This window comes from Lemur catta, chromosome 10 (assembly GCF_020740605.2).
Source record: "Lemur catta isolate mLemCat1 chromosome 10, mLemCat1.pri, whole genome shotgun sequence".
In the NCBI taxonomy this organism is placed as follows: Eukaryota; Metazoa; Chordata; class Mammalia; order Primates; family Lemuridae; genus Lemur; species Lemur catta.
This window is the reverse complement of record NC_059137.1, coordinates 88,154,964-88,299,142: the sequence shown is the minus strand read 5'-3', so window position 1 is coordinate 88,299,142 and position 144,179 is coordinate 88,154,964. Positions and strand designations below refer to the sequence as shown.

At 39.6% G+C, this 144,179-nt stretch overlaps 1 pseudogene; it reads right to left on the bottom strand.

Annotated features, from left to right (window-relative positions):
• Window positions 1-31,977: 31,977 nt before the first annotated feature.
• LOC123645731 lies at window positions 31,978-113,365 on the bottom strand (annotated as a pseudogene).
• Window positions 113,366-144,179: the final 30,814 nt, after the last annotated feature.

Below are 144,179 nucleotides of genomic sequence, written 5' to 3'. Positions count from 1 at the left end.
AAGCACACAGAGGGCTGCTCTCCAGCCCAGCCAGGCGGTAGGAGCAAGACCCCAGCATCAAGCCAGTGCCCGTTCCACGGTGAACGGTGGATGGTTCTGTCTGAGGTTTGCAACCACACACATCCTGGTGATCGGGTTCCAGGAGTTCAGAGACTTGCCTTCTAATTTGAGACTCTCTTGACCCCAGGGAAATTGCTTTTATCTTTCTCTTTGTAAATTACCCTTCCAATTTGTCTACAAATCTTGGGCAAACATCTCTCAGCTCCATCTCCACCCGCCAGGCCAGTTCCCGGGTCCCTTTGAACTTCCCTCCACACTGCTCACGGCCTGTCTAACGGCCCGTCTTCATCACATCCTTTCGCTGCTTCAGAGTCCCATGGTCTCCTTGGCCTGACACATACTAAAGCGGGCCCCAGCCAGAGCCCAGCTTGTCCCCACCAGTGAGGGCCGCTGACCCTGCATCCTGCACTGGTGTAGTCCCTTCACCTCTCAGCCCCTACTCCTGCCGTGTTTCCACCCTTCCCCCGGTGACATCTGTCCTCCTGGGCCCACCTCGGAGGACCTTCTCTTTGCACAGCTTCCCTAGACCCCAGGGCTTCGGGGAACGTGGCAAATCCTCCTCCTCAAGGAGTGCTCGGTCCCTGCGGTGGGGTCGTGCGCGCGCTGCGGCCCCAGACTGCAGGTTCCTGGAAGGCAGGGGTGGCTTCCGATTGCGATTTCATCCCCAGACCAGCAAAGCGTCTAGAGGTGTCCCAGGGGTCGGAGGAGGGGAAGAATCTGCTCCCGGCAGGGGGCGAGCAGAGAAAACTACATTAGGATCGGGAAGTGCAGGCGGGAGCAGCGCAGGTTAGACAGTCAGAAAGGGGCCCACCTCCGTGGAAGTCGGGGCAGCCTCCACACAGGAGCAAAGCGGGGGCGCCCTGAGTAGCCTCCGCCCGCCGGCGGCTCCCTGGCCCTCTGCCCCCCGCCCGGAATCCCAGCGCCCGGCCCCACGCCGCGCCCGCCGAGCTCTGCTCTCTCTTGAAGGTCACCGGTGAGGTCTGAGCCTCCAAACCTCCGCCCCCTCCGTCTACCCGCTCTCCTGCCCCGGCACCTCCTGCTGCTCCGGACCCTTTTCTGGGTCCTGTTCCTTCTCTTGCCCCCGAGTGTCGGTGCTGCCCACGACCCTCACTCCTCCTGGGGAGCGGTCACCCCACTGCGCTCACCGCTTCCAGCCGCTGTGGCTCCCGAGCCACACTCGCCACCCAGAGCTGAGCACGTGGCCTCCACCCGGGGGAAGGCCTGGCGCTCCTGCAACCTCCTGCACCCTCTGTTTCGGTTCCAAGAATGGTGGTTGCCAGGGTTTCGTTTAATGGGGACAGATTCAGTGTGGAATGTTAAAAGAGTTCTGGAGACGCATATGGCGGTGATGGTTGCACAGTAATGAGAATGTACTTAGTGCCACTGGACTGGACGCTTAAAAACGGTTAAGATGGCAAATTTAGTTATGTATATTTTACTAGAATATTTTTAAAAATGAAGGGAAAAGCAGTGGCACATAGTGCCTGCTTTGCATAGTTACCTCACTGATAAAATAGGATGATACGTGCGGAAGCCTGAGCGCAACTCCCGGCATCTGTAACAGTAATAGGTCAATACGGGACCCCCAAGTTGTCTCTAGGTCTTCAGTCACAGATGTCCAGTTCCCTGCTGGACACCACCACGTAAAACGTACAGACCTCACCTTGGAGCAAATGAGCGGGAAGTGTCCCCAGGGCTGACACAGCCTGGAGCACAGCCCGGCGAGTCTCAGTCCACTCGCCGGTCAGTGGGCGCCACACACATGACCCGGGAGCAAGTGGGGCGGCCGGGCCGCCAGGCGGCTCCAGGGGTGGCCTCCACTTGGAACGCGGTGTGCGGAGAGTGAGAGTGAGGGTCTGGAACTCCATGCCACTTTGACCGTGTCTGATGAACAGAATAATTAAAAAGTTCAGTCTGTATTTTGGATGGCTTCTTTTTTTCATTTTCCCAGTAATTTATTTTTATTTTATGAAAGTACTGACTCGTGCTATATTAGAAAATTTTAAAAAGAACTGGCCCTTTATCGTAGTTTAAGAAGTCCGAGCTAGGCTATGCCACAACAACAGATCAATTTCTAAATCTCAGTGGCTTAACTGACAGTAGCTGCTTCTTGTTTGAACTCCCACAGGGCTGGAACCCTAGGCTGCTCCGTGTCCTAGGACCAGACTGACCGTACAGTCTGAGGGAGGCTGGGAAACACAGAGCAGCAGGTGGCTAGTGGGTGACAAGGAGGGTCTACCACCACGTAGATCTGAACCTGGGCTCCTCCTCCGCAGGACTCCCCAGGGAGACTCTGTTCCTGTGAAGGGGCTGGGTCTTCGCTGTGGCAAAGAGCCATCTGTGGCCCCTGACTGCTCCCCTTTGCAGGTCCCACCTCCAGAGCTGCTGCCAGCCCTCAGCCCAGCCCCCAGCCTCCCATCTCTCTTTCCTGCAAACCATCAAACACACGCTGCATTTCCTCGGTGCCAGTAAACTATTAACACTATTGTTAAACCAAACTACTCACTCTCTCCACATATTTTGCATTTTCCATCTCCACACCTTAGCTCAAAACAGTTCCTTTTCTGAAATATGCCTCTTCTCAACCCATGCATATCCGAACATGACCCATCCTTCAAACCTCCGCTCAAATGCCAAGTCCTCCAGGAAGGCTTGTGCACAAGCCGAGAGTAAGCAATAGAACACCCAGCTGACAGTGGCTTCAGTAATGAAGACGTTTATCTTTACTTACAAGAAGTCCCAAGTGAGGTGGTTCCAGGATTCTTTCATCAGCTCTGATGGCAATGTCAACAGTCTGAGTCTGCATCTCTGCTGATCTTCGGGGCTTTGCTTCTTGACTGTAGGATGGCTGTTGTAGATTACATCTTGGCACAAATGTATTCAAGGCAGGAGGAAGTGGAGGGAGCAGGTGAAAAAAAGGTGGGAGATGTTCCTTTTTATTACAAAGAGAAACATTTCCTAGTAAACCTTCTAGAAAAATTTCCCTGACATCTCATTGGTGAGAACTGGGCCAGGTAGCCAAGCCTGTCCTAAATGTTCAGTGACTGGGATGGTGTCTGGCCGAGGGTGGGTAGTAACGGAGGGTGTGGATGGTCTTGTCCCAGCCAGGGACTCATCTCAGGATGGGGCACTTGGGAGTCCAGAGAGCAGTCGGGTTTCACTCAGCAAGACAGAAGGGATCATCTCTAGTGGAGTGAGTGACACACAGTGTCTGTTACACCTTCCATAATCCTTTTTGTCCTCAGTTGCAAATGATCATGTATTCTCTAAATTCTTGCAGCTTCTTATCTCTCATGGCTTATAATAGTCCCTACCTTTTTTTTTTTTATCAATTAGGATTCAGACTCACCAATGGTGGCTTTGTTGTTGTCACATGATAAGTTGGAGGGAGATGAGCAGGGGTGTCGGTCCAGCAGTTCACTGTCTGTGATTCTATTGGTATTTTCCCTCATGGCTACAATATGGCTGCTGCAGCTCCGGGTCTGAAGTCTTCATACAAGGCAGAAAGATATGGGGAAGCGTGAAATTTGCATCTGTCTCTTTTATCAGGAGAGCAAAAAAATTTCCCCCAAACCTCTCAGACTTCAATGTCTCACTGGACAAAAGCATATCCAACAACATCCCTCGATGTCAGAGAGTCTGCTGGGGGGAGTGGTTGACATTTTTGGCCTTGGTGGAATATGGCCAGGGACATGATGACTGGTAGGCCAGCTCTCTTTACGTGTCTGTCTTCTCCATTGGACTGAGAGCTTCTGGCAGCAGGGATTTGCCTTATTTCTTCTTTTATGATTTAGAACTGATTACATAAGAGTGTTGCGATGATAAATGGAAGGTTCATGCTGAGAACCGGCATGTGATCATCCCTCAGAGTGGCCGTCACCCGTTGTCAACACTGAGCACCTGCAGTAGCACCCTAAGCCCCCCTACAGCCCTTCTTGTTTGCTGAACGCATTTGATGTTGGGTGCGTGTGTTTAGAATGTGAGCTGAGTGCATCAGGCTCAGGTTTTTGCTCCTTCCTCCCCACCGTCTGTGGTCTTGTCAGCACTTGCAGCAGTGTGACACAGCCACACATTTGACCCAGAACCTTCACATCTATAGGATGATCTCATCTGGGAGGTAACAGCCTGGTAGGAGCAAGAAGAGCCACATGGAACAGCACACGTCGCGCTTTGTACAAGGCATTCTGCCTCGGTTCCCTTGGCTCAAGTGAAAGCTGATCCCTCAAGCCTCTTAGGGCTGTGGAGATTAAATGAGAGGGACACATGACAATGTAAGTGCTCAATCTCTGTTCTTGGTTGGACTACCTGAGGAACTCCCAGATGGCTCTGGGAAGACATACACTTTGGGGGCCAGGAGAGGTCACGTGACATGCTGCCATGTGCACAGCGGTCCTAGATGACCTCATTCAACATGCTGTGTGTAAAGAGCAGGAGGGGCCAGAGGCCACCTGCCCAGATGGTCCAGTGGGGACATCGAGAGGTGGCATGGTGGGGTGGCCCAGCCTGCTGTCCCTGCTCCCCTGACCCCCTACCCTCTGAGTCCCAAGGCTGAGCCAGCTGTGCCCAGGAGGAGGCAGGACTCCAGTTATGTTTATCTTCTAGATTACAGGGGACTACAAACTCAGTAAAAAGCAGGAAAGTAAATATTTGAGACTTTGTGGGCTGCAAATGGTCTCTGTGGCATATCCCTGTTTTTGTTGTTTTTGCTTTTTGTTTTTTAGAGTCTCTTAAAAATGTAAAAAGGCATTCTTGGCTCGCGAGCTGTACAGAAAGGAGCTGTGGCCGGATTTGGCCAGCTGGCTCCCCGACATGCGCTGGCGTCCCGAGGCGCCCGGAGAGCTTCCTTGCTTCTTCCCCGCTGGGGAACACCAGGCTGGTCATGGCTCTATTGTGACCTGGCTCCTGGAGCAAATTCCTGGCCTGTTCTAGAAGCCTGGCGGGCGGCAGCCTCAAAGCCATGGAGGCGCTGGGTGCGGCACAGAGCTGCCCCGTGTGCACAGAGCTGCTCGCCCCGTGCTGCCGCTCTCCTGCTCCAGGGGCAGCTTCTGTCCAGGGGCAGTTCTGTTGTCCAGTGTGTAGGAAAGTAAGGAGATTCAGGGCCCTTCTGCTACATGAGTTAGCAGACTTCTTCCTGGTCAGCACTCCTCAGGCCCTGGTCCATGGAAGAACTAGGGATGCTGGTCCCCAGAATGAAGGCCTAAAGGGTTGTAGGGGGATGGTGGGAGCAGCCATCTCCTTTAGGCTTAGAAGACACAGCAGCACCAATGGGGAGGAGCTACAGGAGGATGTGCACGGTGGCTTAAGTTTGGAGAGAAGGTTCTCCGAGAATGGCTGAGAGATTATGCTAACTGTCACTCATCCTGTATGCACTGGCGTAGGGCTGCATTTGTTAGCACTTGCTAGGTGGCTTGTCATTGTGGTAGGACACCAGAGAAACAGAGCTGATGAGGACTTGACTTCCAGGCTTCAAGGTGAGATGTCCCACAGTGCATGTCTGAGGCGTGCACTGGGCCAGGAAAGCTTCAGAGTGGGAGACTGCTGGGTAGAAACTACAGAGCAGAGCAGACGCGGACGGGAAGGCAACCCAGGAAGAGAGAGTAGCAGATACCAAGGGCCAAGGAAGAGGTCTGGGATAGGAGGTGCTTGCAGGGCCAGCCAGTAGGTAAGGAAGGCTGGAGTGCAGGGTCCTGGGGAGACACCTGGGGATTAGGGTGCCTACCAGAGGGGAGGAGAGGGCAGATTCAAGGAGGCCTTGCATGTCAGGCAAAGGGTGTTGCATTTTCTCCTATAAGCAATGGGGAGCCAGAAAAAATGTTTAACCTGGAGAGGGTCATCGTAGCATGACTTCTGAAAGGGCACCATGATATACATGGCATCTTTTTGTAGAAACTTCTTGTGTCACGACTTGCATAGCATTTCTTTTCCCAGCTGTAATGTAGGAACTATGATTGGTGTTTCTCCAGGCCCTTTGGAAGGGAGAAAGTACACAATGAGTAGGCTGCAGGAAGAGGATCCAGAGGGTGCTGGCGGGGGAGGAGAGCGGGCGGTGGGGTGCCAGTGAGGAGATGGCAGGGCGAGGGGCAGCAGTTCAAAGACACCAGATGCTTGGGTGGATAATTTTATTTCTCAACCTGAAATTTTCACTTATCTGTGAATTTATTTTAAAAACCTATGAAAGAAATCCATACACCAGGTTAAAAGCGTAAACTGCAAAAAAGAGTCTGTACTGAAAACCAGCGCTGTCTGCTCCTGCTCCTCCCCGCCCGCCAGGGGCGGTCTCTTCCCTGCGTGACGCGCCCTGTGGCTGCCCCGACAGCGCTGGGTACCGCGCGCGCCTTGCTCACTTCTTTACCCGTCAGCTTTCGCCATTCTGGCGCTCTGTCCTCTCTGCCGACGGAGCATCTCACTCTCAGGTGCCTCCCTCAGCCCGTTCGTGGCGACCTTTAGTTTCTCTGCAGTGATTTTAGGTGATGCACATAAACCTCTCTTTCTCCTTCCAAGGACTAGAGATAACAGAACCCTCGGCCTCCTCCCTTTGTAAGGCGAGGCTGCCCTCCCTTGCCCTGCTCTGCCTTTCCTCCTCCCCCGCACAGACACAGAGTCCCCGCAGACCCGAGAGCCCAGGAGGCGCCTGCAGAGGGCACAGGGAGTCCCCTAGAGGTCTTTTGTTGAGCTTGGATTTGGGGGGGAGTGGGTCATGCAGGTGCGGTCCCAGGAGGAAGATGGCGTTGAGCAGGCGTAGCTGGGTGTGCCCCACCCTGGCAGGACACAAAGCAGTGGGCCAGGGACGGTGCTGGCTGGGCTACCAGCTGCACCTGCGGCTTAGGTAGGTGGGAAAAACTTCGCTTGATTGAGTAGAGGAGGAGATTTGAGAGGAGAGCAGAAAAACACAGACATGCGCTGCTCTGAAGGTAGGCCATCTGGGACCTGTTCAGTGGTCCTTGATTTTCTTTGAAAAGGAAAAAAGGCTTAGTCCCAGGTGCTGGCCAAGTCATCTTCCACGGAATTCCACTGAATTCTGGAGGAGATGTCCACAACAGTGGCACTTTGTAGTGAGTGCTAGGCTGGGATTCAAACCCAGGTCCTCTACCTCTCAAGTGAAGTTTTTTTATTCCCAAGGGACCAGGGAAATTCTGAGCAGGGTAGAAAAGAAATCACTCTCCTGCACTGCTTCTATTGAGGCCAATAGATCAGGAGACGGTCTCCACCGGAAAGGAAGCTGGTTACAGCTGCCAAGAGGAGAGAGCGTGCTGCAGGGGTGGGGGCGCAGGAGGAAGCAGGAAGCACCAGGGTTGATCAGGAGGTGGGCGGGCTGGGGGGAGGAGAACCACGATCAGGAGCCTTTATTATAGTTTCCGCAGGAAGGAACGGGTGAGGCAAGATAAGCAGGCTTAGGATGGGCTAGTTTGAATCATTTCAGCGGGCTATGGGGCTTAGGGGCTGTACCTCGTTGTTGTCTAATACCTGGCCCTGGGGTGCCGAGGGCAGGTGGACGGTGGCCCGGAGTGTGAGGTGGCTGGGTGTGTGGGATCTGGCTTGATTGGTTTGCATTTGAAAAGCATAGTCTTTACCACCTCTAGAAGCTGGCCAACCCTGGGAGGGGCTGTCCTTCCAGAGCCAGCAAGGCCCCGGATGTCAAAGCATCAAAATATAAACCATAAAAGCCATGGTTAATACAACTGGATCTTCAATGCCAGTTCAGGTGTCATCTTCTAGAGACTCCAGGCCCCAGTCTCTTCTGTCACTCCCAAGAGACTTAGCCCTTCCTTCTCTGTGCTCCCCTGGCACCTTCAACTGTACCATCATTGACTGTAAGCATTTGCCTTCCCCAGTGGGCTAAGTTTCTAGGGAACACACCAGGTACTAAGCAAAATCCACAGAGTGAAAGAATGCAGGTTCCTGTTTCACCTGATGGAGTTTGTAGTGACGTTCATGACAGATGTTGACAACAGGTCTACACCAGCACCAGCCTGGAGGTGTAATTTTGCAGGGATTGAGAGACGTCTCAGTCATTTCCTTTTGAAGGTCTTGTCAAGCCTTCCCGAGGGTGGGACATAAGTTCTCTGCTCCTCCTGGATGGTGTTTGTGTGCTCAGGAAGGGAAGTGTCTCAATTCTCCCCCGATATGAGTGATAGTTGGCCAGGGGAATTTGTCACAAACTCACGCTCTCTCTATGTTTTAGGTCATTTATTTGAAGGGGAGAGGAACAAATGGGTTACAGAGGAACATTCTGGCTGAAAACATACTGGAAGTCTCAAGGAAGCACTTGAGACACTTCACACCAAGGAGCAAAAGCAGCTCGCTCAAATGTATGAACAGCATGGAGAAATCATGACTCTGGTATTAAATTATACTTTTTATTTTATTTTTGCCTAGCTGTGCAATCTGTCAAATTACTCAGCAACCTTACATAGTTGAAACCAGACATTTACTCAGGAGTGTAGTAGAGGATTACTTTCCAAATAAATTCACACATCAGTGTTGACTTTATCCTTCATTCTTAGTGATGGAGCCCAGAGGTAGGGGTGTGTGTATGGCAGTCGGGGGTGGTATTCAGCCATGCAACTCCCAGCAGGATTCGGGGGCCACAGGTAGAAGGGGCCAGGATAGTTACAGTGAAGTGACATCATACTCAGATTTATGAGAATTCAGCCGCCCTGGGTCATCCAGAGAGAAAGGGTGGGATCTGATGAGACCTGCAAATGTGTCATTCCTTCTGTGGGTTCCTGCACTGCCTATGAGGAGGAGACAGGTTAGAGAGCCGAGTGTGGTTCGATGTTTAAATGTTCAGCATGGCATTTCACACGGTACGCCCTGTGAACCCTTGACTGTCTCCCGCACCATGCTCTACACACACACACACATCTGTGTGCCTTGCACAAAACCGTGTGTGCTCTACAATATAGTCCATATTCCCTCACTAAGGGATCTTCAAAGGGAATTTTGACATAAATAATTTTCCCCTTTGACACTGACTTTAGGACAGATTCTTGTGTCAGATGTGACACCTCTTCAGCTTTAATTACTCGTTATTGACAAAGCATATTCACAACCTTTAGCTCGTGTGATTCCTCCAACAACCCTGGAGGGGCTGGGGAAGGCAGCGTTTTCCATGTTTCATAGATCAGACAGCAGCAACCACCACATTTAGAATCCTCAGCTAGGCTGCTGTGTTAATTTTCAGGTATAAACTAAGTTGGTGATTTCTTTGGAGGAAATGAGAAGTATTCATGAGGCTTCATAATTTCACCGTAACTTGAAGCTCTGAAGCCAATTCCTGAAGCAGAGACGTGGCTCTGAAAGAGGGTCTCCTAGTTTTGATCACAGGGTCTCCCTGTGATCCTCTGCCCTCCGCCAGCCCCCCAGGAGCTCCCAGACATGTAGGCCTCTGCTCTCTTCCTTGCAGCTTCCGCTTCTCCTGCTGCCGAGGTTGGTGGCATTGCTGGGGGCGGGCGAGGGCAAGCCCCTAAGAGGGCACACGAGAATAGGATGCAGTTAGGTATTCCTCTCTGGATTGTGCCTTTGAGAACTAGTTTAGTTTATCACAAATTCTCAATGGTTGTGCCTCATCCTCAGCAGTTGCCTTCCCTTCCAAGAGGAGAGCACTCATCTGAGGCTGCTCATCAGCTCGGTGGGGAAGGGGAGGCAGAGGAAGGAACAAACACTCAGAGGGAACAGGCAGGGGGATGGCTTCTCCTTGATCCCTTCTTTCTGAAAATACGCCCAGCTTATTTTGGGCCCTATAGTGGGGCTCAGCTTCATTTGTGGAAGTCCTTGTAATAGAATCAATGGCCACCACGTGTTTAATGTCTTCTACGTGCTGGGCACCACAACAGGCATTGTATGGGCATCACTGTATTTGATCCTTCCAACAGCCCTGTGGGGCAGGTGGCATGGCCACGTGGAAAAAGCTTTGACCTTGAAGTCAGAAAGACCTTTCTGACTCTTTCTGGCAAGTTACTTAATATCTTGGAGCTTTCTGAGTTTCCTTGCCCATAACACAGGCATAATACTGTCTAAAGCAAAGAGTTGTTATGAAGATTCTATGAAATAGCAATCCGTGTCTACTAGATTGCCACCAGAGCATCCTAGTGCTGTCTTCACCTCTGTCCTCCATATACCAGGGTGTCCTGTGCAGCGGACTTTTAATACCTGCTTAAGAATACGTTCAGAATGTCGTCAGCCTGGGTATGCCGACCCCAAGTGCGCAAGGTCGGACAGAAAGGGAAATAAGTTGCACTGACTTTTGTTTTCGCACTCAGATGTGCCTAAGCGATGAAGAGCCAATAGGAGGAATCTGCAAGCTCTTTGGGGGCCACAAGTCCCCAGGTGGCCAAGATTGCTGATGCCTACACAGAGAGGAAAGCTGGCTTTGCTGAGGACGTTTGGCGGGTGCTGCGGAGATCTGAGAGCACGGCCCAAACATTGAGGGACGGCTCGTGTGGTTCCTGCCATTTCCTCACACAAACAGGAGGACAGTATTTCATTCTGGCTTTGGTAATTCCCCTTCAGGGCACCAGGCTGACACAGGCAGTGTTTGAATGCAAGGGAGAAATCACACATTGCATTTTCCTAGACAGGTTCTCCTTGAATTTGTCCTGAAACATGTCCAGTTGCGAAGTGTGCACTTGCAGCAATGGGTGGGTTCTGACCGTTTTCGGGGCTTCCAAAAATGGCAAGTTATTGGCCCCATCATTCACCCTCTAAGATAAATAAGATATATCACAGCTCCTGTAGCTTATTTTTCTCATTTCATGACTTTATTCCCCCTGCAATATAGATTTAAAAAATTAACCTCTGGATAAATTTTGCGAAAAGAACAAAATTTTTTAAATCTCACAGACACATGCTGAAAACTAGATAGTTATTTAGAAACAAATTCTAGTGGTGAGCTTTCAGTTCTTGTAGAGAAGTGATTTCAGTAGAATGGTGGGCAGAGGCCCCTGGGGACTGATACCTGGAGTAGAACACTATTATCTGGACCACACTAGCCACCTATCAGTTGGTACCACAAGTTGGGTTCTCTAGAAGCAGAAGCTGAGACAGATTTTGGGGTGCAAGTTATGTAAATCAACAGCTGTAAAAGGAAGAAGGAGGATGAAGCAGAGAGGAAGCTGAACTACCATACAGGCCGACACGCAGCAGCCCGTGCTGGTGGGGACTCTGGAGCCAGCACTGCCCATCAGAGTGCCCCGCCGGGCTGGAGCAGCCAGGCCGTTATCGATCCGTCTCGCTCAGTCAGGTGGGCTGCTCTAGGAAGGGCACAGCTGAGGGCAACCGAAAGGCCCTGACAGCCAGAGGCTAATGATACTCAGCGCAGCAGCCCAAGTCCTTCCTTGAAGTTAGGGCAGAATGCCTCTGTGTCTACCACGGTTGATGTTCATAGATCTTCTTAATACCAAACAATGTTTGTTAAAATTAGGTTTATTACTTTCTCTTGTGGCCAAGATGGAGTAACAGGGGACTGGATTTACCCTCACTTCTGAAACAACAATGATAAAATAAACATAAAACATATGAAACGATAGTTTTAAAGACACAAGACCTCAACAATTCCTGAGAGGAAGAAAACAAACAAGGTAAGTGTACAATTGCTCCGCCTTGCCACCTTGAGAGAGTGTCCAGGCCATGGCACAGAAAAAGGGACCCCAAGCAAAACGTGGCAGATTCCCTGGGTTCAGAAGATAAAGCTGAGCGTCTGGGGAGACCAGGGCAGTTAGAGTACCCAGGACAGAGTCCACAGAGGAGAGGGCTGCATGGAGAGAGAACTCGGAGACCCGCAAAGGGTCTCCCTTGAACATTCAGCACTGCACTGATCACCAAATGTTTACAAAGAAAGTCCCCAAGGTCAGGGAAGGAGACATGTAAGAGATTGGTGCAACAATGCCTGAAGCTCAAACAGGACAAGGAACAATGCCTATTCCCACTAACAAGACTGGACGAACTCATAAATCATGAGGAAGAATACTCCGAAGATCTTGCCTCAATAGTGGGGAATAATTAGCCTTAAACTGACCATCACTTTGGACCCACCTAACAAATAATAAAAGCGAGACTTGAAAAGATAAAACTATTTCCAAGTAACTCAACTGTATCCCAGAATAAAATTTAAGATTTATAGGAATACCAAAATATCCAGCGCACAGCAAAGGCAAATTCACAATGTCTGGCATCTAATCAAAGGTTACCAGGCAGGCAAAGAAACAGAAAAATATGACCAATTATGAGGACAATAGTCACAAAATCAACATAAAATCAGAACTGAGGCAGATGTTAGAGTTAGCAAAGACACTAAAAGTTATAATTGTATTCTATATTTCAAAAAGTTAGAGATATAGAAGATATAAAAAATATTTAAATTGAATTTCTAGAGATGAAAACTACAATGTCATGAAAAATATACTAGATGGGATTAACAGCAGGTTAGACATTGTAGAAGAAAAGATTTGTGATCTTGAAGATATAACAATAGAAATTTTACATGATAAAACTAAGGAGAAAAAGAATTTTTGAAAAAGAGCATTGGTGAGCCATGAAACAACTTCAAATGACCCAATATATGAGTACAGGGAGCCCCTAAAGGGAATGATAGGGTGGAGAAGGGGCAGTTCTTATTTAAAGGACTAATAGCCAAAATTTTTCCAAAATTGATGAAACTATAAATTCACACCCATCATTACGGCATACCTCAAGAACAAAAAGCAAGGTGAAAACTATGCCAAAGAACATCATAGTGAAATTGCTGAAAAGTAATGATAAATAGAATAAAAAGTTTTTTTTTTTTTAGGCTGGTCAAGTGAAGCAGTGGGAAGAGAAAATCTTAAAAGAAGCCAGAGGTAGGGGGAAAGACATCTTAGATACAAAGGAACAAAGATAAGGATAGCATCAGATTTCCCCTTAGCAACAATCCAACCAAGAAGACAATGGAGCAAAAATTTTAAAAGTATGAATCAGAAAAAAAGCCAACCTAGAATTCTACATCCAGTGAAAATATCTTTGAAAAATGAAAATGAAATAAAGACATTTTCCGACAAACAAAAGCTGAGAGTATTTGCCACTAGCAGACCTGAACCATAGAAACGTTAAGGGAGGTCCCTCAGGCAGAAGGAAAACCTGGATCTGCACAACAGAATGAAGAGCACCAGAAATGGACGCCATAAACATAACTATGTGACTTTTAAACTATTATTTAAACCTCTTTAAAAAGTAATTGCTTAAAAATTATAGTGTAGGGTTTATAGCATATGTGAAACGTACAGTGCGTGCAAACGCATGACCACAGCAGCACGGAGGCCAAGAGGGGCCAAAGGGAAGTTCCCACCGCGCGTGGAGTGGTGTCCTGCCACGTGGCGGGCGGGGCTAGGCTAGAAATGTGCACCGTGAGCCCGAAAGCAGCAACTAACACAGCCAAAGAAACACTCATAGCTAGTAAGCCAGCAAAGGAAATAAAATGGAATCATAAAAAAATACTTGATTAATCCTAAAGAAGGTAGAAAAAAGGAACAAAAACCATATTGGACAAATAGAAACAAACAGCATGATAAAACTTAAACTTGGACTCTTAAACAAACAGCATGATAAAACTTAAACTTCCAACGTGAAACTTTTCATGTTGGAAGGCCACATGAATTTAGCTGTAATCAAATAAGACCACATTCAAGAAACTTTAATTAGATATACTTAAAAATGTACGTTGTTCTGTAAAAATCCAACTACTGAATACTTAATAATTTCAAAAATGAAAGCTATTTGTCAATTTTAAAGTTAACTAACATTTTATTGACTTTCTTTTGTCTGCATTTTGTTGGGAAGCATTTGAATATTTGGTTGCAGCATGGAGGTCTGCAGTTCCAGTTGATCCTCGAGACGGGCATCACTCATTTGTGACCTTAAGGGCATCTTGAATTGGGTTGGGTAGGAGAATGTAGATTCACAGAAAGCATTTTTAGGGCATGTTGCCAAAGGCATGGGTATTCTACTACATTTTTCCATATTTCAATTGTATCTTTCTTAGCATCAAACAATGACTTTGAAATGTCATCTACTGAGAGCTCAGTCAATTCCATGTCTAGTTCTTTAGGTGCCTTGGTGATATCAACTAGGTGAGGCTGAAATGCTAATTTGAGTGTGATGTCATGATTCTCAAAGTCAGTGAATCTTTCATTACATTCTCCAATTAATAGGTCTATAACATCTGTGTATTCTTCAAATGATTTGCATATGTCATCCTGTTCATCAACAACCTTTGCTAACTGGGAAAAATGTTCATCTGAAATTTCCTTTTGAAAAAGAAGTGTTTTGGAAAAAGATAGCTTTTTTTGAAATGCTTAGATTTTTTGACAAATATCACGTATAGACTTAGTTTTACCTTGCAAAAAAAATTCATGTCATTTTCATTTGCCATGATACCACACAGAAATGCTGCATGCTATAGAAATCTTCTTTCAATAATTCACATTGCTGATTCTGTTCTTCATAAAATTTAACTATCTGTTCTCACAGAGATAAAATTTTGGCTAATACCTGTCTATGCAATAGCCAACACACTTTAAAATGATAGGACAAATCCACACTAGATACTTCATTGTTTAACTTTAGCATGTTACAAAACTGACAATGCCATGTTTCATTTACAGGAATATAGTTAACAATACTTATATCTTGTTGCAAAGTGTCACTTAAAATAGTAGCTTTAGCACAGAGTTTTCTGATGCAAGATACAATGAAAAGAAATGAGAGCATCTGTATCTGTTAATACTTTTTTTTTAATCTGTGCAATAAACCCTTCATGTTTTCCTGCCATGGAAGGTGTACCATCTTTATATACACTCACTAAATTTACCAAATTCAGTCCAACTTCGTGACATTTATCTTGAAAGTTGTTGAAGATAGCTATTCTCTGTGTTCTGTTTTCAAAAGTGCCCAAAGTAAGTACCTCTTCCTAGCAAAGAAAATCTTTTATTATGACCCAAATGAAGTATAAAACCTGTGTTGAGTCAGTAGTATCAGTTGATTCATCCAAAGTGACTGAATAATATATATTTTCCTTTTGAAATATTGCATGAAGTTGTTCTGTCAAGTTGAAGGCTAATTCATGCTGCTGAGCAGTTACAGTTCTCCTTGAAAGAGACAATCGTTTGTACTTTGAAATGTTATGGGGGTCTAAGCAACCTACAACTTCAACAATGCATTCCTTCACAATTTCTACATCACTGAGTGGCTTCCCTTTATTCCCGAGTATATGAGCTACTTTGTAAGTTGTTTCAGAGGCATTATTTCCAGGTCTTACTGCTGCTTGAAGGAATTGCCTTTGCTGATGCTTTTCATCTTTAAGTTTCTGCAATACAACCTTTTACACCTCTCCCTCTAATTTAAAATATTTGTGGTCCTTAGCAGTGTTATAATGCTGACAAACATTGAATTTCTTTAATGTTGAATTGCGGCATCATAAAACAAGCAAATCATCTTACCTTTAGCAGAAACAAGATAATGTTGTAAATTCCCAATGCTCATTAAAAAATCTGTTTCTTCCTTCAGAATTCTATTGATCTTCTTTGACATCATGGGCTGTTAAAAAGACTATATAAAAAATAGTATCAAGCTGTGCAACTATTTACAAATTCCACTTCAAACAGAAACACAGTGCACTCTTGTCAAAAACTGTTAACAGACGGGCGTACCTCACCCGTATGAACTCCCACCAACCAGCCTCCTGCGGTAGTGGCACCAGGCAGGCAGGGGAAGTTAGAACTAAATCACAAGCATGGCAGCTGTCAATTTAGCCCTGTGGCTTACTAGTGTTCCAATTGTGCTGGTCATTCTGGGAGGATTATTTCATTGAAACCTATTTAATTCTTGGGTATTTTAAATATGGTCATTTTAAAAATAAAATAAAAATACAAAAAAAAACCAAAATGCATCAATAAAAATAAAAGTATTTGTTCTGTAAAATTTGGATTCAGTCAAAAGGCCACACTTAAGGACCTAGAAGGCTATGTGTGGCCTTAAGGCTGCATGTTCCCCACCCCTGGCTAAAGAGCTGTCCCACAAGACTGCCGCAATTTCAGATGCCAGTCACAAGTATCAGGTTGCCACCTATACTTCTGACTGAGCAGCTATAAACTCAGGAGGAGGGTTCCCATCAGCCCCTCCTCAGGTTCCATAATTCACTAGAACAGCTCACAGAACACAGGAAAACATTTTACTTGCATTCACTGGTTTATTATAAAGGATAAAACTCAGAAACAGCCAAATGGAAGAAATGCACAGGGCAAGGTATGGAGAGGGGTGGCTTATGCCTGTAATCCTAGCACTTTGGGATTTTGAGACTAGCCTGAGTTAGAGTTTGAGACCAACCTGAGCAAGAGCAAGATACTGTCTCTGCAAAAAAATAGAAAAGTTAGCCAGATGTGGTGGCAGGTGTCTGTAGTCCCAGCTGCTTGGGAGGCTGAGGCAGGAGGATCGCTTGAACCCAGAAGTTTGAGGTGGCAATAAGCTATGATGAGGCCACTGTACTCTAGCTGGGGCAAAAGAGCGAGATCCTGTCTCAAAAAGAAAAAATAAACTGTGGCACAAATCTTCCATGCCCTCTCCAGGTATGCCACTGTCTTAGTCATTTTGGGCTGCTATAACAACATACCATAAACCAGGAAGCTTTCCAACAACAGAAATTTATTTCTCACAGTTCTGGAGGCTCTGAGTCTAAGATCAAGGCACTGGCACATTCAGTGTCTAGTAACGGTTCACTGCCTCAAAGACAGTGCCTTCCTGATGTGTCCTCACATGGTGGAAGGAGCAAGCTAGCTTTCTGGGGATCTCTTTTACAAGAGCACCAATAATGAGGTTCCATCCTCATGACCTATCTCCCAAAGGTCTCCCCTCCTAGTACAATCACCTTGGAGGCTAGGTTTCAACATATGAATTTTGGGGTAACATAAACATATAGTCCATTGCATTTCATCCATTGCCCCCAAAATTCATGTCCTTTTCCCAAATAAAATGCATTAATTTCATTCCAATAGCCCCCAAAATCTTAACTGATTCCAGTATCAATTCAAAAGTCTAAAGTCCAGAGTCTCATCTAAATATTATCTAAATCTGTCATGGGTGAGATTCAAAATTTGATTCATCTGAGAGAAACTGCTCTCTAGCTGTGAACCTGTGAAATCAAACATGTTAAGTGATTCTAAAATACAATGGTGAGAAAAAGGAAAGAAGAAAGGGGTAACAGGTCCTGAGTAAGTCTGAAACACAACAAGGCAAACAGTATTAAATCTTAGAGATCAATAATAATCAATCTCCTTTGGCTCTTTGCTTAGCCCTCCAGGTTCACTGGGGTGGGTCCTGCCTTCTGGACACAATAGGGTGGCAGCCCTGCCCCCATGGCAGCTCTGTTTCTGGGTGGTGCACGTGCGGCTGCCCCAGGCTAGAATCCTGAACCACTGGCTCTACCAGTCTAGGGTCATGGGGGCAGCCCCACCCCCACAGCTCCACTGCTCTCATGAGGGCTCTCTGTGGTGACTCTGCCCTCTCTGGTGGCATCCTGATGGAGTGGCAGCCCTGATGATTTCTGAATTGCCCTCAGGGTCCTTCTTCCACTGTCTTGGACAAAGCTCCTGGCTTCTATTAGGTGACTGACTAATCTCCTTCCCAGATGGTCATTTGGCCACACCCTTGGTGTTCTCACCTGAACATACTTTCTCAGTTTTTACAATGTGGATAGGCGGAAAATTTTCCTAATCTTTAAGCTCTGTCTCCCTTTTGATTAACAATTCCATCTTTAAGTCATTTCTATCTTCTCAAATTTTACTATAAGCAGTCACGGGGAAACCAGGCCACACCCTCAACACTTTCCTTAGAAATAGCTTCAGCTAAATATTCAGTTCCATCACTCACAAGTTCTACCTTCCACAAAACAGTAGGACACAAACACAATTCAGCCAAGTTTTTTGCCACTTTATAATAACGGTCACCTTTCCTCCAGTTTCCAATAACATGTTCCTCAGTTCTACCTGAGACCTCATCAGAATGACCTTTAACATTTATATTTCTACCAACATTATGTTCATGTCCACTTACATATTCTCTAAGAAGACTAAGGCTTTCTCTATAGCTCTTCTCTTTTCTTTCTGAGCCCTCACTAGAATTGCCTTTCATGGTCCTTTCACAGCAATGTATGCTTTTCCTATCATGAATTTCAAAACTCTCTCAGCCTCTACTCATTAGCCAGTTTCAAAGCCACTTCTACATTTTTAGGTATTTGTTATAATAGTACCTGATTCTCAGTACCAATTTTCTGCCTTAGACTCTTTGGGCTACTGTAACAAAATATCATAAACTGGGTAGCTTATTAACAACAGAAATTTATTTCTCACAGTTCTGGAGGCTGGGAAGTCTAAGATTAAGGCTCTGACAGATTTGGTGTCTGGTGAGGGCCCAGTTCCTCTTAGTGCCTTCCTACTATGTCCTCACATGGTAGAAGGGACCTGCTAGCTCTCCAGGGTCTCTTTTATACGGATACTAATCCTAATAATGACAGCTCTGCTAATGACCTTCTAATGTCATCACCTTAGGGGCTAGGTTTCAACATATGAATTTTGGGGGGACATAAACATTCAGTCCATTGCATCCACCTTCCCAGCCTATCAATGTGTTTGCCAAACCAGAAGCTCCCCAAACTCTATTATTTAGTGGTTTTATGAAGGCTTCATTACCAGGCATAATTGATCAAATCCTTGGCCATTGGTGATTGACTCAATTTCTAGCCTCTCACCTCTCCCCAGAAGTTGGGTGATAGGTCTGAAAGTTCCAACCTGCTAATCGTAGTTTGTTCTTTCTGGTGACAAGCCCTCATCCGGAAGCTATCTAGGACCCACCAAGAGTCACTTCATTAGCATAAACTCAGGTGTGGTTTGAATAACAAAAGATGCTCCTACAACTCCTATCACTCAAGAAATTCCAAGTTTTTAGGCACTCTATGCCAGAAACTGGGGGCTAAGACCAAATATATATTTCCCATTACAACACAGAATAGAACACGATAAAACCTATATAAAGCAAGAAAACCTACAAATAACATCATACTTAATCTTGAAACACTGAATGTTTTCCTTCTAAAATGAGAAACAAGACAGAAATGTCCGTTCTTATCACTGCTATTGAACATTATACTGGAAGTCTAGCCAGTGCAATTAGGCAAGAAAAAGAAATAAAAGCATCTAGAAATAAAAGTATCCAAATAGGAAAGGAAGAGTAAAAGTGTCTTTATACATAGATAATATCATCATCTCTGTGAAAAAATCTGATGGAACCTACAAGTTATTAGAACTAATAAGTGAGTTTAGCAATGTTGAAGGATATGAAATGAAGATACAAAAATCAATTGGATTTCTATATATTATCAACAAACAATTAAAAATTAAAAATATCATTATAGGCCAGGCACAGTGGCTCACACTTGTAATCTTGGCACTTTGGGAGGCCAAGGCAGGAGGATCACTTGAGCCCAGGAGTTCAAAGCCAGCCTGTGCAACATAGTGAGACCCAATCTTTACAAAATATAAGAAAAATTAGAGAGGCATGGTGGCGTGCAAGTGTTGTAGCAAGTCCCAGCTACTTGAGAGGCTGAGGCAGAAGGAGTTAGAGGTTGCAGCGAGCTATGACCGTGCCACTGCACTCACCTAGGTGACAGAGTGAGACCCCATTTCTAAAATATATATATATATATGCATATATATATAATGGCATCAAAAATATGAAATGCTTTATGGATAAGTCATACAAAAGGTGTGTAATATTTATATCCTGAAAACTACTAAATATTGTTGAGTGAAATTAAAGAGGAACTAAATAAACCAAGATATACATTGTTCATACATGGGATAACTTAATATTGTTGAGATATCAGTTTTCCTCAGATTGTTTTATAGATTTAAAGCAATTAACAACCCAGCAAACTTTTTTTTTTTTTTTTTTTGAAATTGACGAGGTGATTCTAAATCTCAGATGGAAAGGCAAAGATTCTAGAACAGGCAAAACAATTTTGAAAAAGAAGAACAAAGTTGAAGTGCTAACAACCTTATTTCAAAAATTACTATAAAGTTACAGCAATCAAAACAAAATGATAACGGGAGGCCAAGGAAGGAGGATCATTTGAGGCCAGGGGTTCAAGATCAGCCTGAGCAAGAGCAAGATCCCGTGAAAATTAGCCAGTGTGGTAGCACACACCTGTAGTCCCAGCTACTCAGAAGGCAGAGGTAGGAGGATCGCTTGAGCTCAAGAGTTTGATGCTACAGTGAGCTATGATGAGGCCACTACACTCCAGCTTGGGCAACAGAGTGAGACTCTGTCTCAAAACAAAAAACAAAACAACAATAAAAAACAACAAAATGATAATGGCATAAAGATACACAAAAAGAACAGTGGAACAGAATAAAGAACCTAGAAATAAATCCACACACGTATGGACAGCTGAGATTTGACAAAGCTGCAAAAGGCACTGCAAGAGAGAAAGAATAATAACCTTTTCAGCAAACAGTGCTGGAACAATTGAATATCCATAGGCAAAAGAAAAAAGAAAAGAAAAGAAAGAAAGAAAGAAAAAGAAATGAATCTGCATTCATTCCTCACTATATTGTAAAAATTAACTCTAAATAGATCACAGACCTATACCTAACACCTAAAACAATAAAACTGAAATAAGAAAATATAGCAGAAAATATCTGCAAAACACGTACAAAAGATGAATACAAAACTCAACAATAAGAAAACAACTCAAAAGAATGGGCAAAGTATTGTACAGACTCTTCACCAAAGAAACTACACAGATGGCAAACAAGCATATGAAAAGATTGTCATTAGGGAAATGCAAATAAAGCCACAATGAGCTACCACTCCACCTTACTAGAAAGGCTAACCCATACCAAGTGTTGGCAAGGACTGGAGCCCATACTCTGCTGTTGGTAATGTAAAATGGTGCAAACACTTTGGGAAACAGTTTGGCAGTTTTTTAAAAAAGTTAAATCCATCATTCTACTCCTAGGTTTTAAAACATTTCAGAATAGGAAACAGATATGCATACAAAGATTTATACACAAATGTTCAAAGTAACTTTTTAAAATAGTAGACAAAAACTGGAGACAACTGACAACTGCTGAGCGGAAAAAGCAAGACAAAAAAACAGCAGGATCCATTTACATAAAATTCTAGAAAATGCAAACTCATACACAATCAGAGAAAGAAGGTCAGTGCTTGGGGAGGAGATGTATGAGATGGTGGAAGGGAGGAAGTTATGAAGAGATGTGAGAAACTTGGGAGGGATAGGTATGTGCATTGTCTTGATTGTGGTGATGGCTTCAAAACATTAAGTTTCAAAACTTATCAAACTGTACACTGTTTTGTACATCAATTATACTCAAAGTTGTTTTAAAAACTTAAAGGATATTGAAAAATTGGGCATATTGATCTCTAACAAGCATGGTATTATAAGAAAACAAAGTATATACTTTCCTCATTCATTCATATATCTTTCTTTGGTGCCTGTCCAGTGCCAGACTCTGTGGTGATGACTAGGGGTACAACAGTGAGCAAGACAGAATTCCAGCTCAATGAATTTTATTCCTCCTGTTGCTTACAAATGCTTTGGTCTGACCATTAGATATTCGTCACCCATTAGTATCTCGTTCTATTGAAGGAATAAGAACGTTTTAAGCTAAAGTTCAATGGTAGTGAAGAGCAAAAACTAATAGTTTGGAGAAATGCCCCAATGGTACACTCTGAACTGGAGGGCTCTGCTTTGGGCACCATATTTATCTCACCTGGCTTATACACCAAGGGATACGGAGGAAAACCACATTTACTCCCCAAGTCTGGGGGAAATAAACAAGCTTGTTCTTTTGTGAACTTCTCCATGGGAGTTAATCTATTCAAAAATAATTTTACTGTGCCATCTCTTCTTTGTCATAAAAACAGAAATTTAAATGACTCATTCAAGCTAATGACTAAGTTTTGTAGTCTATGTTAAAATTTTTGTATTTGTGGCTCTGTTCTTTATATAAAGCCCTAAAACATTTATCAGAAAATGGATCATCTTCTAGCCGGGCGCGGTGGTGAGACCTGTAATCCCAGCGACTCGGGAGGCGGAGGTGGGAGGATGGTTCTCAGCCTGGGCGACAGGGCGACCCTGAGCCCCGTCTGGACGGTAGAGAGAGAGGGAGGGAGGGAGAGAGGAAGGTCACTTTACATTTACTTAACAGAAAATAGATCGTTTTACAAGAGTAAAATAATCCCCAACTTGTAGCACTGTAATATTTCCTACATAGTACGGAACTGTAAATTTTCTTGAAAGCTAAAAAACAGCCAAGCTAGTATTAAAAACACACAAGAAATACAAAGAAATATTTAAAATCTTGAAAGACCCAAGTGGGTGAAGGACACAGCACGGCCCCTGGTCTTCTCTGTGTTAACTTCTTTCTTTCCTGCCCGCGGTGCCCACATCCCGGGCACCCGGTTTCCGGACCGCAGCGGTCGGCGTCCAGGACCGACTTGCGGGCTTTGAATGGATTCCGATGGCCGCCTGGCCTCGGGGAGCCCGACTCTTCTGTCCTCTTCACCTTCCACAGCCAACCTGGCCCCTTCTCGGCGTTCCTGGCCCGGCAGAGCTAGACACCTCGCCCGCAGCCGTCCCGCGCCGGGCCTGCCGTGCTCGCGCCCGCAGCTCCAGCTCCAGCCCCGCACGGACAGCTTCCCGCGTGACATCCCACGGCACGTCCTCAGGCAGCTCAAACACGACACGGCTCCACAGTCCCCACTCCCATCCCACCCCGCTCCTCCTCGTTTTCTCCTCAGCTCTGGGCACTGTAGTATTTTTAGCTCCCCACATTGCTGCCCCCAAAGAATCAGAGTTCTCTGGGTAGGAAAGATGAAATACGGGCAGCAGGCAGGCAACCAGCAGTGTCTGCCAGGCCCGAGGCCTCCCTGCCTCAGAATGAAAGGCCAGGCTGAGGCAAAGCACGAGCTTGCAGGCCTAAAAGCCTCCCTGCAAGGCTTTCCTAAGGGCATGTTCATGCTTCCTCCGCAGGACACGGAAAGGCTCACAGGGAATTTGTCCATCAGTGCCATCGGCAAGCAGACCATGATCGACACCACCGGAAGCTGTCTGCTCAGTGGCATCCGTGGCCACATGGCCACCCTGAAGCAGGACCTGGAGCTCGAGCACGCCTCCAATTTGGAGAGGCTGCGGCAGGTGGGCCGCGACCTCACAGCCCCCCACCAGCTCTGTCAGCAGGTGCAGACAGTCCTGCAGCAGCACAGGAGCGCAATGCAGTTTCTGCGTGAGGACAAAAAGGCTGGAGATGGAGAGGCTCATGCACAGCACTGTGGTGCCCCAGGTCCCCGCGAAGGGCAACATGTCCATCAGGCACTATTTTCAAGAGCTCATTAAAGGAATAGACATCGCGGGCTTGATCCTGCCTGAATCAGCCCAGGCCCCGGCCACCACAACAGGGCTGTGCAAGGCCTGGCCGGCTGGTGGGGCCACACAAGGCCGGCTGTTGGAACAAACGCCAGGAGATTTTGTGCAAGTCAGGGTTAGGCTTGTTGCCAAAACCAAACAGAGAGGCAAAGCTTCCTGGGGACCCATCTTATTCCTCCTCCACTTCTTCCTCCGGTGTGTCCTCTGCACAGGGAAGTGGGCGTGGGTCTAGGGAGTCAACAGTGTAAAGTCATATTTTGGCCTAAAAATGTCAAAAACCTTGATCATCTTGGCTGCAGTTTGAAAGTTGTTAGACTTCACTTCTTAAAAAGAAAAAAAGATTCTTTCCACATTGTGATCTCTCGTGATTTGAATTATTCTGCTGCTAATTAATCATCCAAAGCTTTTTTTTTTTTTTTTTTTTTTGAGACAGAGTCTCACTTTGTTGCGCGGGCTAGAGTGAGTGCCGTGGCGTCAGCCTAGCTCACAGCAACCTCAGACTCCTGGGCTTAAGCGATCCTCCTGCCTCAGCCTCCCGAGTAGCTGGGACTACAGGCATGCACCACCATGCCCGGCTAATTTTTTTTCTATATATATTTTTAGTTGTCCAGATAATTTTTATTTCTATGTTTAGTAGAGACGGGGTCTCGCTCAGGCTGGTCTCGAACTCCTGACCTCAAGTGATCCACCTGCCTCGGCCTCCCAGAGGGCTAGGATTACAGGCGTGAGCCACCGCGCCCGGCCTAAAGCTTTTTTTTTGCTTTTTTTTTTTTAATTTTTAATGGAAACCTGCTTTAAAGGCTTATTGCTGGAAGCTAACATAGGAGGGTTTTGAGTACTGGGAGATGCTGGGCTTGGCTGGACTGGACTTGGTGCAGGAGGTGAGTTCTTGGCACAACTAAACAGAACAGCATTGTGCTCTGGTGACTTACATGCAATTTTAGCTCAACTGAAACTCAAATACTAGAAATCACAATAGCAACAATTCCTCAGAAATGAAACTCTTAGCTAGCTCTTGCCTGTGGCTTTTGTTCATTTTCCTTCACAATAATAATAGCTACAATATATTGAATACTTACTATATACTTCTAGGCACTCTTTATGTTAATGAATTAATTTAATTCTCAAAATAATTGAAATAACTGAGAATTATTATCTCTGCTTTATAGGAGGAAACTCATGGTCAAAGAACTTAAATAACTGGTCCAAGATCATGCAGTTATTTACACAGTGAACCATAATATAAATCCAACTCTACCTACCTGGTTGAGGCCTGGCTTCTTCCAGGCTACCCCAAAGTCTCTGAAGGAAGTATTGATTTGGGAATATCACCTTAAAGAACGCTGCTACAATTCTTCGGGAGTGAGCTCACTCTTCTTAGTTCCAGTCCACCAGTTTTTATTAAACATCTATCATAAAATTCAGTAAGTGTTTATAAAATACTTTGTGAGTGCCTATTATGCACAAACATTGAATTTAGTGCTTTCCATGCATTACATCATGAGAATTCCATTCCACCTGAGAAGGTAAGCAATAAGAACCCATTCTACAGATAAAGAAACTGAGGAGGAAGGGATCAGCTAATTTTCCAAAATCTCTGAGTTAGCAACATGGTGGAAATGTGGATTCTGAATGTTACTCTGAAGTCTGTCTTCCTTCGAACCCCCTCATTGTTATTCACAAGTTGCAAGTGGTAGAAACTCCATCCAGCCCCCATTGGGAAGACGGAAATGCACATCTTCTGAAATTCGGCAGGGAAAGGTTGGGGTAACCTTGAGGATGCCTGGATGCAGAGACTCAGCGGCTGTCATGACCTCTCTCTCTGTCTTTGGTCTCTGTTTCGTGCTTTGCTTCTTTCTTGCAATTCAACCTCTTCTCACCTGTCATTACAGCTTGGCGTCTGAGGCTAACAGGACTTTCTTCTCCTAGTTCATGTTTCATACATCCCAGTGGGACTCTGATTGGCCTCATTTAGGTACTGTGCCCTTGTAGGACTGACCAGCCACCCACTCATCTCTGTGGCTAAGGGAGTGTGACTAACAGCCGAGACCAAAACCCCACCACCAAGGTGGGGCAGGAGCAGCATCCCAAGAAAAAAGACTGTGCTTCCAGCCAGAGGACACAAACTTAGATGACTTCAGGGGCCAGGCTTATAATAAAGATGAAGCAGGCTCAGTGGGGACTGTGACGAATAGCAGAGTCCACGCTGCAGATAAAGAAAATATTGTCATGTTGGAATGTAGGCTGAGTGTAGCCAGTGATTCCAATTTTTTTTAGAAAAACAAGAAATCCAGATTTTTTTCGTGTTAAATTCAAATCCATTTGAATGCTGTCAGCTAGTTAAAAATAGATTTAAAACATTGTGTGGGTGTAACAAAGCACTTCTGTGAGCCAGATGTGACCCCCCACCAGGCCATCACCAGTTTGCAAACCTCTGGTTGAAGGTAGAAAATATAATAAGATGTCCACTCCTCCCAGGGATGCTCCCAGGGGATGTTTGTTGTGCCTGGAGTCTCCAGCTGTAGGTTTTCCTTGTTTCTGCTGTAACTCCTCAGGAGGCAACACTTCTGGGCACACAGAAGGTAGGAGGCTCCTGGAGTCAAGGGAAGTCAGAGTGGGTGAGGTCTTGGAAGGCATTGCCCAGACATCACCCCTTGTGGTCAACACATCCACCATGCTCTGCCCTGGGAAAGATCTGGGCTGACTGCTGCAGGAGACCCAATGTATTGGTCAGGATTCTCCAGAGAAACAGAACCCAGAGGAGATATATGCAGATACAAAGAAATTTATAATGAGGAACTGGCTCACATCACTGTGGAGACTGAGAAGTCCCACAATCTGCAGACCCAGGAAATCTGGTGGTGTAGCTTGAAGGCTAAAGAACCAGAGAGCCGATGCAGGAGATTTCAGCCTGAGTCTGAAGGCCTGAGAACCAGGAGTGAGGAGGGCAGGAGAAGACAATGTCCCGCGTCAAACATTCAGGCAGAATGAATTCACCCTCCTCCACCTTTTTGTTCTATTCGGGCCTTCAATGGATTGAATGCTGCCCTCTCATTCACACTGAGGAAGGCCATCTGCTTTCCTTTGTCCGTCAGTTCAAATGCTAATCTCTTCCACACACCCTCACAGACACACCTAGAACTAATGTTTAACCATATATCTGGGCACCCTGTGGCCCAGGCACGTTAGTGCATGAAACTAATCATCACACCCAGGGCAAGGAGTTTGACCTATGAATAAGTAGGGAGACCAAGAGGCAAACTGATCATTTCAGTGCCACATGACAAGTGTAGGGTCAGAGGGGAGCAGCTGCACAAAGACAGAGCACTAATCTTACCTGGGAAAGGGGGCTGAGGGAGGGTGAAGGTCAGAGAAAGTCTCCAGGAGTGTGTTTGCTTTACCTCAGTTGTTTTCATTGCAAAGAAAACAGACTTGTTTGCCTAGTTTAAGGAGGGTGAAGGGAGGGTTCTCTCCTAAGGCTGTACATAGAGAGGTGGAGTTGGAATCATGAGATGGCAAGGCCTCTGGGACACGGGGCCTCTGGTTGTGGTTTGGGGCTTGGCTACAGTGAGAACCTCAGCAGCAGGAGTTTGCTGGCCTACTCAAGACTCAGCAACTCCACCCAATTCTCCTCCTGGGCCCAGTCAGCTGCCTCTTCCTTGGCTTATTCATACTTTCTGCAGGTCCTGACCCTCACAACCTGAGCTCTCTTTATGGCTTCTCCTTCTATTTGTATCCTTCAAGCAAACTATCCCAGTCTCTTCACTTTTAACTCCACACATCAAGAGATATTTCCTGAGTGCCTACTGTGTGTGCCAGGTCCTGTTCTAGGATACGGGGATACACACAGTAGTGAAAAGGTGCCAGACAAGTTCCTTGCCCTCGTGGAGGGAGAACATCAATAAAACAAGCAAGATGGATTCAGAGAGTGTTAAAATGTTGTAGATGTTACAGAAACGTAGTGGTGAAATACTGATTTGAGGTGGGGACTTAGACTGGGTGGCCAGGAAACTCCTCTCGGAACAGGGGAGATTCAAATGCCATCTGAATGCCTAGGGCAGACCAGATAAAGATAGGACAAGCCTGCCAGGTAACCTGAGCAGCAGTAGGAGCTGTGCCACCACCAAGAGTGGGGAGTGGAGAGAGGCTGAGGCCAGGCCATGGGGATGTACTTGGACTAGAACCTAAGGACTGGAACCAACTATGGTATTCCACGGGCTGGTCTGCACCGCAGTCGGGTCATTCTGTTTGGTTCCGGGCAAGGAGTCAAATGCATGCTCTTCTTACCCTTTGCCAAATGACTGTTAATGACAACCGGGGTCTGTTTAGCACTCAGCAGCCCCAAATCACTTTCCTATGTTTGATCTAACTGAAATGCAGAGATATTTCAATTTCCCAAGGGTGTCCCATAGGAAACAGAGTTGCTGTGCATTCTTCTCCCTTGTTTGTTCTACTCCAAAGGCTGTGTGCTCTTTCCATACAATGCCCACATGCATGCCTGCCTCATCAGACTAGCTTCTAGTGGAAGTACCCTGAAATTTCAGGGGCTTAAATGAGATGGAAGTTATGTCTCTCTCACTTAAAGTCCATCCTTGTGTGGCAAGTGCCACGTGATGCCCACCAGGGGACTTGGGTTTGCTTTATGTAGCTGCTCTCAGCTGGTGGGCACAGTGGCTCTCCACCATACCCGTGTTCCACCCAGACAGCTGGAAATCGGAAAGGGGAGAGAGGGGGCAAGCCCTTCCCTAGATGGGCAGAACCAGAACCCCCTCCCATCCTTCAGCTCACAGTTCACCAGCCAGAACTTGGGCACATAGTTACATTCAAGGGTGACTTATTAATAGTTCTGCAATCACCTAAAAACAGGCTTTCTGTTTACTATAGAAAAAGAAGACAATGGATGTTGGGGAACAACTAACAGTCTGTGGCATAGCTTTTATTTTTATATTTTTCCTGATTATGAAAGAAATACTGCCAAGAATCCAGAAATGCGTAAGGACAATAAAGATCGTGAGTCATTCCAGAACTAATTGTTGTTTAAGGTTTATGGGATATCATACACATTTTTTGGTAACCTTATTTCTCACTTAACAATATACCCTGATAATCTTCCCACAATTATAAATCTAGATCCACATCACCATCATAGGTTTTCATGGCATGTTTGGACCATAATATATTTATGCAATCAACTATGGTATACTGGGATATGGTTGTGATTTGAGGCTACTATAGACAAGATGATGAACAGCCTGTGTAGGAATCTTTGTACATTTGTCCTGTTATTTTCTAGGCACAAATTCCTAGCAGTGGCTAACTACTGGATTAAAGGATATATATTTTTTAAAGAGTCATATAAATTTACACTCCTGCCTCCAATGTTTTCTTCTACAATGTCACTGATTAACTAAGAGTTGAGAAAGATTTCAGTGCTTTTTAAAATTTGTATTTATTTGATTACTAATGAGGATGAGCATCTTTTCATGTTTACGGGCCATTTTCATTTTTTCTTTTGTGAATTGCTAGTTCATTTCCTTTGTCCATATTTTAATAGCATTGTTCACTTTTCTTATTGATCAAAAAATCCACTTTATATATTAAGGATACCATATTATTAGCAAACAATTACTATACATACCAAGCACTTTCTAAGTACTTGGGATGTTTACATTTAATCCTTTCAACAGCCTATAAGGTAAGTATTATTATAATCCTCATTTTATAGATGAAGAAGCTGAGGCACAGAAAAGATAATTCAGTTTTTCTAATGTTGTGCAGTTGTATAGCTGGGAAGAGGCAGAACTGGGATTCACCTCAGCTGTCTGGTTCCAGATCCTTGCTTTTCACCACCAGACAGTCTAATTAATGTTTTGTCTCTTACAGCTTTTACAAATGACTTTTCCAATTTGTTATTTGTCTTTTAACTTTAAAGTTTTTAAAAATTCAGTTTCATTTATACGGTCAAATCTATTAATCTTTTCAATGAATTCTACTGTACGGTCATTTAGTTGGCCTTGAAGGGTAGAAAATGAAGCATGAGAAAGAAAACAGTAATAGATGTCAAAAGCACTTACCAAGAACTTTCCAACGAACATGTGAAGAAAATGTCAGAAAGGCTCATAGTGCTACAGGGCCTCTTGCTATAAATTTCTTCTTTAACACATTGACCCACCAGCCTCTACTATATAATTGAAGCTCATATTAATAGCACCTCTAAACTTTAATACCCAACAATATCCTCATTTATTTGTTAATACTTTCTTCCCACCTCAGCCTACCTCATCATTACCAGATTTCATTTAATACCACGCTATGGTTGCGCTGGGTACTTGGGATATACATGAACAATACAATCTTTGCCGTAAGAGTTCCATGCCTTCTACAGCTGTGGTCCTCAACCCCCAGGCCAGAAACCGGTGAGCTGCAGTCCAGCCAGAGAAGCTTCATCAGTATTTACAGCCGCTTCCTATTGCTGGCATCATGGCTCCACCTCCTGTCAGATCAGCGGGGACATTAGATTCTCACAGGAGCAAGAACCCTACTGTAAACTGCGCATGGGAGGGATCTAGGTTGTGCAGTCCTTAAGAGAATCTTATGCCTGATGATCTGACCTGGAGCTGAGGTGGTGATGCTAGCACTGGGGAGTGGTGGCAAATACTGATCATATTACCAGAGAGATTTGACTGCACAACAAATGTAACGTGCTTGAATCATCCTGAACACCACCCCCCACTCCCCGCCCTGCCCCCCAGAAAAATCAGACCCTGGTGCCAAAAAAGTTGAGGACCACTGCTCTACAACACAAGCCCAATCTTTTCCTGAACTGCACTCTAGCTCAGGGGCCTGCTCTCTCCTTTCTGAACACAACCTCCTTTCTGGCCGGCGAATCCTTCCCTAAATCCCACCCATCCTTCAGGCTCAAGCTCAAGTTTTCTCTCCTCTAGTTTCTCTTATTCACTTTAGCCCAAAAAATAAAGTCTCCATCTTCTTAACTTCTTTGGCATTTATAGCATGCATTAATGCAAGTGCTAAAAGGATAGCAGATACCAGGTGGCACAACCAGAGATCACAAACATAAACGTGTAGCATAAAATGTAAAGTGCTAATTCCCAAAGTTCTGTTACAGATGAGGATCCAATTTTTTTAAAAGTGCTGTGCACAGAATTGTAGTGAATTGGTAAAAACAGAACTAGAGCCCAGGTTTTGCGGGGACGCAACCACAGAATCTTAGAACTGGCAGAAACCTTAAAGGGCACCTTAACCAGTGCCTTGTTTTCTGGAGTCCTAGTATGGGAAAGTAGTAATGTGGGTGGAAGAACTTTGTTTTGGGTCAACTTTAAAATAGGAAAATTAAGGATTGCTTTGAAAAACGTTTTAAGACAAAAATTTTCAAAATATGGGACACAAAATAACAAAAAGAAAACTTAAAAGTGAGATGTTAGGCAGGCATAACTCTTTCAATTGACAAAAGAGCAAACTGAGGTATGGAAAGAAGACCGGCTGGCCCAAGGCCTCCTGGGGGCGCTGCATACTGGCCTGCACCCAGGCCTTCGGGCACGTGCACGTGGAAGTCGCCCCCAAGGGCCAGAGTGAGTACAGCCGCCAGGCCGCGCCGCCCCGCCCCGCGGGCAGCGCGCTCGGCGGCCACGTGACAAGGCTTGCCCATCACGTGCGGAGGGCGGGGTCCGGAGGACACCGCCCCCGCCACTCTTCCGGCCCTGCAATGGGAAAGAAGGAGACAGTCAGGGTGGGCGGGCCAGGTCCGCCTCTCCTGCGGGGGCCTCCTAGCGCGCGGTGGGCCCAGCCACCGCCCTCGAAGGGGGACGGGCCAGCCTAGCTCCTCCAAGGGGAAAGGGCTAGACGCACGTCAATCAGACGGTCCACCAATGAGCTCGCGCACTGGCCGCGGCGCCCGCCTCCGCCTCGGCCTCCCAGCGCCCGCGCTGCCTTCCCTCAGGCCGCCGCGGCGGCGCCCGCCCGCGCTCCCATCCGGGTCCTCGCGCGCTGCTTTCCGGGCGGTGGCGCCGGGCAGCGGTGGGCGCGAGGGCCTGACCATTCCCGTGGCGGCTTTCTCCGCGAGCTTGAGGTGGGTACGGCGGGCGCGACGGCGAGCGCGGGGCCGTCGCCATTTTCTCTTCCTCAGACCCGCGGCGACGGAAGGGCAGGAGGGGAGAGCCGTGGGCCGGCCCGCGCCTGCCCAGCTAGTGTACGGCCTGGGGCCCGTGGGGCGGCCTGGCCCCCTCTGGCGGGCGGGCGAGTGGGCCTTAGGCGGCCGGCGAGCTGCCAGCCGAGGCCGCGGGTGCTCGGGGCGCGGGCGCGGGGGAGGGGTGCCGCGTGGCCACTGCGGGGCCGGCCCCAACCCCCTCAGCTTCCCGCCCAGCCCCTCACTGGAGGGGCGGGGGAGGGGGGTCATTCTTCACATTCTTTACTCTTCCCTTCCCCCTGCTTCAATCAAACTTGGGGCGGGCGGAAGTCCCGCCCTCTGGTGTGCGCCCGTTGGCTGGTGCCGCCTCCTGCTGTGGCGTGACTGGCTGCGGGCGCTGCCAGGTCCTTCTGACGTCACTTCCGTTATCAGGTTTGTGGGCCGGGGAGACCTTGGCCTTGGGGGTTGGGATGAAGGAGGGAAGGTAGGAAGTGTGGGGGGGCGGGACGGGGCGGGAAGGCGCAGGCCGGGAGGGCGGGAGAGCCGGGGCTGGCTCTCTGCCCCTGCTCCCCTCGGCCAAGTGCAGCCTCCCTTCCTGTAGCAGCTGCCGCGGCTGGAGGTCCGCTGCAGCAGCCGTCCTTGGCGAGGGGGAGGGGAACGCGAGAGCGAAAGGAAATTATGTCCAGGGGACAGGGTTTGGGAGATTTGCGGCTCGATGTCACCGGAAACGGTGCTGGCCTTTTGACTTGACGCCGCCAACTCTTGGAACTGAGTGCTTCCAAGGCTAACTAATAAACTTCCTTGACAGGAGGCTCTAGTGTGAGGAATATGGTAACCTTTATGTCCTTGGCCAGCAGTGCCCTTCGGTCTTCCAACTTTTTACAGTAGGTTCGGTGTCAGAGATGATGGTGTGTATTTTTCAGCTTTATGAATTTTTTTTATATAGACTTATTTACGAGAGGATTGGCAAACGGGGAAAAGGTAGTGGAGACTGTTAAATCTTGAAGTAAATCAGGAAATTGGTTTTCTTTTTTTAACTTCTGTTGATATATACTGCTTTCTTGACAAACATCATTTGGCATTTCTTTGCCTTTATTTCTTGTGGCCTGAAAATCATGCAATAGTATAAGAAAATTCAGTGTCAAATTCTAAATTTATATGTAGCTTAGAAAATAATTATGTCCAGATTTTTCTGCTGTTTGGAAGTCGGGTTTCATTTACAGTATGTTCAGGAAGTATGTGTAGTTAAGGAAGTAAAAACTTGGAAGTTACTTTGGGTTTTGTGAAGATGTTTATTATACATATTTATTAAAAGTATTATTTTGACACTTTTAGAGAGTAGACGAGTGTCTTGACGTTTTGTAAATTCAGTGATGCCTAGCAATTTAACACACTGACTGCCACACTAGGAAAAAACATTTTTTCCCTGGGCCCATGATGTTTTATTACGAAAACAAAATAAAAAACTTCAAAAACAAAACGATCCTTTCTAATTTAATGAAAAATTTGTTGTTTTTTATTTTTTGTGCGTGACTTACATGCGACTTGAAAAATAGTTCTCACATCTGCCAAGGTGAAGAGACATGAGTTACATATGCTTCACGTGGCCCTGGTCTCAGGACTAGCATGAGTTAAATATGACTCACATGGCAGTTAATGTGTTAACCTGTCATTTGGGTACAGTTATAAGTCACGTGGGGGGAAAGTTAATGCTTTTGGATAGTTATATTGCAGTGACAAAAGGTATTTTCCTATATGTTGAAAGAGGCTATGGGTGCCTATCACTAAATTGAACCTCTTGAATTTGGGAGACTCAAGAATTTTGCAAGTCTGAAAAGTATAGGGAGACAAAACACCTGTTTATGAAAAGCAAAAGTTTGTAACTCGCAGAGTTCAGACTTACAGAGTGAAGAGATCAATATTAAACAAGTTGGTCTCATGTTTACTCCTTAAGGGCATTTTATTCCTGTTAACATTAACTAGACATTTCTTGGTTTAGAGAACAGCACGCTAGATATTGTGCACTGTTTATTTTGGTAGCTAAGGTAGTATGTAATAGCTTTACTCATAGTGGGAATTACTCAGTATTAGGAGTACCAAACCAGTGTTTCAAATTGTAGGTCTTGAGTCATTGGGTCATGGAATCACTTTAGTGAGTGGTGATCAGAATTTCAAAAAAAAAAGAAAATAGTGTGTTCCGTGAAATAGTGTGTTGATTCAGTTATACATGAATGCTGCGGCTGGAGGTCCGCTGCAGCATTTTTTTGTGAGGGTGTCAAGAAATACTGAAAAACAGTCTTTCTAAAGAGTGGTTTTCTCACTTATAGCACTGGTCTTCTCCAAAGAATATTAAAAGCAGTCCTGGTGTATTTATATTTGGTGAAACATATTCCTCTCACTTTAGTTTTCACCAGTTGGGAAATAGATTTGCCGTTCAGCATGCCTGAAATCACTTAATATTTTTAATAGCCTGAGAAGCTTTTATTTACACTGTAAAGTATCTTTTCCATCCCAGAGTATTAATTGCCAATGATTTTCCCATGTCTAGGTGAAAATAGAAGAATCCAGACTCCCAGTAATGAATTGTCAACATTGCCTCAGTGACTTCAGGACTGGAGTAAAAGAGGCCTGATCATTCATTACATGCTTTTTGCCTGTGTGGGTGGATGTTCTGAGCATAATCACTTAAGAGTGGACTTCCTTAAATAACTAGATAGAATGAGAGCCATTATTCTTTTTTGGTACTAAGTCTTGCAATCCAGAGTGTGTTTTACAGTTATGGTGCATAACACTTTGGGCTAGTCACATTTTAGGTGCTCAGTAGTGACATGTGGCTAGTGGTTACCAAATGAACAGTGTAAGTCTAGTGGATTTTTCTATCTGCTTCTAAAAAATTAGATTTCTTTAGCTAAATATTTGTAGTTTCAGATAACCAGCCGAAAATGCTCTCTGTCTCTCCACAGCGTCATCTCCAGTGTGAGGAAATTGCATCAGGTGATTTCTTAGGTTCATTTGAGATACAAGATTTAAGTGTTCTGAGGCAGCTGACAGCTATCTATACTTTTGCTAAGTTACTTTTGCTTCCTTAGGGATATTTTAGGTGATTTGTTTTAAAATAACAGATGATGAATATGATGTGAGAGCATTTTTTTCTTCTGTTAAGTACAGTTAGCCTTCCATATCCGAGGGTTCTGCATCCTGGGATTCAACCAACCTCATACTGAAAATATCTGGGGTGGGGGTGCCCAAAAAAGAATACAACAATAAAAATAATAACCAAAAAGTACGGTATAACAACTACATACATAGCACTTACATTGTATTAGGTGTTATAAATAATTGAGATGACTTAAACTATACTGGAGGATGTGTGTAGGTTCTATGCAGATATGTGATGCCACTTTATGTAAGGGACTTGAGTATCTTTGGATTTTGGTATGGGGGCAGTGTGTGTGTGTGTGTGATCGGAGGGTGTCCTGGAAGCAATTCCCCCCACCCAACCCAGGAAGAGATCAGTATAATGGAGGATATGAGGACATAAGATTTTAAAGGGTTGTACAGTAGTGGTATGTGTGATGATCAATAAGCACAAGTCACCCAAGTTGGATGCTCTGCATCACCCTAAGTATTTGCATGCATTATAGGATTTGCAGCAGAATTTACTTAAGTATATAGAGGTAGCATAGAATGTGCTTGTGGTAGCAGGGAAGGTGGTCCAAAATTAACAGTTTGCATTGGAAAATTTTAGAAGAACACTGGGAATTGACATAGCATTAGCTGTCTTTTAAAAAATTCCCAGAACTTAGTATGTTGATCTAATCAGTAAGAGCATCTTAAATGCTGCTGTGTCTCTAAGAGACAGTGAAAGGAAATGATCCTTTTGCGAAACCTGACCTAGTACCTAGCTATTTAAAATTTAACATGAATCTCAGGGTTAGTAAAATGTTTGATAGGATAAGAAATGATATCTTAGAATTACGTTAACTTTCTTTAGAGAAACTTGATTATTGGTTTTAATTGTAAAACCTTCATTATCTTGTCAATTATGCATGCTGTCTGTCAAAGGAAGCAAAATACTATTGGAGAATTTGCTTAATAGCAATATAATATCCAGCTAGCATCAGCAGCAGATAATTTCATTGATATTCAGCTGAATATTTGAGATTGCAAGAAGTCTTTAGCATGTAGCCAGTGTTCTGATTTTGATTTGTATCAGCACATGAAACTGGATGAAATTTTTACACATAGGGAATATTAGCCAAAATGAGATTTGTGCAGCCATAAGATGAAATTTGAATAAAGGTTTTTAAAAATAAAAGTTTCTGAGCTACTTTGTTATAGGAGTGTATGTAAATTAATGCAAAAGGTAGGAAATCAAACTTGGGAAAACATTTTGGCTCAGAAAATTCAAACTCTTAATAGATATTAAGTATATAGAACGTAGAATGTGTTTGCTTCTGGACTAAGTTTAGTGTATTTTAAGGATTTAGAAGATATTTTTAAAATGTTACCATTTTAAAGTTAGGAATGTGTCCTGAGTGTTCTCAACAAAAAAATTAAGTATGAGAGGTAGTGCATATGTTAATAAACTTGATTTAGCCATTTCATAATGTATACATATTTCAAAACACATACACTACAAAAATAATTTTTGTCAGCTTAAAACAAATTGAAAAATAAATTGCAAAAAAAATTAGGAATGTGAATGTTAACAGACTTAGTTATAGAAACTTGATATAAATGCAGATATAGACAGACAAGTTTATTCATAATTAGTAAGTGATTTGCCTCTTCATAGCATGTTTTTAATTGATGGTAAGTATTTACAAGTATATCTAGGAAGGTAAAATTACTCTCTTAGGACAGTTTCTCAAATTAGTTTATTAAGAATTCAGTTGCCATTTGTTGAATTCTTAACTTCTGGGTCATTAAGTTGCTTTGCATACATCCCAGTCCTTACAGCAACCCCATGAGCTGTGAATGTTGTAGTTCTTTAATTGGAGATGAGAGAACTAAACCTATCCCAAGAATATAGCCACTAAGTAGCTGCTTGATCCCAAAGCCATTTTAAATCCTTTCCTATACTGGTATGTTGAGCTGAATGAAATGAGCATCTTAAGATACATTTTGTCTAAGTTGAACTTTGACTTTAAATTGTCATGATTTTTAATGGGAAGTTCCGTCTATAGATTGAGGCAATATATGAAGAAGGATAGTGGACATAAAAGTATATTAGTTAGTTTTTAAAAGAGAATTATCTGAATGTTCAAATTCTGATAGTTTTAGCTAATAGTATCCTAAAAATGTAAGCAAGGGCCCAGAGATTACATGATACCTGTAAGAACATAGTAAATAGGGGAGCAGGTCTTTGATTCTGAAGCAGACTTTAACTATGGGCAGAAAAATTTCGAGAACTGAATGTACACTAGCTAGATACCCCACTCTTTCCCAGCTTCCGGGTATTGTATAGTTAGGTTTAGTGCATGTGTTTGGGTTTTTACTTTATTTCAAATGAACATTTCCATGGGTTCTTGTAATTCATAAATTCTAGTATATGGATTATGATCTATGTTTATGAAAAATTGCCTAACTGAACATTGCCCCTCCTCAGCTGTTAGATTTATTGACAACATGGTTGGGAGCCATTAGAATATAAAATCAATTTATGTGTATAATAAAGTAACATACAAGATTAAGGGTTAGTACTGATTTGTTAACAATATTGTTTATTGGATTATTGTTGTATATGATTTCTGAAAAATTGAGGGCTATTCATGTTAATAGTCCTTGGTATGTAAATTATCAGATTGCTTTCTAGCAATATGACACTTATTTACATTGCTGGATTGAGAAAGATAGTACAAGGCAAGCATGCTATACTCACCAAGATTGGAAAAATAATACATTGTATAATGTTTGAAGATTTAAACATGTTTTAAATGAGAAAATTGGTTGGAGTTGGAGATAGCGTTTTTGCTGTTGGCTGTCATTCTTTAAAAAGTAAGTACAGTTCTGGTTCTGGGGAAAAGTTTTAGCTTGACTTTTCAGGGACAATTGTCTAAAGTTCATGCCTTGAATCACCTGGCCTTGTAGAATTGAAATGGGCTAAGGTATAGTACAGTTTGGTGATTCAGTGCTATCTCTTCTAATTTGGAACAAGTTAAACTTTTTAGCACCAGTTTTCACCCAGAGAAGATGGAGTGGAGCCTTCATGTGTTGGATGTGTGGTAAATTCCTTTTTCTTACAGATGCATTGATGTTACAGCTAGGAAAGCTGAAAGATTAGAAAGGCTAAATTACTTGTGCAAGATTACAGTGATAGGGAATGAATAGGGCCAGGATTTGAACCTCAATTTTTCTTGACTGCAAATTGAGTAGTACTGTGAACATTTGTGGACCAGTTTTTGATTTCAGTTCTCTTGGATATATACCTTGAAATGTAATTGCTTTGTCATACGGTGAATGGTTTTTACCCATCAACCAGTTCTGACACCAACTTTGCAGGTTAAGGGCTCAATCACAAAACTGCCCGCGCTTCAAATACCTGCTTTGAGTCCTAGGTTGCCACCTGAACTTCAACCAGCTATAAATTCTGGACATTCCTACAACTCCCTCCTGGCTCTATAATCTGCTAGCATGGCTCACAACACAGGAAGAAACTACTTACTTGCTATATCAACAGTTCATTATAAAGGATACAAATGAACAGCCAGATGAAGAGGTACTTAAGATGAGGTCCGAAAGGGTTCCCAGGACAGGGGCTTCTGTCTCTGTGGAGTTGGAGTCATATCACCCTCCTGTCACAAGGATGTGTTTTTCAGCTTGAAACTCTTTGAACCCTGACATGGGGGGGATTTTATTGAGGTTTCATTACCTAGGCAGGATTGATTGCATCATTGGCCTTTGAGAATTGGCTCATTCTCCAGCCCTTCTCCCTTTCCCAGGAGGTTAAGGGGTGAGGCTGAAAGTTACACCCATCTGATCATGCCATGGTCTTCCTAGTGACCAGCACCCCTCCTGAAGCTATCCAGATGCCTCCAGTCACAAGTCGTCTCATTAGCGTTGAAAAGACATTCATCTCTTGGGAGAGTCTGGGGATTTTAGGAGCTGTATGTTCCTAAAGCCCAACTTGGGTCAAAAACCAAATATATATATTTCTGATTCCACATATGGTGACTGTTTAACTTTTTGATGAACTGCTAAACTGTTTTTCAAAGCAGCTGCACTGTTTCACATTCCCATCAGCAGTCTGTGAGGGTTCCTCCACATCCTTGCCAACCAACAGTGTATTATCTTTTTGATTCTTAGCCATCCTAATGAGTGTGAAGCAGTTTTGGTTTGCATTTCCATAATGAATAATGTTGTAGGCATCTTTTCATGTACTTAATTGGCCATTTGTGCTTATGAGCGATATTTTTGGTAAAATATCTATTACATCTTTTGCCTTCCATTAAATTGCTATAAGTTACTTTTGCAAAGGATGCCAATTTACAAAGAAGAATGCAAATTCATTCTTTTGCATATGGATATCCAGTTGTCCTGGCACTATTTGTAGAAAAAAACTGTTATTTCCAATTGAATTGTGTCATCACCCTGGTTGAAAATCTGTTAACACAATATATGGGTTTATTTCTGGACTTGAAATTCTATTACCTTGAGCTGTATGTTTTTGATTATGTTTTGTAATGAAAAAAATGAGTATTTTTGGTTACTAAGTAACTACACAATAAATTTTTTCAGCATTAAATTTAATGCTTACCTTAAACAATACTTACAGTAGCTACCTAAGGATGATGTCTATAAAAGACTAATATGGTTTAGATTAATTGGGGTTGTTAAATATTTTGGGCTTTGCCTTCCATCCCCGTAGCACCTTTCTAGTTAAAAGAAAGGATCTTGATTAAATTCAGGTGATTGATTTTTCTCCTAATACGATCACTTAGTGTTTGTGGCATAGTATACATGAGTGGGTTCCTTTAAAAATTAGTTACTCTTAATGTATGCATGTTTTTAATACCATCCCTTTGTACTAGTGTATTTAGTCATGTATTGTGCATGATGTATAGGACTCTGGGGTTTTAAAGTCATTGGGTCTCATTAGAGACTATTATGTTCCTTTGTAATGAATGATCTTTTTGTTATTTCTCAAGGAAGAATAAGTGATTTCATGAATTTTCATTTGTAATAACTATAAGAAAACCAAAAGCTGATAATAGTATGAGGGTAGTGGTAAGAAGGTGATTTCTCAATCTTCTTAATGTGTGGTTTTAGAAGTGGATTCGGATAACCAAGCATTTAAAGTACTATTAACAAAATATAGGAAATGAAAAGAAAGCACAGCATAGATGATGCATGTAGCAAAAATGTTCAGTTAAACTTTATGTTCAAGTTAAGTGAGTTAAAATGGTCTAATAGTTTTTTTTCCCCCGTTACTCACACAGGGAACCAGGACTGCCGAGGAGAAAGCCTTCCGTGGTGCTCAGCTGTGGTTCCTTTTCAGCATTCACCCTGGATGTACTCTTCACTGTGGGATGAGGTAGTAGGTTGTATAGTTTTAGGGTCACACCCACCACTGGGAGATAACTATACAATCTACTGTCTTTCCTAACGTGATAGAAAAGTCTGCATCCAGGTGGCCTCATAGAAAGTCAGTAATTTTGTACAGTGTTTAAGATTGACTTGTCTAAAAAGGCTGTAGTGCAGCATTTGTTTATGGTGTGCAAGTTGTTTATTATTTTGGAGATTTTAGCAAGTAGACTATCCGGGGGTAGGGATACTTTTGCTTCTTGTCTCATTCTTCTATTTCAGAATAAGTGTATATTTTCATTGATGCTTATAATTTTATGTTGAAATTTTCTTTTAAAAAAGATTGTACTCTCCATTCCAGAAGAAAAGATCAGAGTGCTCTATCAGAGTGAGGTAGTAGATTGTATAGTTGTGGGGTAGTGATTTTACCCTGTTCAGGAGATAACTATACAATCTATTGCCTTCCCTGAGGAGTAGACTTGCTGCATTATTTTGTTTGTTTTTATCTAGATATTAAAACTCAGAAGAATTAAATTTAACATTCCTTTGCATTTACAGATTATCACTTGTAAATTTTCTCTGTTATAGTATGATAGACACAGTGATAAAATATTTTTAATTCTTACATGTGGTATATTTCAGAAATTTGAAATTAAGCAAAAAGAGTGGAGAAAGTAAGTACCCTTCAGGAAATCTTAATAGGGGTGCAGACCTCTTTGGAATTATGAACAGGTTCCCTGCTTTACATCCTGGTACACATGTCCGGGCTGAGGTCCTGGTTGGTAAAGATAAATATACAAACTGGAAGGGCACTGTCTGTGAGTCAGGTTGATTATGATTCATTCCCAGTTGGAGTTTTGGGTGGCTGTGGAGAATATCGTAAGCACTGTTTCATTGGTCTGTTGATTTAGACAGGCTTTACTCACCACCCTGGAAAAGGAAGGATTGGCTCTGGGTTCTATCCTTGCTCCCTAGTAAGTTGCTAAGATCTCTGCTTTGTCCCCCAAACCTGAAGTGGCCCTTCATTTACAAAGGGGGAATCACCTTAAATGTCAGATGGGGAAGCCCATAATTTGTTGCTGTAAAGAAAATAAGAGAAAAATGCTTGAAGGGGCCATGTGAATTAACATTCATGAAGGCCTGTGTTTCAGCCTCCAGTGGCCAAACCATACTGCTACCTTGGGCCTTATAATCAGTCAAGCAAGGCTAAAAGCTCTCTGCTTGCTGTTCCAACTATTTTATTTTGGTAGAAGAGGGAAAGAGGCAAAGTGTGGAGGTGAGGGAGAGGTCACCTCTTTACAAATATTTCCATTTTCCTGAATTTAATTATTTTTGAGACAGGATTTCACTCTGTTGCCCAAGCTGGAGTGCAGTGGTGCAGCGAATCATAGCTCACTGCAACCTCAATCTCCTGGGCTGAAGTGATCCTCCTGCCTCACCCTCCCAAAGTGCTGGGATTACAGGCATGAGCAACCATGCCCAGGCTGAAGCTTAATAGCTAAGATAATCACAGTGCAGTGCCATTGGCCGCAGAACTTTACATGAGAGGAAACATGAAACTCTCCCTTGAGTTTTGCCTAACCCAGGTGATTTCTCCTGGATCAAATTTATGTTTTTTATTTTATCCCTGTCATATAAATGGACACATCCATGGATTATTGGTCTTTGTTCTAAACTGGGCATATAAACAATGGGGAAATGATACTCATTGTCTTTTGGTGTGCCAAAGGCAAAAATGGGAATGTGCAGGAAATTGTCTTTGGCTTAATCTTTGTTAAGTTGACAGTATGCATAACTCACTGCTGAAAATGTAGCAAGTAGTCATGTATTTTTGTGGTTTTCTGACACAACATGCCTTCAGTGTGGATTATGATTACCACTCTGCAATTGGAAACTTATCTAATTAGTAACTAAAGTATGGTTGAAAATGAATTTACATCTTCTATTAATTACATATAAGGGCCTCATTAGTCAAACAGTATATGGCTGGAATTGTGGAGAACTGGTACATTGTGTAAAAGTACTTTAAAAGTGCCTGTATGGAGAGTGAAGTCTCTAAAAACTTGTTTTTAATAGTGACAAAGCGTGATCAGAATTTGCTTCTGTTTATTGTAATTCAGGGGTCAAAAACTTGATAAACCTTCAGAGGCCCAGAAAGGGCTGGGTGTAACTAGGAAACATGACATGTAAGGGGAACAGGCAGTTAAGTTAATTTGCTCTGGTTGATAGTTAGTAAGCAGGATTTATATACAGTGTCACCGAATTTCCCAGTTGTATCAACAAAGGCTGGAGATTTTGTGAAATTTGATACTTAACTTTCGTAATTAAATATTTTAAGTAAAAGTCGGCTCCAATGATATCTGGTGGGCTAGGTATTAGACTAGATAATTACATCCTTTGGTGTAATTGTTATTTTCTTGTTCCTGTGTAACTTGAGGTTTGAGTTTTAAGCAGATAGATTTGTGGCTTTTACCAAAGTCATATGCCTAGTAACTTCAAAATCATCAGTGAAAGAATTCCAGTTGGTTTGAATTTGAAATGAAACTCAGTATGGCCTAACGTAACAGGTTAATTTGAAGTGCATCTGCCAAGTAGAAGATCGGCAAGAAAAAAAATGGGTTCCTAGGAAGAGGTAGTAGGTTGCATAGTTTTAGGGCAGGGATTTTGCCCACACGGAGGTAACTATACGACCTGCTGCCTTTCTTAGGGCCTTATTCTTCCACGGTAACCTGTTTTCTTGCTACTTTCCTTTGGTGTAAGCAGAATTCTTAAGGTTTTCTCATGAGTGAAAAAATATTGCAGGAATACCAAAGAGAGCAGTGTTTACATTAGTGATTTGTAAACAGAAGCAAGGTGCTAACATCGATTACTGCAAGTCAACTAATGAGAATTTGAGACTGCTAAAGTATATATACCTAGTTGGTTATGTGTCTCACTTTGGGGTCACTGGCAGGTTTTGGAAAGTATAGAAGGTTTTTTGTTTGTGTTCAAGTTCCCTTTTGATCCAAAGGCTTTCAGCTATTCTCTCTCTGTAGCCTCTACATTGTGCCTAAAAGAAAGCATTTGACTAAATTATTAAGATATTTTACTGTTTTTTGCACTGTATTTGTAAATATTTATCTTGCTGCGTTTTTGAATTTGTCTTCTGGACTTAAAATTTGGAACAATTCTTAGTATTGCGTGGTGTGGGAATGGGTCATTGCATTGAGTTGCTCATTATGGTATATAACACTGTGATTGGTCTATTAATGTGTATGAGGATAGAAGTTCAATAAAAAAATGAAAATGGTTGGCAAGATAATGAAGTTACTATAATTTGTTAAACATCTTTTCAATAAAAATATTACATCAAAACTTGTGCTTTGTAAGTCATTCTTAACCCTCATCTCCATCCTTACAAAATTAGATGCATTTTTCATTTGCAAATATTTAGACTTATTTTAAGATCTGTTAAACTACTTAATTTCATTTTTCATTAGCAGTAATTTGTTGATAGTACTGTCATTCACAGATGTATATTAATAAAGCTAACTCAAGCCATATCTAGCTCTTCTATTTTTGTTAACACTTGTGTGCTTTTGTACATGATTAGATTGTTCAGAACACCTTTCTTTACTTGGGTAATTCTTGTTCTTTGAGTCTGCTCAAGCAGATACTACGTTGCAAAAACTTCTGATTATCCCTCCTCATTTCCCCAGTCTGGTTCAAGCATTTACCATTACAGGGATTGTGCTAAGTCTGGGATGTGTGCATTAGTGACCCAGGGAAAACTTTACCTTTTTTCCAACTATTTTAAAAGGCTCCAAGGTAAAGTTGAAAGGGAATTCACTGAAATTTCCCATCCTGTGCCTCTGCTGTCCAGCCGTCCTCAGAGAAGGGTCTAGTGGTAAGAAGGAGGTGGATGCTGGGCATGTTCTGCTCCTCTGACTACTTGGGGCTTTAAATTTCCCTTATAAATTGAAAAGTTGGGTGTGGCTTTTAAGGCACTTTTTACATGGTGCAGTTCTTTAAAATCAAAGATTTAAAAATCTTTAGAGATCTCACTTGTGACAAAACTACACTGATTTCATGTACACTGATTTAAGTGAAAAATACATAGGAAAAGAGAAAGGAAATGAGAATGATGCTATATATAGTAGGATTAGGGGTGATTCCTTTTAATAACTCAAAATTTCTAGTTTTGCTTATATAAAAGTACTATAGGCCGGGCGTGGTGGCTCACGCCTGTAATCCTAGCACTCTGGGAGGCCGAGGCAGGTGGATTGCTCGAGGTCAGGAGTTCGAGACCAGCCTGAGCGAGACCCCGTCTCTACTAAAAATAGAAATAAAAAATTATCCGGACAACTAAAAATATATATACAAAAAATTAGCCGGGCATGGTGGTGCATGCCTGTAGTCCCAGCTACTCGGGAGGCTGAGGCAGTAGGATTGCTTAAGCCCAGGAGTTTGAGGTTGCTGTGAGCTAGGCTGACGCCACGGCACTCACTCTAGCCTGGGCAACAGAGCAAGACTCTGTCTCAAAAAAAAAAAAAAAAAATTACTATAAATACCTTGTATCTCTAACCATCTTTATTAAAATATTTAGGTTAAATCAGCTAGCTCTCAGTTTTTTTCCATACTACATTGAGCTAATTTTCCAGGTTCCTTGCTCCCCATTTTGTGTTTCCTTTGATTTCCACTGTTGGGTTACTGAGGGCAGAGCTAGGAGAGGAGTTAAGGAGAGGAGTTAAGGGGCCCTCAGCAGTGTTTGCTGGCCGAATGGCTGACATGAAGGAAGCATCTGTTGTATTCTGACTCCTTGAGATTCTGAAATCCCACTTGCTTGAAAAACCCATAAATTACAATTTTAGTTTAACTTAAAAACTATTCTTTCATAAATGGACTAACTGCATTGAGCTGCTAGTGACAGAAAAACAATAGGGTTGAAATAATGGAGGTAGCCCAGTGCTGGTGTGAAAGCTTCCTGACCAGTGTCTTAGGTTGCTGTATTTTTTCTGCCATCCCTAACACATGCTTTCCATTCTCAGTGTCACCTCTTTGTCACAGTATGGCTGCCACCACATCCTTTTTCCAGGCATGAAGACGTCAAGAGGGAGACAGTTTTCCATTAAACTTGTTTAAAGAATTTTCTCAGAAACATGACCTCGTGACTCCTTTACATGTTGTCAGTTGGAACCATAGACTACTTTAGGTTTCAAGGGATCCTGGAGAGTATTGCCAGGCTAAAAAGTAAAATCACAGTTCCATTAGTAAGGAAGGAGAGGAAGGAAATGCTAGCAACTATGTCTTCAGCAGTGGACATTAGGAGAAGAAAAAAAAAAAAACTGTATAAAGCCTGACAAGCTCTGTTCTGCTCCTGCTGTTAAACTTAGTGGTCTCATTTGAGCAGTTCCCCTCCCAACCCTGGGCTTGAGAAATTCTTACTGGAGTCTAGGAAGGTTCAGAAAGCCAGGGTTTTGTGGGATTGTCAACTTTCTTGTGGCGAGAAGAGGAAGCTGGTTAGGAGAGGGAGGCCTTCCATTTTACTTAATTCTGCCATATATCTTACCTGTAGCATAGGACCTGGTATAGAACTGAACTATGAAAGCATTTCTTAGCAAGCTTTAGTTTCTAGAGCACTTTGAGGTTCACAGCAAAATTGAGTGGTGAGTATGGAGTTCACATATACCCCGTCCCCGGGTACACATAGCCTCCTTCACTGTCAATTTCCTGATCATAGGAAGCAGTTTTTGTTTTTCCCTTGTCTTTGAAGTTCTTCCACTATTAGAATTAGGCTAAGAGGCTTAGCTTATTGCCCCATGGAAGGACAAATAGCAGTGACCAAGGGATACTTATTTTTGAGTGCCAGAATTGATTCTTAATGACTGAAGCAGGTACTTAAGAGAAAATGACTTTTTGGAATTTTTCATAAACGAAGAGCTAAACCTGGAAGGCTGAGAACAATGAGTCACATCATACACAATGGACTACAGGAAAATTAGCAAAGAGCCATTTTTCCACTGAAGTAGAGTTTTAGCAGCAAGCAGTAAAACAGGAGGAAAAGAAACCAGTTAGACTTAAATGAATGCTGAATAAGTGGTCCCTGTGGGTGGGAGTCCAGGAGCAGGGGATGGCGGATTTGCATTCCCCCCTGCCCCCCAGGGTATAACCTGAGAAGACCACAAAGCTAGAGAATCCTTGTGTACATCATCTCCCTACAGTAGTGAGAGGTTTGAGGGATACTCTAGCTAAAGACGGAAATGCTGTGGCAGGCACCCTTAACTTGCCTGCCCAAATGTCCTGCTAGAAAAATTTTGATCCTGTTGAGGTATGGATCCTTGATCCGAGGAAAGATGACCTAGCTCTTGGTTTAGGGATAGGCATGTGACCAGATCTGACTGATGAGATGTAAGGAGTGGTGGTAGGGTGAGAGTTTCTTAAGAGGAAACTTCTAAAGGAGAAAGTGCCTGTGCTCTACCTTGCTGCTTATGTTTGAATGTGGTGTGATCAGAGCTACTGTATCCATCTTGTGACCATGGGTGTAGGTAGGTCAATAATGCCAACCTAGAGTTCTTGACATTATTGAGCTGTTGAGCAAATGCCAGCATTTGCCCTCCTCCACACTTTGTATTAGGTGAGAAAAATGAACTGCCCTGTAGTGAATAGCTATTAGGGTACTTGCACAGGAAAGCTCCCCTCACGGGATCCCACATAGAGAAGTCCAGGGAAAGCCCAAGTGTGAGGGAAGAGTGAAGGTGCTAAGAGCCCATCAGATAGGAAAAAGTCTTTTGACTTAAATAAGGATAATAGAGAGTGAGTCTCTTGACATCATGGGAGGACCCTGAACATGAACATAGCATGAGGCAGAGCCTGATGCCAACCGCATTTCAGAAACCTGGGTCTTAGAAGTGGCAGCCAGCAAGGACCAAGCTCAGATAATGTGTAGACCAGATACCGCTCTCTGGTGTTGGTATGAGTTAAGCCCTTTGGAAATTTAATTTCTCCTGAATTTGATAGACCAGCTCTCCTAAAACTGCTTTAAATCAAGACAATTTACCTTAAATGGATGAAATTTCATTCAGCAGAAATGGGGGCTTAAGATATTCAGCAACATATTTAAGTTAGATTTTTGTGCTCTTGAATGGTAACTGCAAACTTTGAGCCTCTACAGTTACCCTAGTGCAGAACATAGTAGAGAATTGCTTTGATGATTTACAATGAAAGACTTACACAGAAACATTTTTTAAAGCAAACTATATACCTATTTAGGTAATGTAAACTAAGTTTCTTAAATGCAAGATCTCACTTTAGACACCTAGGTACATACTAGCGTACTAAATATGAGCACAATTCACACGACAGGTTCTCAATAAAGCAGTGTGTGTCTGTGTGTGTAGTCCTTGCTTTGTGTGTTACATTGTTAACAAATTCATGCACATTAGAACTGTGTCTGTCCTTTGGCTGTGCTTTGTGTGGCAGAGAACCATGCAAAGTAAGAACAAGATTCCAATATGAATGAGTTTGTGTTAATACTGTACCATGCAAAGTGAGAACAGCCTGTATATATTCTTGCTTCTTAAAATATTCCCAGCACCCTTCTATGTTTTTGTCTTGCTTCTCGTTAGTCTAGAACATACTTGTCATAGATCCCCATGGGGAGTTAACTTCTCTAAACTTTTGGATTGCACCATTTAGCCCATTGGCAGCTGCTTAGGAAGCCACATACTATACCCTGAAATGTGGTGTTTAGTCTGAAAGAGGGGTGACCCAGCAGAGGGGGCAATGGCCAAAATGAGGAAGGAAGTGGTTGAGAAAATCTGAAAAGATGCTCAAGGTTTGAGATCTAATACCTTTGGTTTATTATTATTATTAGACAATCTTGCTCTGTTGCCCGGGCTAGAGTGCCATGGTATCAGCCTAATTCACAGCAACCTCAAACTCCTGGGCTCAATCGATCCTCCTGCCTCAGCCTCCTGAGTAGTTGGGACTACAGGTGAGCACCACCATGCCTGGCTAATTTTTTTCTGTTTTTACTAGAGATGGGATCTTGCTCAGCCTGGCCTTGAACTCCTGAGCTCAAGCAATCCTCCTGCTTTGGCCTCCCAGAGTGCTAGGTTTACAGGCGTGAGCCACCGCGCCTGGCCTACATTTATTACCTCCCAAGATAGCAAATAAGATTCTGTAAGTAATCTTAGGATTATTTTTATATCTTTGGTACCCCAGTGGAGGGGTAAAGGGGACAGACTGTGGTGAATGGCAGAACAGAAGATATCTGAATAGTGGGAAAAAATTACCCCGTTACTCAAAAACTGCAATGCAAAATAGTATGTAGTCTTCTGAATATGGCTTCTTTCACTTAGCATGTTTTTAAGGTTCATTCATGGTGTGACATACAGATTGTTTCTTTATAAATAGTATTCTGTTTTGTAGATACCAAATTTTGTTTGTCGTTTAACCAGTTGATGGGCATTTGGATTATTTTCTAGATTTGGCTCTTATGATTAATGTTGCTATGAACATTTGCATATAGTTCTTTCTGTAGACATCAGTTTTCATTTCTCTTGGAGAAATACCTAGAAGTAGAATTGCTTATTGTATGGTAAATTTATGTTTAACCTTCTAAGAAACTGTCACAACTCTTTTCCAAAGTGGTTATAACATTTTATATTCCAAACATAGATCTATGAAGGTCCTAGTTTCTTTATATCCTCACCAACACTAGATACTGTCTATCTTCTTGATTATAGCCATTCTAGTGGATGTGTAGTGGTATCTTGTTTAATTTGCATTCCCATAATGATTAACAGTGTTAAGCATTTTTAATGGAATTATTACCCATTCTTGTACCTTGTTTAGTGAAATGCTTGCGCACATCTTTTTGACCATTTTTTCATTGGCTTGTTTGTCTTTCTATAATTGAGTTGTTAGGATTCTTTCTATGTTCTGTATACAGGTTCTTTATCAGAGATATTAATAGCTTTTCCAAGTCTGTGGCTTTTCATTTTCTTAATGGTGTCTTTTGAAGTATAAAAGTTCTTAATTTTGATGAAGTCCAGTTTATAATTTTTTCTTTTATGGATCATGCTTTACAGTGTCATATATAAGAACTTTTTACCTTATGCAAGGGCATAAAGATTTCCTTCTGTGTTTTCTTCTACAAGTCTTATTGTAGCTCTTACACTCAGATCTGTGATCCAGTTTGAGTTAATTTTTATATATGGCATGAGGAAAAGGTCTACATTTATCTTTTTGCTTCTGGATATTCAGTTGTTTCAGGACTATTTGTTGAGAAGTCTATTCATTTCCAATTGAATTGGCCTGGTACCTTAACTGAACATTAATTCACTATATGTATGAGGCTTTATTTCTTGACTCTCTGTTCTGTTTCATGCATCTGTATGCTTCTCTGTGTATCAGTACCACACTGTCTTGATTACTATGGCTTCATCAAGTTTTGAAATTGAGTAATATAAGTCCTCCAACTTGGTCCTTGTTCAAAATGTTTTTTTCTATTCTGGGTTATATGCATTTCTGTATAAATTTTACAATCAGCCTGTAAGTTTCTGTAAAAAATCTGCTGGGATTTTTGACAGAGATTCCAGATTCCCATCTTAACAATGTTGAATCTTCCTATCCATGAACCTAGAATGATCTCTCCATTTATTTATATCTTTGTTTCAGCAATGTTTCATAGTTTTCAGTGTATAAGTCTTACACTTCTTTTGTCAAATTTATTCCTGTTCTATTCTTTTTTTTTTTTTTTAAGAGATGGGGTCTTGCTATGTTGCCCAGGCTGGAGTGCAGTGGCTGTTCACAGATGTGTACATAGCACACTATAGCCTCGAACTCCTGGGCTCAAGTGTCTATCCTACCTCTGTCTCCTTAGTATCTGGAGTGCCCGGCTCTCTATTCTTCTTGATATTCTTATGAATAGAATTGTTTTCTTAATTTGATTTTCAGATTGTTCGTTGCCAAATACAATTGATACTTGTATGTTGATCTTGTATCCTGTATCCTTGTTGAACTTATTTATTAGTTCTGGTAGTATTTAGGGGGAATTCCTTAGAATTTACTATATACTGCATCATGTCATCTTGAATAATAACAGTTTTACCTCTTTCTTTTCAATCTAGTTGCCTATAATGTCTCCTCCTTTTAAAAATTTGCCTTACTGCATTAGCTAGAACCTTCATTACATTGCTGAATAGTGGTAAGAACAGATGTCTTAGTCTGTTTTGTGCTGCTGTAATAATAAAATACCACAGGCTGGATAATTTATAAAGAACGGAAATTTATTTCTCATAGTACTGGAGTCTGGGCAGCATCTTATAGGGACCTCCTTTCTGCTTTCTCACTTAGTGGAAGGGGAAGGAGTAAGAGAGAACAGACTCACTCCCACAAGCTCTTTTTATAGGGTCATCAGTCCATTCATGAGGGCAGAGCACTAATGACCTAAACACCTCCCAAAAGACCCCACCAGACACCTCCCAAAGAGCCCCACCTCCCAACACTTTTGCATTGGGGATTAAATTTCCAGCAGTTGAATTTTGGGGGATATGTTTGGACCACAGCATTCCATCTCTGGCTAAGTAATGACATTTTAAGAATATTAAGTTCTCCTATCCATGCACACAGGGTGTCCTTCCATTTACTGTTTTCTTTAATTCTTTCAGCAGTCTTTTGTAGTTTTCAGTGTACAAGTTTTTTGCCTGCTTGGTTAAGTTTACTTGTAAATTTTTTGTGCTATTTTAATTAGAATTGTTTTCTTTATTTCCTTTTTTGATTGTTCATTGTTGTATGGAAGCACAACTGATTTTAGTGTGTTGATTTTGTTTCTTCCAATTTGCTGAATTCATTTATTGGTTTTAAATTTGGGGAGTAGGGTGGAATATTTTGTATTTTCTACATTTAAACTCGTAGTCTTTGAACAGAAACAGTTTTACTTCTTCCTTTCCAATTTGGATGCTTTTAGTGTTTTTCTTACCTAATTGCTCTGGCTAGGATTTCCAGCACTATGTTAAATAGAAATGGCAAAAGTAGATATCCTTGCCTTTCTGATTTTAAAGAAAAAAATTTGAATCTTTCTTCCTTGAGTATGATGTTAGCTGCGTACTTTTCATAAATGGCCTTTATTACATTGTGGTCATTTCCTTCTATTCATCCTGCTTGGTGTGTGTATGTGTTTTAATCATGAAAGGCTGTTGATGATTGTCACATGCTTTTTATGCATCAATTGAGATGATCATGTGTTTTTGTTTTTATTTTTTGATGGACAATTTTGTTGGCTATAAAATTTCTGGTTGACGGTGTTTTGTTTTTTGTTTTTTTTTAACATGTTAAAAAATCATCCCACTGCCTTCTGACCTGTAAGGTTTCTGCTGAGAAATCTACTGATAATCTTATTTGAGATCCCTTTTACCTAATGTCTCACTTTTATCTTGCTGCTTTTTGGATTTTCTCTTTGTCTTTTTTAAAAGAAATTTCAGCATATTACGGGGTACAAATGTTTAGGTTACATATATTGCCTTTGCCCCACCTGAGTCAGAGTTTCAAGCATGTCCATCATCCAGATGGCGCGTGCCACACCTATTAGGTATGAATATACTCATGCCCTTTCCCCCCTCCCACCTGCCCAATACCTGATGAATGTTACTACTATATGTGCCCATAAGTGTTGATCAGTTAATACCAGTTTGATGGTGTAGTCCATGTGGTGCTTGTTTTTCCATTCTTGTGATACTTCACTTAGTAGAATGGGCTCCAGCTCTATCCAGGATAATACAAGAGGTGCTAGATCACCATTGTTTTTTGTGGCTGTATTACAATGTGTCTTCAGCTGAATTTCTTTGGGTTTATCCTACTTGGAGTTTACTGAACTTCTTGAATTTGTAGATCTTTGTCTTTCCTCAAATTTAAGGAATTTTTAGTCTTTTTTTTTTTTTTTTTTTGAGACACTCCTGCTCTGTTGCCCAGGCTATAGTGCCATGGCATCAGCCTAGCTCACAGCAACCTCAGACTCCTGGGCTCAAGTGATCCTCCTGCTTCAGTCTCCCAAGTACATGCCTGGCTAACTTTTCTAGTTTTAGTAGAGACGGGGTCTCCCTCTTGCTCAGGCTGGTCTTGAGGCACTCCTGAGCTCAAGTAATCCTCCCTCCTCCGCCTTCCAGAATCCTAGGATTACAGGTGTGAGCCACCACACCCAGTCAGTCATTTTTATTTAAGTAATTTTGCTGTTCTTTTCTCTCCTCTCTGAGACTCCTATAATGTGTATATTGGTTCACTTAATGATGTCCCACAAGTCCCTTAGTTTCTGCTAACTTACCTTCATTCTCTTTTCTTTTTGCTCCTCAGGTTCAATAATTTTCAGTGACCTGTCTTCAACTTTGCTGATTCATTCTTCTGCCTGTTGGAGTCTGATGTTAAATCCTTCTAGTGAATTTTTCAATTCAGTTATTATATTTTTCAGCTCCAGAATTTTTCTTTGGTTCCTTTTTAATAATTTTTATATCTTTGTTGATATTCTTAATTTGTTCATATATCAATTTCCTGATTTCTTTTAGTTATTTGCCTGGGTTTCTTTTCCCCCTTTATCCCTTTGTACATAGTTAAGACAGTGATTTTAAAATCTGTGGTAACTATGATGCCTGTGTTCTTCAGGGATGGTTTCTGGAGATTTATTTCATTCCTCTGAATGTTTCATGTTGTCTTGATTCTTTGTATACCTTGTGATCTTTTGTTGGAAATTGGGCATGTGAGAAAACAGCCACCTCTCCCAGTCTTTGCAGACTATTTTGGAAGATCTTCAGTAATTAGCAGGGCATGTCCTGGGCCTAGAGATCCACCCAGGCTGAATACTAACATCTTTTCAGGTCTCCTCTGGGCATGCATCTTGCTTGGGCCATATGCGTCCTTTTTTCCCCTTTTAAACTTTTCTAATTTCACTGATGTATATAGCTGCTGTTAAATGTCTTAACTTTCCAAAGATTCCTACCACAGCTGCTTCTTAGGGCCTTACATATTCTATTGTGTTCTTCCACCCATAATTCTTGCACCAGGCATCCCAAGATATACAATCCCCCAGGTGGTTTTTCTGTGCTGCTGTGCCTTCTACCTTCTGCTGCCTTCAGTAATTTCCAGAGAAGCCAAAGAATTGAGCTATGCTGTTGTTCTCTGTCTGAGATTCATGTCAGCTGAGACAAAAACTAGTCCCTAGGGTAGTCCACAGACTAGTTAGAACGTTATAATATGTTCTACTTTGCCCCTTCTGGCCTGAAGGGAAAAAATTGGGTATTGGGTCGCTTTCTTCCAACTATGCCATTTCTGGGAGGAAGTGGGGCAAGGGTAAGTAAAAACACCATGAAATTTTCTACCATGTTGAATGTGAATTTTTCTTGACTGGGCATTTCCTTGGTTGCTATAGAGCTTTGACTGGTTTCTAGAGCTTCTATAAAATGACTTTAGTTAGTCTTTACTTTTTAATGTTCCCTGGGGGAATAAGAGCCTATAGCTTTCTAGTCTGCCATCTTGCTAACTCCTCTTTATTTTAGCCATTCTAATAGGTTAGTAGTTACGTCTCCTCATGGTTTTAACTTGTATTTCTGTAGGTTAATAATGTTGGACATCTTTTCTTTTCTTTTCTTTTTTTTTTTTTTTGAGACAGAGTCTCACTTTGTTGCCCGGGCTAGAGTGAGTGCCATGGCGTCAGCCTAGCTCACAGCAACCTCAAACTCCTGGGCTTAAATGATCCTACTGCCTCAGCCTCCCAAGTAGCTGGGACTACAGGCATGCACCACCATGCCCGGCTAATTTTTTTTTTCTATATATATATATATTTTAGTTGGCCAGATAATTTCTTTCTATTTTTAGTAGAGATGAGGTCTCGCTCTTGCTCAGGCTGGACATCTTTTCATGTGCTTTTTTGCATCATTATCTCCTGTTTGATGAAATATCTGTTTATGTCTTTGGCTTATTTCATAGTTGTATTGTTTTTTACTGTTGAGTTTTGTTGTCTTTTAAATACATTGTAGATAGGAATCCTTTGTTGAGTGTATGCTTTGCATATGTATTCTCCAAGCCTGTAGCTTGTCTTTTCTTCCTTTAACAGGATATTTCATAAAGCAAACTTTTAAATTTTCATAAAGTTCTATTTAGCATTTTTTCTTTTATTTATTGTTTTTTACTGCTACATCTAAGAAATCTTTGCCTAGCCCTACACCTGAACATTTTCTCCTATTTTTTGCAATATTTTATAGTTTTTCATTTTACATTTATATCCATGATTTATTTGAGTTAATTTTTGTGAAAGATATAAGGTTTAGGTCAGGATTTGTTTATTTTTTAACCTATTAACATCCAATTGCTACAGCACTATTTGTTGAAAAGACCGTTATTTCTCCATGGGATTACTTTTGCACCTTTATTAAACTTATATATATGAGTCACTTCTGGGCTTTCTATTCTCTTCTATTGATCTGTATTAATATCTCTCTGCCAATACCATACTGTCTTTAATTACTGTCACTATATACTAAGTCTTAACGTTGATTCATTCCTATCTCTATTTGCTTTTCAAAATTATTTCCTTTGCCTTTCTACATATATTCTAAAATAAGCCCTTATAAATGTACAAACAACATAGCTGAGATTTTTTTTTTTATGAATTGTGTAGATCAATTTGGGGAGAATTGATATCTTTACTATGTTGAGTAACTAGAAAATGAAAATTCTTTAAAAATTTATTTCATCATCATTTTATAATTATCAGCACACTGGTCCTTTACATGTCTTGTTACATTATAACTATACATTTTAAATTTATTGTCTTTTAAATTTCAGTTATAACATGTTTGTTGCCAGTTGATAGAAATGCAATTGATTTTTAATGTAAATCTCAGAATTATTTTTTTTCCATTTTATTGACAAACAAAAGTTGTGTACATTTAAGATATATGTCATGTTTTGATATACATGTACATTATTAAATGATTGCCAAAATCAAGGTAATTAATGTCCATTACCTCCATAGTTACCTAATTTTTATAGTGAGAATACTTAATATCTACTCTCAGAAAATTTCAAATATACATTATTGCTAATTGTAGATATCATTCTCTAATATAATTAGATCTCCAGAATTTATTCATCTTAACTGAAAATTTGTACCCTTTAACTCATATATCCCCATTTCCCCCACCCCAATCCCTCACCCTTCTATACTCTGGTTTTATGAGTTTTACTTTTTTAGATTCCATATATAAGTAAGATAATATACTATTTGTCTTTCTGAGTCTGGCTTATTTCATCTATTTCTGTTCACCTCAGGTTCATCCATGTGGTTGCAAATAGCAAGATTTTTTTTAAAGGCTGAATAATATTCTATTGTGTATATTATCTTGTGTATGTCACACATATACATACCCCTACCACATTTTCTTTATGCATTCATCCATATGTTTACATATCTTGGCTTTTGTGAATAATGCTGCAGTGAACATGGAGTGAAAATGTCTTTTCAAGGAAATGATTTTTATTTTCTTTGGGTATACACCTAGAAGTGAGTTTGCTGAATCAAATGGTATGTCTATTTTTAATTTTTTGAAGAACCTCCATACTGTTTTCCATAATGGCTGTATCAATTTACATTCCTACCAACTATATACAAGGGTTCTTTTTTGTCCACATTTTTGCCAACACTTGTTATCTTTTTGATAATAGCCATCCTACAGGTATGAGATCATATCTCATTATTTTGTTTTGCATTTCTGTAATGATTAGTGATGTTGAACACATTTTTATGTACCCACTGCCCGTTTGTGTGTTTCTTTGGGAAAATGTCTATTCAGGTCTTTTGCCCATTTTTAATTGGGTTATTTATTTACTTATTGCTATTAAGTTGTATGAAGTCCTTACATATTTTGGATATTATTCTCCTTTTAATGTATGGTGTGCAAATATTTTCTCCCATTCCTGGGTTGCTACTTTGTTTTGTTAATTGTTTCCTTTGCTGTGCAGAAACTTTTTGGTTTGATATAGTTCTATTTATTTTTGCTTTTTGTGTCATATCCAAAAAACCTATGCCAAGACCAATATCATGGAGCTTTTCCCCTAACGTTTTCTTCTAGGAGTTTTACAGTTTCAGGTGTTATGTCCAGGCCTTAAATACATTTGGAGTTGATTTTTTGGGTACAGTAGGAGATATGAATTCAATTTCATTTTTCGCATGTGCTCATCCAAGTTTTCTTAGCACCATTTATTGAAGAGATTATCCTTTTCCAATTGTGTATTTTTAGTGCCTTTGCCAAAGATTAGTTGACTGCATATGTGTGAGTTTCTTTCTGTGTGAGTTTCTATTCTGTTCCATTGGTCTATGTGTCTGTTTTTATGAGAGTACCATACTGTTTTGACTCCTGTAGCTTTGTAATATAATTTGTAATCAGGAGGTATGATGACTGTAGCTTTGGTCTTCCTACTCAAAGATTATTTTATTTATTGGGCTCTTTTGTGGCGTAATACAAATTTTAGGACTTTTTTTCTATTTCTGCAAAAAATGCTATTAATATTTTGATAGCCATTGCATTGAATCCATGGATTATTTGGGGGAGTATGCATATTTTGATAATATTGATTCTTCTGATCCATGAACATGGGATATCTTTCCATTTATTTGTGTCTTCAGTTTCTTTCACCAATGTTTTATAGTTTTCAGTGTATAGATCGTTCACATTCTTGGTTAAATTTATTGTTAAGTATTTAATTTTTGATGCTATTGTGAATGGGATTGTTTTCTTAATTTTGAGGGGATAGTTTGTTGTTAACTTGCAAAAACACAACTGATTTTTCAATGTTGATTTTTGTAGCATGCAACTTTACTGAATTCATTTATCATGTCTTCTGCACAGAAAGATAATTTCACTTCTTCCTTTCCAATTTCACTTTTTCCTTTCCAATTTCAGTGCCTTTTTGTCTCTCTTGCCTACTTTCTCTGGCTAGGAATTCCAGTACTATGTTAAATAGGAGTGGCAAGTTGGTCATCCTTGTCTTATTTCTGACCTTAGAGGAAAAGATTTCAACTTTTCACCATTGACTAAGATGTTATCTTTGGACTTGTCATATTTGGCTTTTAGTGTGTTGAAGGTTTATTCCTTCTATTCCTAATTTGTTGAGAGTTTTTTATCATGAAATGATGTTAAATTTTGTTAAACGTTCTTTCTGCATCTATTGAGATGATCATATATTTTTTATCCTTTATTCTGTTAATGTGGTATCATGTTTATTGATTTGCATATGTTAAACCATTTTGCATCCCAGGGATAAATCCCACATGATTTTGGTGTGTGATCCTTTTAATGTGCTATTGAATGTGGTTTGCCAGTATTTTGTTGAAGATTTTTGCATTTATGTTCATCAGCGATATTGGCATGTAATTTTTTTTCTTGTAGTATCCTTGTCTGGCTTTGGTGTCAGGGTACTTCTGGCCTTATAAAATGAATCTGGAAGCATTTCCACCTATTAATTTTTTGAAAGATTGTGAGAAGTATTGGTATTAATTCTACTTTATATGTTTGGTAGAATTCACCAGTGAAGCCATCAGGTCCTGGGATTTTCTTTGATGGAAGGCTTTTTATTACTGATTCAATCTCCTTACTCATTATTGGTCTGTTCAGGTTTTCTGTTTGTTCATGGTTCAATTTTGGTTGGTTGTATGCATCTATGAATTTATCCATTTTTTTTTTCTAGGTCATCTAATTTGTTTATGTATAGTTGTTCATAGTAGTCTCTTATGATCCTTTGTATTTCCATGGTGTCAGTTGTAATGTCTCTTCTTTCATTTATGATTTTATTTATTTGAATTTTTTTCTTAGTTTAGCTAAAGTTTTGTCAATTTTGTTTATCTTTTCACAAAATCATCTCTTCATTTTTGTTGCTCGTTCCTACTGTTTTCTAGTCTCTACTTCATTTATTTCTTGTCTAATCATTGAATTGCCTTCATTCTACTAAATTTTATGCTTAGTTTGTTCTTCTAATTCTTGCAATGGAAAGTTAGGTTGTTTATTTGAGATCATTCTTTCTTACTTCCTGTAGGTGTTTGTTGCTGTAAACTTTCCTTTTAGGGCTGCTCTTGCTGTATTCTATATGTTTTAGTATGTGATGTCTTCGTTTTCATTTCTCTCTAACTGTTTTTATTTTCTTTCTACTCCTGCCCTCTGCCTCAAGATATTTTTTATTTCTTCACTGACTCATTGGTTGTTCTGGCGTGTGTTGTTTAATTTCCATATATTTGTAGATTTTCTAGTTTTTGTCCTGTTATTGATTTCTAGTTTTATACCATTATGATTGGGAAAAAATGCTTGATAGTATTTCAGTCTTCTTAAAATTGTTAAGACCTGTTTTTGGTCTAACATATCATTTATCCTGGAGAATGTTGTTTGTGTACTTGAAAAGATTGTGTATTTTGTTCCTGTTGGGTAGAATGGTCTGTATATTTCTGTTAGGCCCATTTGTTCTAAAGTACAGTTCAAGTCCAGTGTTTGCTTATTGATTTTCTGTGCAGATGAGCTAGCCATTGTTGAAAGTGGGGTGTTAAAGTACCCTACTATCATTGTATGTCTGTCTCTCCCTTCAGATCTGTTAATATTTATTTCATATATTTAGGTGTTCTGATATTGGGTGCATATATATTTACAATTGTTATTGATTCTACAGTTATATTTATGGTCCTATTGATGAATTTGTCCTTTTATCAGTATGACTTTTCTGACTCATTAAAATTTTTGACTTAAAGTCTTGTTTTGTGTGACATGAGTATAGCTACCCCTGCTCTCTTTTGGTTTCCATTTTTATAGAGTATCTTTTTCTGTCCTTTTACTTTTAATCTATGTGTGTTCTTAAAGCTGAAGTATGTCTCTTGCAGGCAGCATATAGTAGGTTTTGTGTTTTTATCCATTCAGCTACTCTATATCTTTTGATTGGAGAATTTAACATAATTATCTTTAAGGTAATTATTGATAGGCAAGGACCTAGTATTGCCATTTTGTTAATTATTTTCTGTCTGTAGTTTGTTCCTTTCTTCCTCTTCTCCTATCTTCCTTCGTGATTTGATGATTTTCTGTGGAGTATACTTTAATTTCTTTCTCTTTATCATTTGTGTATCTACTGTAGGTTTTTGCTATGTGGTTACCATGAGACTTACATATAGCATCTTATATCAGTGTATTTTAAACTGGTGAAACTTCACTTTGATTGCCTACAAAAACTTTACATTTTCCCTTCCCCTTCCCATTTTATGGGTTTGGAAATCACAATTTACAACTTTGTGTAGTATGTATCCAATGACAAATTATTGCAGCTATAGTTATTTTTAATATTTTTGAAAAAATGCTAAAGTTATAACTTATTTATATACACAGTTATAGTATTTAGTTTTCTGAATTTGACTATGTTCTGTGATTTTATGCTTTCATGTGTTTTCATTTGACTAATTAGCACACTTTGTTTCAGCTTGAAGATCTTTCTTTAGCATTTATTGTAGTACAGGTCTGCTAGTGATGAACTCCCTCAGGTTTTGTTTATCTGGCAAAGTCTTTACTTCTACTTCATTCTGAAGGACAGCTTTGCCAGGTAAAGTTTTCTTAATTGGTAGTTTTTTTCTTTTGAGCATTTTGAGTGTCTTATCCCAGTGTCTCATGGTCTGCAAGATTTCTGCTAAGAACCTACTGATAGCCTAATGAAAATTCCATTGTATGTTATGGGCCTCTTTTTTCTTGCTGCTTTCAAAATTCTTTGTCTTTGATGTTTGACAGTTTCATTGTAATATATCTTGGTATAATCTTCTTTGAGTTGAACCTGATTGGAGTCTTTGAACATCATGTACCTGGATGTACATATCTCTTCCCAAATTTAAGAAATTTTCCACCAAAGTTTTTGAAATAGTAAATAAGTTTTTTGCCTCTTTCTCTATTCTCCTTATGTGATGTTCATATGTTAATGTTAGCCCTCTTGCTGATGTCTCACAAATCCCACAGGCTTCTTTTGTCCCTTTTCTCTCTTGTCTTTTTTTTTTTTTGTCTTTTCTCTCCACTAACTGTGTATTTTCAAGTGACCTGTCTTAAACTTCACATATTCTTTTTTCTGCTTGAACAAGCCTGCTGTTCGTACTCTTTATAGAATTTTTCATTTTATTCATTGTTCTCAACTCCTGAATTTCTAGTTTTGTTCATATATTTCTGATTTTGTTATCTGTATTTTCTATTACATGCTTAGCTTCCTCAAAACAATTGTTTAAATTATTTTTTGGGCAATTTGTAGATCTCCATTTCTTTGGATGTAGCTACTGGAATACTATTGTGTTTCTTTGGTGGTATCAAGTTTCATTGATTTGTGTGTGTGTGTGTGTGTGTGTGTGTGTTCTTTGAAATCTTGTGTTGCTGTTTTTGCATTTGAAGAAGGAGTTATCTTCTTCAGTCTTTACTTTCTGGCTTCAGGAGAGAAACACCTTGACCAAACAGCTCTGCTAGGGATAAGGCTCTCTGAGACCTTTTCTATGGATATGCCTGCTCCACACTATTTGTTCCATCTTGGGTTGGGGGAATTTTAAATTTCTATGTCTTCTTTTGATCTTGCCAGTCCAGGCCTGGTGCTGAGAGCCTCTTCTTTGTTTTCAAAGAAGTTGGTGTCCCAAAATGCTCGTTTATGTACCTTCTCTCAAGCCTGCAGAGTTTATCCAGCTATCTCTTGTGAATTACTTGCACTCCCATCTGTGGGGGCATGCTCAGGAAGGTGGCCTTGGGAACAGGGTGGTAAGGACCACAGAGCATTTGGGATGCCTATGGGCCAGTTGGGGAGGGTCCACAGATGAGGTATCTCATGGCAGGCTTCCTAATGGAGCCTGTGGAGCCCATTGATGGCACCCACTGAACCATACCAATTACCTCAGTATTTGGGATGTCATGAGAAAGAAGTGGGCCTCTTTGGCAGTGTCCCATATAACTGAAATAACTGGGTGCTCAATCACTAAGTTTCCACTTTTCCCCATGAGTGAAATTTCTGACCAAGAAACTCTCTCTTAGCACTGAGCTGTGCTGCTATGGGGAGGGGTTACATAATTGTTCTTACTGTCTTCAATGCATCTATTCTCAGATTTTTTGCTCCAGTGGTGTGCTTTAATTTTTCCACTGGACCCCTGGACACCCACAAATGTACTGTCATCCATGGGTAGTTGTCAAAATCCCTGTGTCTGTGGGGAGATGATGGTAGAAAGCTCCTATTCTGATGTACTGTAATTTTACTCCTGGCACTATATCTGCAGTTGATTTTTATGTGTTGATCTTATATCCTGTGACATTACTGAACCCACACATTAGTTCTAGGAGTTTTTGTTTTGCTTTATGTTTTGTAAATTCTTTGGGATTTTCTACATAGTTATTCATCTTCAGATAAGGACATTTTTATTTGTATCTTTCCAATCTGGAGACCTTTAAGACATTTTATTGTCTTTTAAAAAATGATATGATATTATTAATAACATAATATAATATACTTTAAAGTATATAATTCAGTGGCATTTAGTACATTCATAATGTTTTGCAACCACCACCTCTTATCTAGTTCCAAAACATTTTCCTAACCCCCAAGAGAAACCTGTGCTTATTAAGTAGTTGTTATCCTTTATTGCCTCCCCCATCCATTGGAAATTACCAGTTAGCTTTCAGTCTTTATGGATTTTCTTACCCTAGATGTTTCATATAAATGGAGTCATGTAATATGTGATATTCTGTGTGTGGTTTCTTTCACTAAGCATAATATTTTCAAGGTTCATCTATATTGTTGCATGCATCACTACTTTATTCCAATAATACTCCATTGTGCACGTAAACTAGAATTTGTTTATTCAGTCATCCATTGATGGACATTTGGACTGTTGCTACCTTTTGGATGTTGTTAATAGTGTTGTTATGAACATGTGTATAAATATATTTGTTTGACTACTTGTTTTTAGTTCTTTTGTGTATATACCTGGGAGTAGAATTTCTGGTTATATATTAATACTTTATTTAACTTTTTTGAGTAACCATCAAACATTTTTCCACAGTGTCCAAGCCATTTACATTCCTAACCACAATGCACAGGGGTTCCAACTGCTCCAAATCCTCAAGAACACTTGTTATTTTCCTTTTTTTAAGTATAGGGAGTAAAGTATAATCTCATTTTTGTTTTTTATTGCATTTCACAAATAACTAATGATATTGAGTATCTCCTCATGTGCCTGTTGCTCATTAATATATATGCAGAAATGTCTATATAAGTCATTGGCCATTTAAAAAAAATTCAGTTGTTTGTCTTTTGGTTGTTTTTTTGTAAGGTTCTTTAAATATTCTGGATACCTAGACCCTTATAAGATAGATATATGATTTGCAAATATTTTCTTCCCTTCTGTAAGTTGTCTTTCACTTTCTGGATACTAACCTTTGATGTATAAATTTTGATGAAGTCAAATATATCTATCTTTGCCATTTTTCTTATTTTGGTGTCATATCTAAGAATCTGTTGTCAAATTCAAAGTTATGAAGATATGCTCCTGTGTTTTCTTCTAAGTGTTTTATATATTAAGGCCTTACATTTAGATCAGTGATGCATTTTGAGTTAATTTTTTTTTTTTGTTAATTTTTCACATATGGTGTGAGGTAGGGGTCCAACTTTTTTATTTTGCCTGTGCTATCCAGTTGTTTTATCATTGTTTGTTGAAGAGGCTGCTCTGCTCCCCCATGGAGTGGTCTTGGTATCTTCATTGCAAATAAATTGACCATAGATGTATTGTTTTATTTCTGGACTCTGAATTATATTTTATTGGTCTATATGCCCATCCATATGACCAGTACTATAGTTTTATGTTTACTGTAGTTTATGTTGATCTTATACCCTGCAGCTTTGCTGAATTTGTTCATTAGCTCTAGTAGGTTTTTTAAAATTGGATTCAAAGGAATTTTAAAAAATATATAGGATAATGTCATCTATAAGATAACCTTACTCGGTCATATATAATCTTTTAATGTGCTGTTGTATTTGACTTGGTAGTATTTTGCTGAGGAATTTTGTATCAATATTCATAAAGGATATTGGTCTGTTGTTTGCTTTTCTTATATTATCTTTGTCTGGCTTTGGTATCAGGGTAATGCTGCTCTCATAGAATAAATTAGGAGGTGTTCCCTCCTCTCTATTTTTTGGGGAAGAGTTTGAAAAGGATTGATGTAAGTTCTTGAAATGTTTGGTAGAATTCACCAGTGAAGCCCTCTGTTCCTGAACTTTGGTTTTTTTGTTTGTTTGTTTTTTAAATTACTGATTCAACACCTTGTTATAGGCCTGTTCAGATTTCCTTCTTCTTCCTGAGTCATTTTGGTAATTTGGGCATTTGTAGGAATTTTTCTATTTCATATGGGTTATCTCAATTTTTGTTGTATTACATTATTATACATAGTATTCTCCTATAATTCTTTTTTTAATCTGTAAGTTCCTTCGTAATATCTCCACTTTCTTATTTTAGTTATTTGGATATTTTATCTTTTTTCCATTCATTCTAGCTAAAGGTTTGTCAATCTTATTGATATTTTCAAAGACTCAGTGATTAGTTTCATGGATTTTCTATATTGTTTTTCTGTTCTCTATTTCTTTTATCTCCCTACTAATGTTTATTATTTCTTTCCTTCTGCTATCTTTGGTTTTAGGTTGCTTTTCTTTTTTATACTTCCTTAAGTTGTAAAGTTAGGTGACTAATTTGAGGTCTTTCTCTATTTTAATATAGTCATTTTGAGGTATAAATTTCCCTCTGAGTACTCTTTTTGCTATATCCTGTAAGTTTTGGTATGTTGTTTTCATTCATTTACTTCAAAGTATTTTCTAATTTCCTATGTAATTTCTTCATCCACCCATTTGTTTTTTTTATAGTGTGTTAAGTTACAGATATTTGTGAATTTTCACATTTTCCTTCCATTATATCTTGCTTCCTTCCATCATGGTTGGTGAAGATAATTTTATGGTTTCAGTCTTTCAAAGTTTATTGTGACTTTTTTGTGTGCCCTAATGTATGGTCTGTGCTGAAGAACATTCATGTGCATTTGGAAAGAATATGTTTTCTCTTGTTGTTGGGTAGAATGTTTTATAGATGTCCATTTGGAGTACTTGGTGCGTAATGTTTAGATTCTCTATTTCCTCATTGATTTTTTTTTTTTTTTTTGGAGACAGAGTCTCACTTTGTTGCCCAGGCTAGAGTGAGTGCCGTGGCGTCAGCCTAGCTCACAGCAACCTCAAACTCCTGGGCTTAAGCGATCCTACTGCCTCAGCCTCCCCTGTAGCTGGGACTACAGGCATGCACCACCATGCCCGGCTAATTTTTTTCTATATATATTTTTACTTGGCCAGATAATTTATTTCTATTTTTAGTAGAGACGGGGTCTCGCTCAGGCTGGTCTCAAACTCCTGACCTCGAGCGATCCACCCGCCTCGGCCTCCCAGAGGGCTAGGATTACAGGTGTGAGCCACCGCGCCCGGCCCCCTCATTGATTATTTTTGTAGATGTTATACTTTATTAAAAATGGAGTACTGCAGTTTCCAGTGATTATTTTTTATTTTTCCCTTTAATTCTGTCAATGTTTGCTTCATATATTTTAGGGCTTGTTTTTGCATATATGTTTATAAATTGTTATACCTTCTTGATTGATACTTTTATCAATATTTAATGACTTTCTGTGTCTTGTAACAATTTTTTTTTACTTAAAGTCTATTTTGTGTGATATTAGGATAGTCACTCCATCTCCTTTGATTACTTTTTGCATGAAATATGTTTATATTTTTAATTTGTCGTTATTTTACATTCAGCCTGTTTACATGGTTGCATTTAAAGTGAGTCACTGGTAAACAGTATATATCAATAGTTTTTTTTGTTGTTTTTTGAGATAGGGTCTTGCTCTGTTGCCTGGGCTGGAGTGCAGTGGTGTCATTTTATTTTACTGCAACCTCAAACTCCTGGGCTGAAGTGATCTTCCTCCCTCAGCCTCTCAAGTAGCAGGACTATAGGCCCGCACTACCATGACTGGCTAATTTTTCTATATTTTGTAGAAATGAGGTCTTGCTTTTGCTCAGGCTTATATCTTGTTTTTTAAATCATTCTGCCACTCTCTCTTTTAATTGATGAGTTTAATCTATTTACATTTAAAGTGATGAGTGATAAGGAAGGACTTGCTATTTGCTGTTTGTCGTATGTCATAGATATTATTTTCTCCTCAATTCAACTAGTACTACATTCTTTTTTGTTCGATTTTTGGTGTACCATACGTTATTCCTCATTTTCTTCTGTACTTTGAAAAAAATTTTATTAATGGCTAACATGGGGTTTATAATTAACATTCTGAAGTCATAACATTTTGGTTTTAATTGATGTCAACTTAGCTTCAATAGCATAAAACTCTTCTATAGCTGTGTCTTTCCTCTTTATGTTGTTATTTTTACAAGTTACATTCTTACACACTGTATGTCCATTAACATGGATTTATAATTTTTAAAATTGATTTGCCTTTTAAATATTATTAGAAACTAAAAAGATAGAAACAAAACTATAGTAATACTGGCTTTTATATTTACCCATGTAGTTACCTTTACTAGAGTTATTTTTTTGTATGGCTTTGAATTGCTTTCTAGTCCTTTCATGTGTTACTGAAGGACTCCCCTTCTCTCTCCCTTCTCCTCTGGAAATCCCATTATGTGTATGTTGGTATGCTTGCTAGTGTCCGACAGGTGCCATAGGCTCTGTTGATCTTTCACTATTTTTTTTAGGTCTCTCAGACTGCTTTATTTTAATGGTCCTATTTTCAAGTTTACTGATTCTTTCTTCTGCCTGATCAAATCTACTCTTTAACCCCTTAGTGAAATTTTCATTTCAGCTAATCTACTTTTATGCTCTAGAATTTTGATTTGAATTTCTTTTTTATATTTTCTATCTATGTATTAATATTCTTTATTTGTTCATATATTATTCTTCTGGTTCATTTAGTTCTTTGTTATTAGTTTCGTTTTGTTCTTTGAGCATATTTATTTAGGACAGTTGATTTAAAGCCTTTCATATTAAGTCTAACACTTGGGCTTCCTCAGGGATGGTTTCTGTCAATGTCCTTATCCTGTTGGTGGGCCATACTTCCCTGTTTCTTTATATGTCACATAAATTTTCATTGAAAATGGGACATTTGGAATATTCAATGTAGAAAGCAGGTTCTTCCTCCTCAGAATTCTCTGTTGTTGATTGTAGAAGTTCGCAGTCATCTATTTGTTTAGTGACTTTTCCAAATTATATTTGCAAATACTATATTCCTTGTCATGTGTGGTCACTGATGTCTCTGTTCTGTTATTTTAGTAGCCAGTCAATTATTTGACAGAGATACGCTTAAATGCCTGGGACCAAAAAGAAACCAAAACCAAACCCCAAAACTCTACTAGTCTTTGCAGACTGGTTCTGAGCTGACAGATTCCTTCAATGCTAAATCAGGCCACCTATGAATCTGCCTTAGCTTTCACTTCTTACTTGCACAGAGCTAAGAGAAAAGTAGCCAAAGGTGCAAACAAGGTTTTATCATGATGAACACTTTTCCAGACTTGTGGATGCACATTATACTTTGGGTTCTCTTATATTCAGTAGCCCTTCAAAAACCCTTATTTCCCAAGAATCTTTTGCCTCAGCTTCCATTTTTCTAGACTTTTGATTCTATCAGCCCTACTACCATACCCTGCTCCACTCACCATACCCTTCTCTAGGCAGCTGTGTGTAGTGTATGCCTTTGAATGCTTTTAACAAGATGTCACCTGGAAAGCCACTCTAGCCTGATAGAGTTGTAACAAAGCTTTGCCTCTGAACCAGTCTCTCAGGGAATTGTCAGGTCAAAACTCATAGCCACAATTTTTAAGGAACAAGTCCATTGCCCTTCTGAAACCAGAAAGCCACACTAGGAATGGAGGTTCCCATTCCTGTTGCTACTGGTAAGCTGGGGGAATGGGATTGATAAGCAAGTAAGCAAAAAGCCTCTTTTTTCATTAAGCCCTCCCCTTATTGATGCCAGTTTTGGATTCAAATCCAGAGTTTGAAAAAGTTGATTCTGTGAGATTTTGCCACTGTAATGCTTTCTTCATTGGAGGGACTGGTGTGATTATTGGAGCTACTGTTCTGTCATTTCTGTGGCTTTTTCTTGCCTTTCCAGTACAATGAGTGGTGAGACAAGACATCCTTGCTTTGTGTGTTTGTGTGTGTGTGTGTTTTAACAACCATAGAGCTGTGAGAACTTTGCCTTGTTTTTGATATTAGACAGAAAGCATTGAGTCTTTCACTGTTAAGTATGATAGTTGTAGATATTTCATAAACACTTTTTGTCAAGTTTAGGAAGTTCTCCACTATTCCTAGTTTTCTGAGAGTTCTTGTTACGAATGGTGTGAGTTTTGTCAAATGATTGTCTGCATTGATTAGTATGATCATGATCATGTGATTTTTCTTATTTAGGCTGTCTATGTGGTAGATTAGACTGATTGACTTTCAAATATTGAACCAGCCTTAAATGCCTGTAATAAACCCTACTTGGTGTGGTGTGTAATTTTTATACATTGATGGATATGATATGCTAATTTTTTTTTTTTTTTTTTTGAGACAAAGTCTTGCTGTGTTGCCCAGGCTAGAGTGAGTGCCGTGGCGTCAGCCTAGCTCACAGCAACCTCAAACTCCCGGGCTTAAGCGATCCTACTGCCTCAGCCTCCCCAGTAATTGGGACTACAGGCATGCGCCACCATGCCTGGCTAATTTTTTCTATATATATATTTTAGTTGACCAGATAATTTCTTTCTATTTTTAGTAGAGATGGGGTCTTGCTCTTGCTGAGGCTGGTCTCGAACTCCTGACCTCGAGAAATCCACCCGCCTCGGCCTCCCAGAGTGCTAGGATTACAGGCGTGAGTCACCGCGCCTGGCCTAATATGCTAATATTTTTATGAGAATTTTTTTTTTTTTTTTGGTACTGCCTTTGTCTGGTTTTGGTATCAGGATCATCCTGGCCTCAGAAAATATTCCATTCTCTTCTATTTTCTTAAAGAGATTGTTTAGAATTGATACTAATTCTTTAAATTTTTTAATAAAATTATCAGTGAAACCATCTGTCCCTGGAGATTACCTTTTTTGAGATCTATTAATTAACAACTCAATTTATTCAATAGTTATAGGACTATTCAGGCTATCTATTCCATATTGAGGGAGTTTGGTAGTTTATGAGTTTTGAATGATTGGTCCGTTTCATATAAATTGCTGAATTTAAGTGCGTAGAGTTGCTCATATCTCCTTGTGATCTGCTTGGTTGATGGTGTTGTTCAGTTCTTTTGTATAATTGCATTGACTCATATTGATTTTTCTGTGAAATAATTTTATTAATTGTTGTGAGAGTGATGCGAAAGTTTCCAGTTGTTATTGCATATTTGTCCCTTCAATTTTTATCAATTTTTGAAGCTGTGTTGGTTTTGTCCATAAACATTTACTGTAACTGTGTCTTTTTGATTTGTCATTATGTAAAATCCATCTTTGCCCCCTGTAATTTTTTTTGAAGGCTACTTGATATTAATATAGCTACTCCTGCTATTTTTTGATTAATGTCTGAACGGAACATATTTTTACATCCTTTTACTTTAAATCTAGCTATATCATTATGTTTGAAGTGAGTTTCTTGTAGAAAGCATATAGTTGTGTTTTTAATTGGTGAATTTAAATTGTTCATATTTAGTGTAATTATTGATAGGATACAATTCTGTTATTTTATTTGTTTTCTGTTTGTTCCTTCTGTTTCTTATTCCTCTATTTCTATTTTCTTGCCTTCTTGTGCATTACCTGAACATTTTTTAGGATTCTATTTTGATGTATTTATAGTGTTTTTGAGTAAATCTCTTTAATTTTATCTCTTGTTTTAATCATTGCTCTAGGTATTACAATATACACGTTACTCATCACAGACTACTGGTATCAACATTTTGCCACTTAGAGTGAAGTATAGAATACTTATATTTAGGTTCCTTTACCATTCCCACATTTTAAATGTAATTGTCTTAAGTATTTCATTTCTCTATTTTGAGCAACACATAATAAGGTAATATTACAGTTTTCTCTTATTTCTCAAACATGATTTTAAAGACATGGGTGAGAGGATAATATATTTTATTTACCCTTATTTTACCCATTTTAAAAATTTGTTTTTTTCTCTTTTAAAGCTCCAAGTCTCTTTTGCTATTATTTTCTTTCTGTTTGGCAAACTTCCTTTAGCTATTCTTTAAGTGGAAGTATGGTGGCAACAAATTTTCTTAGTTTTCCTTTGTCTGAGAATGTATTTATTTCTCTTTAATTCCTGAAGAACATTTTCACCAGATATAGAATTTGGGATTGACAGATATTTTCTTTTATCATTTTGAAAATATTATGCCACTTTCTTCTGAACTCTTGCTGCAAGGAGAAATACTCTATCATTCAAATCATTGTTCTTTTAGTGCATCCTTTATCTCTGGCTGCTTTCAATATTTGTTCTTTTTCATTAATTTTCATAATTTTTACTCTGATGTGTCTGGGCATGGATTTCTTTGTATTTATCCTATTTGTGTTTTACTCAGCTTTTTGAATCTTAGGGTTATATCTTTTGCCAAATTTAGGAAATTTTGGTCTATTATTTATTTCTTTGAATATTTTTTCCACTCCATATTCATTCTCCTCTCTTTCTAAGAAAGGACTCTGATGACATGAATGTTTTACATTTTTTATTATACCACATGCCTCTGAGGCTCTGTTCATTCTTTTTCAGTCTGTTCTCTCTCTGGTGCTTAGGTTGGGTAAATTCTATTCATCAGTCTGCAAGTTCAGTAATTCTTTCCTATTTCTTCTCCCATTTACTATTGAGTCCATTCAGTGAGTATTTTATTTTGGTTATTTATGTTTTCAATTCTATTATTATACGTTTGATCATTTCTGTGTCTTCTATTTCTTTGCCGAGATCTTCTATTTTTCATTTTATTTAAGAGTGTTCATAATTGCTCATTAAAGCATTTTTATGATTGTTACTTCAAATACCTTGTCAGATACTTCAAACATCTGAGTCTTCTCAGTGTTGACATCTGTTGATTGACTTGTGATTTCCTGGTTTTTTGCTATGATGAGTGATTTTTTTTTTTTTTTTTTGAGACAGTGCCTCACTCTGTCACCCAGGCTAGAGTGCAATGGCATCATCATAACTCATTGCAGCCTCAAACTCCTGGGCTCAGGCAATCCTCCCACCTCAGCCTTCCTAGTAGCTGGTACTACAGGCACACGCCACCACGCCCAGCTAATTTTTCTAGTTTTTGTAGAGATGGGATCTCACTCTTGCTCAGGCTGGTCTCAAACTCCTTGCCTCAAGCAGTCCTCCTGCCTCAGCCTTACAAAGTGCTAGGATTACAGGCATAAGCCACCCTGCCTGGCCAATAAGTGATTTTAAAATTTTGTCTTGGATAGTTTTGGTATCATGTTATGAGAATGAATTCTGTTTAGATTTACCATGTAAGTCTTGGCTTAGTTTTGTTGGCTCTACCTCTAATGACGATTTAGTTTCCAGAGCTCTGTAGCACTTATCTTATGCTTTATTTACATGCTACCAACCTTGCATTGTTGGGATAAATGTCACATGTTAATGGTGTATAGTCCTTTAGATGTGTTGCTGGATTCTATTTGCTAATATTTTGATGAAGATTTGTGCCCATGTTCATGAAGGATATTGATTTGTAGTTTTCTTGAGATGTCTTTATCTGGTTTTGTTATCAGGGTAATGTTATTCTCATAGAATGAACTGGAAAAGGTACTATTAATATCACCCTCTATTATCTGAAAGGGTTTATGAAGTACTGTTTTTATTTTTTCCTTAAATTTTTGCTAGTATTTACTAGTGAAGCCATTTGGGCCTGGGATCTTCAGTGGGCAATTTTAATTACTAATCTAATTTCTTTAGTTTTTGTAGATCTATTCAGATTTTCTATTTATTCATGAATTGTGTTTAATAATTTGTGTATTTATAGGAATTTCTCCATTTTGTTTAAGTTGTCAGATTTTTGGCAAATGTTGTTCACAGTATTCTTTAGGCTTAGTAGTTATGTCTCTTATTCCTTTCCTGATTTTGGTAATTTGTGTTTGCTCTCTTTTTTTCCTGGCAGTCTACTTGGAAGTTTGTTAATATTATTGATCGTTTCAAAGAACCAACTTTTCATTATTTTTTCTGTCTTCTATTTTATTAATTTCCACTCTAATTCTTATTTTCTTCTGCTTGTTTTGGGTTTATTTTTCACCTCTTTTTCTAGTTCTAAAGATAGAAGCTTAGACCATTGTTTTAAAACCTTTAAAAAATTAATATAACAATTGAAAGCTCTAAATTTTCCTCTAAGCACTGCTTAAACAGCATCCCATATACATTTGTGATATGTTATAGTTTTATTTGAATTTGGTACAAAATGTGTTCTAATTTCACTTTTTATTTCTTCTTTATATGAATGATTATTATTGAATATTCCAGTATTTGGAGAGTTCCCAAAGTTCTTTCTGTTGTTCATTTATAATTTAATTCAATTGTGGTTGGAGAATATACTCTTTAAATTTGAGATTCATTTTATGGCCTGACATATGACGTATCATGAAGAGTGGACTATGTGCACTTGAAAATAATGTATATTCTATTGTTATTGGGTGGAATGTATTATAAATGTAAGTTTGGCTTAGTGTTTTTCAAGTCTTCTATATTCTTGATGAATTTCTTTCTAATCTTTCTATCAGTTATTGAAAATGAGTATTGAAGCTTCTAGCTGTTTTTGATGAAGTATCTATTTCTGCTTTCAGTTCTATTTTTTTGCTTTGTGTTTTGAGTAGATGCATATATTTTCAGAAATGCTATATTTTCCTAATGAAATGGCTCTTTTTATCATTATGAAATTTTATCTTTGTCTTTAGAAATATTTCTCATCTTACTGTTTTGTCTGATATTAATATAGCTGTTCTACCTCTCTTATTGTTTGCATGGTATATTGTTTTCTGTCCTTGAATTTTCAACTTGATTGTTTGAGTCTAAATTGTGTCTTTTGTGGGCAGCATATAGTTAGATCTTGTTGGTTTTAAATCCAGTCTAACAATCTCTCTTTTGATTGAAATGTTTAGTTTATTCACATCTAATATAATCATTGACTTAGGTTTTTATATATGCCATTTTGCTATTTTTTCATGTATTTAGTGTCTTTTTTGTTCATCTATTCCTCTGCTGCATTTTGTGATAATTAGATATTAATTAGATATTCTTATATGTGTAGCATTTTAATTCCTTTGTTGGTTTTCTTTTTTACTATATTTTTTACATTATTTTCATGGTGGTTATTCTAGGAATTACAATATGCATCTTATCATAATCTAGTGTAGATTAATACCAATTTAATTCTGGTAAAGAAAATGGAAGTTCTCCTCCAATATAGATTCATATCCTCCCTTCCTTTGTGTTATTTTTTGTTATACATGCTATATCTGTATTTGTTACATTCCCTGTGTACCATACAGTATATACATTCACTGTCACTATATAGAGTTATAATTATTGTTTAATACAGCCTTATGCTTTTTAAAGAAGTTAAGGGTGGAATAAAAATATGTTCATTAATTATTTTATACACACACACACACACACACACACACACACACACACACACACACACCTTTATTGGTACTCTTCGTGTCTTTGTGTAGATTCACATCATGATATGGTGTCATTTCCTTCCAGTCTAAAGGACTTCCTTTAGTATTTTTTGTAAGGCATGTATCCTAGCATTGAACTTTTTCAGACTTTGTTTATCTTTATTTCTCCATTACTTTGTGAAGGATAGTTTTTCTGGTATAGAATTCTTGGTTGACTGGTTTTTCTTTCAGCACTTTACCTATATCCTTTTCCTGTCTTTTGATTTCTGATGTTTCTGATGAGAAGTCAGGTATTAATTGTATTGTTCTGCTTTATGTGAGGAATTTTTTTCTCTTGCTGGTTCTAAGATTTTCCTTTTGTCTTTGGATTTTAACATTTTGACTTTGAAAAGTATAGGTGTGGCTCTTTCTGTGTTTCTATTATTTGGATATGTTGTACTTCTTAGATTTGTAGATTAACATTTTTTGTCAAATTTGGGGAGTTTTTGGTCATCGTTTCTTCAAAATTTTTTCTGCCCATCTGTCTCTTCTGCAACTTTTGTAACATATATTTTGGTACACTTGATGTCTCACAGGTCTCTGTGGCCCTGTTTGTTTTTTAAAAAATTCTTTTTCTCTTTGCTCATTACATTGGAAGATTTCTATTGAGCTGTCTTCAAGTTTATTGATTCTTCCTTCTGCCATTTCAAATCTTCTTTTGAGCCCTTCTAGTAAAATTTTCACTTCAGTTATTGTCCTTTTCCAGGATTTCCACTTGGTTCTTTTTTTAAAAAAAAAATTCATTCTTTTTATTGACATTCTTTACTTGTTGAGTCATTGTCATCATTTGTTACTTTAATTATTTAGATGTGGTTTCCTTTATTTCCTTAAACTACATTTAAAATAGTTTTTTTAAAAGTCTTTGTCTGCTAAATCTATTATTTGGGATTACTCAGAGACAGTTTTTGTTGACTGCTTTATTTCCTAAGTATGGAACACACTGTCTTTTTACATGTCTTGTAATTTTGTTTGTTTGTTTAAAAGTTGGCATTTTATACATTGTTATAGGAACTCTGGATTCTCATTTTGCCCATGGGGGTTGTTGTTGCTGCTTGTTTGTGAAGCAAACATATCTGGACTAATTCAATGAAATTTGTTTCCTCTGCAGTGTGAGGCTGCTGATGTCTGTGTTCACATTGTTTTTACAAGCCTGGCTTTCTAGAAGTGACTCTTGTTTCAGCATATTTTAATTGTCAGCCAAAGATTGGGAAGAGGTTTTGTTTAAACACCTCAAGCCAGTAAGGTTCTCTCTCTTTGCTGATAGATCTGTGTGTAATTTGTGGAATATATTTGCTGTGGTTTGAGTATTTGTCTCCCTCAAAACTCATGTTGAAATTTTATCCCCGATGTGACAATATTGAGAGGTGGGACGTTTAAGAGGTGATCAGATTGTGAGGACTCTGCCCTCATGAATGGATTAATACATTTATGAATTATTGGATTAATGGGTTATTATGGAAGGGCAACTGGGTGGTTTTATAAGAAGAAGAGGTCTGTACCGGAGCTAGCATGTTATGCTCAGTCCCCTCACCATGTGAGACCCTGTGCCACCTCAGTACCTCGTAGAAAGTCCCTCTCCCACCCCAATAAGAAAGCTCTCACCAGATGTAGTCATTTTGACCTTGGACTTCTCAACTTCTATAACTTAAGAAATAAATTTTATTTCTTTATAAATTATCCAGCTTCAGATATTTTGTTATAAGCAACAGAAAATGGTCTAAGACAGTCCTCCAAGTACAGGCTTTCAATTCTTCCCTACCTTTCATTTCTTTTCGGCTCTTTCGTGTCTTTTCTACATGTGTACACAGTCTTGCAGTCATCTAGGAATGTGTTAATAGATTTAGTCCTCTCTGGTCTCTGCTACACATGTGTGTGGCCTTCCAGTAAGCCTGGGATATGTGGAGAGCCTGTCAAGGTTTCTATATCTATCTCATTTTTAAGAGTTCCTTGTGAAATTTCTGGCAGGTCTGCCGGTCCCTTGGCTTCTCCAACCAGGGCTGCAACCCTGGGGTAGCTGAGTCACTGGCTTTTCTCGTCTGTTTGCTACCTAGATTACTACTCTTTCTGACAATGTTGTTGGGTATAGGGCTCTTTGCACTCTGCTCCAAGTAAAGTGAGCTTCCCCTGGCAGCAGACTGAAGAAATAACTGCCCCAGAGAAAACACATCCAAAAACTGACATTTAGGAGAACCTAACTAATAAGCTGGCACATTGTCTGATCACTCAACATGCAGCAGTTCTCAAAGTGGAGTCCTCAGACCTCCTGGGGGTCCTTCAGATCCTTTCAGGGGTTCCAAAAGATCAAAATTATTTTTATAATAATATTTCAGATGGTATTTGCTTTTTTCAAGGTGTTAATCTTTGTACAGATTGTACAAAAGCAATGATAGGTAAAACTGCTGGCTCATTTGGCATGAATCAAAGCAGTGGCACAAAACTGTACTCATAGTCATTTTTTTCTTCACTGCCATAAAAAGATTTTTTTAAAACCCAGTTTCACTTAAGAATGTCTTTGCTGAGGCCGGGCGCGGTGGCTCACGCCTGTAATCCTAGCACTCTGGGAGGCCGAGGCGGGTGGATTGCTCGAGGTCAGGAGTTCGAGACCAGCCTCAGCAAGAGCGAGACCCCATCTCTACTAAAAATAGAAAGAAATTATATGACTAACTAAAAATCTATATAGAAAAAGTTAGCCGGGCATGGTGGCGCATGCCTGTAGTCCCAGCTACTCGGGAGGCTGAGGCAGTAGGATCGCTTAAGCCGAGGAGTTTGAGGTTGCTGTGAGCTAGGCTGACGCCATGGCACTCACTCTAGCCAGGGCAACAAAGCGAGACTTTGTCTCAAAAAAAAAAAAAAAAGACTGTCTTTGCTGAAATAGTAATATTATTAATTTTTTTAAAACTCCACCGTTGCTTACATGACTTTTTAATATTTTGTGTGACAAAATGGGAAGCATGGATAAAGCATTTGAGCAATTGTTTGAGTTTGTGAGCTGAAGTGGCTGATTTTTTAAAATGGGAAAATCATTTTCCTTTGAATGAACTACTGACAGACAAAATATGAATACTCAGACTTGGATATCTGGCAGACATTTTCTCAAAAACTAATAAAATGAGCCTGCCACTTCTGACAGCATTTGTTGCCAACAATAAAATTTGAGCTTTCAAGTAAACTTTGGAATTTTGGATATTTGTATCTGCTTCCCAATATTTAAAGATGTTTTTGATGAGATCAATGATGATATTAATGATATATTTTGATGGTATATAAAGAACTGTGTTAACATTTTAAAGGCTTGCTTATCAAAGTGAACCAGTATTTTCCAAATGACCAACACATGATGTAACAAAATCATGTATTGGGTACACCTGAGAAGGGATTAATATCCAAATTATATAAGAACTCAATAGCAAGAAACCAAATAACCTGATTAAAAAATGGGCAAAGAATCTGAACAGACATTTCTCAAAAGAAGACACACAAATGGCTTTTGGGTACATCAAAAAAGGTGCAGCATCTCTAATTATTAGGGAAATGCAAATTTAAATGATAATGAGATATCACCTTGCACTTGTTAGAATGGCATTTGTCAAAAATATGAAATATGACAAGTGTTGGAAACGATACAGAAAAAGGGAATTCATACATTGCGCAAATGTTAAATTAGCACAGCCATTGTGCAAACAATATGGAGGCTCCTCAAAAAACTAAATATAGAACTATCATATGATCCAGTAATCCAGCTTTTAGATATATATCCAAAGGAACTGAAATCAATATGTTGAAAGGATATCTGCACTTCCATGTTCACTGCAGCATTATCCACAATGGCCAAGATATGGAAACAACCTAAGTGTCTCTCAGTAGATGAGTGGATAAAGGAAATGTGTTATATATACACTATGGAATACTATTCAGCCTCAAAAAAGGGAGAAATCCTGTCACTGGCAACAATATAGATGAATCTGAAGGACATTATGTAAAGTAAAATAAGCCAGGCACAGAAAGACAAATACTGTATGATCTTACTAATGTGTACAGTCTAATAAGTTGAAATCATAGAAGTAGAGAGTAGAATGATGGTTACTGGAGGCTGGCAGTGGGAGTTGGGGGTGGGGAGGGAATGGGGAGTGGTTGATCAAAGGGTACAAAGTTTCAGATAGGAGGAACAGGTTTGGTGATCAATTGCACAACAGGGAGACTACAGTCAATAATAATATATTATATAATTCAAAATAACAGTAAATTTCAAATGTCTCTACACAAAAAATGATAGGTACGTGAGGTGATGGATATGTTAATTAGCTTGATTTAATCATTCCATATCATATACATGTGTCAAAACATTACATTGTGCCCCATAAATATACACAATTGTGATTTGTCAGTCAAAAACAATAATAATTTTTTAAATAATAAAAGTAAAAGAACAATTTCCTATAAAAATTATTTCCCTATTACTTTTTGAGTAGTCTAATAAACAGTATCTTTTGTCAGCCAAAACAAATCAAAACAAAAGCCAAAATCATGTATGGGTAAAAGATATATTCAATGTGAAAAATAGGCTAATGGATTTAATGTAACAGTAAGAAAAGTTTATTGATAAGTATTCAGATTCCACATTGCAATCAACCTTTAAGAAACCACTATTGAATTTTGGTGTGGTATCAAAGATGAATATCTATAATTATCAAAAAGGGCCATTAAAATATGCTCCTTTTCCAACTACATGTTGATATGAGGCTCTCTTGTCTTCATATACTTCAACCAAAAAAATATGTCAGCACAGAATGGACGCAGAAGCCGATGTGAAAATCTACTTGTCTCCTATTAGGCCAGAAATTAACGAGACTTGCAAAAACATAAAACAGTGCCACTCTTCTCCCATTTTTGTTTTGAATAATATAGTTATTTTTTATAAAATGTTATCTTAACATGCAATAGGTTTATTGTTATTTTCAAATAACTCAGTTTTAATTTCTAATATGGTACATATTGATAGATTTAACCCACTTAAACAGAAGCTGTTTGTGTCCTCAGTAATTTTTGAGTATCTAATGGAGTCCTGAGACCAAAATGTTTAGGGACCACTGTTCTGGTCCTATACATCTTTAACTTATCATTGTCTACCTTTAAAATATATTATACCACTTTGTGGAGAATGTAGGAACTCCACAACATTGTACTTCTAATTGCTACCCTCACATATTTTGTGCTCTCGTTGTCATATATTTTAGTTCTCTATATGCCAAAACCCTCACATTTCATTGCTGTTATTTTTACTTTTAACAGTTAAGCACCCATGGAAGTATGCTGTTCAAAGCAAGTTTTTAAGAAAAAACTTGCTGTTCACCTGTGAGAAGTGCGGTTACCTGAGAGCCTCCAGCTGCAGTGTCTTTAGGATCTGCTTCAGCTTTAGAACTGAGAACATGATTTCTCAGGCAGTCCCCAGACAATGAATGAGCATGGCAGGCTTACTGGGGCTTGACCATCAGCACAATGCAGGGCTCCACTAACGGGCTTTCTTTGTTACGGAGCTTTTTACTGGGCTGGCTAAGATTTTGTCTGTTCGTCCTTCCAAATTCTGTTTCCTCCTCCATTCCTTTTAAAGCTGTTCAATTTACATTGTAGTCTGAAGGAATTCTGTGCTAAATTCTGACCCTCTTTTTAACTTTCACAGATATTACCCTCAATAAACCTCCTGTACTTCTAGCTCTTAGTATTTGCTTCCTAAGGGATCCAACTGATGTAACAATCTTTGTCTTCCAAAAAGACTTTATCTGGTGTTTAAAATGTCTTCCTTCAGAATTGAGTTTCTACCTGGCATTTTTCTCTTTAGTATAAAAGATTTCTTTTATTATTCTGTGTAGTTCCAGTTTGCCAGAGACAAAAGCTTTCAGCTTTTGTCTGTCTGACAATATTTTTATTTTGCCTTCATTTTTGAAGACTATTTGTACTGGATACCAAATTGTAGGCTGACAATTTTTGTCTTTCATTGCTTTAAAAATATTCCATTGTATTCTGGCCTCCATTCTTCTGATGTGATGTCAATCATTTTTCTTATACTGTTCCCCTCTGTGCATTTTGTCTTTTTTTTTTTTTTCCTGGCTGCTTTCAAGATTTTATCATTGTCTTTTGTTTTTAGCAATTTGATTATAATGTGCCTGTATGTACATTTCTTTGCATTTATCTTATTTGGGGTTCACAGAGCATCTTGTACTTGTAGGTAGATATATTTCACTGATATTGGTAACTCTTGGTCATGAAATCTTCACATATTCATCTGTCCTATTCTTTCTTCTTGTGCTCCAGTAACATACAAGTTAAACCATTCAATATTGTCTCATGTATCTCAGAGACTCTGTTTCCTTTTTTTAAAAAACACGATTGTTGAGGAATAATTGACATGAAATAAACCACACACATTAAACATGTACAGTTTGGCAAGTTTTAACATGTGCACATCCACAGAACCAGTAAACACATTACTCACCTCCAAAAGTTTCCTCATGCTCCTTTGTACACTTTCTCTCCTGCCCCACTGCTTCCAGAGAAGTGCTTCTCTGTATTCTATAACTATTGATTAGTTGGCATTATGAAGAACTTTGTATAAATGGAATAATAAAATATATACTCTTTTAGGGGGTCTGGCTTCTTTTACTCAGCATAACTATGTTGAGATTTATCTATGTTGTTGTGTGTAATAATAGTTTGCTATTGTTTTTATTGCTTAGTAGTATTCTATTGTATGGATTTATTAATACCACAGTTTATCCATTCATCTATAGATGGACATTCAGACTGTTTTCAGTTTTTGAGTATTACAAATAAAGCTGCAGTGAATGTTTGTGTACAAATATTTGTATGGAGATATATTTTCATTTCTTTTGGGTAAATACCTAGGAGTGGAATGGCTGGATCATTTGGTAATTATATGTTTAACTTTTTAAGAAACTGCCTCACTGTTTCCCAAAGTGGTTGAACCATTTTATATTCTCACCAGCAGTGTTTCAGAGGTCTAGTTCTTCTACATTCTTGACAACACAAAATATATTTACTCTTTAATTTTGGTCATTCCAATAGGTATGTAGTGGTTTCCCATTGTGGTTTTTATTTATATTTCCCTGTTGGCTAATTGTATTGAACTTTTATACATGTGCTCACTTGCCATCCATATATCTTCTCTGATAAAATTTCTGTTTAGATTTTTTGCTCATTTTAAAAATGAGTTGTTGGTCTTCTTGTTATTGAGTTTTGAGAGTTCTTTCTATATTTTGAATACAAGTTCTTTATCAGATATTTGCTTTGCAAATATTTTTTCCCTGCCAATGGTTTGCCTTTTTCATTGTCTTAACAGTACCTTTTGAAGATCAGAAATTTAAATTTTTGATGAATACCAATGTATCGATTAGTTATTTTGTGGCTCATACTTTTGGTATTGCGTGTAAGAAGTCTTTGCCTAACTTAAGGTCATAGAGATTTTTCTCCCATGTTTTATTCTATGAGGTTTGTTGTTGTTCCTTAAACTTTTTATTTTAATATAATTATGGATTCACATGCAGCTGTGAAATAATACCTAGAGATCACATATACACTTTACCCATTTTTTCCAGTGGTAACATCATACATAACTGTAGTAAAACTGTGGGTTCCCAATCTCTGGGCCACAGACTGGTACTGATCCGTGGCCTGTTACGAACTGGGCACATAGCAGGAGGCATGTGAGTGAAGCTTCATCTGTATTTATAGCCATTCCCAATTGCTTGCATCACACATAAGCTCCACCTCCTGTCACATCAGCAGCGGCATTAGATTCTCATAGGAGCAAGAATCCTATAAACTGCACATGTGAGGGATCTAGGTTGTGCTTCTTATGAAAATCTAATGCCTGATGATCTGAGGTGGAGCTGAGGTGATGATGCTAGTGCTGGGGAGTGACTGCAAATACAGATTATCATTAGCAGAGAGGTTTGCACAATAAATGTAATGTGCTTAAATCATCCCGAAACCAACCACCCCCCCAGCCCTGATCCATGGAAAAATTGTCTTCCATGAAACTAGTTCCTGGTGCCAACCAGGCTGAGGACTGCTGTAGTACAATATCACAACTAGGAAATTGACATTGATACAATCCTCCCTTATTTAGATTTCACAAGTTTTACATGCCCTCATTTGTTTGTGTGTGTGTGTGTGTGTGTGTGTGTGTATGTAGTTCTATGTGATTGTGTCACATGTGTAGATTCCTGTGACCAGCAGCACAGTCAAGATATAACAGTTTCATCACGAGGTCCATTTATACTAGCCTTTTATAGTCATAACTACCTTCCTTCCTCCCCCGTCCCTAGTCCCTGGTAATTACTAATCTGATCTCCATCTCTGCAATCTTAGCATTTCAAGAATGTTATAGAAATGGAATCATATAGTATTCTAACCTTTTCAGACTGGCTTTTTTCTATTGGCATAATTTCCCCCATCATCAAACCTCTCTTTTTGCTTAGGCTGGATAGAATCTGGTTTACCTCATTGCAACCTCAAGTGTCCTGACTGATACAGCAATAGGAAAAGCACTGGGAAACAATTATGCAGGAAATGGTACTGTCCTCTACTAGAAATGCCTTAGTTTCTTCACTTGCAAATGGAGGCAAAATTCCCTGCCCTGTCTGCCTCATAGGTCTCTTGCGAGATTCTTCTGAAATAGATGTGAATGAGCTCTGTAAAATGCACATTGGCATGTACACGTTATTGCTAAGGATAAAGTCCTATTCTTTCTACTGCCTTAATACCTATGGAACCTAAGTCTTCTCTCCTTTGATACTTCTACTTTCTGGTTTTGACCCATCTTTTCTTACCCGGAACTTACTATGTACTAGATACCCTGACTGGGCACTTTAGGCATCTGTGTTATCCCTATCACAAATATGGTCTGTGGATTCCTGACTTCAGCTCTTTACTAGCTATGTGATGTTGGAAAAATAATATAATATTCCCAAACCTCAGTTTCTTTATTTGTAAACTGGAGATAAAAATAGCATATAACCCCATAGTGCTGTTGTGAGAATTCAATGCCATGTTTGTGATGTGCCTGGCATACTGGAGGAAGTGACTTGCCCGAGGCTACGTGGTCAGTATATGTCAGAGCTCAGATAGAGTCCAAATCTGTGATGCTAAAGGCTTCATTCAGAATTACTGAATTCTCTGGTCTCTGAATGGCTCACTTGGGCTTTCTTCCTCCTTGGTTACATACTCCAAAAAGAAAGTTGTCTTTCTCTTGCCCCAAATCCTTTGCTTCTCAATGCCAGGAACTTTGTCCACTATTCCAGATTCCTTATCCTAACATTCAAGGGTCCTAACAGTGCTGGACAAAACCTACCTGTCTGTCAAACATGCCTGCTTGTTATGTTTGGTCCAGCCGTGCTCTGGTTGTGCCTGGAATGACACATGCAAAGACAGGCTATTGATAGGTTGTGTGCGAGAGGGCATTCCTGGGGGGAAATAATGGGAGTAAAGACCAGGGGACAGGTAAGCATGATGGTGTGTATGAGAAATGGTGAGCAGTCAGTCTGACAGGGTGTTGGGTATATGAAAGGTAGGAGTTGAAACTAGAACATCATCTCCAACTGGACTGTGTGGCCCATGAGTGCAAGTCTAAGATGCCTACTTCCTGTTTAAGAGGCAATTGGGAATCCTCAGACAGGGCTTGACAGGTGGGGATGTGGCCACCTGTGCCTCTGCAGAGCATCTTGCCTCAGTTTTCACACAGACTGTCTCAGAGGTCAGTCTGCAGTAGACTCTCGGCACTCCCATCCTATGTAGTCTCCCTCATGGCCTCTGGGAGACCCAGCCTCACTCACCATCAGAAAAGTGCTGTCTGCAGCCTCAAACCACTGAAATGCTGCAGCCTGAAAACCTAAGAAAGGCACGTATAGGAAGCCCCTGGCATACAACATGACTGTAGTATCCCAGCCTTTCCTGCTTATCCACAAAGAAATCTAAGTATCAGTTTTCTCAATTGTAAAATGGGAGTAATAGCATCTGCTTTTGAGGAGTGCTATGTGGAATAAATGAAATAATGTAAGAAGAGTGTACAGCACAGGGCCTGGCATGAAACAAGCTCCCAGCAAAGCCTTTGCCTTGGCCTTTGCTCCAGCACATTCCATACACAGTGTAGGAATGTATCTGAGGATACAAACCATCTCCCTTCCACTTATCCAATGTGTGGGCATTGCCTGAGAAGTAGCCACTCAGTTTATGCCTTCAAGAAAACAAACAATCTGTGGTCACAGAACAGAGATGATTGGTGATTCAAATTTCTAACATTAGGAGGCACAGGGCAAGATATTTCCCTTCCCCTTCCAGGAGCCCTCAGGGAGCTCTCCAGGAGGGCAGTGTGATGCAGAGGAAGAAACCAAGGAGATGCAGATAGTCATGTGATTCTAGTTACAGCTCTACCCCTCCCTCACTGGGTGAACTTGGGCAGTCCCGCCCCTTCTCCGATCCTCAGTTTCTTCATTGAAATTGGGTTGATGTGAAGGGCCATTGAGAGAACACAGGTAGAGGCTGCATGGTGGCAGGCACTGCCAGCTCCCAGTGGGGGCTGCTTCTCTCACATGAATTCCTATAAGACCCAACCAAGAGGAGGAGGAGTCAGAGACTCCCTTGTTGCTTTTAGAGTCTTGCTGTGACCTGTCCCCTTGAGACTGGCTCTGCTATGATGGTGGAGCTGTTCTGTGACATTCACATGCCATATGCCTCTCCATCTGGAAGCAGAGGCAGGAACATCAGCTTCTTGGCTCTGTGATGATTCTGCTGGGAGGTTTTACAGAGGGTCTAATGCAGCACTGTCCAGTAGAAATATGATGTGAGCCACATGTATAAATTTAAATTTTCTGGTAGTCACATTAAAAAGAGTAAAAAGAAAGAAGGTGAAAATAATTTTAATATATATTATTTAATTCCGTACAGGTTAAGCATCCCTAATCTGAAAATCCAACATCCAAAATGCTCCAAAATCCAAAATTTTTTGAGTGCCAATATGATGCTCAAAGGTCAAACTCAAAGAAAATGTTCATTGGAGCGTTTTGAATTTCAGATTTTTGTATTAGGGATACTCAACCGGTAAGTATAATTTAAATATTCCACAATAAAAAAAGAATCCAAAATCTGAAACACTTCTGGTCCCAAGCATTTTGGATAACGGTTTCTCAACTTATATATCCAAAATATTATTGTTTCAATCTGTAACTAATATTAAAACATTATTAGTAAGGTATTTTGTGGGTTCTTTTCATACTAAGTCTTCAAAATTCCATGTGTGTTTTGTGTGGAAAACAGTCTTAATTAGGACTAGCCAAGCCACATTTCAAGTACTCAATAGCTAATAGCGTCCATATTGGACAGAGCTAGTGGCTCAGACTTGGCCTCCTGGAAAGAGTCATGCTGCCATCTGGTGGCTACTTCGTCAAATAGCACTCAGGCAAACACAGGTCACATCCTTCCTGCCCTTGGGTGCCCTCAACCTAGAGTTCAGAGCCAAGGGTACAAAGTCCCGAAAAGAAAGCTATCTAGAGTGCCCTGGGATTTTGAAGTCAGAAGGCTGTAGGAATGAGGAAGCATTTCACAGACGTGGAGATGAGAGGGGAATGACTTCCTGAGGCCATGTGACAAATAAGCAGCTGCCCTGAGGTGAGGATACCCTCGGCCAGGCCACCAGCATCTCTCACCTAGACTGTGGCAACCATCTAGAAAATACTTGGTGTTTTGGTTTTTTTACTTAGTAATAATATATTTCATATGATTCAAAATCCAAAAGTACAAAAGCAAAGAGCTTCCCATCCCTGCTCCCTAACTACCCAGTTCCCCTTTAGTGAGGCATCAGAAGCAATGCCAGGACACATATTTTTACATGTGCAGGTATATCTGTAGAACAGTTTCTTGAAATGGAATTGTTGGGACCAAGGATATGTGCATCTGTAATTTTGATAGATGAGGAATATCTTTTTTTAAAATCAGCTTTTAAAGATTTAATCTACATACAATAAATTCACTATTTTAAGTGTACAATTTGATGAATTTTGACAAAGGTATACAGTTGTGTAACCACCACCACACTTACGATATAGAGCATTTGTCACTCCAGAGAGTTCTCTTGTGGCCCTTAGCAATTAATTTCCCCACTCCTACCCCAGCCGCTGACAACTACTGATGTGTCTTCTGCCCTTAAAATGTGGCCTTTTCCAGAATATCATATAAATGGAATAGTATGGAATGTTATCTTTGTTCTCTGGATATGTTCACTTAGCATATAGATCATGCAATTCATCCACATTGCTGCATGCATCATACATCAAAGTGCAGCAGGTCCTAGAATATGTCATTTTGTTATGTTGATGAGGAAAAACAATCAATTCCCGGTTGAGGCCACTGTCTGTATGGAGTTTGCATGTTCTCCCATGTCTGCACAGGTTTTCTATGGTATCTGCCCACATCCCAAAAGTATGCATGTGAAGTTAATTGGCATGTCTAAATGGTTCCAGTGTGAGTGAGAGTGTAGGCGTCCTGTCCAGGGTGGCCTGCCTTGTTCCCTGAGCTGCTAGGACAGTCTCCTGCCACCCGCGACCCTGAAATGGAATAAGCAAGTTGGAAAATGAATGAATAAAATGCAAATTATTGTCAAATAAAAAATTTTAAAGTATGATAATCATACAAATACATGAAAATAAATGACACAGTACAAAAGCATTCAGTGAGCCCACCATATTTATGATTGTTTTAAATTCTGCTTCCTCCCCTTTCCTTTCCTACATTACTCTTTAATAATCCCTTTCACTCCTAACTCTTAGCATCTGCTTCCTGGAGGACTCAACTGACACACAACTTAAAAGAAAAATAGGAAAATTTATAAACAGGACATTCACAGGAGGATAAGCATTAAAAAATGCTCAACACTATCATTGGTGAAATAATTAGGGAAATGAAAATTTAGGGAATAATAAGATAGAATTTTTATCACACTGGCAAAGTTTTAAAAAGTTGAATAATGTCTGTGTTGGCTAGCATGTGTTCAGAATGTATTAATAAATTGTGAAGTATATGGTAATGTAAATGGGTATAGTAATTTTGGAAAGCTGTTTTGCAAAATCTTTTAAAACTATACGTAAATACCACATGATTCAGAAATCTAGCTTTCTGAAATGTACTTTAAGAATAGCCCTATTAGGCATCTACCCAAAGCAACAAAAGTTATTCTATAATAAAGACATCTGCACTCAAATGTTTATGGCAGCACAATTCACTATAGCCAGGATGTGGAAGCAACCCAAGTGCCCATCAATCCATGAGTGGATTAATAAAATGTGATATATGTATACAATGGAATACTACTCAATTATAAAAAATGACAGTAATCTAGCACCTCTTATATTTTCCTGGATAGAGCTTGAGCCCATCCTCCAAAGTGAGGTATCACAAGAATGAAAGAATAGGCTCCACACGTGCTCGCCATCAAACTGGCACTGACTGATCAACACTAAGGTGCTCACACAGTAGTAATATTCTCTGGGGGTTGGGAGATTGGGGGGGTGTAAACTCACAATTAATGGATGCGGTGAGCATTGTAGGGGGGAAGGGCACGCCTCAAATCATGGTTTGGGTGTGGCAAAGTCATAACATGTAACCAAAATGTTTGTACCCCCATAATATCCTGAAATTAAAAAAAAAAAGAAAAAAAAAAGGCAGGTTTGAGGAAGAGGATGATAAAATTGAACCTACCTCATGGCAGAAAGGATGCATGAACCAGTGACAAGAATCAACCTGGAAAGACCTAGAAAGAGACTCCTAAGAAGCTTTTATGCAAATATTCTTGACTTTCATTATCAGAAAATATTAGAGTGGGAGGGTTAAGAGAGAATGAATTTTGTGTAGAAAATGTGAGTACCAAGTAAACAGTATAAGTGAAAAAAAAAAGAGTACATGCTAATATGTATAAAATGAGGTATATTCAGAAAATACATTGTAACATGGTTTGTAATTGTTAAACAGTTCTGGAAAGGAAGACATTGAAACTGATAACAATTTATGCCCCTAAGGTAGTTTTGTAGAGCCAAATGAAATTAGGGATCCCTTTGCTCTTAGCCAAGAATATACTGTTGTTGTTGTTGTTGTTGTTGTTGTTGTTGTTGTTTTTAAGAGATAGGGTCTTGCTCTGTCACCTAGGCTGGAGTGTGGTGGTACAATCATAGCTCACTGTAACCTCGAATTCCTGAACTCAAGTGATTCTCTTGCCTCAGCCTCCCAATTGTAGGCATGTGCTGCCATGCCCAGCTAATTTTTTTTTATATTTTTGTAGAGATGAGGTCTCGCTAATGCCCAGGGTGGTCTCAAACTCCTGACCTCCCACCTCAGCTTCCCAAAGTGCTGGGATTACAGGTGTTAGCCACCACACCCAGCCAGTTTTTTAAAACATCCTTTTATTGTGGTAAAATATATATAACTTAATACTGATCATTTTAACTATTTGTAAATATACAATTCAATCACATAAAATATATTCACAATGTTGTATAACCATTACCACTATACATACCCCAAATTTTATCATCCCCAACATAAACTCTGTACCCATTAAACAATATTCTTCCTTTTCTCTTTCCCCCAGCCTCTGGTAATTGCTATCTCACTTTCTTCCTCTATGAATTTGCCTATTCTAGGTACCTGATATGAGTGGACTCATACAATATTTGTCCTATTGTGTCTGGCTTATTTCCTTAGGCATAATGTTTTCAAGTGTCATCCATGTTGTAACATATATCAAAATGTCATTTGTTTTTATGAATGAATAATATTCCATTGTATGTATATAGCTAGCACATTTTGTTTATCCATTCAACAGCTAATGGACACTTGGGTTGTTTCCACCTTTTGGCTATCATGAATAATGCTGCTATGACCATTAGTATACAAATATCTCTTTGAGTTCTTGCTTTCAGTTCTTTTGAATATATACCTAAGAGTGGGATTGCTGGACCATATGGTAATTCTATATTTAGCATTTTGAGGAACCATCAAACTGCATTCCGTAGCAGCTACACTATTTTACATTCTCACCAGCAATGCTTGAGGATTCCAATTTCTCCACATACTTTGCAACACTTATTATTTTGTTGTTTTCTTAAAATTATTGACATCTGCTATAGTCTGGATGTTTGGAAATTAAATTGCAGCTTGAGATTTGGAGGGGGCAACATGAGGTGGAGCCTGATGGGAGGTGTTTGGGTCATGGGGGAAAATACCTCATGGATGACTTGGTACTATCCTCGCAGTAATGAGGTTGTTAAAAAGAGCTGGTACCTACCCTCCCCTTGCTTCCTCTCTTGCCATGTGATCTCTGCACATACCAGCCATGAGTGGAAGCAGCCTGTGGCCCTCACCAGATGCAGATGCTGATTCTTGAACTTTTCCAGAAATCACAGTTGTGAGCCAAATAAATTGTTTTTCCTTAAAAATTACCCAGTCACAGGTATTCCTTTATAGTAACACTAAATAAACTAAGACACCAGCCTAGTAGATTTGAAGTGGTATCTCATTGTGGTTTGGTTTCCATTTTTCTAATGGCTAATGATATTAACAGCAAACAACGTTGAGCATCTTTTCATGTGCTCACTGACTATGTAGATACTTTTTAAAGAGAAACATCTATTCACATCCTTTGCCCATTTTTTTTGAATCGGGTTGTTTTCTTTTTTTTCTTTTTTGTTTTAATTTATAGGAATAAAAAGGGATTAGAAAATTTTTTAAATTTCAACATGTTATGAGGGTACAAATGTTTAGGTTACATATATTGCCCTTGCCCCACCCAAGTCAGAGCTTCAAGCGTGTCCATCCCCCAGATGGTGCACACCGCACCCATTAGGTGTGTATACACCCATCCCCTCCTCCCCCCCCACCTGCCCAACACCTAATGAACGTTACTACTATATGTGCACTTAAGTGTTGATCAGTTAACAACAATTTGGTGGTGAGTACATGTGGTGCTTTTTCCATTCTTAGGATACTTCACTTAGTAGAATGGGTTCCAGCTCTATCCAGGATAATACAAGAGGTGCTAGATCACCATTGTTTTTTTTGTGGCTGAGTAGAACTCCATGGTATACACATTAAGGTATTGGCATAAGGCCAGATGTATAAACTACTGGAATAGAATAAAACCCAGAAATCATCCCTCACATTTACGTATATGATCAACTGATTTTCAACAAGGATGCCAAGACCATTCAAAAGGGAAAGGATAATTTTTTTTCACCAAATGGTTCTGGGAAAGCTAAATGTCCACATGTAAAAGAATGAAGTTGAATCCTTATCTTAGACTATATAAAAATTACCTCAAGGCTGGCTGCAGTGCCTCATGCCTGTAATCCTAGCAATCTGGGAGGCCGAGGCAGGAGGATCGTTTGAGCTCGGGAGTTCGAGACCAGCCTGAGCAAGAGTGAGACCCTGTCTCTACTAAAAATAGAAAGACATTAGCTGGACAACTAAAAATATATAGAAAAAATTAGCCAGGCATAGTGGCGCATGCCTGTAGTCCCAGCTACTCAGGAGGCTGAGGCAGAAGGATTGCCTGAGCCCAGGAGTCTGAGGTTGCTGTGAGTTAGGCTGATGCCATGGCACTCTAGCCCAGGCAACAGAGTGAGACTCTCTTTCAAAAAAAAAAAAAATGCATCAACATCTAAACATAAGAGATCAAATTATAAAACTTTTAGAAGAAAATTTTGGGGAAAATCTTCATGACATTGGATTTAGCAACAATTTCATGGCTCTGATACCAAAAGCACCAGAACCAAAAGAAAAAAAAAAAAACCAGATAACTTAGACTTCATCAAAATTTAAAACTTTTGTGCATCAAAGGTTTAGATGAGGTCATGAGTATGGGACCCTCATGATGGGATTAGTGCTTTAAACAAAGAGATACCTGAGAGTATCTCTCTTTCCACCACGTGAGGATACAGTGAGAAGGCCATCTGCAACCTAAAGAGCCCTCACTAGAACCTGACCACGCTGGCACCTTGATCTTGGACTTCCAGCCTCCAGAACTGTGAGGGAAATACATTTCTATTGTTTAAAGCACCCAATCTGTGGTATTTCGTTATGGAAGCCCAAGATGACTAATAGAAACAGAAAAACATTAGAGAAAAGTCAATGAAACAAAAGCTGGTTCTTTGAAAATATCAATGAAATTGGCATACTTCTGGCAAGAATTAGAAAGAGAAAAAGTGAGAAGACAAAAATCCCAAATATCAGGAATGAAACAGAGAATATCACCACAGATCCTGCAGACACCCAAAGGATAATAAAGGGATACTATGAACAACCCTACAAATATAAATTTGAGAACTGAGATGAAATGGACAGATTCCTCTGAATGCATAAAGTACCACAACTCAATCAATATGAAATAGATCATTTGAAAAGCCCTATAGCCATCAAGGAAATTGAATTTGTAATTAAAAACCTCCCCTGCCCCCAAAAGAATGGAGAAGTCCATCAAATATTTAAAGAAGAATTAACACTAATTTTATACAATCTGCTCCAGGAAAGTGTCTTTAAAATATATTGTATTATATAGAGAGTTTATCATATAGATCAGCAGTCCCCAACCTTTTTGGGACCAGGGACCAGTTTCATAGAAGACAATTTTTCCATGAACAGGGGTTGGGGGATGGAAGGGAGTTCAGGTGGTGATGCCAGTGATGAGGAATGGTTGTAAATACAGATGAAGCTTCACTGCTTACTGACTGTTCACCTCCTGCTGTACGCTCCCCCCTTCCTAAGTTTCATGGAAGACAATTTTTCCACAGATGGGGATTGGGGGGTTGAGGTGGGGCAGCAGCAGAGGTCTGTGGCCTGGTCCCTAATAAGCTGTGGACTGGTATCAGTCTGCGGCCCAGGGGTTGGGGACAGCAGATATAGATAGAAGAAAAATACTTAATGACATCATAGAAATGTTTGAGTAATAAAATAGAGGCAATATAAGATTATGTAAAGATAGATCATAATATATTTTAAAATGAATACTGTAATCCTTAGAGCACCCACAAAAATAAAACAATAAGAATTAGATAGTGAGACACAGAAAAGATAAAATAGGATAAAAAAGTACTTAAAAGGAAAATACGAGAAATGGAATAAAAACAGAAGGCCAGAATAGACTACAAATAGAAGATTATGGCCAGGCACAGTAGCTCACGCCTGTAATCCAAGCACTTTGGGAGACTGAGATGGAAGGATTGCTTGAGGCCAGGAGTTTGAGAACAGCCTGGGCAACACAGTGAGACCCCATTTCTACAAAAAATTTAAAAATTAGCCAGGCATGGTAGCATGTGCCTGTAGTCCCAGTTACTTGGGAGGATGAAATGGGAGGATTACTTGAGCCCAGGAGTTCCAGGCTTCAGTGAACTTTGATCACACTACTGCACTTCAGCCTGGTCAATAGAGTGGACTCTGTTTCTTAAAAAAAAAAAAGAAGGCCGGGCATGGTGGCTCACGCCTGTAATCCTAGCACTCTGGGAGGCTGAGGCGGGAGGATTGTTTGAGGTCAGGAGTTTGAGACCAGCCTGAGCAAGAGTGAGATCCCGTCTCTACTAAAAAACAGAAAGAAATTATATGGACAGCTAAAAGTATGTATATATAGAAACATTAGCTGGGCATGGTGGTGCATGCCTGTAGTCCCAGCTACTTGGGAGGCTGAGGCAGAAGGATTTCTTAAGCCCAGGAGTTTGAGGTTGCTGTGAGCTAGGCTGATGCCACGGCACTTTAGCCCAGGCAACAGAGCGAGACTCTGTCTCAAAAAAAAAAAAAAAGAAGAAGAAGAAGAAGAAGAAGATTGTATTTCTATACTCAGGTACATGAGTAATTATTTTAAATGTAAATGGTGGATAAACAGAAAAATTAAAGAGCAGAAATTGTCAGACTCAATAAAAAGGTAAGATCTAAATATAAGCTGTCTTTAAGAAATCCCCTTTAAATATAAAGATACCTACAGGTTAGAAGTAAAAGGTTGGAAAAAGATATGCTATGCAAACACTAGGCATAAAAAAGCTGAAATGGCTGTATTAATACTAGACATGGTAGATTTCAGTGCATGAATAATACTAGCGCTAAATAATATTTCATAGTAAAAAAATGTTCAACTCATCAAGAAGACAATTCTAAACATTAAGTACCTAATAACAGAGTGTGAAAATAAATGAAATATAGCAAACAAATAGCAAAATTGCAAATGTAAATCCTATCTTATTAGCAATTACATTTATATTAAAGAGTCTAGTTCAACTTTATAGTATTTGATGACAGATTTTAAACTTCATCACTCCCTCTTCTCCTTCCTCACATTTAGTCAAGTTGAGAGCTAAGCCTGGGTGCCCTACTTTGATGGTAGTGGGAAGTTGAAGCCACTCATGGAATCCTCACCCCAGACATACCATAAATACCCCAAGGCAGTCTCCTTTCCCAGCTACCTCAAGCCATTTTTGCATCTGCTTGGAAGTTACCCTGATCTTCATGGAAATTCTAATTATGTAACAAAATTTTTCATGCTCTTAGTGTATGGATGTGTTGTCACTAATTTTGACATCGGGACCAAATTTGGGGTAAGGGTTCATCTTGCTTCTGCAGGGTGTCTACAGAATAATATTAAATGTAAATTTACTAAATACTCCAATTAAGAGACAGGGATTGACAAAATGGATTTTAAAAAGATCCAACTATATGCTGTCTACAAGAGACACACTTTAAATTCAAAGACACAGAGAGGTTGAAAGTAAAAGGATGAAAAAGATAGTGCATGTAAAGAGTAACCTGAAAAGAGTGCCAATACTAATCTCACATAAAATAGACTTAAGAAAAAAAGTGATGATTAAAGGCAAAGAAGAACATTTGATAATGATATAAGGGTCAATCCCATCAGGAATACATAACAAGTATAAACACATTAACAAGAGAGATGAAGCAAAAACTGAGAGCTCTAAAAGGAGAAATGGTAAAATTCATAATTATTAATAGATTTCAATAATTGATAAAAAGTAGGCAGAAAATAAATAATAAATAAATAAAATAAATAAAGGAGGCTTGTACAACACTATCAACCACATTGACTAACTTGACACTTATAAAACACTCTACCCTACAATAGCAGAATACACATTATTTTCAAGTGCATTGAAACATTCACCCAGATAGACCCATATGCTTGGCCATAAAACAAGTCTCAATTTAAAAGGCTGGAAATCATATAGATTATATTCCCTGATTACAATGGAAATTAGAAATGAATAACAAGAAATATCTAGAATTGTCCCAAGAATGTAGACTATAAACAATACTACTCTTCTTCTCCTCCTCCTCCTTCCTTTCCCCCTCCCCTTCCTCCTCCTACTCTTCTTCTCAACAGGGTCTTGCTATGTTGCCCTAGTTGGAGTGTAGTGGCTATTCACAGGTGATCATAGCACACTGCAGCCTCAAATTCCTGGCTTCAAGAGTCCTCCTGCCTCAGCTTCCCAAGTAGCTGAGACTATAGGCACACACCACCATGCCCTGCTAAATTATTATACTTCTTAATATTCTATAGGTCAAAGAAGAAATCTCAAGGTATAATGGAAAATATTTTGAACTAAATGATAACGAAAACACAACCCATCAAAATGTTTGGGTGTAGCTAAAGGAGTGCTTAAGAGAGAAGGAAGTGTATAGTTTTGAGTGTTCATATTAGAAAAGAAGAAAAGGTTGAAATCACTGGTTTAAACCTCTACCTTAAGCAGCTAGGAAAATAGAGCAAGTTAAATTCTAAGTCAGCAGAGGTAAAAAAAATAAAGATAAGGGCTTAAATCAATGAAATAGAGAAGAGACAAAATAGAATAATTTAACAGCATCAAAATTAAAACAAAAGATTAACACAATTGCTAGCGAGACTAATAAAGAAAAAGAGAAAACACAAATTACCAGTATCTGGAATAATAGTGAGGCTACCACTACAAACTTTACAGATATTAAAAATGATAATAGAAGAATATTATGAACAACATCTTGTGAACAAATGCAACAACTTAGATGAAATGGACAAATTCCTTGAAAGACACAATTTAGCAAAATTGACTCAAGAAAAAATAGAAAATTTGTTAAATATATAAATAAAAATGTTTTTATTTAAATAAAACTCCAGGAATAGATGGCTTCACTGGTGAATTCTATCAAGCATTAGCAAAGAAATAATACGAATCCTACACAAATCCTTTAGAAAATAGAGACAGCACTTCTGAACATATTTTATATAACCATCATAACTGCAATAGCAAAGCCTGACAAAGATATTACAAGAAAATTACAGACCATAAAAAATTTCTGGACATAAATGCAAAAATCCTTAACAAAATAGTATTAATAGTAAATTGAATCCAGCTATATAAAATGAATAATATGCATGAATAAATGATATTTATTCCAGGAATCCAAGGTGAGTTTAATATTTTGAAATCAATCAATGTGCTCATCTCTTTATTTCCCTTTTCTTTCTTTTCTGAAAATTTAGTCCTAAGCCTCAGCAGTGGAAGACGACATTACCTGGAAAATGTAGCACTAGATAGGGAGTTGAAATCCATGTAGAGTTAGGAGAATTTCCATGTATGGGGGCATCTGGGCACATGGTGTTAGAAGACAAGTAGAGAGAGGATGGTTTGTGGGTGGTGGCACTGAACTAGTATGGGATTCAGAGCCCAAGGAGGATAAATAGAGTGTTACCAGGCTGTGCAGCACGGTGGGAGGAATTCTTGCAGAGGAGTAGCCTGGCATAGGGTACCAGAGCCTAAGAAGGGTGAGAAAGACATACACACAGGGAGATGATCCTGTGTGCATCTGAGTCAATTAAGGAGGATGTCCATGCATTACTGGTACAGAGTATCACAGTGCAGGCAGAATGACAAGATAACAATACAGGGGCAGAAGAGGGAAGCCTAGTGAGGGATCTCACAACCTAAGCATGATGGGGTGTCCCATGTTAGATAGGATGGTGGGAGACATGGAAGTTATATCCAAGAGGGTTAATATTAAGGATAATGTGGGAACCTGGTTTCTCAATGTTGGGAAAAAGGTTTCAAAACAGAAAGCAAGAAAACTAGAATTAGAAAGATAGATATGTAAATTGCATATGTATGTATATGCATGTATCTACGCACATATATTTTCTGGCTCTGTCCACTGAGAGCATCTGAGAGCAGCAATGCTTTGCCAAAAATGAGAACAACTGGCACCCAGATCTTGGCTTCTGGATACAATTCTTCACTAGAAAGAACCAGGGCTTCTTGAAGAAATGGCTGATTCCAGCCCTGGAACACGGAGAGTACATAAAGAAAACTACAACATCTTTTTTTGGTGCCAAAAAGCAAAGGAGTGCTTCAGGAATGATGAAAACATGTCAAAAGGACACAGAAGCCAACTTGAAGAGGCTACCACTGGCCAAATCAGGGATAATTTGAACATCAAAATAAATAATGGGAGTAATGGATTATAACCCATTTAATTAAAAACAGGCAACCATGCCTCCATATAGTTATTAGTCAACTAATTAATCAATCAAAAGTTTAACAGGGAATGGAATATTTACATAGCTTCAAAGCACCTATTCACAAAATGCTTATTAATTACAAGAGCCAAAGAGTAACTTCATAGTAAAGAAGACTGGCAGGCACTACCATACCTAATAATCAGTGTGAACAACACCACTAATCAAAATCACACACCAAATAATAAATGTAATGAAAACACAGCATTACTTTTATGTTTAAAGGTGTCTAACCTGCATATAATCGTGAAGAAGTTGCAGACCCACCTTGAGGGACAGTCTACAAAACTCTCAGCTTGTCATCCTCACAGGAAACAAGGTCATGAATTTAAAAAAGACTAAGAAAAATGTTCTCTACTGATGTGGATGAAAGGGATATGAAAGCTACTTTCAATGCATGATTCTAAACATTATAGGTACATTTGGCGAAACTTGAATATGACATAAGGATTGATGGTACTGATAATTTTCTGATTTTGATGATTGTGATGATTATCATTATTTGTAGAAAATTCATGGTAAAGTATTCCAGTGTGGTGGAGAATCAGGTCTTTGTTCTGTACTTGAAATCTCTCTGCAAGTTTGTGATTGTTTCAAAATATAAATGTATTGAAAATTAATAAAATCAGTCAATGCAATTAACCACATTAACAAATACAGGAGATAAATCTTATGATAATCTAAAAAAGTACAGCAAAAGCACTTGACAGAATTCAACATCCATTTTTTTTTTTTTTTTTTTTTTGAGACAGAGTCTCGCTTTGTTGCCCGGGCTAGAGTGCCGTGGTGTCAGCCTAGCTCACAGCAACCTCAAACTCCTGGGCTTCAGAGATCCTACTGCCTCAGCCTCCCAGGTAGCTGGGACTACAGGCATGTGCCACCATTCCTGGCTAATTTTTGCTATATATATTTCAGTTGGCCAGATAATTTCTTTCTATTTTTTTAGTGGAGATGGGGTCTTGCTCTTGCTCAGGCTGGAACATCCATTTTTGACTTAAAAAAATTCTCAGAAAATTAGGAATAGAAAAAAATGTCCTCAATCTGATAATTTGGCATATATATAAAACTCATGGGCAATATCATACTTAATGATTGTGAAATACCAATTCTACTCAAACTGATCTATAGATTCAATGTATTTCCAATCATGATCATAGCAGGTTTCTTAAAAAGGAATTGACAAACAGGTTGTATAATTTGTTTAGAAATAGAAAGAACCTAGATAGCCAAATCAATCTTAAAAAAGAAAAAGGCAGAGGATTTATACTACCTATTTCAAGAACTGCTTGATGCCATAATCAAGCTATGGGAATCAAGGCAGCATGGTTTGATTTTTTCAGAAGGATACAGAAAAAGATCAAATGAACAGGATAGCCTAGCCATTGACCATACACATATATGGTCAATTGATTTTTAACAAAGGTACCAAAGCAATTCAATGGGGGGAAAGAAAAGTCTTCAATAAATGTTGCTGGAGCAATTATTAATAGTTATACAAATGGAAAAAATGAACTTTGACCCCTTACCTCACACCATATGCTAAAATTAATTCAAGATAGATCTTAGTTATAAAAGCTAAATATATAAGTTTCTGTGTAGTTAAGAATTAACTTTATCCAGCTGGGCAGGGTGGATCATGCCTGTAATCCCAGCTGAGTTACTCAGGAGGCTGAGACGGGAGGATCACTTGAGGCCAGAAGTTCCAGACTGGCCTGGGCAGCATAGTGAGACCCCAGTCTTTAAAAAATAAATAAATAATAATTAACTTTATCCAAAGAGAGGTTGGCCGTCATTCTGGCTCCTAGGAGATAATCTCTAACCCTTGGTTCCTGAGTGATAGGAGTGTCTTAATTATTAGTCACAGACCCTGGAATCACACCTGATAGTTTGTTAATGAGGTGACTCACAGTGGGCCCCTCAATAGTCTAAACTATTGAGAGATTCAGGATATGGGCTGGCCAGGCTGGAAATCATGTAATTAGAGGGTTGGGGCTTTGCACTAAGTGGTACCACAACTCTACCAGTGGGGAGGGAGGGAGGCTGGAGATTGAATTCAGTGATGTGGCCAATGATTTAGTCAATCATTTAAAACCCTGGGGCCGGGCACGGTGGCTCACGCCTGTAATCCTAGCCCTCTGGGAGGCCGAGGCGGGTGGATCGCTCGAGGTCAGGAGTTCAAGACCAGCCTGAGCGAGACCCCGTCTCTACTAAAAATAGAAATAAAAATTATCTGGACAACTAAAAATATATATAGAAAAAATTAGCCGGGCATGGGGGCGCATGCCTGTAGTCCCAGCTACTCGGGAGGCTGAGGCAGTAGGATCGCTTAAGCCCAGGAGTGTGAGGTTGCTGTGAGCTAGGCTGACGCCACGGCACTCACTCTAGCCCGGGCAACAAAGTGAGACTCTGTCTCAAAAAAAAAAAAATAAATAAAACCCTGGATGTAGAAGCTTAGGGAAGCTTCCCTGGTTGGCAATACTCTATGAGTATTGATACACATCAGTGTGCCAGGAGGCACATGTAACACATTCTGATATGTAACACACTACATTTGGAACCCTCCTGGACTCTGCCCTGTAGTCTCTCCCTTTGCCTGGTTCTAACTGGTATCCTTTTACTATAGTAAAACTACTTATAAGCATAGAATTTTCCTGAGTTCTTTGAGTCATTCCAGCATATTTTAGAGCCTGAGGGAGTGAATTTGTAGCCAGTCAGTCAGAAGTAAAGATGGCCTGGAGACTCGAGCTTATGGCTGGTGTCTGAAGTGAGGCCAGTCTTGTGGAGGACAATGCTCTTAACCTGCGAAGTTTGCCTCAACTCTGGGTAGCTGGTATCAAAAGTCATTGCATCTTCTTTGGAGTAGGCAAAGATTTCTCAGATAAAACACAAAAAGCATTAACCATATAAGAAAAAGTACTGATAAATTAGACTTTGTCAAAACAAAAATATCTGGCCCTTAAGAGAGTACCATCTAAAAAGAAATGGAGGCTAGGTGTGGTGGCTCATGCCTGCAATCTCAGTACTTTGAAAGGCCCTGTCAGGAGGATTGCTTGAGGCCAGAAGTTCAAAACCAGACTGGGCGACAGAGCAAGGCCCTATCTCAATCAATCAATCAATCAATCAATTAATCAATAAACAAACAAACTGACAAATGAGAGGCTAGGAGAAAATACTTGCACAACATATATCTGATAATAAACTTAAATCTAGAATATATAAAACTCCTACAACTCAATGATAGAAAGACAAACAACCCAATTAACAGAGACATAAAGACTTGAACAGACAGTTCAAGAAAGAAAATTTATGAACAGACAATAAGAAAATGAGCACACAGTAATATGCCTTACCACTCACTGATGATGTTATGTTGGTCACCTAGCTGAGGCAGTGTTTGTCAGCTTTCTCCACTGTAAAGTTACTCCCCCCACCCCTTTCCACACTGTTCTTATTGGAAGGAAGCAAGTCATTATGTGCACCCTACGCTTAAGGTTAAGGAGTTATGCTTTACTTCCTTGAGTATCTACATAAATTATATGGAATTCTTCTGTTCAGGAGATTTGTCTGTTTTCCTGCATTTATTTATTTAGTCAATAATTTATATCACTGTGGACTCATGGATATAAGTACTTCCTAACTTTCTTGTACTATGAGATAATGTAGACACATCTTATATATTCCCTGCATCAACCCTAGAACCAGCCATACCTCCAAAAGCTTTGGTTCCTACGTTAAAGAAAAGTAGTAGAAACCAAGATCTAGGTGTTGGGTGTTCTCATTGCTAGGGGGGTATCATTGTTTCTAGGTTCTCTCAGATAACAGAGCTAGGAAATATATGTGCGTATACTAACCTGTGTGTATACTAACCCTATATCTATAATTACATATGCATATATGTATGTGTGTCCATGTGTGTATTAAGATAAACATGAACTCATACTGATGTGTCTAACTCTAATCCAGTACCACATTGTTGTCTGCAGCCTTCTCCCCTTGCTTATCTTTAACCTCTCTATAACCTTCCAATAGTGAGAAATCTAGCCCCACCATTTGCCATCTATTTGCTTATTTTTCAATCCCAATATGCACATATAGGGGTTTCAAAATTGTTAACCCATACCTCTGCAAGGAACAACTTTACCAACTGGAGGACATGTTCCTTTTGTCTTTATTCTTACAGTCACCACTCATTTTCAAACATACTAAACTCAGTACCTCCCTCCCTCACTTCAGTGAGGTCCAGTTGTTCCAGCATCATTTGTTGAAAAAACTACTTTCTCCACAAATTGTCTTTGTGCCTTTGTAAAAACTGATTACTTTAGTGTGGGTATGATTCTGGGCTCTTTATTCTACTCCACTGATTAATATGTGTATTTGTTCACCAAAACCATGTTGTCTTGATTATAATAGCTTCATACTAAGCCTTTAAATAGGGTAATGTGAGTCCTCCAACCTTGTTCTTTTCTAGATTTGTGTTGGTTGTTCTATTACCTTTGCCTTTCCATATAAATTTTAGAATCAGGTTGTTGATATCTACAAAATGGCTTGTTGGGATTTTGATAGGGATTTCATTGAATCTACAGATCACTTTAGGTAATATTGCCATCTTTATATCTAGGTATTTTATTCTTTTGGATGCTTTTGTAAATTGAATCATTTTCTTAATTCCTCTGGAATTGCTCATTGCTAGTGTATATAAATACAATGGACTTTTGTGTGTTGATCTTATCTTACAAATTTGTTGAATTCACTTATAAGCCTATTTGTACCTTGTGATAAACTTACATAGAACTACTTAGCATAGAAGTTAGCTGATGGTTAGCTAAATCAAGTTCTTCCTCAGGGCGGTCATTCTGCATTGGTATTACATCCAGAAGAGGCTTTAACTCAATCTCCCAATATATTTCCTGATCAGTATCTATGACATTTATGTAAGGTAGTTGAATTCTATCAACAATGATAGTGTTACGTCATATCATAGCATAGACATAGTACAATTTGGTTTCATTACAGAACAAAGAGAATTACAGACATAGTGCTATGCCTTCATAACATAATCGGACCTTGTCCACATACTAGATATTATTATGGACAGGCATTGTGACAACTGGCCATGATCTGGTTATTTCTGGGTTCCATGTCAGTTATGGACAAAGCTACTCTCGCTGCCTCTGTTCACAGGCTTGTGCTGAGACTTGCATGCTATTATGTAGCAGGGCTCATTTACCTCCTATGGGGAGAACACTGATGGTATTCAGAACAGGCCTATCTCTGCTAACTGTACTACAGGATATGTTTTATTCTGCTCTGTTCTTGGCATGAGGACATTAATGGTGCAATGATGTAAATTACAAGCATGCTCAGTGAACTTCTATATTTTTGCAAGTTCAAAAGATTCTCATAGGTATGCCCCTTAAGCTTCAGCAGCTAGAATTGAGGGCCATTGCCCTGGACTACTTTGGCCTCCTTTGTATTAAAGCATTATCCAGCATTATTTGTTGAGTCACCTGACCCACTTCACTAATGTCTACCCATCTTTTCATGCTGACTCCCAGCTCTTGCCTTCCTCCTGGAGGAGAATTTCCTCAACTCTGCTTATTCTAGTTAATGAATCATTTCCTGAATGCTCCTCATTAAAATCAAATTCAGCTTGTCTCATGATACCTGGACTAACACTTATTTCTCCTAAAGTCTTTTCTGTTTTGTGGGCCAAACAAGAGTCAGAGACACCATTACGTGAACTAAAGCCTGCTACAGAAGGCTAAGCGGCCATCATGCTTATCACATGCATCTCTGTCACAAGGAGGGTTGTTTGACTAGGGACTTTACCTGTGGGAGTGCAAGGGGGAGGGGAACTTGCAGTTAGGCCTTTTGAGAGCCTTCTGATTTTCCCTAGATGCCAAGGAATACATAATACTGGGCCTTAATTTTAGGCCTTATACCACAAGAACATTAGAATAAAATAAATACATTTCAAAATATTAAAATCTTATAGAATAAGAAAACTAAATTAGAAATCAATAACACTTGGATATTAAACAACACAATCACAAGACAAATTAGCAAATATCTTTGAAAGGGGCCGCCTTGCAAAAATAACAGGAAATTACCTAATCCCACAATTTCCCCAGTAACAGCTAAAGATCAATCCTATGAGTTCCCTCCCTAGCAGGCACCCTGCAGGAGTTCTGTTTTGCACAACTTCTGAAAAGAGCTGAATGACGGAAAAGAGATGTAAATCTATCTCTTTCAAAACTGTTTTTTTGAGAATCTGCTTTTACAGAGTTCCTGAGTAAACAGCAGGAGAATGAGCTACAGCCTTAACCATATCTGGAGGACAGAGTCACATCTCCTGCGATAGTCCCATCTCCAAGGAAAGGTGGGGAAGCCAACTCTTGGACTTTGACATCCTTGCAGTTTTTGTTACCTACCTGCTGCCAAGAAGAAAGGAAGGAGCAAATGCAGCAGTTTCTCAACTGTACTCAGCCATTTTTACAACCCCCTTTAAAAAGCCTCAATAGCTGATTTTCAGGGTCAGCACATCCTTCCTTTTCCCTCCCTGCTGGTCCTTTTCCTCTTCCCCAGGGAAGAGTAAATAAAACTCTTCTTTCTATACTAATCTCTGCGTGAGAAATCTTTCTCTACCCACGCCATGAGCACCTTAGTAAGCTTTCCACCCTCATACCTTGAACAGATTTATAATGTTAATATTAGAAAAGAAGAATGATTTGGAATCAGTGATAGGGGAAGCTAGATCTTGAAGACGTGATCCAGGCTGTCTGTGCAACCACGTAATGATGGTTTCAGGAGCTCTTAATGCCAAGACAAGAGCTGATAATTACACTCTGCTTAGGGACTCATTTGATGCAGATTTTGTCTGTCCCACGCAGTGAGTCCCAAGAGTCTGTGGTGTGATGGCTGACCAGGCCAGCTACTACCTCAGCCTGCCAGTGCTAAGAAGGTTTACAGCTTTTTTTTTTTTTTGAGACAAAGTCTCACTCTGGTGCCCAGGCTAGAGTGCCGTGGCATCAGCCTAGCTCACAGCAACCTCAAACTCCTGGGCTCAAGTGATCCTCCTGCCTCAGCCTCCCGAGTAGCTGGGACTACAGGCATGTGCCACCATGCCCGGCTAATTTTTCTATATGTATTTTAGTTGTCCATATACTTTCTTTCTATTTTTAGTAGAGACGGGGTCTCACTCTTGCTCAGGCTGGTCTCGAACTGCTGACCTCGAGCAATCCACCCACCTCGGCTTCCCAGAGTGCTAGGATTACAGGCGTGAGCCACCGCACCTGGCCGGTTTACAGCTTTAACGAGTCTTCTCCCTACTTTAAAAAATAAATTCTGGAAAAAGTAGGAGAGGGAGAAGTAACAGAAGTTATAAGCATTTTGGTACAGTTTGAGGCAATGATTGAAGAATAATAAAAGTGTATTTAAAAAACCATTACTGGCCATGAATGGTGGCTCATGCTTGTAATCCTAGCACTCTGGGAGGCTGATTTGGGAGGATCACTTGAGCTCAGGAGTTCAAGACCAGCCTGAGCAAGAGCAAGACTCCGTCTCTATTAAAAATAGAAAAAATTAGCTGGGTGTGGTGGTGAGCACCTGTAGTCTCAGCTACTGAGGCAGGAGGATTGCTTGAGCCCAGGAGTTTGAGGCTGCAGTGAGCTACGATGATGCCACTACACTCTAGCCAGGGTGACAGAGCGAGACTCTGTCCCCCCCCAAAAAAAAAAGAAAAGAAAAAAAAAAAAATCATGGCCAGGCGTGGTGGCTCACACCTGTAATCCTAGCACTCTGGGAGGCTGAGGCGGGTGGATCGCTCGAGGTCAGGAGTTCGAGACCAGCCTGAGCAAGAGTGAGACCCCGTCTCTACTAAAAATAGAAAGAAATTATCTGGACAACTAAAAATATATGTAGAAAAAATTAGCCAGGGATGGTGGCACATGCCTGTAGTCCCAGCTACTCAGGAGGCTGAGGCAGGAGGATTGCTTAAGCCAAGGAGTTTGAGGTTGCTGTGAGCTAGGCTGATGCCATGACACTCACTCTAGCCCGGCCAACAAAGCGAGACTCTGTCTCAAAAAAAAAAAAAAAAAGAAAAGGAAAAGAAAAAGAAAAAAAATCATTACTGACATTAATTCTTTAATTTATGATTAAACTTGATTATTTTTAGTAGCTTTGTATGAAAATTTTATTTCACCTAGCTCTGATATTTTCTACTAGAGTGTTTCAGATTCACCTACTATTTTTGAACAAGTTTTATACATTCAAAAAATCAACTAGTAGCCAGATATGTTACATAAGTTTTTCCTAGTTTGTAGTTTGTTTTCAAATTTGTGCATAGTATCCTTTGATGAAGAGGTACTTTTCTTTCTTAAAAGACTGTTATAATATATGTGTTTATATTAAAGTTTTGTGATACTTGTAGATGCACATGCAGTTGTAAAAAATAATACAGAGATCCCGTGTACCCTTCACCCAGTTTTTCCCAATAGCAACATCTTACAAAACTATAGTACATTATCACAACCAGGAAATTGACATTGATGTAATCCACCCACCCACCTAATTCAGATTTCACTAGTTTTACATGTACTCATTTGTGTATGTGTGTTTTTAGTTCCATGCAGTTTTATCATATGTATGCTTGGGTACCAACCACCACAGACAAGATACAGAACAGTTCCATTATTACAAGGGTCCCTTGTGCTACTCTCTTAGAACCACATCCACCTACCTCCTGTACCCTGCACCCCCACATCCCTAGCCCCTGGCAACCATTAGTCTGTTTTTCATCTCTATAATTTTTAAAAATGTTTAATTGTGGTAAAATACACATAACATAAAATTACCATCTTAATCATTTTTAACTGCACAGTTCAGTAGTGTTAAGCATATTCACTTCATTGTGCAACCAATTTCCAGAACTCTTTTCATCTTGCAAAACTGAAACTCTATACGTTTTGAACAACAGCTCCCCATTCCCTTCCCAGGCCCTGGCAACCACCATTCTACATTCTGTCTATAAATTTTACTACTCTGGGTACCTTATATATATGGACTCATAAAGTATTTGTCTTTTTTGTGATTGTCTTATTTCACTTAGCATAACATCCTCAAGGTTCATCCATGTTGTAGCGTATGCCAGGATTTTCTTACTTTTTAAGGCTAAATAATATTACACTGTATAGATATGCCACATTTTGTTTATACTTTCATCTGCTGATGGACACTTGGATTGCTTAGGCTTTTGGCTATTGTGAGTAGTGCTTCCATGAACATTGGAATACAAATCTCTCTCTGAGACCTTGCTTTCAATTCTTTTGGGTATATACCCAGAGTTTGAATTGTTGGATCATATGTTAATTCTACTTTTAATTTTTTTTAGGAACTGCCATACTGTTTTCCATAGCAGTTGCACCATTTTACAATTCTACCAACAGTATACTAGGTTTCCATTTTCTCCACTTCCTTTCCAACACTTATTATTTTCTGGGTTTTTTAAATAGTAGCCATTCTAATGGGTGTGAAGTGATCACTAATTGTGGTTTTGATTAGAATTTCCCTGATGATTAGTGCTGGTGAACATCTTTTCATATGCTGATTGGCCATTTGTATATCATCTTTGGAAAAATATCTACTCAAGTATTTTGCCCATTTTCTTCCATCTCTCCCTTTATTGGTTTAGTAACTATATACTTTTTTACAATTTGTTTAGTGGTAGAAATTACAAAATGTATCCATGACAACAAAAATCTAAGTTACTTATAACTTTTCCCTTTTTCCTGGACAATGTAAAAATCTTAGAATATTTTAAATCCATTTACCTCTCTCCTGGTTTACAGGCTATTGTTTCCATGTATTTTAATTCCCTCAGTATATTAAAACCTCAGCAAGACATCATTTTAAAAAATTACCTCAGGCTATGTGTATATAGACATAATTTCTAATGCTTGGTAAAGTCAACATTTGCTTAGTTTTATGTATATGTTTACACTTTTTGCTGCACCCCTCTACTTCCTGCATTTTTCACCTTTTACTTGGGATAATTTACCTTCTCCTGAAGGAAAACTAGGGTGGATCTTCTCGTGGTGAATTCTTTCAATTTTTATTTGTCTGCAAATGCAAACAGATTTATTCTACCCCTGTCTTGAAGAACTTTTTTTTTTTTTTAAGAGACAGGATGTTGCTCTGTTGCCTAGCGGGAGTGCAGTAATGTGATCATAGCTCACTGTAGCCTAGAACTCCTACTTTGCCCATTTTTAAATGTGGTTCTTTGATTTTTTGTTTTTGTCTTGTAGGAGTTCTTTATATATTCTGAATATTAACACCTTATCATATATATGATTTGCAAATATTTGCTCCCATTCTGTAGGTTACCTTTTTGCTCTGTTAAGTCCTTTGATGCATGAAAGTTTTTAAATTTGATGTAGGCCCATTTATCTATTATATTTTTGCATTTGTTGCCTGTGTTTTTAGTGTCATAACCAAGAAATCATTGCCCATTCCAATTTCATTAAGCTTTTCCCTCATGATTTTTTTCTAGGAGTTTTATAGTTTTAGGTCTTACGTTTGTTTAGGTCTTCAATCCATTTTGAGTTAGTTTTTGTATATGGAATAAGATAAGGCTGTGGTCCCCAACCCTTGGGCTGGAGCCTGGTACTGGTCTGTGTCCTGTTAGGAAAACAGAGCCCCACATCACCACCTGAGCTCGGCCTCCCTGCCACTGCCACCATCCGTGGAAAAAATTGTTTTCCATGAAACCGGTGCCTGTTGACAAAAAGGTTGGGGACCACTGACTGATAAGGGGTGACTTCATTCTTTTGCATGTGGATATCCAGTTTTCCAAACACCATTTGTTTAAGAGACTGTCCTTTCTCCATTAAGTGGTCTTGGCACCTTTGTCAAAGATCATTTGTGCATATACTGGAGCATCTATTTCTGAGTTATATGTTCTATTCCATTGGTCTATTTATCTGTCTTCATGCCACTATTTTGTTTTGATTACTGTAGCCTTGTAATTAGGAAATGTGTGCCCTCCAAATTTGTTCTTTTTCAAGATTGTTTCATCTATTTAGGGTCCCCTGAGGTTCCATATGAATTTTAGGATGAATTTTTCTATTTATGCAAAAAATGCCACTGGGATTTTGATAAGAATTTCATTGAATCTGTAGGTTGCTTTTAGTATGGACATATTAACAATAGTAAGTATTCTAATCCATGAACATGGAATATCTTTTCATTTGTCTCTTCTTTAGTTTCTTTCAGTAATGCTTTATAGTTTTCAGTGTACAAGTCTTTCACTTCCTTGGTTAGATTTATTCCTAAGTATTTTATTCTTTTTGATGCTATTGTAAATGGGATTGTTTTCTTAATTTCCTTTTCAGATAGCTCATTGTTAGTGTATAGGAACACAGTCGATTTTTTGTGTGTTGAATTTGTATCCTGCAACTTTGCTCAATTAATTTATTAGTTCTAACAGTATTTTGTGTGGAATTATTAGGGTTTGTATATATATCATGTCATCTGTGAAAAGATATAATTTTACTTCTTCCTTTCCAATTTGGGTGGCTTTTATTTCTTTTCCTTGCCAGTTGCTCTGGCTAGGACTTCCAATACTATGTTGAATAGAAGTGGTGAGAGTGGGCATCCTTGCCTTATTCCTGATCTTAGAGGAAAGCTTTCTGTTTTTCACCATTGAGTATACTGTTAGATTTTGGCTTTTCATATATGGCTTTTATTGTGTTGTGGTAGCTTCCTCATATTTTTAGCTTTGAGTGTTTTTATTCTGAAAATGTGTTGAATCTTATCAAATACTTTTTCTGTAAAAATTGAAACGATCATGTGTTTTCCCCCTCATTCTGTTAATAACAGTATCTTACATGGATTGATTTTCATATGTTGAAATGTCCTTGCGTTCCAGGAATATATCCCACTTGATCATTGTATATAATCCTTTTAATGTGTTATTAAATTTGGTTTACTATTATTTTGTTGAGGATTTTTGCATCAATATTCATCAGGCATATTGTTCTTTGACTTTGGTTTCAGGGTGTAACATTGGTATCATATAATGAGGTTTGAAGTATTTCCTCCTCTTCAATTATTTGGGAAGAGTTTCAGGATGATTGGTTAATTCTTCTTTAAATATGGTAGAATTTTCCAGTGAAGCCATCTGATCCTGAAATTTTCTTTGTTGGGAGATTTTTTTTTTTAGAGACAGTCTTGCTCTATTGCCCAGGCTAGAGTGCCATGGCGTTAGCCTAGTTCTCAGCAACCTCAAATTCCTGGGCTCAGGGGATCCTCCTGCCTCAGCCTCCTGAGTTGCTGGGACTACAGGCGCATGCTACCACACATGGCTAATTTTTTCTATTTTTAGTAGAGACAGGTTCTCACTCTTGCTCAGGCTGGTCTCGAACTCCTGAGCTCAAGTTATCCTCTCGCCTGGGCCTCCCAGAGTGTTAGGATTATAGGTGTGAGCCACTGCACCTGGCCTTGTTGGGAGACTTTTGATTACTGATTCAATCTTCTTATTCATTAATGACCTGTTCAGATTTTTTATTTCTTCATGATTCAGTCTTGGTAAGTTGTGTGTTTCTAGGAATCTATTCATTTCTTCTAGGGTCTCCAATTTGTAGGTATACAATTGTTCATAGTATTCTCTTATAATCCGTTTTATTTCTGTGGAATTGGTTATAATATATCCTCTTTCATTTCTAATTTTAGTCACAAGTTTTTTCTCTTTTTTTCTTAGTTAATCTAGGTAACGGGTTGTCAATTTTATTGATCTTTTCAAAACACCAACCCCTTGCTTTCGTTGATTTTTTCCAATTTTTTTCTAATTTCTATTTAATTTATCTCAGCTTTAATATTTATTATTTCCTTCATTATGCTAGATTTGCATTTAGTTTGCTCTTTTTCTCCTTTCTTGAGAATTAGGTTGTTTTCAAATTAGGTTGTTGGTTTGAGATTTCTTAATGTATGCATTTACAGCTATGAACCTCCCTCTTAGGACTGCGTTTTCTGCATCCCATAAGCTTTGGTATGTTTTGTTTTTATTTTCATTTGTTTCAAAGTATTTTCTAATTTACCTTGTGACTTCTTCTACTCAGTGGTTGTTTAACAGTGTGTTGTTTAATTTCCACATGATTTTCCAGTTTTCCTTGTGTTATTGATTTCTAGTTTTGTCATTTAAATTTTATATACTAAAATTAGTATAGTATAGGTTACTATATTTGTCCATATATTTACTTTTACTAGAGAACTTTATATTTTCATACTACTTTGTGTTGCTGTCTACCATCATTTCATTTCAACTAGAACAGCCCCCCTTTAGCATTTCTTGTAGAGTGGGTCTAGTGGTAACAAACTTTGTAGGGACAAGAGTGAGCATTTTAAAATGCTAACCCACCTTATTAACCCCGAGTCTGGGAATGCCTCCAAAAGTAGTTGATGTATTACTTTTCACGTAGGAAAACCTATTCATTATTATAAGTTTCACCTTTCCTCCAAAACAACCCTTGATCCTGGTGCAAAAGATCATAGGCTGTGATACCAACAGCATTCTGTCACCCACCTACACATTCCTTCTAGAACACATATACTTTCCCCCCAGAAATAAGCCCTGGGTCTGGGGGGCTGTGGTTCAGAGATCTACCTGTCTTGCAGCTGCCCAAGAACATACTTGTGTCACTAAGTTTCCCTAATAAATCATCCTATATCGACACACTGGATCTGTCTGCCTCCTTCTTTGGTTTCTTGGCTCCTTCATCATTTAGGGGTTGCTTTGCATGTATAACCCTTTCACAGAACAAACTTCCTTGGCTTTTGTTTATTTGGGAGAGTCTTAATTTCTCCTTCTTGTTTTAAAGACAGACTTGCCAAACACAATATTCTTGATTGACAGGGTTTTTTTTGTTTGTTTTTTTAGTACTTTCAATATATTATCCCCTTCCCTTTCTGCCTGCAAAGTTTCTGCTGCAAAATCCATGGACAATCTTACAGAAACTCCCTTGGATGTGATAAATTGCCTTTCTCTTTCTGCTTTCAAGATTCTCTGTTTGTCTTTGACTTTAGGCAGTTTGATTTTAATGTGTCTGGATGTGGTTCACTTTGAATTTATTTAATTGGAGTTCTTTAAGCATCTTGAATCTATATGTCCATTTCTTCCCTTAGACTTGGGAAGTTTTCTGTCATTATTTCTTCAAGTAAGTTCTATGTCCCCTTTACTCTTTCTTCTTCTTGCATTTCCACAAAGCATATATTGGTCTGATTAGTAGTGTCCTATAAATCTCTTAGCTGTCTTCACTTTTTTTCATTCTTTCTTCTCTTTGTTCCTCCAACTTGATTTCAATGACCTGTCTTCAGGTTCACTGATTCTTTCTTCTGTCTAACTAAGTCTGCTATTGAACCCCTCTCATGATTTATTCAGTTTAGTTATTATATTTTTTAGTTATTGTATTATATTTTTTAGCTCCAGAATTTCTGTTTGGTTCTTCTTTATAGTTTCTATCTCTTCATTGATATTCTCATTTTGCACATCCATTGTTTTTCCGATTTCATTTAGTTGCGTTTCTGTGTTCTCTTTTAGCCCATTGAATACCTTTATAACATTTTAAATTCTTTGTCAGGAAGCTCATAGATCTTCATATATTTAGTGTTGGTTTCTGGAGTTTTATTTCATTCCTTTGATTGGGCAAAGTTTTCCTGTTTCTTTTTATGCCTTGCATTTTTTTAATGATCTGGGCATTTGAAAAATCAACCATCTCTTCTAGTTTTAGCATATTGGCTTCATTCAGGGGGAGACCTTCACCAATCAGCCCACTATGTTCTATTACAACTCAAACCTTTTCTTATTTCTTGTTCCCCCAGGCATCTGCCTGTAGAACTACAGCTCTAACATGCTTCCAGCCTTTGTTTTCAGTGACATCCAAACTCTGGTACCAGTATCATCAGTGCTCTGAGTCAGCCAAGACACAAACTGCTCCCTCAGGCAGCCCCCAGACAATCCAGAATATTGGATGTAAGTCTATTCCTTGTCTCTGTCCTGAGTGAAGAGTCCTGGTATAAGGGGCTTCATCCTGGTTACTCAAGAATATGTGAAGTAGGGGGAGGGGCATAAATGGGCATACTAAATGCCATGAATTTTCCTACCCCTTTTGCTGCCATTCTTCATTTTGCAATGGCCTATGTGCTTTAGTTGCTCAACTAGTCTCTGGAGTTCTCCCAGAGGTATTTTGGTCCATATATTGTTCTTAATTTGGTGTCTGTAGGGGAAGGAGGGCCTGTAGCTTTCTAGTCTGCCATCTTGCTGATGTCACTCATTAACCCAACCTTTGTCTTTTAATTGATATGTAGACCATTTATATTTAAGGTAATTATTGGTATGTTAGGGCTTAAGCCTGTCATTTAATTGTTTTCTGTTTGTTTCCTCAGTTTCTTTTTTACCTTCCTGTGTGTTACATAAAAGTTTACTCAATAATTTTCATCTTGATTTATTTAAAAATTTTTAGCATATTGATTTGTATAGTTTTCTTAGTGGAAGCTTTAGGTATTAAAAATAACACACATAACTTATTAAAGACTACTGGTATTGATATTTTACATTTTTAAGTGAAGTATAAACAACTTACTTCCATTTAGGTTGCTTTATCCTCCCCATTTTCAAAACACAAATTGTCTTAAATATTTCCTCTACATACACTGAACATCACATTAGATGGTGTTTTAATTATTGCTTCAACCCTGAAATGTGACTTCATATCCTGAGAAGGATATCCTATTTATACCTTTCCCCACTGAAAAGAATTTTAATTTTTTTCTGTCTGGATTTCTAAGCCTGCTTCTATTATAACTTTTTTTTTTTTTCTGTTTAGAGAATTTCCTTTAGCCTTTCTTTAATGATAAGGTTTACTGGCAACAAATTCTCTTAGTTTTCCTTCATCTGAGAATGTCTTCATTTTTCCTTCATTTCTGGAGGGAATGTTTTCATTGGATATAGAATTCTGAGTTCAGTTCTTTTCTTTCAGTACTTGAAAAATATTATTTTACTTCTTTCTGGAACGTATGACTTCAGAAGAGAAATGTCTGTCATTCTAATTGGTGTTCCTCTCTTAGTAATGTGTCATTACTTAGAGTAATGACACTACTGTGTCTTTCCTCAAATCCTCAAATCTCATGGTTCACAGACAGCCTCCTTCCTCCCTCCCATCTCTGAGTCTGCCTATGCCAGTTGTGTTTTGTCCAGGGTTTTGTAGTTGTAAGAGGGAGGATCTGGGAGGAAGGGGCTACTGTGTCTTGGTTGGAATTCAAGAAGCATTTTTTTCTTTCGAATAATTTTATTAATCATACATGTACAACAGCTTCTTAACTCTGTATATGAATTTAAAATTTTAAAAAGGAAAATGTCTGTCTTACTATACCACGATACTTAGGAATAGTTTCTTAACTTTGAGAAAAAAATCTTTTGAAAGGTTTCACATGTCACCTGAAACTTACAAATTTAACATTATCAAAGAAGTTTTGCTTCAATACTCTTACAAAGACCACTAGAAAGAAACAATAATTAAAAAGCTAAGAAATGGTCTCAGAGGCATTTTTTCCCTATAATCCATCTTCCATAGTAAGGTAATGTTATTACACAATCCAATCCATTCACAAAATGCCTCTTTGTATCTGCTCTGGTGTCTTCTGCCATATCACTGCATGTTTATGCATGATTGGGGTAAGATTTCCTTAACATTGTTATTTTGATAACCTGAAGCTGTTCCGTTAGCTCTGGGCTCTCATTCTCTCCATGGGCTATTCAGTGAAGCCCATGGCAAATAGAAAGAAGCTCCTCTGTCTGTAACCACCACTTTTTTAACTGCTTCCTGGACCACATTTCCTCTACCATATGGCACCCCGATGTTCCTGCTGCTACCAAAATTCATTGGACCATAGGAAGAGGTTGCTAGTTATAATTTCCAGAATCACTGTAATTTCCATTTTCATAATTCTCTTTTCCACAGTTGTCATAACCACCTGCATAGCTCCCATCCTGGTTGCCATATTCAGGTCTTCCACCACTATATCCACATCTTCTTAGTCCACAACTGGTGCTACTTCCAAAATTGCCTCCTTCAGATCCTCCTCCATGCCCATTATAGACATCCCCAAAGCTATGACCACTTTCATATCTATCAGATCCTCCTCTAAAGTTACTTCCTGGTCCTGGTCCAAAATTTCCACAGCCACCACACGAATCCTCCAAACCAAAGTTGCCTCTTCTGCCACTCCTAGAACTTTGAATTTCCTTCATTTCTTATCATGACAAAACCTTTCTTAAAGCACTATACCACTGATGGTATGGTATTTCCACAGCATAATTTAATTCACAGGATTATGATCATCAAAAGTAACAAGGCCAATGCCTCTTTTCTTTCCAGACTGCCTATCAGTCATGATCTCAAATGGCATCAACTTTTCCATATTCCTCAAAGTAATCTCTAAGGTGATGTTCCTCAGTCTTTACACTTACATGAGCCCCAGATTTTCAAGATTCTTCTCTTGCCACAGCCCATTTTGACTCAACCACTCTCCCTTCAATTGAATGAGGTCTTGCAGCTATGGCAGTATGAACTTCAGCCACAGATGACAAAATTATAAACCCAAATCCTCTTGATCTTTTGCTTGCAGAGTCCCTCATTACCACACAGTCAAGTTTTTCCCATTTCTCAGAGTAGTTCCTCAAACTTTCTTTTGTGGTTTCAAAGCTTAAGGCATCAATAAACAGTTTATGGGACTGTTCCTTTTCTCTCTCCATCACAGACACACTCACCTCAGCAGGATTTCCCACAACTGAGTGGACAGGAGAGATCTCTGCAGATGGCAAGCAGAAACTGGACTCATTCTGCTACTGTTCTTGCAAGGCATTTTTAAGTGCAAAGACATCTGTCTTTTCCTTGATGGTTTCTGCTTTGATGTAATGCATACAAAGGCTGTCTACACTGCAAGATAGTTTCAAAATCATCTATATTTCATTGTTACATCTCTGATTTCTCTCTTCATGTTTGCTTTGTAGTCTAGCTTTACTTTTCCCAGTAAGAAACTCTATTTTCTCAAGCTTTCTAAACTTATTCCAAGTCATTTTTCCTCCCTTTCTTCCTCCGTCTCTTCTTCTCTCCCTCCCTACCTACTTTATTGATTTTCCCCTTAGTTCCAGAGAGCTGACTTGCACCATCATCACACTGAGTTTGATATTAACATGCTAATAATAGAGCAAATTAGGCTGTATTATTTGTAACCATTTTCACAATAAATACCACAAATATAGGCATCTAGATAAATATTGTAATTATTTTGTAATGTTCAAAAATATGCAAATGTTATTTTAATTGGAATTGCATTAAGTTTACAGTAATTTAGGCTTTAGAATTTATTTATATAAAAATATGTGTGATTCTGGATACATAATTCATATATAAATGGAAGTTACTTTTAAGATTTCTGAAACATATGACATACTTCTCCCTCAAATTCAATATAAAAATTAAATCAAGAGACACATCTCAACGTGGTCTACTAGCAGTAATGGTAATAAATCAACACAAGATATGTCTTGGTCTGTTTTGTGCTACTATAGCAAAATACCTGAGACTGGGTAATTTATAATGAGGAGAAATTTATTGGCTCACAGTTCTGGAGGCTGGGAAAACCAAGATTAAGGTGCCAGCATCTGGTGAGGGCTTTCTTGCTGCATCACCACATGGCAGAAGGGCAAGGAGGGTAAACCCATTCCCATGAGCCCTTTTTATAATGGCATTAATCTATCTATAAGGGCAGAGTTCTCAAGACCAAAACACCTCCCATTAGGTCCCACCTTCCAACACTGTTGCATTGGGGATTAAGTTTCCAACAAGAAAACCTCTTTGCTCAATGTTGTATACTATATCAGGGGCATTTCTTTAAATATATATATATTTTTTGAGACAGCATCTCACTGTGTTGTTTGGCTACAGTGGAGTGGCATCATCATACCTCACTGCAGCCTCAAACTCCTGGGTTTGAGTGATCCTCTTGCTTCAGTCTCCCAAGTAGCTGGGACTACAGGCATGCACCACCATGCCCAGCTAAATTTTTTTTTTTTTTTTGTAGAGATGGGGTCTTCAACTCGTGGCCTCAATTTTTCTTCCTGCTTCAGCCACCCAAAGTGCTAAGATTGCAGGCATGAGCCACTATTCTTATATTTCCTAGAACTTTAAGAAGTAATCACATGTTCATTTCTTTTGCCCACTTTTCTACTGAATTAATTAGTGAATTAATTTATAAGAACTTTTATATGCTAGGCATATCATTGCTTTATGTTACATTTGATTGCAAGTTTTTCTGTTTTTATATTGATCGTTGTATATGTCTGTGTGTGTGTATTCATATATTTTTGCCAGTTACTGCAACTTTAATATTGTTCTGAAAGTGTTAGTCAACACAGCCAAAATAAAAATAAAAGACTATAAATATTTTAAAAGAGAAGGAAAATATCTCATTCTTTGTAGATGATGTAATCATGTAGTTGAAAAAATGGAAACAATCACTTAAAAATTATTGAAAATATTAAGTTTAGTAACCTGGAGAGATACAAAATAAATATACAAAATCAATGTTGTTTTTCACTAATAATAACCAATTAGAATTTAAAATGGCATAAAAGACCTCATTCACCAAAGCATTAAAAATAACAAAATAAAATAACTGGAGTAGACTTAGTTAGAAATATATACATGACAGATGAAGAGATAATAAACCCAACCAAAGACATTTAAAAAGGACTTGAATAAATGATGAGATATGTTGTTCTCAGATGGTGTTATAAAATATTAGTTAATTTCCAAATATTTAGGGATTTTCCAGGTATCTTTATGATGCTGATTCTATTTTATATAGTTAGAAAATGTAGTTTGCACGGCTTCAATTCTTTTAATTTGTTGACACTGTTTTTTGACCTGGAATATGGTGATTACCTTTGTCCCTGGTAATATTCCTTGTCTGAAGTCAGTTTTGTCTATTAACAAAGCCCCTCCAGCTTTTTAAAAAATTAGTGTTTTACCTTTTCCCATATTTTTACTTTTAACCTATATATGTCTTATATTAAAAAGTGGACTTGTTGTGGATGGCACATAGTTGGGTCCTGTTTTTCTTTATCTAATCTGGAAATCTTTGTCATTTAATTGTCTTTTTTTAATTGTACTATCTTTTATGAGGCATTTATTCATTTATTTATGTATACGTGAAAGAAACAACATACTTGTGTTTTCTGTTCTCCATTTCAGAGGAAGATTATGAAGAGAGGGTCTAAACTATTCACAAGTCAAAACCCACCTGGGTTAGAAATGAAATATAAAGAGAACTAAATCCAGACACAGCTGTGCCATAAGAGCACAGGTGGCTCAGCTCATATTTTTGGTATGAAGCAATTTAGCTCATCTCACAGGAAATAAAAGCAGGTGCTGATCAAGAAAACTCCAATTAACTATTTTTAGTATGCCTCTTAATTATTCTCTCCCCCGGTTTCTTGTCTTCTGTGCCTGAGTCTTGAACAGGTAACCACTTGCGAGGATGCCAGCAAGAGATGGGCCAGGGAGGAAGTGTCAGCAACAAGAAAATGCAAATCTGGCCATAACTATATAGACGTCCACTTGAACTGTTCAGCCACGTACCCGTAAATAAATCCAACGCAGAAAAAAGAATAATTTCCTAAAACATTTGCTTAACTAGCTTCTGGCCCTTGTAGTCCATCTGCTTGGGCAGCGGGCTCAGATGCTCCAGCACAGCTGGCTGAGGAGGCGAGCAGCAGTGCACGCAGCAGGCTGCAGGGCGAGGGCCACTGAGACTCAGGATCTACCACAGGGGCCGAGGGCTGGTACTGTGCATTACCTGGCGGGCCTGCCAAGCCGGGAAGTGCGATGGTCGCCTCATTTAATTGTCTTTTTATGCTTTTGTTTGTGTGTGGTTTATTACATATATATTTGTTATGCTATTTTAGTGGTATCTTTGAGTTTATAGTATACATCTTTAACTCATCACAATTTACCTTCAAGTGATACTATACTATTTACATAAAGTAGGCAAACCTTACAACAATGTATTTGTATTTTGACCCTGGCTATCATGCTATCATTGTTAGCCATTTTACTCCTATATATGCTAGAAACACAATATGTTCTTTATAAACAGTTGATTATGTGTTAAAGAGATTTGAGTAGAAACACAGCTTTTACTTATTCTTTCTAGTGCTTTTCACCCCTTTGTGTAGATTTCTATTTCCATCCAGTATCTCTTTCCTTCTGATTGAGGGATGTCCTTTAATATTTTTTGTAATGTAAGCCTGCTGATAAGGAATTCTTTCAGCTTTTGTATTTTTTTTTTTTTTTAATTTCAGCTCATCATGGGGGTACATAAGTTCAGGTCATATACATTGTCCATGTCCCGCCCATCCCCCTGAGTCAGAGTCCCAAGAGCATCCGTTCTCATTCTCCAGACAGTGCGCCTGGCACTCATCATGTAGTCATACCTCCATCCCCTCCCCCCCCCACCTCCCCGGGTCTGCATCTTCAAGCATGACCCTTCCCCAGAGGGTGTGCAATGCACTCGTCATGTAGGCATACACCCATCCCCTCTCCCCACCCCCATCCCAGTCTGATATCCAATTGGTATCCTTCCCCGATGTGCATTTAGGTGATGATCAGGGAAACCAGTTTTCTGGTGAGTACATGTGATGCTTGTTTTTCCATTCTTTGGATACTTCACTTAGTATAATGGGTTCCAGCTCTCTCCAGGAGAACCAAAGAGATGTCGTATCATCGTTATTTCTTATAGCTGAGTAGTACTCCATGGTATACATATACCACAGTTTACTAATCCATTCGTGGATTGATGGGCACTTGGGTTGTTTCCACATCTTTGCGATTGTGAATTGTGCTGCTATAAACATTCGGGTACAGGTGTCTTTGTTAAAGAATGACTTTTGTTCTTCTGGGTATATGCCCAATAATGGGATTGCTGGATCAAATGGTAGGTCTACTTGAATCTGTTGAAGGTATCTCCATATTGCTTTCCATAGGGGTTGCACTAGTTTGCATTCCCACCAGCAGTGTATGAGTGTTCCTGTCTCTCCGCATCCATGCCAACATGTGTTGTTTTGGGATTTTTTGATAAAGGCCATTCTCACCGGAGTTAAGTGGTATCTCATTGTGGTTTTGATTTGCATTTCCCTGATGATTAGGGATGTTGAGCATTTTTTGATACGTTTTTTGGCCATTCTTACGTCTTCTTTTGAAAAATTTCTATTCATGTCCTTTGCCCATTTTTTGATAGGATTGTTTGATTTTTTCTTGCTGATTTTCCTGAGTTCTAAATAGATTCTTGTTATCAGTCTTTTATCTGATGTGTAGTATGCGAAAATTTTTTCCCCATTCTGTAGGCTGTTTGTTTATTTTCATGACTGTTTCTTTGGCTGTGCAGAAGCTTTTTAATTTAATCAGGTCCCATTCGTTTATTTTTGTTGTTGCTGCGATTGCCTTAGGGGTTTTCTTCATAAATTCTTTGCCTAGACCAATGTCTGTAAGAGTCTTTCCTACATTTTCTTCTAGAATTCTAATCATTTCCCATTTAAGGTTTAAATCTGTTATCCACCGTGATTTGATTTTTGTGAGAGGTGAAATCTGTGGGTCCTGTTTCAGTCTTCTACATGTGGCTATCCAGTTTTCCCAGCACCATTTATTGAATAGGGACTCTTGTCCCCAGAGTATGTTTTTGTCTATTTTGTCAAAGATTAGATGGTTATATGAGGATGGTTTTATATTTGGGTTTTCTGTTCTGTTCCACTGGTCTGTGTCCCTGCCCTTGTGCCAATACCAAGCAGTTTTAAGCACCACAGCTTTGTAGTATAGTTTGAAGTCTGGCAAATCAATACCTCCCATTTTGTTTTTATTGCTTAAGATTGCTTTTGCTATACGGGGTCTTCTCTGATTCCATACAAAGTGTATAATTATTTTTTCTAAATCTGTGAAAAATGATGTTGGTAATTTAATAGGAATTGCATTGAATCTATAGATTACTTTGGGTAGTATAGACATTTTAACGATGTTAATTCTTCCAATCCATGAGCATGGTATAGATTTCCACTTATTTACGTGTTCTGCAATTTCTTTCCTTAGCGTTTCATAGTTCTCTTTATAGAGGTCCTTTACCTCTTTAGTTAAATATATTCCTAGATATTTTATTTTCTTTGTTGCTATTTTGAAAGGTATTGAGTCCTTAATTTGGTTCTCTGATTGAATGGTATTGGCATATATGAATGCCTCTGATTTGTGTGTATTGACTTTGTAACCTGAGACATTACTGAATTCGTTAATTAATTCCAGGAGTCTCTTGGTTGAGTCCTTGGGGTTTTCCAGATACAACATCATGTCATCAGCGAAGAGTGAGAGTTTGATCTCTTCTGTCCCTATTTGGACACCTTTGATTCTGCTCTCTTGTCTGATAGCTCTCGCAAGGACTTCCAATACTATGTTGAAAAGTAATGGGGACAGTGGGCAGCCTTGTCTCGTTCCAGTTCTGAGTGGGAATGCTTTCAATTTTTCCCCATTCAGTATGATGTTGGCTGTGGGTTTGTCATATATGGCTTGTATTATTTTTAGGTAGGTCCCATTTATGCCTATGTTGTTAAGTGTTTTTATCATAAAAGGGTGTTGAATTTTGTCAAATGCTTTTTCTGCATCTATTCAGAGGATCATATGGTCTTTATTTTTGCTTCTATTTATGTGGTTAATTACATTTATAGATTTTCGTATGTTGAACCACCCCTGCATCTCTGGGATGAAGCCTACTTGGTCGTGATGAATTATTTTTGTAATCAGCACTTGGATACGATTTGCTAGGATTTTATTGAGAATTTTTGCATCTACGTTCATGAGAGAAATTGGTCTGTAGTTTTCTTTTTTTGTTGCATCCTTTCCTGGTTTTGGTATCAATGTTATATTGGCTTGGTAAAATGTGTTGGGGAGAATTCCATCCTTCTCAATATTGAAGAATAGTTTATGTAGGATGGGCACCAGTTCATGTTTGTATGTATGGTAAAATTCAGGTGTGAACCCATCTGGACCAGGGCTTTTCTTTTTGGGAAGGTTTTTTATTGCTGTTTCAATTTCAGTTCTTGATATTGGTCTATTCAGGAATTCTATTTCTTCCTGATTGAGCTTGGGAAGGCTGTGTGTTTCTAAAAATTTGTCCATTTCCTCCTCATTTTCCAATTTGTGTGCATAAAGATTTTTGTAATATTCATAGATAATGTCATGTATCTCTGTGGCTTCGGTTGTGATTTCTCCTTTCATGTTCCTGATGGAAGTTATTAAAGATTTTTCTTTTCTGCTCTTGGTTAGTCTAGCCAGTGGTGTGTCTATTTTATTTATCTTTTCAAAGAACCAACTTTTTGTTTTATTAATTTCCCTTATAGTATTTTTGTTGTCTTTTTCATTTAATTCTGATTTGATCTTAATAATTTCTCGCCTTCTGCTGGGTTTGGGGTCAGTCTGTTCTTCTTTCTCCAGCTCTTTGAGTCTAGTCATTAAGTTGTCTATTTGTAAGTTGTCTGTCTTTTTGAAATAGGCATTTATGGAAATGAATTTTCCTCTCAGGACTGCTTTAGCTGCATCCCATAGATTTTGATAAGTTGTGTCACCTTTGTCATTTAATTCAAAGAATGTTTTGATTTCTGACTTAATTTCTTCCTTTACAAAATTGTTATTCAGAAGAAGGTTGTTTAGCTTCCATGACTTTAAGTAGGAATGAGAGTTCCTGTTAGGGTTCATTATTATTTTTATTCCATTGTGATCTGAGAAGATGCAGGGTATGATTTCTATTTTTTTAATTTTTTTAAGACTTGCTTTATGACCTAGGATATGGTCAATCTTAGAGAATGTCCTGTGAGCTGATGAGAAGAATGTATATTCAGTGGATTTCGGGTAGAATGTCCTGTAGATGTCAGTCAGGCCCATTTGTTCTAGCATTCTATTTAAGTCTACTATGTCTTTGCTTATTTTCTGCTTGGAGGATCTGTCCTGTGCTGTCAGTGGGGTGTTAAAGTCTCCAACTATTAAAGTGTTGTTGTCTATCATTTGGTTTAGATCGAGTAGGATTTGTTTTATGAATCTGGGTGCGCCTAGATTGGGTGCATATATATTAAGTATGGTTATGTCTTCTTGTTGAATTGTGCCTTTCACCAGTATGTAGTAACCGTCTTTGTCTTTTATTACTTTTGCTGGTTTAAAGACTAAGTTATTGGAAATTAAAACTGCCACACCAGCTTTCTTTTGGCTACCATTTGCTTGAAATATCAATTTCCATCCTTTTATTTTCAGTCTAAATGCATCTTTGCCGGTTAAGTGAGTTTCCCGAAGGCAGCAGATACTTGGTTTGTGTTTTTTTATCCATTGGCCCAGTCTATGTCTCTTGAGTGGGGAATTCAGGCCATTGACATTTAGTGAGAGAACTGATAATTGGGACAGATTTCTGTTTATCTTATTGGGTAGAACTTCATTGCTATGTTTTCTCTCTTGAGCCATTGTGGTGGCTAGAATTTGATCTTTAGCTCTTGGGTGGTTTTACATTCGTGGGTCTTTGTTGAGATGATCCGTGTGTAACTCTCTTTTGAGTACTTCTTGGAGGGGTGGTCTTGGTGAATTCCCTCAGTCCTTGTTTATCTGAGAATGTCTTAATTTCTCCTTCATATAGAAAGCTTAGCTTAGCTGGGTACAAGATTCTAGGCTGGGCATTATTCTGTTTCAGAAGAGTGAGAATGGGGCCCCAACTTCTTCTTGCTTGTAAAGTTTCAGTTGAGAAATCTGGTGTAATTCTAATGGGTCTCCCTTTGTATGTTACTTGTTTCTTTCTCCTTACAGCTCGAAGAAGGGTCTCTTTAGTGGATATTTTGGTCAGTCTGACCACTACGTGGCGTGGTGTTTTCCTATTTGCTATGAATCTACCAGGGGTTCTTTGAGCTTCTTGAACCTGTATATCTAAAGTTTTAGCAAGGCCTGGGAAATTTTCTTCTATTATGTCTTCAAATAGTTTATCCAGCCCTTGCTTATTATCTTCTTCACCTTCAGGGATGCCTATAACTCTCATGTTAGGTTTCTTCACATAATCCCACATTTCTTGAAGACTCTGATCTTTTTTCTTATTTCTTTGCTCTATCTCTGTGACTGTCTTATTTAATTGAAAAGAGTTATCTTCGATCTCTGAGATTCTGTCTTCTATTTGATCTACTCTGTTCTTGAGACTTTCCACTGTGTTTTGTAGCTCCCTGAATAAATCCCTCATTTCTAGGAGTTCAGTTTGGTTTTTCTTCAATATTTCTATTTCTTTAGTGAATTTTTCTTCCAAATCCTGGAATTTTTTTGTGGTTTCTTTGCGTTGGATATCAATTTTTTCTTGTATATCATTCAGCTTATTTATGACCCAAGACTGAAATTCTTCTGGTAACATGTTGGTATTCTGAAACTGGCTTGTGCCAATTGGAGGAGAGTTGGTATTTCTCTTTGGGGGTGAGGTTTCCGTTTGGTTTTTTGTGCTCCTCTTATTTTTCCGCTGAGCCCTTCCCATCTGGCTCTATCATTAGATCTTTTCTCACAGCTTTAGTCTAGTTAACACCACGTCTTGTACTCTGTTCTTAGGCTGTGAAACAGTCTAGGTATGTTGCTTCCTTTATCTAGAGGGGGAGCCTGTTGTGTGTTGTTTAGAGTTTTTTTCTATCTCAGTTGGGGGACTGCTTCTGATGGGTCCACCCCTAGAGGGTTGGCTTGACCTAAGACCAGTTTGGCAAGTTAAATCACTGTGTTGTGGACTTTCAGTTAGTAGGCAGGATTCACACTATTTGCAAGCAGAAAGCCTCTTCTCCCTCTCTTTTCCTTTTCTTTTTTTTTTCCCCCCCTGTCTTTTGGTTCTTCCTCTGGATGTGTGGTTTCTGTCTCTTTCCGCAGGAAAGACACTGGCTAGGCGGAGGAGGCAGTGCCCTCACTCACTCAGTGCCCCAGCTGCTGCAGCTCCCACGGGCAAAGGTCTACACTGTCCCAGTGTTCCTAAGGTCCGGGCTCCACACTCTTGAGTCTGGGGAAGCACTCAGTGTTCACACCCGGGAAGGGGACCTAGAGAGGGTCCACAGACCAGGGGATGGAGCCTCCTGGGGAGCCGCCTGGCACCCTATGGCTCTGCAGCAGTTAGACCTTGGCCCGCACAATTGCTGCTGCCCATCCGCAGATCACTGGCACTGGGGGGCAATTTTCAGGGTCCGATAGGAATCAGAGCTGGGGGCCTGGAGCACTCAGGAGTATACAGTAGCTCCTGGGCTGGAGGGCCACCAAAAAGGAGAAAAGAAAAAGAAAGGAAAAAAGAAAAAAAAAAAGAAACAATATGAATAACAAGAAGAAGAAAGAGAAAACAAGAAAGAAAAGAGAAAGAAAGAAAGAAAGAGAGAGATAAAAAAAAAATCCCGCTTTAATATTTCATGCTCGTGGCCCCTCGCCTCGGTGCAAGTCCGCGTCTGTCCCTTTAAGAGATAGGGCACCGGAGACCCGCCCGAGTCCAAGGTCCTTTCCGCTTAGCTGTGGGAACCGAGATGGCGACCGCGCATCCGCCGGTCGGTCGCAGGCGCCCGGGGAGAGTGTTCAGAGCTCGGCAGGCGCCAGGGCCCACAGCGGCTCCCCGGCCGGAAAGCCACCGTAGGGGAAGAAAAGAGCAAAAAAAAGTCCCGCTTTAATATTTCATGCTCGTGGCCCCTCGCCTCGGTGCAGGTACGCGTCTGTCCCTTTAAGAGATAGGGCACCGGAGAGCCGCCAGAGTCCAAGCTCCCTCCTGCCTATGTCACCTGTCCTCGGAGCTCCACGTCTCCCGCGGTGATTCTGCACCGATTTCAGTCAGATCCCTGACCGAGTGGATGTGGGGGTCAGTGGGGAGACCAAGCCGCTTTGCTGTGGGGCTGAACCCGCCCCACTGTCCGGTGAGGCAGGTACGGCCGTCCCGCACTCCGCTGTCTGTTTTCCGTCCCGCACTCTCCAAACTATCTCGGTCTGATTTCCCACTCGCCTCTGTTTTTTCTTGTTCCCTGTGTCCCACGGTGATTCTCTGTGGGTTCACCCCACCGTTCCTGTGGAGGAGCAATCCTCTAGCGTTGTGGCAGGTCGAGATCCATGCCTTCCTTTCCGGGAGCACGAATCCAGGAGGTCATCTCCACTCTGCCATCTTGCCCCCCCCTCCTGTATTTTTGTTTTTGTTTTTTTCACTGGGTAAAGAATTCTGGGTTGACATACTGTTTTCTTTCAGTTCTTTAAAGATGTTGCTCCTTTTGCCTTGCATTTTTTACAGCAAGAAATCTGCCGTCATCTTTGTTTATCTGCACATAATATATCTCTTCTCTCTGGCTTTTAAAAACACATTTCCTTATAACTGGTTTTGAGCAGTTGTATGTTGGTATTGTTTTCTTCATATTTCTTTTGCTTGGCCTTCATTGAGCTGCTTTGATCTGTCATTTTATAATTTTCATCAAAAATTTTTCATAATAATTTTCATTTGATTATTTTTTCCTCCTTGTTTTACTTTGCATAGCTTCCCCTTCCATGTTTTCAAGTTCACTAATCTTTTTTCCTGAAATGTCTAGTCTGCTGGAATACCAACTATATCAATCAAGGTCTTCCAGAACACGTGCGCGCGCGCGTGTGTGTGTGTGTGTGTGTGTGTGTGTGTAAAATCTATCGAGAGAGATTGATTTATTTATGGAATTGGCTCATGTAATTGCAAGTGCTGACAAATTTGAAATTTCTAGGGTAGGCAGGCAGGCTAGAAATTCAGGTAAGACTTGATGTTGCAATCTTGAGTCTAAAATTTGTAGGGCAGGAGAAGCATACTGAAAACTCAGCAGATTTCTGTTACAGTCTTGAGGCAGAATTCATTCTTCTCTGGAAACCTTAGATTTTGCTCTTAAAGCTTTCAACTAATTGGATGAAACCCACCCACATTGTGGAGGATAATGTTCTTTAAAGGCAACTGACTGAAAATGTTAATCACATCTATAAAATATATTCATTGCAGCACTTAGACTAGTATTTGACCAAACAACTGGGTCATATCCTAGCCAAGGTGACACATAAAATTAACCCTACCATCCAGTGTATTTTTCATCTCAGACACTGTAGTTTTTACTTCTCAAAGTTCAATTTGAGTCTCTTTTATATCTTTCATAGCCATACTTACATGTTCAATCTTTCCTGTAGCTTACTGAACACATGGATTATAGTTACAATAATTGTTTTAGTAGCTTCTTGAACATATGGATTATAGTTATAATAATTGTTTTAGTGTTCTTATCTTTTATTTCTATCCTCTGTGCCATTTGTGTTATTTCTGTTGATTTACTTTTCTGCTCACTCTGGGCAATACATTTCTGCTTCTTCCTATGCTGGATTTTTTTAAACTGGAATTCTGAAATCCTGAGTTTTGCCTTATTGGGTGCTGGATTGTTTTGTATTCCTCTAATATCTGGGGTGCAATTAAGTTACTTGGGAACAATTTGATCCTTTCTAGGCTAGGTTTTAGGCTGTCTTAGGTGAGACAAGGGAAACATTTAGGCCTAATTTTGCCCCACTATTGAGGCAAAACCCTATTGAGTACATTACTCGATGCCATGTGAATTATGACAATTTCCACTCTGTTGGGAACAGGTGGTGTTTCTTTCTTTAAGCTCACAGTATTTCCCTCTAACTCTTTCCAGTAGTTTTTTTCCCCCCTGATGTTAAGGAGTTTCCTCATATGCAATGTACTGACACTTGAGAAAGAGAGCTCTCTGCACAACTTTGGAGTTCTCTCCCCTTTTCAGTACCCTGCCCTGTGAACTCAAGCTGTCTTGGCCTCCTCAGATTCCCAGCTCCATCTCCTCAATTCAAGTAGAACTCCAGGTTCTACATGGGTTTTCCTTCTCTGTCCTGTGACTTGGAAATTCTCTCCCTCTGAGGAAGCCCCCTCATTCATTAGTCATATCTCACAGATCACTGCCCTTCATTGTCTGATATCCAGTGTTTTCAAATCTGTTTATTCATATACTTTGTCCTTTTTAGTGTTGTTTTAAGTGAAAGGCTAAATCTAGTCCCTGTTACTTCATTTTGAGGAGAAGCAAATAGAGAGTAACTTGAAAATATCACTTTTGTCAAATTTCTAGAAAAAGAGTGTGTGTCTTTTTGCAAAGACTATGGTATGTTTCTGAGCATTCTATTCTGTTACATCCAATAAACAATTTTTGTATTAGTAAAAAAAAAAAAATCTTTTTTGAGACAGTTTCGCTCTGTCACCCCAACTAGAGTGCAGTAGCCTCATCATAGATCACTGCAACCTTAAACTCCTGGGCTCAAGTGATCCTTCTGCCTCAGTCTCCGTAGTAGCTGGGACTATCGGTGTGCCACCATGTCCGGCTAATTTTTTCTATTTTTTGTAGAGATGGGGGTCTTGTTCTTGTTCAGGTTGGTCTCGAATTCCTGACCTCAAGCAAACCTCCCGCCTTGGCCTCCCAAAGTGCTAGGATTACATGCGTGAGCCACTGTGCCGGGCAGTAAAATAATTTTAATTATAGTAGTTTTAAATGCCTTCAGATTTAGTTTTTCCTCCTCTTTTTTCTTGTAATCAATTGGGTTTTGTTTAAAAAAAAAAAACTTTAGATTCTTCCTCACAAAAGAAAAAAACAGTACTTTTGGCATTTTTAAAAGTACCTTCATACACTCTATCATTTAAAACACAGGCGTGTAAAAATAGGGATTAATTTGCATGATGGAGAACAAGTAAATATCCAGGTAACTGACATCTTTTTTAATAAAAGTAAATTAAAATTACAAGGACCACATCAAGTTTAAAGAAAAAAAGATTTAGGGCTCACCTGAATCACCCTTCTCATGTATCCGAAAGTTAGTTTGATTTTTCACGATTTCTCCAAGAGCCTAAGCAACTGTCATTCAGTCACAAGAGCATGGGTCTCAGTGGGAGCTACAGGTAAGAAGAGCAAATCGTGTTGCCGGAAGCTCCAGGTCCAGCGGTGAAGAGTCCCGCCTCTCGCGGCCTTCTGGGTGATGTAGTCTCGATTCCCGGCGCACTCTGGGTATTGTGGTCCCTCGCTCCAGGCCATTCTAGGTAGGGCCGTCGCGCGCCCTGGGGCAGCCTGGGCCAGCGTCGCGTCTGGCCATCGTCTCCAGGCGCGTGGTGAGCATCTGTCCGCGGTTCTGGTGGGCGAGCGCGCTCCTTCCCCCGCGGAAGGAAGGTTGGGAAAGCTGGTGTGGGCGAAGGAGGTCCAGGTGGTGGGCTCACGTTCCTGGATAGTTGATTTTCAGGGAGGGGTCTGGAGAGAGGTATTGGCAGAGGTCCTCGGATGAGGAGGGGGCGTTGTCGCGTGCTTTCCTGATAGGGCTTTGGGCGCAGTATCCTGTACTGCAGGGGCCGGCGCTGGCCTGCGCCTACTCCGCGGCTGAGTCCCCAGTGCTTTGGGAAACATGCGGTGGGTTCGGCATGGGACACCCAGACAGCATCCCGTCACTCCCACCTCGCCATCCATCGAGACCAGGAAGTGGCTGGACCAGTGTGCCTCTGGACGAGGTGACACATCCTCGGTTGGAGCGAATATCCCTATTGGTGAGGGGCACACGGCTTGGGCATTAATCAGGTTGTTGGTTGGGGCTTGTGTGGCTGTGTAGGGCATCCTGGTAATGAAGGCGGAGCTTGGCTACATTATGGTCTAAGACGGGAGAACTGACCACCCAAAGACCAAATTGAGCCAAATTGGGAGTCTTTATTAGCTGGCCAGTGACTACCCTCTGCACCACCAAAGGCGGCGGCACAGAGAGCAGGGCTCAACCAGAAAAGAGGAAGGGTTCTTATATTATTTTACATCGGGGTCTTACCTGACTCTGAGTACACAAGGTGGAGTCAGTTTTGCAATAAATTCCATTACCAGGGGGCCTGGGACCAGCCCCAGACCACCTGTTTTGATTACCATCTATAAGCAAGCGGGTTTACAGAAGCACATAGCATCCGTTAAGTCAAGGACATTCTTCCATGAGTTAAGCAAGCACAACAATCAGTTACAAGTTAACTACTTTGTTTTCCATTGTATAGGGTATATTTTCTTTCTGTACATGGTCACGCAGCCATGAGGCATCTATAGCCACAGCCAAAATGGCTGAACTATAGCTAACTGGCCAGTTATAGGCCCTGGATTTGCTGGGTTTGCTCTATAGGCCATTACAGGCTACTAGGACCCGGGTTTGTGGGGGAGGATTGTCTTGTGTCAAACATCCAGACTTGGCCTTCATGGTGGGGGGATGGCTAGAGCCTTGTGACTTGTGTCACTGGCCTTGGGGCCTGCAAGCCCCGCAGAGCCTTGGTGAGTTGAGGTAAGCTGGGCAGGGGTCAGACATCCCTGGGTTGCATTGGGTATCCTTATGTCCAGATTATCAGCTTCTGTCCTTGTGTGGCTCCCTCGAGCTTTGGAACCCTTTCAGGAGCATGGGGTGGAGCAAGTAGAATGGTGCCCTTAGGCCAGAGAACTTTTCCTAAGCCCAGGAACCTATTGACTGACCCCCCTGAATTTCTGGGGATGGAGGAAGTTGTGGAAGATAAGGCATCTAGACTTAATGTTCTTATTTATAATTTTTTTGTATGAAAACATTGCAAACATATGCAAAAGTAGCTGTGAAGATGCATGGATTCCTCACTCAGATTCACCACTTATAAATGAGTGACCCATCTTTCCTCCAAGTCAACTACCCAAGTTTGGATCTCTTTCTCTAGGCCCTTAATAGGGTGAGTTCAAATCCATGTCTGCCTCTTTCTCATTGTCATTTTGAGCAAGGTACTTAACCCCATGGAGCTGCCGTACTGGGAGTGAAGTAAAACTCGGGTCTGGCACTTCTCTGCTGAAGTATTTTAAAACAAATCCCAAATGTGATATCATTTCATCTGTAAATACTTCAGTGTGCATCTCTTATAAATAAGAGTTTAAAGAAAACACCCCCAATATTATCATACCCAACAAAATTAACACAATTTCTTTAATCTCATTTAGTATTCACACTGTGTTCAGTTTCCCCATTTGTTTCAAAAGACGCCTTGCTACAGATGTTTGTCCACTGCGAAGCATTTCCGGGTTTTCTCTGGCAGAATTACTTCCACTGTCTACTTTAGGCACAGAGCACTTTGTACACGAGGACACCAGGGCTTTTATGATGCCTCCCAACTGTCTGACAGTTCCTCTGGTTAAGATATTAACAGTTCTTTAGGGATAGGCACCTTATCTGGCTTCTCAGGCTACCAGCACAGTGCTCGGCACACAGCTGGACTGTGTGAGTAAGTGACTGAGAGTATGAGGAGCTGTCCTTTTTACCTGGGAAGGGAAGTTCATTGGGGGAGTGATGGAAACTCAGGTGGGAAAGGAGATTGGACTATTACTGGGGAAAGCTTGGGGTGCCAAGATAGAAAGGATGGATCTTATTCTGTGGTCAGTGGGGCCCATTGTAGGGTTTTGACAAAAACAGGGTCATGATTTCTTCCTTCAGTCATTACCCCATCTCTCTGCTCCCTTTTACAGTGAAAGTTGTCTACACTTGATGAATACAGTTCCTCTCTGCTCATTCTCTATTTAATTCCCAAATATTTGGGAGTTTTCTGGATATCTTATTGTTACTGATTTGTTACTTGATTCCATTCAGGCCAAAGAACAAATTATGTATGTCAATCCTTGCAAATTTATTCACTACCCAATGTCTTTGAATCAACCATGGGCCCTGGAAAACAATCTATATTCTTCTGTTGTGGAGTGGTAGTCTAATAATATCAGTTTGGTCAAGTTGGTTGATTGTTATTTTCAGATCTTTAATTTTCCTTACTGACTTTTTTTTTGTAAGAGGGTCTTACTCTAGCATGATCATAGCTCACCATAACCTCAAACTCCTGGGCTCAAGTCCTCCTCTTGCCTCAGCCTCCTCAGCAGCCAGGACAACAGGTGCATACCACCACATCTGGCTAATTTAAAATTTTTTTGTAGAGATGGGGGTCTCTCTATGTTGTCCAGGCTGGCCTCAAATTCCTGGCCTCAAGCGATCCTCCTGCCTCAGCCTTCCAAAGTGCTGGGATTACAGGTTTGTGCCACTGTGCCTGGCCTTTACTGATATTTTTAATCTAGTTATTTTATTAATTGCTGTGACAGGGTATAAAATTCCCCAACTAGGATTATGGAATTGTCTATTTCTCCATTGAATTATGTCAATTTTTGCTTTATGTATTTTAAAGCACTGTTGTTATAAGGTGCATACACATTTATCACATATATCTTTGTTATGTCTTCCTGATGAATTGACTCTATTATTATGAAACATCCCTTTGTACCTCTGGTAATACTTTGTCTTGAAATACGCTTTATCTGATATTAATATAGCCACTCTAGCTTTGTTACGTTTATTCTTTGCATATTATATCTTTTTTCATCCATTTTCTTTCAGCTGACCTATGTCTTTATATTTAAAGTGTGTATCTTTTAGACAACATATGGTCAGGTCATGCTTTTTTAAAATCTATTCTGACAATCTGTGCCTTGTAACTGGAATGTCTATTTCATGTAATTGTTGATATAATTAGATTTAGGTGTATTCTTTTGCTGTTTGTTTTCTATTTGCACCTCAGTTTTTTGTTCCTCTGTTCTATTCCTATCTTTTTTTCATTAATTGAAATTTTTTTAGCATTCTTATTTAATTTAATTGCCATTTATTTTTATTGCTTTGTGTTTTTACTTTATATTTTAAGCTGTTGCTCGAGAGATGACAATATATTATACATTTGTAACTTTTCATAGTCTATTTAGAGTTAATCTTGTATCACTTCATGTAATATGAGGGATCTTGTAATTGTACAGGTACTTATACATACTCCCTCGTTCTTCATGCTATAATAGTCATATGTATTGAATCTACTTATACTATCAATCACACGATGTAATTTTCATATTTGTGCTATAAAAAGTCATGTATTTTAAAGAAATAAGGAAAAAAAGTCATTTTTGTGTGTGAACACATTTTATCATTTGTGCTGATCTTCAGTCACCACAGAAGATCCAGGTTTCCTGTTGGCATCATTTTTCTTCAGCCTGAAGAAACTCCGGTAGTGCAGGTCTGCTGGCAGTAAGTTCTCTTATTTTTCTTTTTTCTGAAAATATCTTTGCCTGCAGTCTTTTGAAAACTCACCTTTATTTATTACAAAAATCACAACTTTTAAGTGTACAATTTCATGAATTTTGAGTAATGTATACTGTTGTATAACTGATCTGCTTCCTTCACTAAAGTTTTGCCTTTCCTAGAATCATACAGTATGTATTCTTTGGTTTTGCCTTCTTGTTGCTTCATCAGTTTATTCCTATTCCTTTTTATTCTGTTCCACTGTGTGAATATACTACCATTTGTTTATCCATTCTTCTCTTTCTTTTTTCTTGTTTGATATAGGAGTCAGGCTACTATGAACATTCTTGTACAACCTTTTTTTTTTTTTTTTTTTTTTTTGTTGTTGTTATAAGAGATGGTCTCACTCTGTTGCTCAGACTGGAGTGGAGTGGTACCATCACAGATGACTGTGACCTCAAACTCCTGGCCTCAAGTGATCCTCCTGCCTTGACCTCCCAAAGTGCTGGGATTAGAGGCATGAGCCACCATGCCTGGCCCAACTGTATTTTTTTTGGGGGGGCTCATTTACTGGGCTGATGTAGAACTCTTTTGTGTTCCCCCCTTTCTTTTTTCATATCTCATGGGTACTTTGGGAATTGCTAGGTCATAAGTGTATGTTGAACATTATAAGAAACTGCCATACAGCTTTCAAAAATTATTGTGTCATTTTACTGCCCTACCATCATGGTATGAGAATTCTGTTGCCTCGTACCCTTCCCAACACTGATATTGTCTATCTTTTACCCATCCTGATTGATGCAAAGTTTACTAAGTTACTTACTAAGTTTGTCTGTTTTTTACTTATTCTTTTCTAGTCTTTCTTCACTTTTTGTATTGTTTCTATCTCCTAATCAAGTGTTGCATCAAATTGGTGAGATGAGACATCCTTTCCTTGATCTTGATTTCAGGGAAATCATTCAATATTTTGCCATTAAGTATGCTATTAGCTTGAGATTTTTTGTAGATGCTTATTTATTAAATTGAAGAAATTTCCTTCTGTTGTTAGTTGAGAGTTTTTATCATTAATAACTATTGAATTTTGTCACAATTTTTGTTGCATATACTGAGGGTGATTTTTCTCCTTTATCCTGTTAATGTAAATAAATTGATTGCTTTTCGAATGTTAAAGTAAAATTGCAATTCTTGGCTAAATCTCAGGTGTTCTGATGTACTGCCCTTATATTACTAGATTTGACTTGCTAATGTTTTTTAAAGGACTTTTGCATGAAGGATATTCTATAATTGTCCTTCTTGTAATAACTTTGTCAGGTTTTAGTATGTGGATTAGGCTGGCCTCATAAAGTGAATTGGGAAGTATTCACTTCTTTTTTCTACTTAACTATTTGACAGAATTTAATCAGTGACTCTGGACTTTTATTTCTGGTTAAAGTTTAAATTTATGATTTTAATGTCTTTAGCAGATATAGAGCTATTCAAAATTTCTATGTTAGTTTTGGTAAGTTTTGTTTTTAAAAGAATTTGTACATTTCATCTAAATTTAAAAAATTTGGGGGGTGTAAAGCTGTATTTTTTTTTTTTTTTTTTTGAGACAGAGTCTCACTCTGTTGCCCAGGCTAGAGGGAGTGCCGTGGCATTTGCCTTGCTCACAGCAACCTCAAACTCCTGGGCTCAAGTGATCCTCCTGCCTCAGCCTCCCGAGTAGCTGGGACTACAGGCATGAGCCACCATGCCCGGCTAGTTTTTTCTATATATATTTTTAGCTGTCCAAATCATTTCTTTCTATTTTTAGTAGAGACGGGGTCTCGCTCTTGCTCAGGCTGGTCTTGAACTCCTGAGCTCAAACGATCCGCCCACCTCAGCCTCCCATAGTGCTGGGATTACAGGCATGAGCCACTGCTCCCAGCCTAAAGTTGTATTTTTAATAAGAATTTCTTATTGTCCTTTTAATGAATTTAGAATCTGTAACCATGCTTCCTTTTTTAGTCCTGATATTGGTAATTTGTCTTTTTTAAAATTTTAATTTAATCACTCTTCCTCCAGGTTTAGTGATTTTTATGGTAGGGGTGGGAGCTTTGACCCTCTGTTATGGTACAGAGTGCGAGAAATGACCACCTAAAGACCGAATTGAGCCAAATTATGAGTCTTTATTAGATGGCCAGCGACTACCCTCTGCACCACCAAATGCGACAACCCAGAGAGCAGCCCTGAGCCTTTGAAACAGAAAGCTTTTATAATGCAAATTTGTGGGTGAAAAATTACTGAGATTGAGCAAGCATGTGTACAAAAAGCCTTGAGCAAGCATTACATCATTTTCTTATCTTGTTGCAACAGGATCTGGGCAATTTGGGCTCTGGGCCATATCCTATTTACACAGAACATGGGTGTTGTAATTACTTAGGAATTTCTTTGCTGGGGGTACTGTCTGGAGCAAGCAGGAGCAAGCAGGTTTACAGAAGCAGAATGGTGGGTTAATGATTTTTCAGCACGAAACTCACACTCTAACACCTCTTTTATTCTTTTTTATTGTGATAAAAACACAGCATATGTTACCCTCCTAACAATTTTTAAGTGTATAGTAGTATTGTTAACTATGTATACCATATTTCTAGAAACTTCATCTTGTATGACTGAAATTTTTTAACCACTGAATAGCAACTCCCTCTTTTCCCGTTCCTCCATCCCTTGGCAACCACCATTCTACTTTCTGTTTTTATGAGTTTGATTACTTTAGTACCTCATATTAGTGGGATTATGCAGTATTTTTCTTTTTGTGACTGGTTTATTTCACCTAGCATAACGTCCTCAAGCTTCATCCATGTTGTAGCATATACCAGAATTTCCTTCCTTTTTAAGGCTGAATAATATTCAATTGTATGGATAAATTATATTTTCCTTATTTATTCATACATTCATGGACATTTAAGTTGCTTTCACATCTTGGCTATTTTGAAATAATGCTGTAGTGCACATGGGTGTGTAGATATCTCTTCAAGATTCTGTTTTCCATTCCTTTGGATATATACCCAGAAGTGGGATTACAGGACCATATGGTAGTTCTATTTTTAATTTTACTTTTTCCATAGTGGCTACACCATTTTATCATCCCACCAACAGTGTACTAGAGTTCTAATATTTTCACATCCTTGTCAACCTTGTTATTTTTTTATTTATTTTTTATAATGGCTATACAAATGGGGATGAGATGATACCTCATTGTGTTTTTGATTGGCATTTTCCTGATAATCAGTTATGTTGAACATCTCTTCTTATACATATATGTACATATGCTTGTCCACCATTTGTTTATTTTCTTTGGAGAAATGTCTGTTCAAGTCTTATGCCCGTTCTTATTAATAATTATGTTGTTTTATTGTTATTGAGTTATAAGGGTTCTTTATATATTCTACCTGTTAACCTCTTATTTGATACATGGTTTGCAGATATTTTCTCCTATTCTGTAGGTTGCCTTTTCTCTCTGTTGATTGTTTTCTTTTCTGCAAAGAAGTTTTTAAGTTTGATGTAGCCTTTTTTGTCTTTTTTTGCATTTGTTGCCTGTGCTTTTGGTGTCATATCTAAGAAATCATTGTCGACACCAATGTTATGAAGCTTTCTTGTATGTTTTCTTTTAAGAGTTTTATAATTTCATGTTTGGGGGTTAGCAGTTTTAATATTGTTTTAATATTTTTGCAAAGAACCTTTGGCTTTTTAATGTTCTTTATAGTTTCTCTTCTATTTCATTGATTCTTCCTCTTTATTACTTCTTATTTTAGATTCTTTTGGCTCTTGTTTTTTAGCTTCTCAAGGATGGATCTGAGTTATTTTTAATTAAAACTTTTTTTTAGTGCATTCATTTAAAGATACAACTTTCCCTTTAAGAACTGTATTAGCTGCTGTATTAGTTTTCCAGGATGGCTATAAGAAAGTACTAGAGATTGGTTAGCTTAAATACTGGTTAGTATTTTTTTTCTTAACAATTCTCGATGCAAGAAGTCCAAGATTAAGGCCTCAGCAGTGTTGATTTCTCTCCTTAGCTTATAGCTGGTCATCTTCTCCCTGTGTCTTCACATGGTCTTCCCTCTAGAACTTTCGATGTTCAAATTTTCTCTTCTTATTAGGACACCATTTATATTGGATTAGGGCCTACTCTAATGACCTCATTTTTACTCAATTACCTCTTTCAAGACCCTGCCTCCAAATACAGTCACATTCTGAGGTACTGAGGGTTAGTTAGGATCAACATATGGGGGAAGGGAAACAAGTCAGCCCATAATAGTTCCATATCACAAATTTGCTGAGTTGTGATATGTGTTGCTATGTTGTGTTTATTAGAATCATTGAGTTCAAAATATTTCCTTCTGTCCCTTGGAATTTTTTCTTTGATTTATATCTTGTGTAAGCAAGGGCTACTGGATTTCTAATTATGGAGGGTTTTTTTTTTTCCCCAAGTCTCTTGTTATTGATTTCTACTTTCGTTCTGTCTTGGGCAAAGAACATACAAATGTTCCTTGACTTACAATGGGGTTATATCCCAACAAACCCATTATAAGCTGAAATATTGTTTAAGTTGAAAATGCATTTAATATACCTAACCTACTGAACATCATAGCTTAACTTAGCCTACCTTAAATGTGTTCAAAGCACTTATATTACCCTACAGTTGGGCAAAGTCATCTGGCAACACGGTACATTATAGAATTATCAGTTCTTTACCCTCGTGATTGCATGGTTGAAAGGGATCTGGGGCTCACTCCTGCTGCCCAGCATTGCAAGAGAATGTCATATCACATATTGCTAGTCCTGGAAAAGATCAAAATTCAAAATTCAAAATATGGTTTCTACTGAATGCATATCACTTTCACACCATCGTAAAGTCAAAAAATTCTAAGTTGAACCATCTTAAGTTGGGACCATCTGTTCTCTCTTCAAATTTCAGTTCTTTGAAATGGGAAACTTGTTTTATGTGCCTCAGCATTTTATCTACTTTGGTGAATATTCTATGTGTACCTAAAAAGAACATGTATTCTATACTTGTTGGGTTTAGTCTTCTGTAAATGTCCGTTAGATCAATACTGCCTGATTGTGGTTTTCAATTCTTCTATTTCCTTACCGATTTATTGTCAGTTTTGCTTTTTCATTGAGTGAAGCATCATAAATTTTCTTAACCATGATTATGCATTTGTCCATTTCTCCTTTTGCATTTTGTCACTTTCTTATTGACGTATTTTCTCCTGATTTGTGGCTTATTTTTTCATCTTACCAGTGTCTTTTCCAGAGCAGAAGTTTGTAATTTTAATGAAACCCAACTTACCAATTTTTTCTTTCATTGATTGTGCTTTTGGTGTTGTATCTCAAAGTCATTGTAAAACTCAAAGTCACCGACATTTTTTCCTATGTTATCTTCCAGGAGTTTTATAGTTTTGTTTTTTACCTTTAGGTCTATGATACATTTTGAGTTAATTTTTGTGAAAGGTGTAAGATCTGTGTCCAGATACTTTTTTTTTTTTTTTGCATATAGATGTTCAGTTGTTCCAGTATCATTTGTTTTAAAGACTATCCTTTCTTTATTGAATTTCCTTTGCTCCTTTGTCAGAGATTAGTTGACTTGATTGTGTGGATATACTTCTAGGCTCTCTCTGTTAATCTGTTTGACTTTTTCTCCAGTACCACACTGGCTTGATTACTATTACTTCATAGTAAGTCCTGAAGTCTGGTAGTGTTAGTTTTCTGATTGTGTTGTTCTTTTTCAATATTGTGTTGACTCTTCTGTGTCTTTTGCCTTTCCATATAAATTTTACAATCAGTTTTTTTATATGCACAAAGTAATTTCTGGAGACTTTTATAGAGATTTCTTTGACCCTATAGCTGAAGTTACGGAGAACTGACATCTTAACAATATTGAGTCTTCTGAGCCATAATATGGAATATATCCCCATTTATTTAGATAGCCTTTGATTTCTTTTAGCAGAATTTTGTAGTTTTCTTTATAGAGATGTTATAAAGATTGTTTAGATTTATGCCTAGTATTACTTTTTGGGGGGTGATTTTTTAATATTAACCTTATATCCTACAATCTTGTTATAATCACTTGTTCATTTCAAGAGTTTCTTTGTTGGGTCTTTGGGATTCTCTACATAGACAATCATGTCATCTGCAGACAAAGATGGCTTTATTTCTTCCTTCTCAATCTGTATACCTTTTATTTCCTTTTCTTGTCTTCTTACATTAGCTAGGACTTTTAGTATTACTATAGTGTTAAATAGGAGTGATAGAAGGGGACATCCTTACATTGTTCCTTATCTTAGAGAGAAAGCATCTAGTTTCTCACCATTATATTAGCTGTAGCTTCTGCACTAAGCATAGCCACAATTATTTGCAGATGGCATCAGCTAGGCCATTTTTAACCTAAGCTTAATAAAATTAATATTGATTCTTCAATGCCATCTAATATCCAGTGTTCAGATTTCTTTGATTGCTTTAAAATGTCTAAACAGGGTTTACACATTGCATTTGATTGGTGTCTCTAAATGTTTTTTTGTTCTGTAAGGGCTCCTTTATTTTTCTAATGTTATTCATTTTTTGAAGGCTTTGCATTTAAAAAAAATTGCAAGCGTGTCAATTCACCCCTTAGAACTTTTGCATCATTTCTTAATAATGACTGTCGTTTTCCTCTATATCCAGGATGCTGTGATCACCCCTAACAATATTAACAATAACTCTTTTTATATCATCTCATACCTGGTTTATATTGAACTATTGAACTGTCCTTTGTAGTCCTCTTTTCTCATTCATTTGTTCAAGACAAGATCTAGTCAAGGCCTTTCAGAATATTACGGGGGTACAAATGTTTAGATTACATACATTGCCTTTGCCCCGCCTGAGTCAGAGCTGCAAGCGTGCCCATTCCCTAGACAGTACGCATCGCACCTATTAGGTGTAAATATCATTAAGGAAAAATCTTCTACTTCTCCCTTATTAAAATCTCTTCATGAAATTTGCTTGTCTAGATCTTGGCCAATTGCTGACTGCCCATTCCTAAATTCCAACGCATGTTTGAATCTTGGGAACCTAATCTTGGCTATGTGAGTGGACAGAATGGTGCAGCCAGGGTCACATGGAAGGAAACTCAGGTTATGGACTCCAGCCTGCTTAATGTCTCCCTCAAAGCCTACGTTCTCTGGAGTCCTCTAGGCTCCTTCTACTTTGGATTTCCTAGACCCTGTTATTTGGCCTCAAGGCAGATGTGAATGGGGTGCTTTTGTTTTTAATATGGGCCACTATTTCTCAATGTGAATGCTTACCTGAAGACACTCTCGGGCCTTTTTCTCTTATTGGAGTCCACACATAGTCTCACTCACCTGCTGAAAGATGGGGGCTTTATTCCCCAATAAGATCTTGTGTCTGAGCTTGCTGCTGGCCCAGATCTGTGGGCTTCATTTATAGAACACTGGCTAAGAATGGGCTGCATGATGCCTTCTGTATCTTGCCTTCTTTACCTCCCCTTTCCCTTACTTGCTACTGAATTGGGAGGCTGGACAGAGTGTGAAGGGCATACCTTCCAAATACCTCTCTTACTTCTCATCTCTTTCCCTAGATCTGCCTCTGCAACTTGACTCTTCTCTAGGAAGAGTACTCAGGAGAGCAGGGATATGGGCCCAGGGCTCCTGACAACCAGGGAGGGGGTGAGTCCTGAAATTTCTTCCTAGCTCTTGTAGGAAGAACTGTCTTTTCTTGTCCTGGAGGCTGCCTTCTTTGTGTCTGGCAAAGCCTATCTCTGATCTTAGAGGTGTGACCCACCTTACCTGGAGCTTTCTCTCAGACTTCTCTGCTCCTTTCATGATTCACCAAGTAGTTAACTATGATCATCACATCCTGGGCAGTTAAAAATACAAGACTTCCATGCTTATGTGTTCAGTGATACCCAAGGGCTAAAAAGTGTAGGAATGCTTTTGAGGAATTGTCTGAGTTGCTCCTGAAGGATTTAGCAAGTTGAAGATTTAAGGGGGAAGACATTGCTGTGAGAATGTCTTAGGAAGTCTAGCCCATCTCAGAGACCAGGTGACCAGCAGGCTCCTCACCATTTAGGAAGCTTGAAGCAGACAGTAGTCTTTGGCCACATTAGTTTTCTCTGTGTAGAGGTGAGGATGCTAACCTGTTGTCTGTGTGTAGTGCATGGATAGATTTAGTTTTGCACACCTCATGCTTTGTATTTAAGTGAGTTTTCCATACTTAAAAATTGAAGATTACATTTAAAGTTCCAGATTGCCTACTTTTCTGAAGATAGATCATTGTACACTGGCTAGGCAACATGTGAACTTGATGTGATTGAACAGAATTAACATTTACTAACAACTTAAACAGCTGCCAGGCAGGGTACTTTTGTGTTGATTATATCAATTACACCAAATATTTATTGCAACTTTTGCTAATTCAGTTTTTCTTTGTACTATAAATATGTCAAGTGTAGAATGTTTTTGAGAGACAATCTGGATATAATCATATTCTTGGGCTCATGGATATTTCCGTATTCCTGGAATAGTTAAAAATGATTGGATTTGATGTTATTGATAGAGAAATGGAAAATTCCATTAGACGAAACCCCTTCCCTTGGGCAACCCCCCTTGTAACCGCTAAACTGCTGCTGCTCTTGCTTCTGTAAACAGCTTGCAGCAACTTCCTGCTATGACAAGCTAGAACAGAAAGAAATTCTATAGAAACTCTATACCAGGAACTAAGGTTGTTCAAGACCCTGTGGCAGCATCACACAGCATAATGGTGACTTGCTCCACAGAAGGGAAGTGACCCAGCCCGGGATTTAGATGGGAGCACCTTAGCCAAGACGTGCCTAATTCCCCACGAGGGGAACAGCCAGACGGACAACTGAGAGAACCCCACCATTGTGAGACACCGCTCGCTAGTCCATCATGGGAGGGCAGGAGTCCAAACCCACAGTTCTCAGGTGCATGTTAAAGAATTTTAAAAAGGGATTTTCTGGTGATTATGGAGTCAAGATGACTCCCAATCACCTCCGTACACTCTGTGGAGTCGAGTGGCCCTGCTTTGGAGTTGGGTGGCCAGACACTGGCACACTTGATGTCCTGACGGTTCAGGCAGTTTGGACTCTAGTCACAGGTACTCCAGGGCACCCAGACCAATTCCCATATATTGATTCCTGGCTAGAAATATCCCAGACCCTGCCTCTTTGGGTTTGGTTCTACGTAGAGAAGAGTCAGAGTAGAGTCCTCTTCACTCTGAAGCCAAAGAAGGTCCCCAGCGTTAAGACTATCTACTAGGGACCACCAGAGGATGACCTAGTTCTGCCTCCCCCATACAGTCCTGCCAACCCAATACCACGGCCATCACCCCCAACAGCCCCAGACACTCCACCACCATCGGTCTCGTTGCCCCAAATGCCAGAAGCACCTACCGAGGGGACCCCAGTAGCCCACCATCTCCACTCTGCCAAATATCCGATTCTGGCTCTCCAGCTGCTGGTCTGCGAGGTCAGCCCCAAATTGCTGATGATGGAACCGTCCAGCCTGGACAGCCAGTCCCCTACTACCAACCTTTCTCCACCACAGACCTACTGAATTGGAAACAACACACTCCCTCTTATTCTGAGAAGCCTCAGGCCATGATAGACCTCCTGGAGAGCATTTTCCAGACCCATCAACCAACTTGGGAAGACTGCTCGCAGCTACTCCTGACACTCTTCAACACAGAGGAGTGGTGCAGGTTGACCTTGGGTGTCCGGAAGTGGATCCAGGACCATGTACCGGCGGGAGTCCTTGATGTGGAACCATGGGCCCAACGTGCTGTACCCAATACTGTGCCCACATGCGATTTCAACACCCCAGGAGGCTGGAATGTCCTGACCAGGTACCGGGAGGCCCTCCTACACAGAGTCTGGGAGGGAGCTAAAAAGCCCACTAATATGAATAAGGTCGCTCTAGTCACACAGAAGGCAGATTAAACTCCCAGCGACTTCTACAAGTGTCTCTGTGAAGCTTACAGAATCTATACTCCCTTTGACCCTGAAGCACTGGAAAATCAACGGATGGTGAATGCGGCCTTCATGACATAGACACACCCAGACATACAACAAAAATTAGAGAAGTTAGACACCTTCACTGGGATGAACATCACTCAGCTGATGGAAGTAGCCCAGAAGGTATATAGGAATCGGGACCTGGTTGCCCAGAAAGAAAGTGAGAGGAAAATGAGACAAAAGGCCACACTCCTAGCAGCAGCACTTGGGAATCCCACACCCCTCTGAAATTGGGCCAACACCCAGAGAAGGGATCTCGGAGAAGGGGGACACTGAGACCAGACCGGTGCGTGCATTGCAAGGAAACCGGACACTGGAAGAATGAATGTCCCCATCCGAAAACTGGCCCCTGCTGAAACAGAAATCTCCCCAAGGCTTCAAGCTAGAGCCAAAAACCCAGGACCTCATCGGACTTGCAGGCACCAACTCAGAATAGGGCTGACCGGGTTCCTTCAACCTGGGTCCCCGGGAGCCCATGGTCATTATGAATGTGGAGGCCAGCCAGTGATTTCATGCTGGACATTGGGGCAGAGCACTCAGTGGTGACCACTCCAGTAGCCCCACTCACCAAGCAGGAGACAACCATAATAGGAGCCACTGGAGACCAGGTTGCTCCACCCTTCTGCCAAGCCCACACCTGCCAGATGGGAGGACATCAAGTAACACATGAATTCTTATGTCTCCCAGATTGCCTGGTTCATCTGCTGGGGCGGGATCTCCTACATAAGCTAGGAGCCCAGATCACCTTCCATCCTGAGGGCACAGCCAACCTCCCACTGCCGGCCCTGGGATCCCTCATAATGGGAATCATGGTCCCCAGAGAAATGGAACGGCGACTCCACAGTGATACCAAAAACCCCTACAAGTATGACTCCTTCAAACCACTAGGGGAAAAAAAATCCCCCAGAATTCAAACAAGACTTTCCAGCACTGTGGGCAGAGGACAACCCCCCTGGATTAGCACACCTGTGGGCACTAGTGATAGTAGAAATAAAACCGGGAGCCCAACTCGTGAGGAAGCAGCAATATCCCATCCCAAGGGATGCACGGGAGAGAATTCAACACCACCTGAACAAACTTCAACAGGAAGGCATCTTAATAGAGTGCCTGTCTTCCTGGAACACTCCTCTACTCCCCGTAAAGAAACCGGATGGGACCTACCAGCCGGTCCAGGACCTACAGATAATTAACGAGGCCACAGTGACTCTTCATCTGGTGGTGCCCAACCCTTATACCCTTCTAGGATTTATCCCAGGAGATGCTAAATGGTTCACTTGCCTGGACCTGAAGGATGCTTTCTTCTGCATACAAGTGGCACCAGTGAGCCAAATCCCACTTTTCCTTCGAATGGGAAGATCCAGGCACTGGGAGAAAGAAACAATTGACATGGACACGATTACCACAAGGCTTCAAGAACTCACCAGCGATATTCGGAGAAGCACTAGCAGCAGACCTAGCCTCATACCCAAGGGAAGAATTCCACTGCACCCTCCTGCAATATGTAGATGATCTCCTAGCGCGCCAGACCAAAGACAACTGCCTCCAGGCCTCTCAGGCCGTACTTCAACTGCTCACTGAGAAGGGATACAAAGTTTCTTGGAAAAAGGCCCAGATTTGCAGACAAGTAGTCAAGTACCTAGGATTTCATATCTCTGAAAGGTGGAGACAACTTGGACATGAGCAGAAACATATGATCTGCTTGACCCGGAGGCCCAGTAGTCAGAGAGAACTCTGAGAGTTTCTAGGAGCAATTGGATTCTGTTGCATTTGGATCCAGGGTTTTGCACATATGGCAAAGCCACTCTATGAAGTTGTATGGGGGCCAGAATCAAAAGACGTAGAATGGGGAGATGAGCAAGAGCACACCTTCAGAGACTTACAAACCCAATTACAACTAGCCCCAGCCCTAGGATTACCCAACCACACTAAGGACTTCAACTTGTTTGTTAATGAGCGGGACCAGGTGGCAGTGGGAGTCTGGACTCAAGCTGTTGGACCATGGCAAAGGCCTGTAGCATATCTGTCCAAGCAACTGGACACGGTGGCATCTGGATGGCCTTCATGCCTTCGTGCTATGGCGGCAATAGTACTCCTGATCAAGGAGGCTGACAAGTTCATCTTGGGTTGACATACCCATGTTCACATCCCGCATACTGTCATACAACTCATCAAAAATCTGGGACACTGCTGGCTCTCTAGCAGCCGACTGGCTCAGTACCAAGGGCTATTATGCAACAATCCGCAAGTAACCCTGGAGGCTGTGCTGACCCTAAATCCAATGACCCTCCTGCTCATAGACCCGGGACTCCCAGACCACGACTGCCTTGAAGTAGTGGAGGAAATATGTGCCAGCAGGCCAGGCCTCAAGGACAGTCCCTTGTCAAACTCTGAACTGGAACTCTTCACAGACGTTAGCAGCTATGTCCGGGACGGGAAATGAAGGGCAGGATATGCAGTTACAACAAAAGACAAGGTGATTATGGCAGGACCCCTACCAACGGGATGGTCCATGCAAAGGGCAGAACTGTGGGCCTTAATCCAAGCCCTAAAATATGCAAAAGACAAGAGGGCAAATATTTACACTGGCTCAAAATATGCCTGGAGCACCCTACATGTGCACAGGGCCATTTACAGGGAGAGAAGACTACTAACTACAGGGGGTAAGGAAATCAAAAACAGAGAAGAGATTCTCCAATTGTTAGAGGCTATATGGGAACCAAAAGAAATTGCCGTTATTCACTGCTGGGGACATCAGAAGGGAACAGACCCAATAGCCACTGGTAAAGATTTGGCTGACCAAACAGCAAAAGCCATAGCTGAACAGGAGCCCCCAGAGAATGGCTCCCGGGACACCAGCCAGATCCCGTTGGTACCTGAATGGCTGGAAAAGCCCAAGTACACTCCAGAAGAAGATAGTTGGGCAAAACAAGAAGGTGCCAGAAGGAATGAACTGGGGTGGTGGCACCTGTCAGACAGTCGGATCTTCATCTCCAGAAAACTAGCATATCCAATTACCTCCCAGTACCACCTTCTGTCCCACATGGGAAAGACAGTCCTAACTAATCTGCTCAACAAGTATTACTACATTGCCAGGCTCCTCTCTCTTGCTGCCAGGTCTGTGCCAAGAACAACGCAACCACGCGACCCAGACCTACCCCAGGCATCCAATACACGGGGACCTCCCCCGTTGAAGACGTAGAAATTGATTTTACAGAAGTAAAATCATGCAGGGGATTCAAGTACTTGCTGGTTATGCTGTGTGCCTTTTTAGGCTGGGTCGAAGCCATCCCCACATGAACTGAAAAAGCCAGAGAGGTAGTAAAAATCCTCCTAAAAGAGAT